The sequence below is a fragment of the Oncorhynchus gorbuscha genome, linkage group LG20 (assembly GCF_021184085.1).
Source record: "Oncorhynchus gorbuscha isolate QuinsamMale2020 ecotype Even-year linkage group LG20, OgorEven_v1.0, whole genome shotgun sequence".
In the NCBI taxonomy this organism is placed as follows: Eukaryota; Metazoa; Chordata; class Actinopteri; order Salmoniformes; family Salmonidae; genus Oncorhynchus; species Oncorhynchus gorbuscha.
In genome coordinates this window covers 15,141,629-15,270,230 of record NC_060192.1, presented here as the reverse complement: position 1 = coordinate 15,270,230, position 128,602 = coordinate 15,141,629, and the positions used below count along the sequence as shown (strand labels likewise).

The following is a 128,602-nucleotide window of genomic DNA, read 5'->3' as shown; positions in this document are numbered from 1 at the left end:
TATTGTTTAAAAAAAACAGCAGTCTTTTTTACAATATATTTATTTTAATGTTTTTGTACATAGTATCATGCTTATGATACATCGTGACACAATGTATAGCCTACATTGTATAACATTGTATCACAGAGCTACATTCCATTGAAAACTTAGAGCTTTGTATGGCTTCCTATTACCAAAAAAATCATAAAAGATCGTTAGAAAAAGGGTTCTTATAACACAAGTCAAGTCTTCTAGTCCCATTTTATCCTAAAGCCTCGCTTGTTCAGACTTGAATTCTTATCTTATCCCTTGAGCTCAACTTTGAAATTGATGTCATTTAGTTTCACTGCAATATATATCACATGATCTATAAATTAATATCCTGTCACACAGTAAACACAGCACTATTGCAGACGTATTGATTGTTGAGAGAGAGAGAGAGAGAGAGAGAGAGAGAGAGAGAGAGAGAGAGAGAGAGAGAGAGAGAGAGAGAGAGAGAGAACTGTTCAATGGGGGAGTGGTGCTCTTTTACTGATCGGTAGGTTCACAGGGTCATGCAATTGAGTCCTCAATGCTTTCTATAAAGGAAATTGAATTCCCAAAAGTATATAACCTAATTAGCCATATCCCTTCTATACAAAAATAAGTAAAACATTTCAAAAATGTTATGACTGTGTCACAGAGGATCATTAGCTTCTTTTTTAAAATCAAGTTGTGGATTGTTTTTAGTACTGAGCGATTAACCGACATTTCGGGGGTTCGGTTAGGGACTATTAAACAAATAATTGACCGATGTCAGTTCAGTTAGGCTACTTGAATTCCATTTAGTTCGGTTTTTCTTTGCCAAACGCGCCATTTCTCGAAAGAAATCAAATCACTCATGAAAGAAATCAAGTGAAGAACTATGTTTGACGCTGGGCTGAAGGGAGTTGTAGTTTTCATTAGGGAAATATTCAAATTAGTTCCGCGCAGAAACGTGGCAATTAACTACAATGACATTAATCCATTGCGCCTGTTTTCTTGGCTCAGAGATGGAGACACTTTTACGCCCGCTATGTTCTACTTTAGGTTAGATGCACACAGAGAGACGGCTTTGGCCGCATGTACACAACACAAAGACAAGGGAGAGGGATAGAGACAGTGCGTGAAAGTGTCTTATCTAGTTTAAAGAACTAGTAAAATGCAGCATCCTTAGGCAGGTTAGCCTTGCTAAACAGGATGACTAAAGATAGCATAGTATGGGGAGCACATAGATAACGTTATCTGGCTAAACAGAGATGAGATTATGATGTTAAGGTATGACAAGCAATACAATCATCAAATCAAAACGAAGCAATTTCCACAACTGATATTTTATTATTTCATAGTAATTTCCTATTTATTTTATGTCAACCCAATGTGGACCATCACTTTGCCTTAATTGCCTACAGTCGGAAAGAAAGGCGGCGCGTACAAGTTGGGCAGCACGTGTTGCCAATACCAAATAGATGATTTTTGAGTTGCGACTGTCAGTGAAAAATTCAGTCCAGGCCAAGCAGATCCCAATATTTCAAAATATAATAGCGAGAAAATATAGTTTGTAAAGCAAATGCTATTGCGGTAAAGAGAGGACAATGCAACTACGAAACTGTATTTTAGTTATCACAACTCTCAACTTAATTGACCGAACAACAGTATAGCCTATCTTATTGGCTCCAGCGGAGAGTGTCTCCCTTACCCCTGGCGAGGATGACGTCTGTGATCTTCAGGTTGAAAAGTCGGAGCTCTGGAACAAGGTTCCCCAGTAGGGTCGCCACTGACTGGAGACATTAGCACAATCTGATTTAATACGACAAATTACAGGTTAGCCTACTCTGCTCACACTGACAAACAGATAAATAAAAACAACGTTGTCCATATAATAGGCCTAGGCGAAAGGGAGACGCAAATAGATGATGTCCATCGAAGCATTTAGCTACACCCGCAATCATATCTGCTAAATGTGAGACCAATAACATTTGATTTGAAAAACTGGAAGAGGAAATTGTCCAAAATCAAACTTTTATTTTAAGTGGCACTGACCCAACAATGATATAGTGAATATGCACAGTCCGACATTTCAACCTGAAAATCACAGACGTCAATTTGACGTCGTTTTTTTCAGAGTTCCCAGTTGTCTTGAGAGCAACATTACTACAGCGAAAATTGCTTGCTTCTAGATAGAAGACACCGAAGCAACATTTGTATCTTCCTATTGCGGTTCACCGGGACATCATTTTACATTCATAACCATGTCGTGGGGGGTTCTAAAACTACTCGCCCGTCGTTCAGTTACGTTTCCCCATTGGCTAGCTAGCTAACAACTTGTTATCTTTATCAGTATATCCAAACATTTGGTGGCACAGAAAGAAAGGAAAAGAGATTCAGGAGATTAGTGATCATAGCAACGAATGAATGACAGATCTCTTGCTTGTCAACACAAATCTGACATTTTAAATAGACAGTGTACAATTTTCAATGTAATGAATCTCATCTCAATCATATACATTAAAACCAGGGGAATCTCAATAGTTAAATAGTGCTTTAACACAATTTAGAAGTCTAGTATTCCACAAATGACTTTGTCATTTCAATGACAGGTATGTAATGAATATGAACATTTGAGCTTTTATAATAAACCAATGTAGGCTATTTACAGGGTTACATATTAGTTTCTAAAGGCACAACATGCTTCAAAAGTAGCTCGTTTTCATATAGGCTGTATCTAAAGCTTACATTTTTTTTTATCACCAGTGCTACCAATTACGATGTTTAGTTTAGAGCCCTGCATACACCGCCATAGTCACACAAACACACGCTCACACACTCACTGCAGTGCCCACAGATCATGAGTGGAAGCTAAACCATCTGTGCGCTGAGGGACTTATCCCTGGTATTGTTAATCTTACTTATTAGAACCATACTTTTCCTCGCCCAACTGGCCACCCGGCCTTCGGGCGTGCATATGTGCACACACACACACATACCATACCTTTTTTTTCTCACTCTGTGCCTTGCTTGCTCTCTGTATTTCTGTCTCTCCCTTCAACAATATCACTACATGTGGCAAAAGATTTGAGAGCTGGGTCACTGCAGTATTCTTTTTCGGGAAGTGCTTCAAAATCATACAGTCTTTTAATCAAAGCTTAGTCACAGTGGAAGACAAAGAGGAAGTGGAAGTGAATTTAGGCCATGGAGAGTAAAGGAGAGAACAGATAGTAACAAGTATTTCTCTAATTTAGCCTTCAGTTATGATTTGACTTCATGTCTGTCATCAAATGAAAACAATCCAATCCTGGATGAGTTTCGTCCATATCAATCCACTTCTCCAATCTGTTCCTGGCGCCTAGTATTGTTAAGAGGTTTTCTTTAAGCACTTCTTTGGGTGCCTAAGGGCCTGGACTTTGGTCACCTAGTTTCTCCTGGGAGTTACGTGTAAAAGGAGTCCATTGTTTCACTGGCCTCCATTAAGAAAAACAAAATTGAAAAAGTAAACTAGTTCAGCTATGAAAATATAAAAACGGACTCTGTTGGTGTATAAAAACGGACTGTGTTGGTGTATAAAATGGTGTATTAAAAACGGACTGTGTTTTTCTTACAGTACTGATGCAAAGCCAAATCCTTGCTCAAACTCCTATAAATACACTTTATTTATAGATTGTAATGCATGTCTAGCTCTAAGCCATCTATAGAATCCATCTTGTGACTGCAGGGCTTACGATGAAAAATGTGTTCGTGTTTTTGGAAGCATTGTTTATCAGTGTGCTTGCCACTATATGGTAATAGCACACCTCTGGTATGTACAACAGAAATGTCACACCAATTGGGTATGTCTGTTGACACTAGTTCAAGTATGATTTTGAGCGCCTTGAACCAAAATACATCTTCATGTTTTACCCAGCCTCTGTATATTCTTATCCTTAAGGACCCTACTCTAGAGAAGACTGAACTTTACTACTACACTGGGTCAATCTTGGGGTTGTCGTTTTTGGGTTGTTGGCCAATGCATTGCGTGAGACACAACATTGTCTACCTGAAAAGTCATTCAGAGTCAATAGGATGAAATGTATTTATGACACACATAAAACTACTGGTAGACAGACCCAGCTGAGGAGCAGCCCCAGGCAGTTGGAGATTGTCAGGGAGAGCTGGGAGTGTCACCCAGTGGTGTCAAATCAAATCAAAGTTTATTTGTCACGTGTGCCGAATACAACAGGTGTAGTAGATCTTACAGTGAAATACTTACTTACAGGCTCTAACCAATAGTGCAAAAAAAGGGGGCGACAAGGACGGGACTACCTGGACTGCAAACAGTCCAGGTAGCCATTTGATTACCTGTTCAGGAGTCTTGTAGAGAGAACAGTCTATGACTGGGGTGGCTGGGGTCTTTGACAATTATTAGGCCCTTCCTCTGACACCGCCTGGTATAGAGGTCCTGGATGGCAGGCAGCTTAGCCCCAGTGATGTACTGGGCCGTACGCACTACCCTCTGTAGTGCCTTGCGGTCAGAGGCTGAGCAATTGCCGTACCAGGCAGTGATGCAACCAGTCAGGATGCTCTCGATGTTGCAGCTGTAGAACCTTTTGAGGGTCTCAGGACCCATGCCAAATCTTTTTAGTTTCCTGAGGGGGAATAGGCTTTGTCGTGCCCTCTTCACGACTGTCTTAGTGTGTTTGGACCATTCTAGTTTGTTGTTGATGTGGACACCAAGGAACTTGAAGCTCTCAACCTGCTCCACCACAGCCCCGTCGATGAGAATGGGGGCGTGCTCGGTCCTCCTTTTCCTGTAGTCCACAATCATTTCCTTAGTCTTAGTTAAGTTGAGGGATAGGTTGTTATTCTGGCACCACCCGGCCAGGTCTCTGACCTCCTCCCTATAGGCTGTCTCGTCGTTGTCGGTGATCAGGCTTCTACTGTTGTGTCGTCTGCAAACTTAATGATGGTGTTGGAGTCGTGCCTGGCCATGCAGTCGTGGGTGAACAGGGAGTACAGGAGGGGACTGAGCACGCACTCCTGTGGAGCTCCAGTGTTGAGGATCAGCGTGGCAGATGTGTTGCTACCTATCCTCACCACCTGGGTGCGGCCCGTCAGGAAGTCCAGGATCCAGTTGCAAAGGGAGGTGTTTAGTCCCAGGATCCTTAGCTTAGTGATGAGCTTTGAGGGTACTATAGTGTTGAACGCTGAGCTGTAGTCAATGAATAGCATTCTCACATAAGTGTTCCTTTTGTTCAGGTGGGAAAGGGAAGTGTGGAGTGCAATAGAGATTGCATCGTCTGTGGATCTGTTTGGGTGGTATGCAAATTGGAGTGGGTCTAGTGTTTCTGGGATAATGGTGTTGATGTGAGCCATTACCAACCTTTCAAAGCACTTCATGGCTACGGACATGAGTGCTACGGGTCTGTAGTCATTTAGGCAGGTTGCCTTTGTGTTCTTGGGCACAGGGACTATGGTGGTCTGCTTGAAACATGTTGGTATTACAGACTCAATCAAAGGACATGTTGTAAATGTCACTGAAGACACCTGCCAGTTGGTCAGCACATGCCTGGAGCACCTGTCCTGGTAATCCTTCTGGCCCCGCAGCCTTGTGTATGTTGACCTGTTTAAAGGTCTTAATCACTTCGGCTACGGAGAGAGTGATCACACAGTCGTCCGGAACAGATGATGCTCTCATGCATGCCTCAGTGTTGCTTGCCTCGAAGCGAGCATAGAAGTGATTTAGCTCGTCTGGTAGGCTCGTGCCACTGGGCAGCTCGCGGCTGTGCTTCCCTTTGTTGTCTGTAATAGTTCGCAAGCCCTGCCACATAAGATGAGCTTCGGAGCTGGTGTAGTATGATTCAATCTTAGCCCTGTATTGACGCTTTGCCTGTTTGATGGTTCGTCGCAGGGCATCGAAGGATTTCTTGTAAACTTCCAGATTAGAGTCCCACACCTTGAAAGCGGCAGCTCTACCCTTTAGCTCAGTGCGAATGTTGCCTGTAATCCATGGCTTCTGGTTGGGGTATGTATGTACAGTCACTGTGGGGACGACGTCCTCAATGCACTTATTGATAAAACCAGTGACTGATGTGGTGTACTGCTCAATGCCATCAGAAGAATCCCGGAACATGTTCCAGTCTGTGATAGCAAAACAGTCCTGTAGTTTAGCATCTGCTTCAATTGACCACTTTTTTATAGGCCGAGTCACTGGTGCTTCCTGCTTTAATTTTTTGCTTGTAAGCAGGAATCAGAAGGATAGAATTGTGGTCAGATTTACCAAATGGAGGGCGAGGGAGAGCTTTGTACGCGTCTCTGTATGTGGAGTACAGGTAATATAGAATTTTTTTCTCCTCTGGTTGCATATTTAACATGAGGAAGAAGAATACACTGACTTGTGTCATATGGTCACAATTTCATGTTCTAACCTCTGCTTCAAACCAGATGAGCAAATTCTCACAAGAGAGGTGTGAGAGTGGATTTACACATATGTGAGCCAGCTAGTGTTGACATGCCTAAATAATGCTGACCAAAGTCTCCTCTCCAGACTCATAGCGTTTGCTATATACACTGAGTGTACAAAATATTAGGAACACCCTCCTATTCGGATTCTACAAAGTGTCGAAATCATTGTACAGGGATGCTGGCCCATGCTGACTCCAAAGCGTCCCACAGTTGTGTCAAGTTGACTGGATGTCCTTTGAGTGGTGGACCATACTTAAGACACACAGGAAACTGTTGAGTGTGAAAAACCCAGCAGCATTGCAGTTCTTGACACACTTAAACTGGTCTTGCCGATTCAGCCTCTGAATTGCACATGTACACAATCCATGCCTCAATTGTCTCAAGGCTTAAAAATCCTTCTTTAACCTGTCTCTGTCATGTTTTGTCATTAATTATCATGTCTTGTCCTTGTGCTTTCCCTTCTGTTCGTTTCCCTCTGCTGGTCTTATTAGGTTCTTTCCCTCTTTTTATCCCTCTCTCTCCCCCTTCCCTCTCTCACTCTCTCGCTCTCTCTTCTCTCTATCGTTCCGTTCCTGCTCCCAGCTGTTCCTATTCCCCTAATCATCATTTAGTCTTCCCACACCTGTTCCCGATCCCTTTTCCCTATTTCTCTCCCTGTTTTCCGTACCTGCCCTGTCGGATCCTCATCTATAATTCACCGTGCTGTGTCTATGTTTTGCCCTGTCGTGTCGTGTTTCCCTCAGATGCTGCGTGGTGAGCAGGTGTCTGAGTCTGCTAGGTTCAAGTGCCTTCCCGAGGCAACCTGCAGTTCTCGATCAAGTCTCCTGTCTGTTCTCGTCTTTACGAGTAGTATTATGCTTTTTGTTTTGTAAAGTTTCTTTCTGGATTAAAAACTCTGTTTTCGCCAAGTCGCTTTTGGGTCCTCATTCACCTGCATGACAGAAGGATCCGACCAAGGAATGGACCCAGCGACTACAGAGGCTCGTAACACTGCCGTCGAGATCCAAGGAGCCATGCTCGGCAGACACGAGCAGGAATTGTCTGCTGCTCGCCATGCCGTGGAGAACCTGGCCGCTCAGGTTTCCGACCTCTCTGGACAGTTCCAGAGTCTTCGTCTCGTGCCACCTGTTACTTCCTGGCCTGCCGAGCCTCCAGAACCTAGGGTTAATAACCCACCTTGCTACTCCGGGCAGCCCACTGAGTGCCGCTCCTTTCTCACCCAGTGTGAGATTGTGTTCTCTCTCCAACCCAACACATACTCTAGAGAGAGAGCTCGGGTTGCTTACGTCATTTCACTCCTTACTGGCCGGGCCCGAGAGTGGGGCACAGCTATCTGGGAGGCAAGGGCTGATTGTTCTAACAATTACCAGAACTTTAAAGAGGAGATGATTCGGGTTTTTGACCGTTCAGTTTTTGGTGGGGAGGCTTCTAGGGCCCTGGCTTCCCTATGCCAAGGTGATCGATCCATAACGGATTACTCTATAGAGTTTCGTACTCTTGCTGCCTCTAGTGACTGGAACGAGCCGGCGCTGCTCGCTCGTTTTCTGGAGGGACTCCACACAGTGGTCAAGGATGAGATTCTCTCTCGGGAGGTTCCCTCCAGTGTGGACTCTTTGATTGCTCTCGCCATCCGCATAGAACGACGGGTAGATCTTCGTCACCAGGCTCGTGGAAGAGAGCTCGCATCAACGGTGTTTCCCTGCTCCGCATCGCAACCATCTCCCTCCTCTGGCTCTGAGACTGAGCCCATGCAGCTGGGAGGGATTCGCATCTCGACTAAGGAGAGGGAACGGAGGATCACCAACCGCCTGTGCCTCTATTGCGGATTTGATGGACATTTTGTTAATTCATGTCCAGTAAGAGGCCAGAGCCCATCAGTAAGCGGAGGGCTACTGGTGAGCGCTACTACTCAGGTCTCTTCATCTAGATCCTGTACTACTATGTCGGTCCATCTACGCTGGACCGGTTCGGGTGCTACATGCAGTGCCTTGATTGACTCTGGGGCTGAGGGTTGTTTCATGGACGAAGCATGGGTTCGGAAACATAACATTCCTTTCAGACAGTTAGACAAGCCTACGCCCATGTTTGCCTTAGATGGTAGTCATCTTCCCAGTATCAGATTTGAGACACTACCTTTAACTCTCACAGTATCTGGTAACCACAGTGAGACTATTTCTTTTTGATTTTTCGTTCACCTTTCACACCTGTTGTTTTGGGTCATCCCTGGCTAGTATGTCATAATCCTTCTATTAATTGGTCTTGTAATTCTATCCTATCCTGGAACGTATCTTGTCATGTGAAGTGCTTAATGTCTGCCATCCCTCCCATTTCTTCTGTCCCCACTTCTCAGGAGGAACCTGGCGATTTGACAGGAGTGCCGGAGGAATATCATGATCTGCGCACGGTCTTCAGTCGGTCCCGAGCCAACTCCCTTCCTCCTCACCGGTCGTATGATTGTAGTATTGATCTCCTTCCGGGGACCACTCCTCCTCGGGGTAGACTATACTCTCTGTCGGCTCCCGAACGTAAGGCTCTCGAGGATTATTTATCTGTGTCTCTTGACGCCGGTACCATAGTGCCTTCTTCCTCTCCGGCCGGGGCGGGGTTCTTTTTGTTAAGAAGAAGGACGGTACTCTGCGCCCTGCGTGGATTATCGAGGGCTGAATGACATAACGGTTAAGAATCGTTATCCGCTTCCCCTTATGTCATCAGCCTTCGAGATTCTGCAGGGAGCCAGGTGCTTTACTAAGTTGGACCTTCGTAACGCTTACCATCTCGTGCGCATCAGAGAGGGGGACGAGTGGAAAACGGCGTTTAACACTCCGTTAGGGCATTTTGAGTACCGGGTTCTGCCGTTTGGTCTCGCCAATGCGCCAGCTGTTTTTCAGGCATTAGTTAATGATGTTCTGAGAGACATGCTGAACATCTTTGTTTTTGTCTATCTTGACGATATCCTGATTTTTTCACCGTCACTCGAGATTCATGTTCAGCACGTTCGACGTGTTCTACAGCGCCTTTTAGAGAATTGTCTCTACGTAAAGGCTGAGAAGTGCTCTTTTCATGTCTCCTCCGTTACTTTTCTCGGTTCCGTTATTTCCGCTGAAGGCATTCAGATGGATTCCGCTAAGGTCCAAGCTGTCAGTGATTGGCCCGTTCCAAGGTCACGTGTCGAGTTGCAGCGTTTTTAGGTTTCGCTAATTTCTATCGGCGTTTCATTCGTAATTTCGGTCAAGTTGCTGCCCCTCTCACAGCTCTCACTTCTGTCAAGACGTGTTTTAAGTGGTCCGGTTCCGCCCAGGGAGCTTTTGATCTTCTAAAAGAACGTTTTACGTCCGCTCCTATCCTCGTTACTCCTGACGTCACTAGACAATTCATTGTCGAGGTTGACGCTTCAGAGGTAGGCGTGGGAGCCATTCTATCCCAGCGCTTCCAGTCTGACGATAAGGTTCATCCTTGCGCTTATTTTTCTCATCGCCTGTCGCCATCTGAGCGCAACTATGATGTGGGTAACCGTGAACTGCTCGCCATCCGCTTAGCCCTAGGCGAATGGCGACAGTGGTTGGAGGGGGCGACCGTTCCTTTTGTCGTTTGGACAGACCATAAGAACCTTGAGTACATCCGTTCTGCCAAACGACTTAATGCCCGTCAAGCTCGTTGGGCGTTGTTTTTCGCTCATTTCGAGTTTGTGATTTCTTACCGTCCGGGTAGCAAGAACACCAAGCCTGATGCCTTATCCCGTCTGTTTAGTTCTTCTGTGGCTTCTACTGATCCCGAGGGGATTCTTCCTTATGGGCGTGTTGTCGGGTTGACAGTCTGGGGAATTGAAAGACAGGTTAAGCAAGCACTCACGCACACTGCGTCGCCGCGCGCTTGTCCTAGTAACCTCCTTTTCGTTCCTGTTTCCACTCGTCTGGCTGTTCTTCAGTGGGCTCACTCTGCCAAGTTAGCTGGTCATCCCGGTGTTCGAGGCACTCTTGCGTCTATTCGCCAGCGCTTTTGGTGGCCGACTCAGGAGCGTGACACGCGCCGTTTCGTGGCTGCTTGTTCGGACTGCGCGCAGACTAAGTCGGGTAACTCTCCTCCTGCCGGTCGTCTCAGACCGCTCCCCATTCCTTCTCGACCATGGTCTCACATCGCCCTAGACTTCATTACCGGTCTGCCTTTGTCTGCGGGGAAGACTGTGATTCTTACGGTTGTCGATAGGTTCTCTAAGGCGGCACATTTCATTCCCCTCGCTAAACTTCCTTCCGCTAAGGAGACGGCACAAATCATTATCGAGAATGTGTTCAGAATTCATGGCCTCCCGTTAGACGCCGTTTCAGACAGAGGCCCGCAATTCACGTCACAGTTTTGGAGGGAGTTCTGTCGTTTGATTGGTGCGTCCGTCAGTCTCTCTTCCGGGTTTCATCCCCAGTCTAACGGTCAAGCAGAGAGGGCCAATCAGACGATTGGTCGCATACTACGCAGCCTTTCTTTCAGAAACCCTGCGTCTTGGGCAGAACAGCTCCCCTGGGCAGAATACGCTCACAACTCGCTTCCTTCGTCTGCTACCGGGTTATCTCCGTTTCAGAGTAGTCTGGGTTACCAGCCTCCTCTGTTCTCATCCCAGCTTGCCGAGTCCAGCGTTCCCTCCGCTCAAGCGTTTGTCCAACGTTGTGAGCGCACCTGGAGGAGGGTGAGGTCTGCACTTTGCCGCTACAGGGCACAGACTGTGAGAGCCGCCAATAAACGCAGGATTAAGAGTCCAAGGTATTGTTGCGGCCAGAGAGTGTGGCTTTCCACTCGCAACCTTCCTCTTACGACAGCTTCTCGTAAGTTGACTCCGCGGTTCATTGGTCCGTTCCGTGTCTCCCAGGTCGTCAATCCTGTCGCTGTGCGACTGCTTCTTCCGCGACATCTTCGTCGCGTCCATCCTGTCTTCCATGTCTCCTGTGTCAAGCCCTTTCTTCGCACCCCCGTTCGTCTTCCCTCCCCCCCCTCCCGTCCTTGTCGAGAGCGCACCTATTTACAAGGTACATAAGATCATGGACATGCGTTCTCGGGGACGGGGTCACCAATACTTAGTGGATTGGGAGGGTTACGGTCCTGAGGAGAGGAGTTGGGTTCCGTCTCGGGACGTGCTGGACCGTTCACTCATTGATGATTTCCTCCGTTGCCGCCAGGATTCCTCCTCGAGTGCGCCAGGAGGCGCTCGGTGAGTGGGGGGGTACTGTCATGTTTTGTCATTAATTATCATGTCTTGTCCTTGTGCTTTCCCTTCTGTTCGTTTCCCTCTGCTGGTCTTATTAGGTTCTTTCCCTCTTTTTATCCCTCTCTCTCCCCCTCCCTCTCTCACTCTCTCGCTCTCTCTTCTCTCTATCGTTCCGTTCCTGCTCCCAGCTGTTCCTATTCCCCTAATCATCATTTAGTCTTCCCACACCTGTTCCCGATCCTTTTCCCTGATTAGAGTCCCTATTTCTCTCCCTGTTTTCCGTACCTGCCCTGTCGGATCCTCATCTATAATTCACCGTGCTGTGTCTATGTTTTGCCCTGTCGTGTCGTGTTTCCCTCAGATGCTGCGTGGTGAGCAGGTGTCTGAGTCTGCTAGGTTCAAGTGCCTTCCCGAGGCAACCTGCAGTTCTCGATCAAGTCTCCTGTCTGTTCTCGTCTTTACGAGTAGTATTATGCTTTTTGTTTTGTAAAGTTTCTTTCTGGATTAAAAACTCTGTTTTCGCCAAGTCGCTTTTGGGTCCTCATTCACCTGCATGACAGTCTCCTCCCCTTCACCTACATTTGATTGAAGTGGATTTAACAAGTGACATTAATAAGGGATCATCAGCTTTCACCTATGATGGGTTCTGACTTCTAACCTTGAAAATATGAAATATCCTTGTTCAAGTCACTGAAGGAGAGAGGGGAATGTAGAACGTTTACATTCTGTTAGAATATCTTATTGTTAGACATCGGGGATCCTACGGGGAGGAGTGAGGAATCTGGGGCCGAGGTCAGGTCAGATGAAGTGAGGAAGAGCAGATATCACTAAAGTTCTGCCTAGCAATAAAGATGTCATGTTTAGAGGGAAGGAGGAGACTTCACCCACGTTGGGGTGTATATACTTGTGCTGGTGGAAACATGTCTTTGTCTTATGCAGCTGTGTGACCCAGTGGGTGAATAAACTTGGTTTGAGCGTTACTAATCGTCCGTGAGCTTTTACTCTGTTTATTTAGAACCTAACACCTGGATTCGGGCCGATCTCGGTCCAACACTTTTCTCTGTATATATCAATGATGTCGCTCTTGCTGCGGGTGATTCTTTGATCCATCTCTACGCAGACGACACCATCCTGTATACATCTGGCCCTTCTTTGGACACTGTGTTAACAAACCTCCAAATGAGCTTCAATGCCATGCAACACTCCTTCCGTGGCCTCCAACTGCTCTTAAATGCTAGTAAACCAAAATGCATGCTCTTCAACCAATCGCTGCCCGCACCCGCCCGCCCACCTAGCATCACTACTCTGGACGGTTCTGACTTAGAATATGTGGACAACTACAAATACCTACATGTCTGGCTAGACTGTAAACTCTCCTTCCAGACTCATATTAAGCATCTCCAATCCAAAATTAAATCTAAATTCGGCTTCCTATTTCACAACAAAGCCTCCTTCACTCATGCTGCCAAACATACCCTCGTAAAACTGACTATCCTGCCGATCCTTGACTTCGGTGATGTCATTTACAAAACACCCTCCAACACTCTACTCATCAAATTGGATGCAGTCTATCACAGTGCCATCCATTTTGTCACCAAGGCCCCATATACTACCCACCATTGCGACCTGTATGCTCTCGTTGGCTGGTCCTCGCAACATATTAGTCGCCAAACCCACTGGCTCCAGGTCATCTATAAGTCTTTGCTAGGTAAAGCCCCGCCTTATCTCAGCTCACTGGTCACCATAGCAACACCCAGCCGTAGCACGCGCTCCAGCAGGCATATCTCACTGGTCATCCCCAAAGCCAACACCTCATTTGGCCGCCTTTCCTTCCAGTTCTCTGCTGCCAATGACTGGAATGAATTGGAAAAATCACTGAAGTTGGAGACTTATATCTCCCTCACTAACTTCAAGCATCGGCTGTCAGAGCAACTTACCGATCACTGCAGCTGTGATACCTACCTACCCCATCCCCATATTTGTTTTCTTTCTGCTCTTTTGCACACCAGTATTTCTACTTGCACATCCTCATCTGCACATCTATCACTCCGGTGTCAATTGCTAAATTGTAATTACTTCGCCACTATGGCCTGCCTTACCTCCTTACTTCATTTGCACCCACTGTATACAGATTTTCTATTGTGTTATTGACTGTACATTTTTTATCCAATGTGTAGCTCTGTGTTGTTGTTTTTGTCGCACTGCTTTGCTTTATCTTGGCCAGATCGCAGTTTTTAATGAGAACTTGTTCTCAACTGGCCTACCTGGTTAAATGAAGGTGAAATAAAAAATAAATAAATAACAATTCACCTGGTCAGTCGGTCACAAAAAGAGCAGGTATTCCTAATGTTTTGTATACTCAGTGTATATATATATATATATATATATATATATATATATATATATATACACTGTGACATAAAGGCAAACATGATCTGTTTAATGGATGTTTCAGAGTCAAATCCTGTACGTTAACGTCGTACATTAACACTAACGCTGACCGTTTTAGCCTCTACATTTTCAACTGCTTTAGTTGAATGAACATTATGTTATGAATCATTATCACATTAGCTTACATGGTGTCTGTGCTCACCAAGGTTATATTACAGCTGTTTTTATTTATATTAGTTTTAAGATTTTTATTCGAAATGTAGTTTACTTTCAGTTAGTTTTGAGATCTGATTTACTCGTTTTTATTTAGTTTAAGTTTTATAAAAACATTTCTATTTCATTTTCATATGATTTAGTTTTTGTGTTAGGGATATCAAGTAGCCAATTCGTGGGAGGCTAGGAGCCAATTATGTGATGTATTGTTTTTGTGTTAGTTGGGATTCCACTTCTTGCCACTCTTTCCACAACAACCAGGAGTGGTGAAGCACGAGGCTAATGGTGCTTTCAAGACAACTAGGAACTCTGGCAAAAAAAACAAGGTCAAATCATGACGTCAGTGATTTTCAGATCGAAAAGTCAGAACTCTAGAAAGATGCCAGAGTTTCCAAATTAGAATTCCGAGTTGGATAACCATAAAAATTCAAATAAATGCAACTAAGTTGAATGCAAGTAAGTCGGAGATTTCCGAGTTCCCAGTGGTTTCCTCTCGAACATGGCCAATGACTGTAGGAGAGAGCAAGGTCTTGCATCACACTCATCCCGTTCGAGCGGATACATTTTGTCTAGTCAAAGACCATTTGATCAAAGGTAAGGTTGTTTTTGATTAAGTTGCCTTCAAGTCGCTGCTGTTGCTTCTCACCAACTGCACCATGCAGCCATCTCCTGCATTGTGGGAGGCACTATTTGTCAACCAATCATAAGGGTGTTTTTGGTTGACCCACGCAAACATGACCTGACTTGACTGAAACAGGAACCAACTTGTCCGCTATTCTAAAGCAAAAGGGTATAGGAATGAATATTAGATTTGAGACGTTATGTTTTCAGTTTGTGACTGTGTGTTATAGGGGTATATTTCCACATTTATAATTAAACACCTTGTATAAATAAAAGCAGCTATGTTGACACTGCAATGTTGATCTGAGCCTTGTGGTTGGAAAACCACCAGTGTCTGACTTTCCACTGTCACAGTTGCACCTCCCCCGACTTTACTCGCCGAATTTTGTCTACAATCGACTCGTTAGCCTTATGGCTCGAACACACCCAATATCTGTGGTGCTGCTCGAGGCAACATGATCTCGCTGAGTCGACCTTTCAATTATAAAGTTAATCTCAATTATTCAGAAGCTTGAAAAACCCCAATCTTCTGAATTACCCCAATTTCATGGTACCCGATTGGTAGTTACAGTCTTGTCTCATCGCTGCAACTCCTGTACGGACACGGGAGAGGTGAAAGATGGAGAGCTGTGCCTCCTCCGAAACACAACCCAACCAAGCCGCACTGCTTAACCGGGAAGCCAGCCGCACCAATGTGTCGGAGGAAACACCGTACACCTGGCGACAGTAACAGCGTGCACTGCGTCCGGCCCGCCACAGGAGTTTCTAGTGTGCGATGGGACAAGGACATCCCTGCCGGCCAAACCCTCCCCTAACCCGGACGACGCTGGGCCAATTGTGTGCTGCCCCATGGGTCACCCGGTCGCGGCCGGCTGCGACAGAGCCTGGACTTGGCCCCAGAATCTCTAGTGGCACAGCTAGCACTGCGATGCAGTGCCTTAGACCACTGCGCCCCTCGGGAGGCCTCTATATTTGCTACATACTTCAGTCTGAGACTGCCCTCGTTGAAGTCATTTGTGGTGATGTCAAAATGAGGGGTGTCATACGAAACAAAGTAATCAGCGATTAAGCCAGCAAATTTGAAAAACTCTGCTTTACCCACGTGTGTTCTGGTTCTGGCCCAACCCATTGGTTTCTGGGACCAATCAGAACGGTTAGAATGTGTTAACATTCTAGAACTCGTCGGGGAGGTACTCAGATCCAGACTCATTGCGGAGAAGAAACTGACGTCTGTGGGCGTAGCGTTTGGCCGGAGCAAGGAGTTTGGGTAGCCAGGCAAAATAGTTTCAGTATAGTTTTAGCTTTTCCAAATGGGCTTAATTATTTTATTTCAGATTATTAAATGTTTTTTTTCATGTTTAGTTATTGTTTTACTTTCAGTTTACTATAAAAAACTTGGAGTTTAATTCCCTTCTTTCCCTCCAGTCATCATTGCTGTCTTCTAAATCAGAGGAACTTCTGTTGACTTTTAAATGAACAGAATTCAGCATATCATGCAAAGTACTCACAAATGTGAAAGTGAAAATACACATTGCTTTGATACCTGCGATCACTTAATGATAACACAAGATCTCAAGTTATTAGGGCAGCGTCTTCCCTTGATATATGTTTTAATGCATCACATGGCACATTTCTTAAGAACAGAAAGGGTTGGTCAACTCTTAAGGGAGCTGCTCACCAAGTTAATGAATGCAGACAGTACAGTCCTTACAATGGAATTCTATCAGACCTTTTGTCAAACAGTAAAGCATTATGTAAGTAAGGCATCCTCATGCCCTTTATATCTAGTGATATACGGTATGTACCGTATGTTATTCTGTGACTATCATCTGTCCCAAACTGTGTTACAGGCTCAGTGGTTATACAAAACCTCAATAATCGATACTGACCACTAGTGGCAAATTATGAAACTACAGGTTTGTTTCACCATACAACATGCCAACCCAAACATAAAGAATAATACATGATCATGAGCCTCAAATTTGAACACCCCCCCCCCCCCCCCCAAAAAAAGAACTCTGTCAAAATGCAGCATCATCTTCAGCCCTCATATCCGGTTCCAAATCCCACAGCATATCTGTCTGGAAATCTCACCCTTACTTCCGTGTGTCAACAGTGGATTATCTTTGAGGAGATAAAAGCTCGATGATGATGGCCATGACTTCTATTGCAATAAACCCAGTATTTTCACGATGTGATCAAACGGACATTGTTTATTCAACCTCAAGACTCAAGTTTCACTTGCCTCCCAAGGACCACTCTGTGACAGAGAATAACAATGTTTCCCCCTACCTTTTTCATATATTACATATGCACTAGGCCCCTTAAACCCAACTCCGGACCTTGAAGCCAGTTCCACAGCTTTTTTTAATCGTTCCCCTCTAATCACTGTTTTAGACCTTGGACACCAGATGGGTGCAATTAAGTATCAGGTAGAACAGAAACCAATAGGCTCCAGACCTCATAGGGTAAGAGTTGAATACCCCTACAATAGGCTATACGGTACACATCTGGACCCAAGTCAAGGTGGCCAAATCTGAAGAAATACAATGATCAACTGAAACTAGGGCCGGGAGGATACCAGTTTCACCATACTCATTAGTATCATGGCAAGGAAACAAAACATGAAGCAGATTTAACTTCTTTAGGAAAACAGCCCTAATGTTGAAAACAAACATGATGTTGTCATCCAGTCACATTTATTTTCCGAGCTATAGCACACAATTATTTACATACAGCAGGTTTTTAATAAAGGAACAAAGAATTAGGTCTGCTTCGTGATTTTATTTTGGCCATGGAAAAAAATATCAAGATACTGGTATTGTCCCGGTCCTAACTAAACCCTTTACAAGGTTCTCTGCTCCAAAGAGAGGGTTCAATTAAGTTGCGTGAAAAGAAGTCCAACATGGCAGAGCATCGTCCATTGGTGGTGACACAGTCAAACCATAATAAATAAATGTGCTCGTTGATGGGATTGACCTGGTGTGATGTGAAGCAGAGAGCTGGGGTTGCCTGTACATGAGTATGTCTTGTGGTCATTCCATCACATCTCCATATGGGATCTTCTTCGGCCCAGCTGGTTCCTCAGCTGCAGGCTCTGATACTGCAACACAGACAGCACAGACTGACACCGAGAGAGGTCAGAGAGCTGAATAAACCCCTGGCCATATGGTATCCCTCTTCATCAGGTACAGTATTGTGCACACCAAGAATTCCGGTGGAGTCCACATAGAATAGAATAGCAGCTAGGGCTGTAGCGGTGACCATATTACCGCTGCAATGGCAGTAGATTTCCATGTGACTGTTGAGTCGTGGTAATCTCCTCTATGCACTCAGGACATGTGTAGGTAGTACCCTAACAGCCACTTATCAAAACAGTATCATGCTTTTAAAACTCACCTCACTGTGATGATCAATTTGAAGAAATTTGTTCAAAAGCAGGTTAAAACAGGGTAAAACATGGCTGTTGTGGATGTTGTTTCAAAACCTAACACAACGGAATGGATAACGTTTTCTAAAGTGATGATTAATTCAAAACAATTTAGGGAATTTTGCTTAAATTTATCAAAAAAGTTAGCTTATAACAAGTTAACCTTTTTTGTGGGATACACATAAGGCAATTCTAGGTCTTGTGGCATATTTTGGTTAAAGTATCTCCAATTCAATGGAATTGCAACCCTCTGCATTCACAGTGCATTCTTCCATCACATGTGCAGTGCACTCTTCCATCACATGTACAGCTGATTCTCAAGATCTTGCACACTAATGAGATGCTATTGAGCCCACACTACTACACTGTCTGAGCCAAGGATTACATGCTTTCTGGTAAGTTTTGATTACAATACTGGGTGGAGTGAATATATTTTATGACATACATGATGTTTTGTTACCTAGTAAATAGTAGCCTACAGCAAAGTGTGTTTAAATCATTTGTAACTTGTTAACAATTTCTGCAAGTTAGTTTTTGCTACCATGTGGGTTTTAGCTTGCTTGAGCCTGCTGTTTCCATACATGTTTCATTTTAAAACATTTATCTTAATCTAACTGCTTAACTATTTATCTGTACATGGAACTGTATTTGAGGTTTTTAATTTATTTAAAAAATATATATATTTACAGGAAAATGCCACGGACACTATCTGATGTGTGGAGACATTTCACTGCAGCTAATGTAGAAGGAAAAGCTGTGTACATTTGCAAATACTGTGCCAAATTATATGTGAGGAATGCAACAAAGATGCAGAATCAGCTGGCCGAGTGCATAAAGTTTCCTCAGCGCTCACAACAAGCAACATCTGACAAAAGTCCCTCTACTTCTATTCGAGGTGGAAATGATGAATCGGACACCTTATCGAGAGCAACAGCTCATGGTCCTCCTGGAATTCAATGTTTTTTTTTACTCAATGGAGGAGCGTAGTCAGAGAAATACGGATGAATGTCTTGCTCGAGCTGTGTAATGCAACTGGCTCACCTCTGATGCTCACAGGCGGCAGCGTAGCCTAGTGGTTAGAGCGTTGGACTAGTAACCGGAAGGTTGCGAGTTCAAACCCCCGAGCTGACAAGGTACAAATCTGTCGTTCTGCCCCTGAACAGGCAGTTAACCCACTGTTCCCAGGCCGTCATTGAAAATAAGAATATACTCCTGGAACCTATAGCAGGTGCCATTGCACAGATTGAGGGAGACAATGCCATCCTGTCTGATGTTCAGACTCTGCTTGCAGATGTAAGAAAAGAGATCCGTACTGCCCTGCCCACTTCACTGTTGCTCCAAGCAAAGGAAACTGCAGTGCTGAAATACATCAAAAAGCATGAAGACTTCTCCCATACACGCTGCAGCGTACATGTTTGATTCCAAGTATGCTGGCAAGAGCATCCTGTCTGGATCAACAAGGCCTATGGTGTCATCACTACCGTGTCTTGCCACCTTGGCCTGGAGGAGAGCAAGGTTCTTGGCAGTCTGGCGAAGGACACTTTGGGGGCTTTGGGATGGAGATGCAATATGGCAGTTGTTCCAACATATCTCATCAGCCACCTGGTGGAAGGGACTTTGTTGATCTGAGGCTCTTTCCCCTGTTGCCTCCATCGTCCTGAGAGGAAGAAAACCAAAGCTTTAGTTTCTAGACTATCATTTTACAGATGTATGTTGAAAATGTTTTTGGGAGATGCGATGGATCATTGGGGATCATTCAATATTCCCTTTCTTTTGTTGTTCAGTGAAATCTTCCCATGTGAAGAGTCAACTCATTTAATTCATAATTAAATCTTTTTTTATTTCTATTGGAAGGATTTAATCATTTGCAATTATGTCTACTTATGATAAGGTTAAAAGGTTTATGTTTCTGTCTCCATATGATATGGTAAATATATCCAATGCAAAAAACATCTACATTTAAATGGTATTAATATTAATTTCCATATATTTCAGTTCATTCCCGTTAATTCCCACGGAAAGTTTCCACCTCTGTATATTCCCCAAAAATGTGCAACCCAATTTGAGATGATTGCTTGATGTTGAATATGTCCTCTAAAAATGCCTCTGTTCACAACACAGGTACAACTACACTAGTAAAATAATGACCAGGCTGGATAATATGACAATAACGTCAGAAAAAAGACATTCCATCATCCAGTTTTACATTTCAGAACAGAATGTGTGTCTTCTGAGCTGCAGCGGCCACCAGTGTGTTGCATAAAGGTTGAAGGAGTAAAGAGAGAGATACATTACTGTACTCTATTTTGGGGACAGAAAAATATTTTGTTTGGTGGGATAGTTTATTTTCTGCTGAGTAATACTTCTTTAACCATATGATTGATGCAAAAATGAGGATCTATGATTTGAGATTCACTCATTTAACATCAGTGATTTGAAACAAACATGGGCATCAAAATAAACAAAACATTTTTAAAAATTGAATTCCGGGCATTAATACTGAATAATAAGCCTGTAACAGTTGATTATTACATTTTTCCATTCACACAGTCTTTATGAAAATCACTGGTATTGAGACGAGCCCCCAAAACCCATTCTCTGAAGCAGCACCATTCTCTGAAGCAGCACCATTCTCTGAAGCAGCACCATTCTCTGAAGAAGCACCATTCTCTGCTTGTTTTAGATTTTTCCGTGTAAACCCATGCTTTCCTCTACGGATCATTATCAGCTAAGCTTGGTCCAGTTTGTTGTTAGGGGATGTCTTCCTCGGATTTCGCTCTGCACTCTTGGTCCCGTCAAAAGCCTTGTCCTAGGACAGAGATGTACACAGACAGAAGGTTAGGGTTACAGGAAGGGATGTTAGTTAAGGCAGAACACAATATTGAAAGACAGCAGAGCGTTCAAGTTCCAGATAAAAAGTCAACAGGACCCCTACCGGTCTCTCAGCAGCTTGTCTTTATAGTTTCCTGTCCAGTCCAGTTGTGGGTAGGAGGGAGGAATGGGATGGACTAACTTCACTGCATCTGTTGTATGAACCACCACAAACAGACATAAACACAAGCACAGACATAGACAGAAACAGATGTATGACAGGAATAGTGCATTTGTGTTGTTGCTAAACATGTAACATATTCACCTATATGATGGGGGATACAGGGGAGTTTTCCTCTGTCTCTAGGTCCTCTTCTGAGAGCACTCCACTGGAGAAGCATCCCTGGGGTTATACAATAGGTGCACCATTACCCATGACCAGTGAAGCCTCTATTTATTTGACACACAAATATAACCTACCTAGTCTCAACCCTAGGAAACAGCAGTGACTAGGTTCTGTTTTCAATTACTCTTTTGGCAACTTCAATAAAGGTTTGTTTTTTTAAATCCGGGGAGGGCCCTCTTCAGACAGACAACAACTCTCCCAACAAATCATGAGGAAAACATGCCAGAACATCACAATTTGTAAACAAAGTTTGCAGGCCAAATTTGCAGTGGTTTTAATTGGTGCAAATTAGCCACTTGCAAAATGAACTCATTCAAAATAATGTCTGTGATCTCCATCTTGCTAGCTACTATTTTCTATTTTATTCAAGCGGATAAGGTAGTGGCATAGGCAGTGACGTAGCTCCTCTATGCCAAACTGACGTTCTATTACATACAAACGTGTTAAGCCGGAACATTAGAAAATTGTGGGAGACAACCAGGATGTCTAGTCAGACGACCTACATGGGCTTATTTGGGCCCCGAGGCATGAAGGGTCTAAATGCTGGTCCAGGCCACGGTGGGACTGCCTCTCAAGCAGGTTTTCCTCAGTCTTAGCCTGGAGATGGAGCAGGGGCCGGACTGGAAGCCCAGCAGGGAAGACAGATACTCCTGCCCTCTCTTTGGCTCTCCTCCATAAGGCCTTTGCATCATATCCATTCACCAGCCCCATGGTCATCATCTAGAACAAAGAAATAAAGTAAAACAGGAGAAATCATTAGCGCTTGGATTCCCCCAAAATTGCTTTGTTACTGCACTGTCTAAGATACCAAAGTGTAGGTAGGCCTACCTCAGATGATTCCATTTTGCTGCCATCACAGCCAGCAGATGAAGTGGAGACCAAAGGTTGCCTGGAGGAAGGAAAAGAAAAGGACATAAAATCACACAACAAATCTACACGTCAAGATGATCTCTCAAATGACAAAGCTTCGTTTCAGATGAGGGTAACCTGTGTCTCTCTCTGTCGTGATCAGTCCCTCTGTATTGCCTGCTGGACAGATGGACCTTGGTCAGATGGTCGTGTGCAGAGTGGGGTTTCTTGGCCTTTTCCCCGATCTCTGTGACCTTTCGTCTGACCTCTGTTGCCTCTGTGACTGATGGGGGTGATGAAGGAGTCTTAGGAGGAGGCTGACGGCTGGAGGAGTACAGACACCTGATAGGCAGCCAGACGGACAGAATATAACAAAACTGTGGCTTGTGATACGGCCCCCACACATGGGAAAGATGTTAGAGATATAATCTGATTGTCTCTCCTCTTCTCACCTCTGTGTGTACGGGTACTCGTCGCGAGCTGTCCTCTTAGTGGCGGACCGGCTCTGAGAGCGCCCTCTGGTGGTGATGGCCGTTACAGTACAGGTGTAGGCCGTGTTGGCGGCCAGACGGCGGGCAGTGTGAGCACGCGCCGTGCCCAAGTAAGCCACGCAATCGTTCAGCCTCAGCTCATAGTTGAACAGGCGACCCAGGGGCACCAGTGGAGCCCCCCACATGATCTGCAGCTCATGCCTGCCCAGCACCACCATGGTCAGGCCGCTGGGTGCGTGGTCCTGGTCCTTGGCTGTATGGACCTCCACCTCCGCACAGGGGCCCACCTCTTCCCCTGGCCCCACTGCGCACACACCCAGCTGGAAAAGGGTTCCCGGGGACAGACCACCCACTACAGCCCTGGCAAATAACATCATATAGTGTTTGGTGTTATGGTTAATATTCCAGGCTTTTGTGTGGAGGATGATGATAACTCTTTACTCAAAAGGAGCTGTTTAAAAAAGGACATTGATTGTTACAGCGTCATTTACCTCAACTCTGTTGTGGTATCTAGTAGTGTTTCCCCACGATACAGCTGATACACCTGGGGCTTCAGCTCACCCGCCGGCGCAACCCAACTCAGTCGCACATGAGAGGCTGTGCATCCAATCACGCGCAGCTTCTGTGGAGGACCAGGCCTTGTCCCCATCTCCTCTGATTCTATGACCAATAGCACAGGCTCGCTGTAGGGGCTGGTGTCTCCATCAGCGGAAGAGTGGATCAGTCGGAGTGAGAACTCATGTCCAGGTTTGAGGACTGATACGGGTAAAGTCACGTGACATTGGGTTCCACGATACAGAACTATCTCTCTGTCCAGAAGGCTGAGGACAGTAACAGACCACATATCAGTTTATTGCTAAAAAAAAGATACATTTCAGTATTTGTTCGTTGTTTCTGCAATTCTATGTTAAATGCCAGTATGCCACAATGTAAAACTGGTTGTTTGTTAGCACACTCTGATATTTTCTGGTTTCCTCTAAGAATATTGCGAGAGAGTGTATTTGGTAAAAAGGTCCCTATAATAACACTCCTTAACATTCCTACATTCCTGCATCCAGCTGACCTGTAAGTGACCTCTAGGCCACTCTCAGGGAAACACTTCTCCCATGACACAGTGCAGGCCCCAGATGGGAGGCGCCTAGTTGTCGGGGGCAATGGCTTAACAAGAGGCTCCAGCTTCCTAAGACATGAGGTCACTTCCTCCCTGAGATCCTTGCCAATGGAGGGAGAGCTGGAGAGAGACTGGAGGAGAGAGTCAGAAAGGGATTGAGACAATGTAATGAATGCAAGTAAGACAATTGAATTTTCAATTGATAACTGTTAATGGATATTGACATATAATAAAACTTTGATATAGTAATATGATTGATGTAGTAATAGACATCCTATTGATACTGAAAAAAAATATCTATAGGCTATGTAATAACTGACCAACCAAGCAAACACTGCATTCCAGGCACATTAGCACAAACTGGTTCAACAGAAATGCTCCAGAAAGTACTGTAATAAGACAACCTTCAGTCGCTCCCTCAGAGACCTGTGCTCTCGCACGTGTAACACTCCTGCCGGTCGTGACACGAACACTTTCACTGCCCTGTGAGACCGAGAGAGGGACGGCAGGGGTGAGGCGGTGTGCTTCAGCTAGCTACCTAACCTGACTTCACTATGATAGATTGTGAAATATTTTCCATGTTCTCTAGTAGTACAGTGACAGTGAGACTATTAATGCTTCTTGATCATGGAAGGAGGTAAGCCCTTGGGTGTAAGGTGAAGGATTGAGTGACATACGTACATGGCAGCAAACCAGGCACTGTCCTGGTCTTCTGTTTGTAAGCGGTAGAGAAGAGCATCAAGAAGGCTGGGAAGGGATGGGCTACCCAGCACCAGAGCGTGTCCATCCTCTTCTGTTACTAGGCAACTCAATGCAAAACAGGCTGTCTGTCCTGCCTCTGGCCCAGCCACCTCACTCATGAGGGCTTGCAGACTGTGAACCTGGAGAGATGAAAAGTACAAGGCCCTTTTGAATGACAGAGCTTGGTGTGGATTCAGAATATACTATTTATTCCACCATCTACTGTTCTCCTCAACAGATGTGTACAGTGTCTTACCAGTTGGTACTCTGGCGCAAATGTCAGAATGAGACTCCTGCCTCTTTCACTTCCACACAGACGACCCAAAGCAAAGGCTGCATTCATAGCCGTGTCTATTACAAGTGAAAAACAGCCATTAGAAGCATGCAGCTAAACGTTTATCTGTTAAACAAAAAAACCTGGCACTGTCAACATTTGACGAAACATCCCGACTAGCGAAGCAATAAAACCATTCCTACTGGTATGTTGGGTTCAATAGTGCAGAGCATTGGCACCACTATGTTTTGCCACACAAGACCTTATCCCTCCTGCATCCTCAGCTCTGACCTGTATGGCTGTGTGCCAGGCATTGTACCAGGCAGCCCAAGGTGCTGGGTGCTGAGGGGTGGCGTAACAGGCCTTGGCAGGCCACATCACACAGGGACAGCCTGGCCAGGATCAGGGCAGCAGAGTTCACCATGCTCTCCGGTCCGTGGTCCAGCAGGGTCAACAGGCTGGTCAAGAGCTGACTAAACACAGCCTGGTCTCTCTGTAGCCACCCACGTCCAGCCGAGCTCTCAACCTGAGAGAGAGGGATGATTCAAGACAGAGTGGGTCACTGGTAAGGCTGCCCCACACACTCTCTTTTACACACAGACACACACACACACACACACTCTATTACCAAAGAGGCTAAAGCACCAGCAGCATTCATCACAATGTCTGGATCATGTCTGGTTAGGAGCTGCCCTAGAGTCCCAACAAGGCTGTTGCTGCACTTTGGAGCCTTGGCCTTGAGCTGCTGCACAACCTCCTCTCTCTCCACCAGGACTCCAAGAAGATAGGCTGCGGTACTGCAAAGCCTGAATGAGCAACGGGAAAAACATTAACCACCAGTCAGTGTAAAGGCTGATATTAATATGCGTTTAGAGATTTACGTATATGCGTCTTGGAACCATGGTTGTGTAAATTACAAACAGCAGTAAACATGATTTTCTTTAGTAGTCACAAACTCAGGCATATTCAAGGGCAGCCAGCCTCCATATCACTTATTGGAGTTCAGGGTGGGGACCTTGTTGTTATGGGAATGCAAAGCGAGGCCCGTACAAGGCAGGGAAGACTTTTCCTCTCACTGCACAGGAGAGGATAGACAAATGCTTACTTAGAGGAAAGATGTGCATTTTGCCTTAGCAGCACAAACATTGATGTGCAGGGACTAATTACTTCTTTATTACAGTAAAATAAAACATTGTACTGTATAGGTACACATACAAATACCATAATGCAACCTTGATCACAAGGCATGTTTGCATGATACACCTTTAGGAATAGAGTACGTGTTGGGTTGTTTGAGAGCGCAGGCGTAAACAGGGCAAAACAGTAACGTGTAAAAACTGTAAAGTAGTATCAATCCGCACTCACCATGAGTCTGTGGAGCTGAGTAAATATTCTAGTGTCCTGATGTAGCGCTCTCTCTTAGGATCCTTCAGTATCTCCACCACCAGCTGCTTTCTGCTCTCCTGAGCAGACCTACTCAGAACTTCCAACGCAGCCTTCACATGAGTGGGCTCCGGACACAGGAGCATGGACAGTGATCTCTCCGAGTGACATTGGCAAGGACAAGCCATCAATTGTCAGGAGTAGTTTTATTTCAGGATTTCAGTGCCTTTTGGTAATAAAAGCCCCCAAAGTTAGGATTCCCGAGTTAGGATTTGGTTATGATTGCCTGCGCAGCTCTTCGACACCGTCTGCCCTTACAATAATACAAATGTAATTACACGAACATATAAGCTTGAAATACTCACCGGGTTGGTGCAAAGTGAGAGTTTTCAAAAAGTAGTGTTTCGGGTACAGACTTTATACATCCATATAAGCTGTCCAGTAAGTAAATCATAGCCCACTGGGCACAGCAGAGCAAGCCATCCTTCAGCACTCCGGTAACACTATTTGAGCCTCTGGGCCAATTGTAACTCAACTAAGATAGACTTTTGTGACATTTTCTGGTAGCAGTCGTAGTGTTTCTCTAACAATTTTTCCTTAAGCCGCTATTTCACATAGGCTCTAATTCAATATAGTGAGGGTTTGTCACTCCTTTGCCTGGGTTCGCTTTGGGAATGTGAAGGAGAGGGGAGGGGATAAATGTCACAGGCTCCTTATGCTCCTATCTCTTGTCCCAGAGAGCTGCACAGTACCAGACCAGCCCACTGATCACCATGGTGACGTTGAGTAAAGGTTATTCATTCCACTTTACTTAGACACACATTAAACTGTCCGTCTGCTGTCCCTTTGACTTTTTCTTCTACTTTATTCGCACACCTGCCAATGGAAGTAAAGATCTAATTTTACAAGCTCCACAATAAATTCCCAGCTATTATTTCCTGAGCCTAACGCTCATATGTGACACCTTCAAATTGCTTCTGTGTCACACTTATTGTATCAGGCCAAGTGAACGTAGACCATTTCCTCCATATCTAAATGAACATCCAACAAACAGTTTTGAGGTGACCATACCATGAGGGCACCTTAAACTCCCACCAGTCATACATCCATGGGAAACATTTTGTTATTTTATTTCATTTGATAATTTTACAGTGAAAAGAGACAGCTAGTAACCACCAACTGTACGCCTGTTCATATACTGTAGCTTTTTACTCTTATGTGATTAATGCTTTCATTCTGTAAAAAAAAGGAAAAAAGTAGAATTTTTACACCCAACAGTCAACTCTCCCTACCTCTAAACTACCCCCCATCTCTATGACAAGGGTAACGGTTGGGTGTGTTAAAACAACTCAGTGCACAGTGTTATGAACCAGTCCACATAAACTATCAACGTGTGCTGCATGTATTATGTCGGTCTGCTTGTTACATGCATTAATCTGTGAGAGTGTCAGGATTCCTCATCATCACCTAAGACACAACAGGAAGACAAACTTTGAGCAGGTGTTCATCCATCACTCCTAGGGAGTGATCATTGGGCATAGAACAAATATCTCTGATGACTGACGTGTAGAAAACAATGGAATTGAAGTCGGGCCATTTCATACAATCCCAAGACCCGAACTGACATAGCCTGTCCAATGGCCAACCTGGGTTTTCCCAGGATATCCCTTGAACGTTAGCGTTAGTGACAGGGACTGCTTGTGTGGGCATCTGGAAGGGCAACCGACCAATCGCAGATTCATTCAGGGATGTTTAACACAGGAAAGTAACAATGCCTGATCAAGCCCAAAGTTGATGACCCCTTCCCAACAAAGAGGGACACTTATTTTGTTTTTATATATATACAAACACAGAACAACCCCCCCCGCCCAATGTTCAGCACTTCATCCATGTCCGTCAGTCCAAAATGGCAGCACACACAACACTGCTAGTGCGAAACAGCAAAGTAAATCTATCTGCTGTATGTTGGTCTTAGAGCATAACAAGGAGATGACTGAGTGTGTGCAGCAGAGGTCCAAGAAGTACAGTGAAAAGGTCCATGTCCCATTGTACAAGGTGAGCAGCAGGTACTGTCCTCCCTAGATCCCTGTACACGGCATTACAGGTTGGTGGATGGCAGGAAGGAGAAAGCTGATGACGACAACTGTCGATAATCAATTGCTATCCAAAAGAAGCAATTTATCCGTGTGACATCATCTTACTCAAACATACAAATCCATAGCAGCAGGTAGAGCTCGAGGAGGATCGCCCTCTCCGAAGGAAAAAAAAATGATATATACACTTCCCCACCATCCCCATTGACATGTAAAGAATGTATATGGAGATTGTTTTGTTTTGTTTGTTTTTTAAACCCTTCCAACCAACATTGTCCTCTCATAATTCTCTGTTGGCAGATTTTTTTTCTTTGCACTTCATTCCCAATCTTCCCCTATCCTGGTAGTTGATTCAGAGATCATCGCTCTGGTTCAGACTCCAGGGCCAGGACTCTTTTGCGCTCACGGCACTGCTTCTTGTGGGCGGGCCAGTCCCTTTGCTGGCATTGAGAGCCACAGTAGCGAGCCACCTGACAGCGACCACAGATGTTGAACTCTCTAAGCTGTGGACAGATGGAGACAGAAATCAGACTGGTGGAAAGACACCTGTATGGGTTTTGTGACACTGTTCTGAGACTAACATATTAAAACGCCTAAAAATAGCAACAATATCTATGTCAGCCTCGGAAGTAAATGGGATCACAGAAATCCTCAAAGCCATGTACTTCAATATTCCCTTGCCTACAGTGAAAGTATATGGAGTGTGAAAATAACTGAAGGTAACTGAATATGATGATAGCAGTACGTACTCTCCTCTCGATAAGCGAGCAGGGTGGGTAGTGACACTCGTAGTAAGTACAGGAGCACTCCTCCTCCTCCACCAGCTCTCCGTTAGCATTGTAGTAGCGGGTACGACTGAGCTCCAGGTACTGCTCCTCTACAGGGTCAGCTGGTACCTGCTGGATGGCCAGCCAGTACAGAGACTGCTCTCTACAGGGGGAGAAATAAAGACCATAACATACCTTCATGACAACTGAAACATTTAAACGCACCAGTCATACTAAGCCAAGTCTGAATATCCTTGTCTTTCCTCAGTAAAGATGTTGTATTTTCCTCAGTAAAGAAATGGTGAATGCTAGGAGAGCAGAATGTAGCTCTAGTTATTGTAGTGGAGAAGTGATGAATGCTAGGAGAGCAGAATGTAGCTCTCGTAATTGTAGTGGAGAAGTGATGAATGCTAGGAGAGCAGAATGTAGCTCTAGTTATTGTAGTGGAGAAGTGATGAATGCTAGGAGAGCAGAATGTAGCTCTCGTAATTGTAGTGGAGAAGTGATGAATGCTAGGAGAGCAGAATGTAGCTCTCGTAATTGTAGTGGAGAAGTGATGAATGCTAGGAGAGCAGAATGTAGCTCTCGTAATTGTAGTGGAGAAGTGATGAATGCTAGGAGAGCAGAATGTAGCTCTCGTAATTGTAGTGGAGAAGTGATGAATGCTAGGAGAGCAGAATGTAGCTCTCGTAATTGTAGTGGAGAAGTGATGAATTCTAGGAGAGCAGAAGGTAGCTGTAATACCTTTGCTTGCTGGAGATCTCCTCTGGTTTGGGGCTCCAGCCCATGGGGACCAGTCGCAGATTGTCCAGACGGTTATCCACTGTGACAGAGTTGATGTGGACAACTTGGAAGCAGGGAGCGATGCCTCCTCTGTGCTTCTCCCTGGAGAAACATTGACATTTCCTTTTGACAACCAGTCTGCCAGCGTCACACACAATATGAAGAAAGGATAGTTTGTTTGATAAAAGGCAAAAAGCTGCCCTTACCAACAGACTACGATGATGTATTCAGGAGCAGAATGTAGGGGTGGGACATCAACTCACCAGAGCAGCTCGTGCAGTGGCCTGCCAGCCCAGCGCCCTTTGCCAATGTCGAAGGCATAAGCAAAGATCTTTGCCCCATTGCCGTCTGCATCGACATCCATGCGTGCCTGAAAAAATGGTGTGACATTTTTATATCCCAGACCATTTCCTCAAAAAATGTCCAGTTGATCTCGTTTTGTTTTGTTTACTGGGGCCAGTCTCGTGTGGGAATGGTCTTTGACTAGAATGACCCTTACCACACCCTCCTCACCATCTTACCTCAAAGGCATAGTTCTCCACCAATGGTATGTCCTGTTCATCGATCAGTGTGTACTTCGTCTGCAAAAGAGAGGACAGATAATGCCACCTGGAATGTGGGTTAACACTATTATTGTGTAGTGTAAAGGTCACACAACAGTGAGGTGTGACACGACACTGAACCATGTGGACGGCATGAGGGCGTGAACATTATTTATCATAAGGGTTAAATGGAGAAAATTGGACTTCTCTGAAATGAAAATGGATGGCCCTTTTATCTAAAACCTCCCTGAAGGTATGAAAAAAAAAGCGACACCACCCTATACCCAAAATAATAATTAAAACAAAGTGGATAGTAGAGAACATTTGCCATCATTTCTTGGATAGACCAGAGCCTTAAATACACAGTTTTATAAACTGTTCTTCATCCTGTATCCATTACATGCCAATGTAGGAATTTTGATGGTGGTCTGGCCCACAGCCCTGTGCACTGTGGACAAGAGTAGGGGTGGAAAGATATCCTTCATAGTAAAAGTATTGCATGAATCAATTGGCATATTTGATGGGCCAAGACAAAAATAGCCTTTAATACAGTGCATTCAGATGTACCCCTCAACTTTTTCCACATTTTGTTACGTTACGGTCTTATTCAAAAATTATTTATTTTCCTCAAATCTACTCGCAGTACCCCATAATGAAGCGTAATGAAAGCGAAAACAGGTTTTTAAAAATATTTGCAGTTATTACAAATCAAGAACAGAAATACCTTATTTAAGTCTACAGATCCTTTGCTATGAGACTCGAAATTGAGCTGAGGTGCATCCTGTTTCCATTGATCATCCTTGAGATGTCCACCTGTGGTTAATTCAATTGATTGGAAATTATTTGGAAAGGCACACACCCGTCTATAAAAAGGTCCCACAGTTGACAGTGCATGTCAGAGCAAAACCCCATCCATGAGGTCAAAGGAATTGTCCACAGAGCTCAAAGTCAAGATTGTGTCAATGCACAGATCTGGGGAAGGGAACCAAAAAAATGTCTGCTGCATTGAAGGTCCCCAAGAACACAGTGGCCTCAATCATTCTTAAATGGAAGAAGTTTGGAACCTGAAGGACTCTCAGACCACGAGCAACAAGATTCTTTGGTCTGATTAATGCCAAGCCTCACATCTGGAGGAAACCTGGCACCATCCCTACGGTGAAGCATGGTGGTGGCAGCATCATGCTGTGGGGATGTTTTTCAGCAGCAGGGACTGGGAGACTAGTCATGATCGAGGCAAAGATGAACAGCGCAAAGTAGAGAAATCCTTGATGAAAACCTGTTCCAAGGAGCTCAGGATCTCAGACTAGGGCAAAGGTTAACCTTCCAACAGGACAACGACCCTAAGTACACAGCCAAGACAACGCAGGAGTGGCTTCAGGACAAGTCTCTGAATGTACTTGAATGGCCCAGCCAGAGCCCGGACTTGAACCCGATCGAACATCTCTGGAAAGTAGAGGTCAACCGATGAAAAATCCTAAACATCTGATACCGATTATTGGAGGACCAAAAAAAGCTGTATATATTTTTAAACCTGCATATTTAGCTAAAAGAAATCCAGGTTAGCAGGCAATATTAACCAGGTGAAATTGTGTCACTTCTCTTGCGTTCGTGGCACGCAGAGTAGAGTCAGTGTATATGCAACAGTTTGGGCAGCCTAATTATGACATAACATTGAAGGTTGTGCAATGTAACAGGAATATTTAGACTAATGGATGCCACCCCTTAGATAAAATACGGAACGGTTCCGTATTTCACTGAAAGAATAAACGTCTTGTTTGAGATGATAGTTTCCGGATTCGACCATAATAATGACCTAAGGCTCGTATTTCTGTGTGTTATGTTATAACTAAGTCTATAATTTGATACAGCAGTCTGACTGAGCGGTGGTAGGCAGCAGCAGGCTCGTAAGCATTCATTCAAACAGCACTTTTGTGCGTTTTGCCAGCAGCTCTTCGTTGTGCGTCAAGCATTGCGCTGTTTATGACTTCAAGCCTATCAACTCCTGAGATTAGGCTAGTGTAACCGATGTGAAATGGCTAGCTAGTTAGCGGGGTGCGAGCTAATAGAGATTCAAACATCACTCGCTCTCAGACTTGGAGTAGTTGTTCCCCTTGTTCTGCATGGGTAACGCTGCTTCGAGGGTGGCTGTTGTCAATGTGTTCCTGGTTCGAGCCCAGGTAGGAGCGAGGAGAGGGACGGAAGCTATACTGTTACACTGGCAATACTAAAGTGCCTATAAGAACATCCAATAGTCAAAGGTTAATGAAATCAAATGGTATAGAGAGAAATAGTCACATAATATCTACAACCTAAAACTTCTTACCTGGGAATATTGAAAACTCATGTTAAAAGGACCCACCAGCCTATAGCCTAATGTTGTTTGTGAAACCGGGAGATGGAACAAACTCTTATTTCTTAAAAAGAAACAAGCAGCAACACAAAGCCCTCGTTATTAGTAAAGTCTAATTAAGATGTTGAAATGGATTATGCCTACTCTAATTTGCCTAATTTCAGCACCATGAGCTGTCCCATTTCCTATTGATTGTGCCGGGCTGCTTCAAGTTTCTTCACCACAATGCAAGTTACTTGCATCTGGCTTATTGGGAGGTCAATAACTGATAACTAAATAATGGGCAAGAAACATATTGTTTAATAAAAATAATTATAGTAGTAGCAATCAGAGTTTACCTCCGGCCCTCATCTTCACACTCTCTTTCTCAAACGGAACAGAATTTAGGCTATAGGCTAGTCTGGCGCGCAAGATGCATTTTTTACACTAGGCTTGATAAATAAATACAAATCAGAACTGCCATTGGTTAGGCAGCACCCCAAAAAGTTTATCAGCAAGGGCAGAGCAGCCTGGGGCTCAAGGTTGGAACATCCATTCCATGTGTAATGCAGCCTTGTTTTATTTATTCCTACACGATCCCAGCAGCTATCATAGAAATAGAACTTTGCTCTGTGCTTCTCCGAGCATGCACTTTGTAGACTAGAACTAGACCACACTAAATAGCCTATAGGCCTGCTGTTCTGAAACTACTGTTAAGTTCAAACCCAGACTAATTTAGAGGGTATGCCATAGGACTACGTATTTTTACCAATGACCTGCCACTGGCATTAGACAAAGCATGTGTATCCATGTATGCTGATGATTCAACCATGTACGCATCAGCAACCACAGCTAATGAAGTCACCGAAACCCTTAAGAAGTTGCAGTCTGTTTTGGAATGGGCGGCCAATAATAAACTGGTCCTGAAAATCTCTAAAACTCAAATCTAAAATATACATATTTAGATATTTTTTATTTATTGGTTACTACATGATTCCGTGTGTTAATTTCAGTGTTGATGTCTTCACTATTATTCTACAATGTAAAAATGGCAACCAAAAAAAAAAACAAAAAAAAACACTTGGCATGAGTAGGTGTCCAAACTTTTGACTGGTATTATATATACATTCTATCTATCTCAATCATACATTGTTAACCTTAAAGCTAAATGAAAATTATTTAAATCTAAAACATAAAATTAAACCCCGGTGTCCTTTGATTGTGGGAAAGGCCGCCCTTGATTCGGAATTATTCAAGTGCGGCCTTTCGAGCTGTCATGTTACCGAATGCTTCAAACAAAGCATTCAAGGGTAACTTGAGGAGTTTTGGTACCTGATTCAAAGGGAATACCCTGCCATTTCCCTCAGAGGATTAGAACTCATGGTACCCTTTGTGAAGCTGGATTCAGCAGTGCTCTCATCTGCATTAAAACCAAATATCGATCCAGGTTCGATTTGACAGCAGAGATGAGGTGTGCACTGTTGACCACACCCACTGACTTTGAGATGCTCTGACAACATGCATCATGCACACCCATCTCATTAGTGGTGGTGAGATATGAGACATTATGTAATTGACTGTCATAGCCCCACATTAAAAGTATGTGATTGTGAGCTGAAAAGACAATCAGAAATACTGCTAGAATGTTTTACAATGGACTGTCATAGCCACAAATAAAAAAGTTAACATTGGCTGTTAATTACAACAAAAATGAATATGGATAATACATGCCCAGCAGAGAATGAGAGATTGGGGGGGGCACAATCGGGCACACATCAATATGTAGCAACTAATTATAAAACAAATATCTACATTTCATCAATTACATGACCCTCCCTTGGACTACATTATTATTTTTTAAATACTAAACCCTCCCTTTGCCTTAAATTTAAAAAGCAAAGTGGGGTGGCAGGTAGCCTTGTGGTTAAGAGTGTGGGGCCAGTAACCGAAAGGTTGCTGGATCGAATCCCTGAGCTGACAAGATAAAAATCTGTCATAAAAATCTGTCGTTCTGCCCCTGATCAAGGCAGTTAAAAGTTGTAAATAAGAATCTGTTCTTAACCGACTTGCCTAGTTAAATAAAACAAATTAAATAATGACCCCTCCCCATTTTCCTTCAGGTAACCATTCTCTAAATGTCGACCCATCCCTAATTAAGACCACGAGTCAAGTTAGATTTGATTTAAGTAAATTAGCAATCATGAAACAAGCATTTTGGGAAGGCATAGCAGTGGCATGCAACAGCACCGCATTGTGGTGTTGACTAATGTTCCTGGGGGGGGTCACTCCATAACACGTGATATGTCCAAGTGGTTCTCGTGGATAAGTGACACACCCATTTCAATGTTCACCAACTGCCCTCAGTCCTAAAACTATGGCTAAAAGCAAGAGGGCCCCTAAATATTGTTCATATTCGTCAGGTAAAAGTAGATCACGTAGCTACTGTCAGTAGCCTAAATAAAACGTTAGCTAGCTAAAAAAAAACACTAACATTAGCTAAGCTAGCCCTAGTAACGTTACATGTTATGTGGCGTCATTATTGACATTTATATCATCCTTCAAATGTTAAGATAAAAATAAGCTAGTTTAAAAAAAATACCGTTGTTGGCTAAAACATGCCGGTGCTCAATCACTTTGCAAGGGGTTCCAGGATAAAGCGTGGCAATGCAATGGCTTCCTCATTAAGACTAGAGCATAACTATCTATACCAGTTAGCTAGCGTACACTACAATTGCTTTACCGGTAAAGTGTGCATTCAGATTACATGATATTTTAACTTTCAACATTCACCAAAGACATCGTTGCTTCGATAAATTAACTAGCTACGAACGTCGGTGAACTGTACCTAGCTAGCTATTAGTAATTGGCTTGAGCTGGGCGGCTTCGTGAGAATACGAATTTAGCTTAACATTTGGGCCACCTAACGTTAGCTAGATAGCTAACTTATGCATGCTTCTTTTCCGACAGATATTCAAAATTAAAATATTTTCGATGCCATCACCGAGCTCAACGAGCCATTTTGTAACCGCTTTTTGAGATCCCCTCCCCTTCTTGTCGCACATGGCAGCCCTCGGATCCAGCTCACCTTCCCGGCCACACGGCCAAGTCGAACAATCCCAAGCTTGAAATCCGACATTGGAAGACCAGTCGATCAAGTGGAAAAAATATGAGGCGATCTACACGTTTAAAACTCGTCAGGGCGACCCCCCAGCCCCGATGTACAGCCGGTTAAGTTAAACAGGGTCAATCGTTGCCCGATTCTGGTCCTCACTACCCGCTAACAAAATCTCCATGACACACCGTTGGATTTTGGGGAGGGACAAAGAGCCTAAAACATTTTAAACCAATGAGAATAGAGCTTTGAAAAGCTTTGGTCCAATCCAAAAATCGTAACATATGTTGCGTTCTTAATTCTCTTGACGTCCTATCCGATTCGCCAATCAAGACGGGGATTTCTTTGGAGCAACACCCATGCTCCATCACGTTAACGTCTGTGCTATTTGGGAACCTTTGGACGTCCATGCCCTAAACCCTAACTTTAACCCTTACATGAACCATAACTATTACCTAACATTAACCATGGCAGTTAACAAATGTACATTACAATCATAAGGATCCCGGTGAGATCTTAATACACATAAAACCTAGCGGTCAAACAATGAAATGGTTCCAATTGTTTTTCCACCATAATTGTTTTTCCCCATAGGGGGTTTAGAGTTATGTTTCGTATATACTTACACTGCGTGACATTTTGATAACCATGTGAATCTCGCTAGGATAAGGTTACTTATCAACATATTTGCCTATATTTATCCCCAAAAATGAAATACTGTTGCTATCATAAAAAACTACAAATGCCATGATGAACTGGACAAGCCAAATCGAGGCAAAGGTAAGAATCTCTGGATTAAGAATTGTTAGCTAAATTTAGTAATTAATAAATTGGCAAAATTTATTTCAATTGACAATTCTGTTTACTGTCTTGTGCAAGTTGACACAATACCTGTTTTCAAAAGTTTAGCTAGAGATGAGGTGCAGGATTTGTAATCTTGCATGATGTCTACTTTGATGCTAATTACAATTTTAGAATCTGAGAGTAAATAGAGCAGACTATATAATAAAAGTCACCTTGTCAGAGAGAGATTTACATGGTATCAAAACATCATGCCAGGGTAAACCTCCACAAAACACAGCCCTTATTTTAAGTGTTTCACAAATTCCCTATGGGAAGATTAATTGGAACGATTTCCCTGTTTGACAGCTAGGTTTTATGGGTATTATGACACCTCCCTTGTGGGGCTCTATTGCATTTTCCTGTGTACTGGGGTGTTCAAGACAACTGGGAACTCGGAAAAAACGAGATCAGACTGAGAATAATCGCGACATCAGTGTTCTTCAGATCGGAGAAGACAGATCTCTAGGTAGGGTGATGTCAGAATTTCTGACTTTCTGATTTCCGAGTTTGGATGACAGTTCAAACCGATTTTTTTTCCCAGTCGGAGCTCTTAAAAAATTTAAAAAATTAAAAATCTTTATTGTATTTGTATTTTTGTATTTTTTTTCAGGGGGTGGATGTTGCTTCCAAAAATGTAATTGTCTGCATAATTTACAAGTAATTTGTAAGTAGGTTTTCCTACATATAAAGCATGTAGAGGTCTGTATTTTTTTAATCATAGGTACACTTCAACTGTGAGAGACGGAATCTAAAACAAAAATCCAGAAAATCACATTGTATGATTTTTAAGTAAATAATTTGCATTTTATAGCATGACACAAGTATTTGATCACCTACCAACCAGTAAGAATTCCGTCTCTCCACTCATTACCTGTATGTAAGTAGGAAAACCTGCAAAATCATCAGTGTATCAAATACTTGTTCTCCCTACTGTATATAAACATTGGGGGAGAGATGGTAGGGTATGCGGGGAATAATAAAGGAAAATATATATATTTTTATTTATTTATTTATATACACATAACTGTTTAGAACATATTTTCCTTTATTATTCCCCGCAAACCCTACCATCTCTCCCCCCAATTGGAGTAAACTAATAAACAATAACACTTAGGCTTCTATTTACAGCGTATACATACTATATACATTTTACAGACACAATCTATTTTACAATGGTTATATTTTGTTTGTTTATAGTCCTGGCCTTCCTCTATTTCTGATGTCCACCCAGTTTGATTTCTATTTGTCATATATTTGTAACTGTGCTATTTCACAAAAGTTCTGAACCTATATACATTTTACAGACCCCATATGTTTTACCTTTGGTATCTTGTTATTATTAGTCCCACCCTTCAGCTCCATTCAATCCCTCCCATTTATCTCTTAACACCATCCATTTTGGATTTCTATTTGCCATATATTTTTAAACAGTGCTATGATGCTTCACAAAAGTACCGAACCTTTCTAGTCTCATAGTTTCTACAGATTGTAAATTAAAGATAACATTTTTTTGCTAAAATTATCATTATTTTCAAATCACCCAGTATTGCTATATGCAGCGTTAGCTCTAGGTAAATGTTGCAATGTTTATATGTGTATATATAGTGTATGTGTGTGTGTGTGTGTGTGTGTGTGTGTGTGTGTGTGTGTGTGTGTGTGTGTGTGTGTGTGTGTGTGTGTGTGTGTGTGTGTGTGTGTGTGTGTGTGTGTGTGTGTGTGTGTGTGTCACGCCCTGACCATAGAGAGCCCTCAGGGTTCTCTATGGTGTTGTAGGTCAGAGCGTGACTAGGGGGTGTTCAAGTCGATTATATTTCTATGTTTGGGTTTGAGTATGGTTCCCAATTAGAGGCAGCTGATTATCGTTGTCTCTAATTGGGGATCATACTTAAGGTGTCCCTGTTCCCACCTGCATTGTGGGATATTGTTTTGTGTATGTGCATGTTGCACCACGGATGTCATGTTTCGTTGTTTGTTTATTGTTTTTTGGAAGTTTCACTTAAATAAAAGATAAAGTGAGTTGGACCTGGGAGGTGATCATCCTTGGAGAGAATCGCAGAGGAATCTGGAGGGACAGAGACGATGCCGGGGTCCGCGGCCACAGAAACCCCAAGATTTTTTGGGGGTGGGGGCACAAGGGGTGGTCAGCTGAGCAGCGGAGAGTGCCAGAGCATCCAGTACCGCTCCAAGGCCGGAGCCTTCCTCTGCGCTGGTGCCCAGTCCGGGCACGGCGCTCAGCCCGGCTCCATGGCCGGATCCGTAGTCTGGGCGGGGGTTAAGACCCGCACAGGGGGAGCCACCGACGCTAGTCACCCCCCCCCCCACCCTCCCCATCTGGTTTCAGGTTTTGCGTCCGGAGTCCGCACCTTTGGGGTGGGTGGGTGGGGGGGGGGGGTACTGTCACGCCCTGACCATAACAATCTATATTCTTGGCAAGTCTGTTAGGATCTACTTTGTGCATGACACAAGTAAGCCGCACTGCTTCTTAACACAGCGCACATCCAACCCAGAAGCCAGCCGCACCAATGTGTCGGAGGAAACACTGTGCACCTGGCAACCTTGGTTAGCGCGCACTGCGCGTGGCCCGCCACAGGGGTCGCTGGTGCGCGATGAGACAAGGACATCCCTACCGGCCAAGCCCTCCCTAACCCAGACGACGCTAGGCCAATTATGCGTCGCCCCACAGACCTCCGGTCGCGGCCGGTTACGACAGAGCCTGGGCGCAATCCCAGAGTCTCTGATGGCACAGCTGGCACTGCAGTACAGCGCCCTTAATCACTGCACCACCCGGGAGGCCACAGACAGATTATTTCACTTGTAATTCACTGTATCACAATTCCCAGTGGGTCAGAAGTTTACATACACTAAGTTGACTGTGCCTTTAAACTTCTGAAAGGCTAATTGACATCATGTGAGTCAATTGGAGGTGTACCTGTGGATATATTTCAAGGCCTACCTTCAAACTCAGTGCCTCTTTGCTTGACATCATGGGAAAATCAAGGGAAATCAGCCAAGACCTCAGAAAAAAATTGTAGACCTCCACAAGTTTGGTTCATCCTTGGGAGCAATTTCCAAATGCGTGAAGGTACCATGTTCATCTGTACAAACAATAGTACGCAAGTACAAACACCATGGGACCACGCAGCCATCACGTACGTCTCGTACCTCTAAGGAACGAGACGTGTTCTGTCTCCTAGAGATGAACGTACTTTGGTGCAAAAAGTGCAAATAAATCCCAGAACAACAGCAAAGGACCTTGTGAAGATGCTGGAGGAAACAGATGCAAAAGTACCTATATCCACAGTTAAACAAGTCCTATATTGACTTAACCGCTCAGCAAGGAAGAAGCCACTGCTCCAAAACAACCATAAAAAAGCTAGACTACGGTTTGCAACTGCACATGTGGACAAAGATTATACTTTTTGGAGAAATGTCCTCTGGTCTGAAGAAACAAAAATAGAACCGTTTGGCCATAATGACCATCGTTATGTTTGGAGGAAAAAGGGGGAGGCTTGCAATCTGAAGAACATCATCCCAACCGTGAAGAACAGGGGTGGCAGCATCATGTTGTGGGGGTGCTTTGCTGCAGGTGGGAGTGGTGCACTTCACAAAATAGATGGCATCATGAGGCTGGAAAATTATGTGGATATATTGAAGCAACATCTCAAGACATCAGTCAGGAAGTTAAAGCATGGTCGAAAATGAGTCTTCCAAATGGACAATGACCCCAAGCATACTTCCAAAGTTGTGGCAAAATGGCTTAAGGACAACAAAGTCAAGGTATTGGAGTGGCCATCACAAAGCACTGATCTCAACCCTATAGAGAATTTGTGAGGAGAACTGAAAAAGCATGTGCGAGCAAGGAGGCCTACAAACCTGACTCAGTTACACCAGCTCTGTAAGGAGAAATGGGACAAAATTCACCCAACTTATTGAGGGAAGCTTGTGTAAGGCTACCCGACATGTTTGACCCAAGTTAAACAAGTTGAAGGTAATGCTACCAAATACTAATTGAGTGTATGTAAACTTTTGACCCTCTGGGAATGTGATGAATGATATAAAAGCTGAAATAAATCATTCTCTCCACTATTATTCTGACATTTCACATTCTTAAAATAAAGTGGTGATCCTAACTGACCTACGACAGGGAATTTGTACTTACATTAAATGTCAGGAATTGTGAAAACTGAGTTTAAATGTATTTATCTAAGGTGTATGTATACTTCAACTGTATATACAATGGGGAGAACAAGTATTTGATACACTTCCGTTTTAGCAGGTTTTCCTACTTACAAAGCATGTAGAGGTCTGTAATTTTTTGTCATAGGTACACTTCATCTGTGAGAGATGGAATCTAAAACAAAAAAACAAAAAAATCACATTGTATGATTTTTACGTAAATAATTTGCATTTTATTGCATGACATAAGTATTTGATCACCTACCAACCAGTAAAAATTCCAGCTCTCACAGACCTGTTAGTTTTTCTTTAAGAAGCCCTCCTGTTCTCCACTCATTACCTGTATTAACTGCACCTGTTTGAACTCGTTACCTGTATAAAAGACACCTGTCCACACACTCAATCAAACAGACTCCAACCTCTCCACAATGGCCAAGAACAGAGAGCTGTGTAAGGACATCAAGGATAAAATTGTAGACCTGGACAAGGCTGGGATGGGCTACAGGACAATAGGCAAGCAGCTTGGTGAGAAGGCAACAATGGTTGGCGCAATTATTAGAAAATGGAAGAAGTTCAAGATGATGGTCAATCACCCAGAAACTAAAACAAGAAGCTCCCACGCTGAGGTCTGTCCAACACTGGTCCGACCAAGCTGACTCCACACTCCAAGACTGCTTCCATCACGTGGACTGGGATATGTTTCGTATTGCGTCAGATAACAACATTGACGGATACGCTGATTCGTTGTACGAGTTCATTAGAACGTGAGTTGAATATGTCGTTCCCATAGCAACGATTAAAACATTCCCTAACCAGAAACCGTGGATTGATGTCAGCATTCGCGTGAAACTGAAAGCGCGAACCACTGCTTTTAATGAGGGCAAGGTGACTGGTAACATGACCGAATACAAATAGTGCAGCTATTCTCTCCGCAAGGCTATCAAACAAGCTAAGCGTCAGTATAGAGACAAAGTAGAATCTCAATTCAACGGCTCAGACACGAGGTATGTGGCAGGGTCTACAGTCAATCACGGACTACAAGAAGAAAACCAGCCCAGTCACGGACCAGGATGTCTTGCTCCCAGGCAGACTAAATAACTGTTTTGCCCGCTTTGAGGACAATACAGTGCCACTGACACGGCCTGCAACGAAAACATGCAGACTCTCCTTCACTGCAGCCGAGGTGAGTAAGACATTTAAACGTGTTAACCCTCGCAAGGCTGCAGGCCCAGACGGCATCCCCAGCCGCGCCCTCAGAGCATGCGCACCCCAGCTGGCCGGTGTGTTTACGGACATATTCAATCAATCCCTATACCAGTCTGCTGTTCCCACATGCTTCAAGAGGGCCACCATTGTTCCTGTTCTCAAGAAAGCTAAGGTAACTGAGCTAAACGACTACCGCCCCGTAGCACTCACTTCCGTCATCATGAAGTGCTTTGAGAGACTAGTCAAGGACCATATCACCTCCACCCTACCTGACACCCTAGACCCACTCCAATTTGCTTACCGCCCAAATAGGTCCACAGACAATGCAATCTCAACCACACTGCACACTGCCCTAACCCATCTGGACAAGAGGAATACCTATGTGAGAATGCTGTTCATCGACTACAGCTCGGCATTCAACACCATAGTACCCTCCAAGCTCGTCATCAAGCTCGAGACCCTGGGTCTCGACCCCGCCCTGTGCAACTGGGTACTGGACTTCCTGACGGGCCGCCCCCAGGTGGTGAGGGTAGGCAACAACATCTCCACCCCGCTGATCCTCAACACAGGGGCCCCACAAGGGTGCGTTCTGAGCCCTCTCCTGTACTCCCTGTTCACCCACGACTGCGTGGCCACGCACGCCTCCAACTCAATCATCAAGTTTGCGGACGACACAACAGTGGTAGGCTTGATTACCAACAACGACGAGACGGCCTACAGGGAGGAGGTGAGGGCCCTCGGAGTGTGGTGTCAGGAAAATAACCTCACACTCAACGTCAACAAAACTAAGGAGATGAATGTGGACTTCAGGAAACAGCAGAGGGAACACCCCCCCTATCCACATCAATGGAACAGTAGTGGAGAGGGTAGTAGTTTTAAGTTCCTCGGCATACACATCACAGACAAACTGAATTGGTCCACTCACAGACAGCATCGTGAAGAAGGCGCAGCAGCGCCTCTTCAACCTCAGGAGGCTGAAGAAATTTGGCTTGTCACCAAAGCACTCACAAACTTCTACAGATGCACAATCGAGAGCATCCTGGCGGGCTGTATCACCGCCTGGTACGGCAACTGCTCCGCCCACAACCGTAAGGCTCTCCAGAGGGTAGTGAGGTCTGCACAACGCATCACCGGGGGCAAACTACCTGCTCTCCAGGACACCTACATCACCCGATGTTACAGGAAGGCCATAAAGATCATCAAGGACAACAACCACCCGAGCCACTGCCTGTTCACCCCGCTATCATCCAGAAGGCGAGGTCAGTACAGGTGCATCAAAGCTGGGACCGAGAGACTGAAAAAACAGCTTCTATCTCAAGGCCATCAGACTGTTAAACAGCCACCACTAACATTGAGTGGCTGCTGCCAACACACTGACACTGACTCAACTCCAGCCACTTTAATAATGGGAATTGATGGGAAATGATGTAAAATATATCACTAGCCACTTTAAACAATGCTACCTAATATAATGTTACATACCCTACATTATTCATCTCATATGCATACGTATATACTGTACTCTATATCATCAATGACCTGAAGAGAGCTGGGACCACAGTCTCAAAGAAAGCAATTAGTAACACACTACGCCGTCATGGATTAAAATCCTGCAGTGCACGCAAGGTCCCTCTGCTCAAGCCAGCGCATGTCCAGGCCTGTCTGAAGTTGGAATGGAAGAAGGTCATGTGGTCTGATGAGACAAAAATATAGCTTTTTGGTCTAAACTCCACTCGCCATGTTTGGAGGAAGAAGAAGGATGAGTACAACCCCAAGAACCACCATCCCAACCATGAAGCATGGAGGTGGAAACATCATTCTTTGGGGATGCTTTTCTGCAAAGGGGACAGGATGACTGCACCGTATTGAGGGAAGGATGGATGGGGCCATGTATCGCGAGATCTTGGCCAACAGCCTCTTTCCCTCAGTAAGAGCATTGAAGATGGTTCGTGGTTGGGTCTTCCAGCTTGACAACGACCCGAAACACACAGCCAGGGCAACTAAGGAGTGGCTCCGTAAGAAGCATCTCAAGGTCCTGGAGTGGCCTAGCCAGTCTCCAGACCTGAATCCAATAGAATATCTTTGGAGGGAGCTGAAAGTCCGTATTGCCCAGCGACAGCCCCAAAACCTGAAGGATCTGGAGAAGGTCTGTATGGAGGAGTGGGCCAAAATCCCTGCTGCAGTGTGTGCAAACCGGGTCAAGAACTACAGGAAATGTATGATCTCTGTAATTGCAAACAAAGGTTTCTGTACCAAATATTAAGTTCTGCTTTTCTGATGTATCAAAAACTTATGTTATGCAATAAAATGAAAATTAATTACTTAAAAATCATACAATGAGATTTTCTGGATTTTTGTTCCGTCTCTCACAGTTGAAGTGTACCTATGATAAAAATTACAGACCTTTACGTGCTTTGTAAGTTTGAAAACCTGCAAAATCGGCAGTGTATCAAATACTTGTTCTCCCCATTGTATGTGTGTGTGTATATGTATATACTTATATACCTGTCTCTGATATTGCTCGTTCTGATATTTCTGAATATCAGAACGAATTAATACATTTTTCTGGATTATGTTTGTATTGTTTATTTTTTTATATTGCTAGGTATTACTGCACTGTTGGAGATAGAAACGCAACCATTTCGCTGCACCTGCGATAACATCTGTAAATCTGTGTGTAAACTTTAAACTTTGATTTTATTATTTATAAAGTTGTCTTTATCCTATTTTGTCTAACCGCCACCATGGGCTATGCTACATGTTAAAATATTTGTGTTGCTTTTTTTACTGCAAATATTCTTAGCCCCTTTTCCCTTTTTTGTGTCTTATTTCTGTCAAGGGAAATATATTTGAAATTGCAATTTAAATACATTTGATATGTAATTTATTTAGGCCTAATTACCAAAAGTGCCAGTACAGTGCATTTGGAAAGTATTCAGATGCCTTGACTTTTTCCAAATGTTGTTTCGTAACAACCTTATTCTAAAATTGATTACATTGTTTTTCCCCCTCATCAATCTACACACAATATTACATAATGACGAAGCAAAAACTGATATTTTGCACATTAATGTTTTTTTGTAAATATCACATTTACATAAATCTTCAGACCCTTTACTCAGTACTTTGTTGAAGCACCTTTGGCAGCGTATACATCCTATAATCTTATTTGTTATGACGCTACAAGCTTGGCACAGGGTTATTTGGGGAGTTTTTCCCATTCTTCTCTGCAGATCCTCTCAAACTCTGTCAGGTTGGATGGGGAGCGTTGCTGCACAGCTATTTTCAGGTGTCTCCAGAGATGTTAGATCGGGTTCAAGTCCGGGCTCTGGCTGGGCCATTCAAGGACATTCAGAGACTTGTCCCGAAGCCACTCCTGCGTTGTCTTGGCTGTGTGCTTAGGGTTATTGTCCTGATGGAAAGTGAACCTTCACCCCAGTCTGAGGTCCTGAGCGCTCTAGAGCAGGTTTTCATCAAGGATCCCTTTGTACTCTGCTTCTTTCATCTTTCCCTCAAGCCTGACCAGTTATGTAAATAAGGTATTTATGTTTTTTATATTTTATAAATTAGCAAATATTTCAGATTTTTTTCTCGCTTTGTCATTATGGGGTATTGTGTGTAGGTCGATGAGAGAAGAAAATAAAACATTTTAATCAATTTTGGAATTAGGCTGTAAGTTAACAAAATTTGGGAAAAGGGAAGGGGTCTGAATACTTTCCGAATGCACTGTATATACTCCAACACATTTAACATTACTGTGGGGTTTGCACAAAGGGATTTACCTCCAATATCATCAGTCATGTGCATATGTCTCGAGAAATTGGCATCATTGTCATATAGGCCTATAGACTATATTTCAGCCTAACCTATAGGCTAAATGTATCCTACATTTTAAAATCCTGTTCTAGCCTATTCTAAACTATAATACATTTAGTCTAAAATTAGACAAGAGAGAGTCATTGATGGTTGAGGATGTTATGAGGTTAAATGACAATATGGAAACACCGTGTCATCTTACAGGCAAAGGAGGTCAAAACAATGGTAGGCTATAGCAAGTACACGGGAACCAAAAACCTTATAATTGAAACGGCCTTGTTGCTAAACTTGCTTTTCAGCTCTGACCTTTAGTGTCGGTGTTACTTCCGTGTTCATACCTTGATACACCTGTGTTATAGGTGCGGTAGATAGTTAAGCCACCTGCTACGTTCTATTGCTATTACTCTTGTAGACTATTTTACGTAACATGAGCGCGGAGCCAGGATCATGCCATTCAACACCTGGGTGCACTTTACAGGACGACCGAGACACTGAAGTAGAAGTCACAGAAAGTTCGATAAACTTGAATATGGATTTACAACAGCCCATTTTATCCGCGATGAATGTACTCCGGAATGAAATTCGATCAGTTAAAGAGGACTCCGGGTTGTCTGGAAAGGCTGCGGTGACCTCCTCCGACTCAGAATCGGGTATATTCTCCGGTGAATCGGAACTTTGCGTGGAACATGAATCAGACCTGGACTGGTTCTGCTGCTCCGAGCAGAAACTCATATGCTCGCACTGCACCATAGTGGGATCCTGCCAGGGACACACGGTGACAGCCCTGGCCAACAGAGTGACAGCAGTCAGGGTGAGTGCCCCGACTTTTCCTGAAAGGAAATGATCTCTTGTATAGCACTATATTAGAATATACTCATATATATACTCATATTTGAGCAGTTACAAGCTGCTTGTGTGTCATATGGACCTTTGTCACAGTGAATGGGGCTTGGGGCCAGGAGATTGTTGACCTACAGTTAGGAGTTAGAATTGACCAGGCAAACTGAGTTTACCTTTGGTCACCTGGGGTACTACAGTACAAAGGGCCAGCCGGCTTGTGTTAGGAAAATGTGTGTTCACATGCCTGGTGGGTGTGTAGGGTGTGCCACACTTTTTCGACAACACACTGAGGAGTTTCCCCTGTTGATGTCTCATGGAATGTGAGGAGACAGGAATTTCAAGCTGTTGGGAAAATACGGGAAGCCTTTACATAAATAGTGTCCATTAAAAAAAAAACATTAAAAAATAAAATAAAAAATAAATAAATTGGCATCAGTGCTCTTCCAAGTTATTATTATTTCAGGATACACAATGACATGTTGGTGATGGCAGTTCGACACTACAGGAATAGGCCTGTCAGGATAGTGCCCCTGCCTTTGAAACTGTACCTGATCAACTCTGTGGTTTTCAAGTCCAACACTGCTCTTCTTCATGCCAGTCACTGTGTGAGTGTTGTCCTCAACAGAACCATCTGGTTGACGTGTGTGAGAAAATGCAGCTGCAGGCCCTGCACATCGAGCACTTTATCAACAAGACTCTGACTGCCAAAGAGCGGGCACTGCAGGTGAGCACACAGGCTCTGTGACACACACTCAGTCCCTTATGTGCTCTCACTCCATACAGCCTTGGAATCACAAGCTCTACACACAGATATGTAATGGATTCCATCACATGTCTTTTTGCTGTGACTTCTGCCCCCTCTGCCATGTGTCCATGCAGGTGGAGGCGAGCGGGGCTCGGGAGCGAGTGGTGGCACAGGTCAGTGTGGTGAGGGAGGCGGTGGAGGAGGAGGAGCAGCGTCTGCTAGAAGCCGTGCAGAGGGAGGAGGAGAGGGTGGAGCAGTGCCTCCTCACTCAGAGAGCCCACTGGGGCCAGGCCCTAGCTATGCTCACACAGACACGCACACGCCTGGTGCACACTCTCACAAACACACCGGACATACAGCTGGCGGTGAGTAGGGGAAAGATGATGGGCACAGGGAGGGACAGAGGACGGGAAGTTGGAGAATACAGTGGTGGAAAGAAGAAGAATGAATAGGGAGAGGGTCGAACAAGACTGAATGGGATGGTGCAAACGATGATGATGATGATTAACCATAACCCTAACCCTAACTTCATGTCCACACCCTAGCTCATCCCTAACCCTAACTTCATGTCCACACCCTGACTCAACACTAACCCTAACCCTAACTTCATGTCCACGCCCTGGCTCAACCCTAACCCTAACTTCATGTCCACACCTTGGCTCAACCCTAACCCTAGCTAAGACCCTAACCCTAACTTCATGTCCACACCCTGGCTCAACCCTAACCCATATTTATGTCCACACCCTGGCTCAACCCTAACCCTAACTTCATGTCCACACCTTGGCTCAACCCTAACCCTAGCTAAGACCCTAACCCTAACTTCATGTCCACACCCTGGCTCAACCCTAACCCTAATTTTATGTCCACACCCTGGCTCAACCCTAACCCTAACTTCATGTCCACACCTTGGCTCAACCCTAACCCTAGCTAAGACCCTAACCCTAACTTCATGTCCACACCTTGGCTCAACCCTAACCCTAACTTCATGTCCACACCCTGGCTCAACCCTAACCCTAACTTCATGTCCACACCCTGGCTCAACCCTAACCCTAACTTCATGTCCACACCCTGGCTCAACCCTAACCCTAACTTCATGTCCACACCTTGGCTCAACCCTAACCCTAACTTCATGTCCACACCCTGGCTCAACCCTAACCCTAACTTCATGTCCACACCTTGGCTCAACCCTAACCCTAACTTCATGTCCACACCATGGCTCAACCCTAACCCTAACTTCATGTCCACACCTTGGCTCAACCCTAACCCTAGCAATAACCCTGATAATTCTGATGATGCTGATGATGATGTAATTAAGATCAATTTCATTCTCAGAAATGATTGTTGACTCTGTGTCCTGTGTTTTCAGACCTCTGGCCAAGAAATAGCTGACAGGTAAAAAAAAAAATGTTTAATCCATTTTTAGTATTTTTTGCAAGTAGTAAGAATACATAGTTAAATAGTTCACCCACTGAAGCAATCCTGCCGGTGAAGTTGTTCATTAGCCAGATTCACATGAGCTCTCTCTTGTGTGTGGCGATCAGGGTTGAGGATGCAGAGGGGGTGGGTGAACCCTGTGACACAGACCGGCTCAACCTGAATGCAGGTTGCAGTGACAGCAAACTTATGAGGGGCCTGTGGGCCAGCGCCATACTGCTGGGGCCAATTGGTAATTAGTACTACAGCATTTATCCATATCTCCATGATACAGGTCAGGACAACCTTGATTCGTTCAGGGTACAGTTGTTTCAAATAGTTGCAGTTATTACAATGTTATTAACAAAGCACAATGTTATTAACAAAGCACAAGTGCTTAATTGAGGATGAATAACAATACATTATTCTCTTCCCTCGCCCCTTTAGCTTATGGTTCAGCACATCTGACATTTGACGAGCGCACCGTCAGCTCCCTACTGTCCCTCTCAGAAGACCTTTGCACTCTGACCTTCCTGCCTAAGAGGTCACGCCAGTCCCCGCCCTACGACCCGGCGCGCTTCGACAGCTGGCCCAATGCGCTGGGCACCCTGTCAATCTCCTCCGGCACCCACAGCTGGGTGATGGACGTGGGTGAAAGCGGGGCCTTCAAGGTAGGGGTATGCTACACCAGTATGGGGCGTAAGGGCTCGGGCAACAACTCCCGCCTGGGCTACAATGGCCAGTCCTGGGTGCTCTCCAAATATGATGGGGACTTCTCCTTCTGCCATGCGGGGAAGAACACACCCCTGCACGTGATCCACAAGCCCAAGAGTCTAGGGCTGCTCCTGGACTGGCCCAGTCAGACCCTGGTATTTTATGACCCAGACTCCAGTGCCGTGTTGCACTCTGTCAGACACGCCTTCAGTGGCCCGCTGCTGCCGGCATTCGCCGTGGCTGACCGTAGTGTCACCATACTGCACTGACCTCTGAAGTAACCGTCTGTAGTGCCATTGATATAGAATTACGGATAACACTTTCGGAAGACATATCTTATGAGTTGATAATATAACATTGTAAGGGCCTATTAATGCTCATAACAAGTAATAATGCATTATACCTGCTGATAAAATCTTACTGAATTACTCATATTTGTATGTAATTCTAATAGAATAGAATACTAATCAAAGCTTCACAATGTATTTGAATGGAATCAAATTTCTGTCTGCATTGATGAGGTATGCAGCCAGTTCTCCTTTGTTAAGGAACATATTTCTAATGTATTCTTTGTTTATCTGAAGTACTGCTTCTGTATAGATTTCTGTAGATGAAATTATACTGTAGTCCTAATATGTCCGTGATTAATTTGTTGTGAAGTCTGTCCCAAACGCTTCATTTAAGTTTTAGAAGTATGCTATTTATATTTATTGTACTTTTATGATCTGCTAATCATTTTTGATAACTTCAGTGAATCTTTTCTACCTTTTCGAGAGACACCTGTTTGCGGAACTGGTTGATCCAGAAGTTGCTCAGTGTGCTTGCTACCTGTCAAATGTATAAAAATATTTTTGATTGTCTGATATGCAATGTATGCCTCTATTGAGTGAGTATGAACTCACATCCTGCTTTCCATCCATTCGTCATTGGAAAGAAAATTAATGAAATGCCCGACGCAATACAGACGACAATCTACAAATGAACAGCAGGGGGAAGTATAGTGTTTTTTTTTTCCATCAATGGTGTCAAAGGTATAGCCTTTCTGCTCAAAATGTGGGGTCAAGCTTTTAACCCTTGCATTCGCGCTGATTATTATTTTTAATTTTGGGCGAATCTACTGTGGGTGCCAAGTTATGGCAATGAATGATCAATGCCATAATATCACCAGTACTTTTGTTTTGACTGAGGTTCAGAGGGAACCAGGAGAGGGCAGCATAATTGCAAATATATTTATAACTAACCCAAGATAGTTCATCGCTGTCGTTTTCAATGGGAGCAAATGAAGTATAGTGGGCAGAACAAGGAAGGAGGTGGGCAACGGCAGAGCCGAGCGCGAGCTAACTAGTCATTATTGGCGTGTCAAATTATATATCTGCATATTCCCGTTAGGGAACGCCTTTTCTGTAAAGTGTGCTTGTGCAATTACTCTACGCCGTTGCACTCCTTGTAAACAATGCCTTTTTTACTTTGGAAAAGGGTCACGTCTACTAAACTGGACTCTGTCCATAACATATTCTAGTTTTAGGACCAGAATACTGTATTGAGATCGGCCTTTTCTTCTATGAGAATATCAGCAGAATGTCGACCCAGTTCCATCTCACTCCATACTCTCCCAATGCCCCACTGGTCTTCCTCTTCTTTTTTTGAAACTTCTTTCTGAAGTAGGCCATAGCTGTAGTTTCATAGGGTTAAAGCTGCAATATGTCACTTTTGGGCGACCTGACAAAATTCAGATAGAAATGTGTGTTATAGATCTGTCATTTTCAGATCTGCGTCCGCAATGGGTCTGCGGTCAAGCGACCACCCCTCATCACTGTCAAACGCTCCCTAAAACACTTCAGCGAGCAGGATAATCCTGGAAGGATATTGACCTCATTACGTCAATAGAGGACGACTGCTTGTTCATTAAAAGTGCTTTCCTCACAATTTTAAATAAGCATGCCCCATTCAAAAATGTATGAACCAGAAACAGATATAGCCCTTGGTTCACTCCAGACCTGACTGCCCTTGACCAGCACAAAAACATCATGTGGCGTACTGCATTAGCATCGAATAGCCCCTGTGAAGTGCAACTTTTCAGGGAAGTTAGGAACCAATATACACAAGCAGTTAGGAAAGCAAAGGCTAGCTTTTTCAAACAGAAATTTGCATCCTGTAACACTAACTCCAAAAAGTTCTGGGACACTGCAAAGTCCATGGAGAATAAGAGCACCTCCTCCCAGCTGCCCACTGCACTGAGGTTAGGAAACACTGTCACCACTGATAAATCCGCGATAATTGAGAATTTCAATAAGCATTTTTCTACGGCTGGCCACGCTTTCCACCTGGCTACCCCGACCCCAGTCAACAGCACTGCACCCCTCACTGCAACTTGCCCAAGCCTCCCCATTTCTCCTTCACCCAAATCCAGAGAGCTGATGTTCTGAAAGAGCTGCAAAATCTGGACCCCTACAAATCAGCAGGGCTAGACAATCTGGACCCTGTCTTACTAAAATTGTCTGCTGAAATTGTTGCAACCCCTATTACTAGCTTGTTCAGCATCTCATATTGTCTGAGATTGTCTGATAACTACAAGTACCTAGATGTCTGGCTAGACCGTAAACTCTCCTTCCAGACTCACATTAAGCATCTCCAATCCAAAATTAAATCTAGAATCTGCGTCCTATTTCGCAACAAAGCCTCCTTCACTCATGCTGCCAAACATACCCTCGTAAAACTGACTATCCTACCGATCCTTGACTTCGGCAATGTCATTTACAAAATAGCCTCCAACACTCTACTCAGCAAATTGGATGTAGTCTATCACAGTGCCATCCGTTTTGTCACCAAAGCCCCGTATACTACCCACCACTGCGACCTGTATGCTCTCGTTGGTTGGTCCCCGGCACGGCAAGGCAGCCTAGTGGTTAGAGCGTTGGACTAGTAACCGGAAGGTTGCAAGTTCAAACCCCCGAGCTGACAAGGTACAAATCTGTCGTTCTGCCCCTGAACAGGCAGTTAACCCACTGTTCCTAGAACGTCATTGAAAATAAGAATTTGTTCTTAACTGATCTTGCCTAGTTAAATAAAGGTAAATATCCGTTGACAAACCCACTGGCTCCAGGTAATCTATAAGTCGTTGCTAGGTAAAGCCCCACCTTATCTCAGCTCACTGTTCACCATAGCAGCATCCACCCGCGTGCTGCGCTCCAGCAGGTATATTTCACTGGTCACCCCCAAAGCCAATTCCTCCTTTCCTTCCAGTTCTCTGCTGCCAATGACTGGAACGAACTGCAAAAATCACTGAAGCTGGGGACTCATATCTCCCTGACTAGCTTTAAGCACCAGCTGTCAGAGCAGCTCGCAGATCACTGCACCTGTACATAGCTCATCTGTAAATAGCCCATCCAACTTCCTCATCACCATATTGTTATGTATTTTATTTATTTTGCTCCTTTGCACCCCAGTACTGCTACTTGCACACTCATCTTCTGCACATCTTTCACTCCAGTGTTTAATTTGCCTTACTGTAATAATTTTGCCACTATGGCCTATTTATTTCCTCACCCCCCTTATCCTACTTCATTTTCACTTTCTCTATTGTATTATTGACTGTATGTTTGTTTATTCTATGTGTAACATTGTGTTGTTGTTTGTGTCACACTGCTTTGCTATATCTTGGCCAGGTCACAGTTGTAAATGATAACTTGTTCTCAACTAGCCTACCTGGTTAAATAAAGGTACAATTAAAATTAAAATTAAATTGAAAGCAAGTCTAAGCAGTGGTAGATCTGTTCTATGTGCGCTATTTCTATTCTTTCATTCTTAAATTTAGTTTAGGCATTTTTACTTTCGGTTTTGTTCCAGCTTAATTAAGAACAGCTGAAAATACAATATTTTTGGTTATGGAAAATATATTTTACAGCAGTTTAGATGATACAATAATTCTCGACACGATACTTGCTTGTTTTGCCATATAAACAAAAATTAGGCAAACTATTAGGATTTTAGCAACCAGGAAATGGCAGAACGATTTCTGCATAGCACATCTTTAAATAGCTGACTAGGGGCGCTCAAATAAAATGTTATTTGTTACATACGCCAAATACAATGGGTGTAGATTTTACCATGAAATGCTTGCTTACGAGCACTTCCTAACGATGCAGAGTTAAAAAACGATTAAAAAAATAGAAATAGTAACAACAAGAGTACAAAACAATGGAGCGAAATACAGGGAGTACCAGTACCAGATCAATGTGAAGGGTTGCGAGGTATTTGAGGTAGATATCAAATACAATTTTAATGGTCACATACACATATTTAGCAGATTTAATTGCGGGTGTAGAGAAATACACACAAAATATTTACATGAAGGCAGGGTAAGTGTGTGTGTATGTGTTGTGTTGGTATGTGTGTGTGCGTATGTAGTGTATGTGAACGTGTGTGGGTTTTGTGTGAGAGTGAGTGTGTACAGAATATAATGTGTATACTGTATATAGTCTTATGAGTGTGCATAGAGTCAATGCAAGACGGTCAGTGCAGATAGTCCGGGTAACCATTTAGTTAACTATTTTGCATTCTTATGACTATTTAGCTATTTAATGGCTTGGAGGTAGAAGCTATCTCACCAATGCCTCGGTACTGTTTGCTGTACAGTAGCAGAGTGAACCGTCTATGGCTTGGGTGGCTGGAGTCTTTGGTAATTTCTTGTGCCTTCCTCTGACACGGACTGAGGAAGGCACAATGGCATATATAGAGGTCTTGGATGGCAGGGAGTTCGGCCTCAGTTATGTACTGGACTTCCACACCACCTTCTGTAGAGCTTTGCGGTTGAGGGCGGTGTATTTGTCATACCAAGCAGTGATACAGTCAGTCAAGATGCTCTCGATGGTGCAGCTGTAGAACCGAGGGCCAATGTCAAATCTTTTCAGCCTGCTGAGCGGGAAGAGGTGCTGTTGTGCTCTCTTCAAGACTGTGCAGGTGTGGGTGGACCATGTTAGGTTCTTAGTGATGTGGATCGTAGAATGGGTGCCTGTTCTCCCCTCTCTTCTATAGTCCACAATCAACTCCTTTCTCTTGCTGATATTGACGGAGAGGCTGTGGTCCTGGCACCACACTGCTAAGTCTCTGACCTCCTCCCCGTTGGCTGTTTCATCGCCATCAGTGATCAAGCCTACCACCGTCGTGTCATTATCGAACTTGATGATGGTGTTGGAGTCGTGCGTGGCCACGCAGTCGTGGGTGAACAGGGAGTACAGGATGAGACTAAGCACTCACCCCTGATAAGCCTCCGTGTTGAAGGTCAGCGTGGCGGAGGTGTTGTTGCCTACCATCACCACCTGGGGCCGATCCATCAGGAAGTCCAGGATACAGTTGCAGAGGGAGGTGCTTAGTCCCAGGGACCCCAGATTGGTGATGAGATTTGATGGGACTATGGTGTTGAACACTGAGCTGTAGTCTATGAACAGCATTCTCACGTAGTTATTTTCCCTCTTATCCAGGTGGGAGAGGAAAGTGTGAAGTGCAATTGAGATTGTGTCATCTGTTGGGTGTGGTATGCGAATTGGAGTGGGTCCAGGGTGATGGTGTTGATGTGTGTCATAACCAGCCTTTCAAAACACTTCCTAATTATAGATGTGAGTGCACAGGGCGATAGTCATTTAGCAAGAATTTTAGACCACCAATCTGTAATTGGTGTAATATAAAATTACACCAATATTAAATTAGGGATTATATTCCAAATGCAATTGTAATAGGGTCCTGTGTGTAGCTGGTGTAGAGAGTCAGGCGCAGGACAGTAATCAATGTACTTTACTCAAAATACAAAAATACAAGGCAAATTTACAAGCCCACAAATAACGGACCGATATACAAAGAACAATCACTCACAAACAAACATGGGGAACAGAGGGTTAAATAATAAACAGGTAATTGGGTGAGTGAAACCAGGTGTGTAAGACTAAGACAAAACAAATAGAAAATCAAGAGTGGATAGGCGATGGCTAGAAGGCCGGTGACGTCGACCGCAGAACGCCGCCCGAACAAGGAGAGGGACCGACTTCGGCGGAAGTTGTGACAGCAATCTTTATTCAGTGTTGTGCCCATTTGATTTTAAATATTATATTAGAGATGTTGAAATCCAGAGCATTCAACCCCCCTCACTTTGGGTGCTACATATTACCGCTTTTCTTAAATAATGAGGTTTATTCCTCTGTCATGACATTGGCCTGTTGGGGGAGGTTTATGACCCCCATAAATACCCCCATAAATACCTTCTCTCTCTCTAATTTATAGAGTTGACTCTTGTAAAGCCTTTGTAACATAGAGTGTCTGGTAACATCAAAAGGTGGGAAACGGAACCATATTTCGGTAATCCAACCAGTTGAAAATATGCATTGGTACTTAATGAATATGATGTCAGATCAGTTGTTGTCTGAGACATTACTACTAATGATAGTATGACATAAACTGTATCTTGGAAAGTCTACACATTCTAGTTATCAGATTCACATGGAATTGTTGTGCAATTTAAATGTTTAAATATGAAACTATTTGTGAAAAGATTAAATGTAATTTTAGCTTCTTAATGAGAGAAGTGTTTGTCATAGAGTAAACTCTGCTCACTCAGAGGCCTCGCCCAAGTGAACAGACATTGGTGGTAAACTATGAAACACGCCCTTCTCTTCACCACGATATAAGCCAGTTGACGAAAATCCAACTTTCTGTTCCAAGGACGTGAGGACTTGCAGTCCCTGCGTTAAAAGGACAAGATCACCAGAACTAAGCCAACCTCAGTGTGAGCTCTGATTTAACGACAAGAACCTAACGAAATTAGCATTGAATTTCAACGTGAAGATGACGATCAGCACTCCGAAAGGATGAATTTTGACTATACCAGCCAGAATATAGCATGAGCTTAAAGTATGGCAACTCGGTATGAACTTTGAACTCTTATTCGCTAAAGAAATGATACCTCCTAGCCGATTGAGTTAGCCGCAGCAACTGTAAATGTGGGCTAGGAGAGGACGGACAGAGTATCCATTCCACCACGCTCCAGTTCACCACGAGACATTCTTCAGAGGACAAGAGATCCATGCTGAAAATCCAGCCTCCTATCTATGACCAATCTACTGAAGCGCAGCTCAGAGTAAATATATATTGCATTTTCCTTTTCCAAATGGGCGGTTATTTAGAATGCATAACATACTATATTTACGATAGCATAGCTGTCTAGAGACACAAAACCTTTTTGTTCCTCAGTCTTCCCGCTATTTCACTCAAACCCAACCCCCTCTTTTTGTGTAACCAGCTGTCATATCTGTTCGGTCCGCCAGGGACGTTTTCCTTTATGACATCATTTGTAATCTATTTTTGATCTATTCTGTGTAGATGTAATTCTGTGTTATTATTTAGGTATTTAGTAAATAAATAATTAAACCATTTTTATTGCTGACTCAACTTGTTAGCCAGGGTTCGTGAAGATAACAAAGAATATACAACTTTCAGATGAGACTGAATAAGGTAACGATTACTTTTTGACTGCTACTGATATAAAAGACTACCAGGTCTTTAAGAGTTTATTCAGAAGAAAACAGCTCTATAAACATTATTTCATGGTGCCCCGACTTTCTAGTTAATTACATTTACATGATTAGTTGAATCAGGTAATATTAATTACAGAGAAATTATTTTATAGAATGGCATGTCATATCACTTAATCCGGCATAGCCAAAGACACAACACCTCCAAATGAAGTTATTTTAGTATCAAACATATTATTTACCGACAAAGGAACATCCAAGGCAAGGGAGGTATGAACTAATCTGGACAGACCTTCAGATTCTGACAAAAGTACACATCCAGATAAAGAAAGATCTCTTAACAACCAGTAGTTAAATCTCTTTCCAATTTCCTTTACATTTAAGTTGGCCCTTTCTTTCTGATCTTTGCTAACTTTAATACCAAGATATGGGATCACATCCTTTACAGGGATATTACATACTGAGTTTAAGTCACATCTTTTCAATTCACATTTCCTAATATTCAGAGATAAACCAGATACATGTGAGAATGCATTACAGTTTTTTACAATCGCTTACACACTAAAAGTGGTACTTGAGGCACACTCAGTGAAACCATTAACTCATGTCCCTAATCTTCAGACCTGCAAGTCTGCAAAACTGCAAGCAGATGATCTGCTTTACACTCAGTTTGCAATTTAAAACACCTTTTGCAAAACACTAAATACAGTTCTGTACATTAGACTCATCATTCAAAACGAACAGGTCTTCTGTTTCATTAGGAAAACACTGCCATTCAAAATGCCACACTCATTTACCGATTACCTACACCCAGTGCTCCCGTGTGAAAAAACGTATAGCTAATTTCTTCACTTAGAAATCAGAGCTTGAGCACTATAAACAGGCTTCAGGTCGGCTTTCTTGGTTTGGACAACAATGGAGGCCAATATTGGAGAGAGAGTGAGAGGAAGAGGAGTGAGAGTAAGAGGGGGGATGAGGACAAGGACAAGGAGAAGGCCTGTGGTGACATAGACGAGGGGGCATGCCAGGGCAGGATATGCTACTCCAGATGCTACTTCCCCACTGTTTAGCCAGACAGAACATCGCTTGTGATGTTGATGAGACCCAAATAGGAGACAGGATGCACCCTAATTGTTTTTTTCTTTATAGTAACAATCATATTTATTGTATTTGTTTCGTCTGTTACTGTTCATGCTGAAATCTGGATAAAAATACAATGTTTTGAGAAAGAAATAAATTTTATTTTTCCCCACCTTGCATTTCTGTTTATAGTGTAAATATATAATGAATATGCATACATGCTGTATATATTTGTGCACATACAGTTGAAGTCTTAAGTTTACATACACATTAGCCAAATACATTTAAACTCAGTTTTTCACAATTCCTGACATTTAATGCAAGTAAAAATCCCCTGTCTTAGGTCAGTCAGGATCACCACTGTCATGTTCTGACCTTTATTTCCTTTGTTTTGTCTTTGTTTAGTATGGTCAGGGCGTGAGTTGGGGTGGGCAGTCTATGTGTGTTTTTCTATGTTTTTCCATTTCTATGTTTGGCCTGATATGGTTCTCAATCAGAGGCAGCTGTTTATCGTTGTCCCTGATTGAGAACCATATTTAGGTAGCCTGGGTTTCACTGTTGGTTTGTGGGTGTTTGTTTCCTGTGTCAGTGCCACACGGGACTGTTTCGGTTATATTCACTTTGTTAGTTTGTATTGTGTCATGTTCAGTTTATACTATTAAAACATGGACACTTATCACGCTGCGTTTTGGTCCGATCCTTGCTACACCTCTTCAGAAGAGGAAATCTGTCGTTACAACCACTTTATTTTAAAAATGTGAAATGTCAGAATAATAGTGGAGAGAATGATTTATTTAAGCTATGATTTCTTTCATCACATTCCCAGTGGGTCAGAAGTTTACATACACTCAATTAGTGTTTGGTAGCACTGCCTTTAAATGGTTTAAATTGGGTCAAGTGTTTGGGTAGCCTCCCACAAGCTTCCCACAATAAATTGGGTGAATTTTGGCCCATTCCTCCTGACAGAGCTGGTGTAACTGAGTCCGGTTTGTAGGCCTCCTTGGTCGCACACGCTTTCTCAGTTCTGTCCACAGATATTCTATAGGACCGAGGTCAGTGCTTTTTGATGGCCACTCCAATACCTTGACTTTGTTATCTTTAAGCCATTTTGACAACTTTGGAAGTATGCTTGGGGTCATTGTTCATTTGGGAGACCCATTTGCGACCAACCTTCCTCATTCCTGACTGATGTCATGAGATGTTGCTTTAATATGTCCACATAATTTTCCTACCTCATGACGCCATCTATTTTGTGAAATGCACCAGTCCCTCCTGCAGCAAAGCACCCTCACAACATGATGCTGCCACCCCCATGCTTCACGGTTGGGATGGTGTTCTCTGGCTTGCAAACCGCCCCCTTTTTCCTCCAAACATTACGATGGTCATTATGGCCAAACCGTTGTTTTATTTTCATCAGACTAGAGGACATTTCTCAAAAAAGTAGAATCTTTGTCCCCATGTGCAGTTGCAAATCGTAGTCTGGCTTTTTATGGTGGTTTTGGAGCAGTGGCTTCTTCCTTGCTGAGCGGTCTTTTAGGTTATGTCTATATAGGACTCGTTTTACTGTGGATATAGATACTTTTGTACATGTTTCCTCCAGCATCTTCACAAGGTCCTTTGCTGTTGTTCTGGGATTGATTTGCACTTTTCGCACAAAATACGTTCATCTCTAGGAGACAGAATGCATCTCCTTCCTGAGCAGTATGTCGGCTGCGTGGTCCCATGGTGTTTATACTTGCGTACTATTGTTTGTACAGATGAACATGGTACCTACAGGCGTTTGGAAATTGCTCCCAAGGATGAATCAGACTCGTGGAGGTCTACAATTTTTTTTCTGTCCTGGCTGATTTCTTTTTATTTTCCCATGATGTCAAGCAAAGATGCACTGAGTGAGAAGGTAGGCCTTGGAATACATCCACAGGTACACCTCCAATTGACTCAAATGATGTCAATTAGCCTATCAGAAGCTTCTAAAGCCATGACATCATTTTCTGGAATTTTCCAAGCTGTTTAAAGGCACAGTCAACTTAGTGTAAACTTCTGACCCACTGGAATTGTGATACAGTGAATTATAAGTTAAATAATCTGTCTGTAAACAATTGTTGGGAAAATCACTTTTGTCATGCACACAGTAGATGGTGGTCCTTCTGTAGCTCAGTTGGTAGAGCATAGCGCTTGTAACGCCAGGGTAGTGGGTTCGATCCCCGGGACCACCCATATGTAGAATGTATGCACACATGACTGTAAGTCGCTTTGGATAAAAGCGTCTGCTAAATGGCATATATTATTATTATTATTATATTATTATTATATTATGTCCTAACCGACTTGCCAAAACTACAGTTTGTTAGCAAGAAATTTGTGGAGTGGTTGAAAAACAAGTTTAATGACTCCAACCTAAGTGTATGTGAACTTCAGACTTCAACTGTACATGTAGTGTGAGTGCTATGACAAACTGCTGTGGACACCACTACACATGCAAAATACACAATATACACCGTAAAAAATGACCCACGGGCTTAGTAAATATTGCAAAAGAAAATCAATTATTCTTTCTTACATGAATAGGTTCCTGGTTTTTCTTACATTTTTGAATACAGTACTTCATTTATATTTGTTGAAAAAGACTGGCATTTGCAAATAAAAATCCAAGGTAATATACTGAATATAATAAATATACTGAATGTACTGAATATACTAAATTTGAACGAATATTTGTAAGTAACAACTAACAACTTAAAAAATATGATATTCAAATGATCATTATTGTGTTGGACTGACATGCCAGATATCGTTATGAACGTCAATTCTGCTTGGAACATTTCAACGGACTTCATCTTGATCTTTCTCCTCTGGAAAGGCCAAGCAGCAGGTAAGGACCAAATTATAACTTGGAATGTAGTTTGGATCTCTGTACACATATTTTCAACGAAATGTCAAAAATATTCGTTAAATAATATTATTCAAGTACGGAAAGCCTTTAACTAGTTATATTGCCAGAGTACGTTGACGTTATATATTTGCACGTTGATAAGCTAGCTAGTTAACGGCCATGATGTCTGTATAGTTAGCTAGTGGTGGGCATGCTACTAGCTAATACGTTTGCAGTACCTTTACGCGCTGTTTATAACTTTTGTAATTTTTTTTTATATTAACCGAAATAGCTATTTAACATATTAGCTACCGAGTTTACAAAAAAATGCTTTGTCCGCAAACATTACAGTAGAACTGAACACAAGCTAACGTTACCCAGGAAGAGACGGATAGGAACAATACGTAGCTAGCTAACTACACCTGTCCTTGTTCACGTATTCACAACATGCTCAAGGCAGCACTGAAAACGTAGACCTTGTGCAGTTGTTATCTAGTCAATATCTAACGTTAATAGCCAAAATAGCTGAATGAAATAATTGGGCTGCTAGTAAGATGGATAACAAGCAGCTCTTCCAAGTCAGCTTGGATTTCCGTTTTTTAGCTATCTAAAGCTGAAGTCATTTGAGTGTTATTTTCCTGACATTGACATAGATGTTATTACAACTTCTCTTCTTTAGGTATAATTCACGTATTCAGACGTTCCTGAGTACTGGACATACCATATTTTCCAGAATACATTGACAAGGTATGTCAATATATTCAAATGCCTGTGTGTTTTCATTGTAACTCACATAAGGGCTTGTAGGGAAAACTCAGACGGAATCCAGAAATGTAAACAGAATACAGGTACCCCTTAGACAGGATACACAGGATATTTAAATTACAGTAACCCAACATTAGTGTGAATAATAGGTATTAGATATATACTGTATTTTTAAATCAACCAAATGGATTGAACACGTTAGGCAACAAAAAGTTAACACAGAATTCTGGAAAATAAAACAGCATTTGGGGGAAGAAAAAAAAAGGGCCCTATTAGTGTTTAACTCAATGATTTGTCACCCAGGCAGGTATTGACAATATGTGACTTCCTTATTTTAGATTGAGGTAGCATATGGGGGCAGCAGGTAGCCTAGTGGTTAGAGCATACTCAGTAAGCTGAAAACCTAGTTGCTAGGTGGTATAGCTACAGTTTACATGATGCTCTTTTTCAGGTGAAATCATAAGACATTGTCATTTCAGATTTGTTTTAAAACTTACTTCATATGCACTAGTGGATTTCTGAGATTTGTAGTCAGGTGGGTTTCTGAAATTATTTGTAGTCAGGTGAAAGCTATCTGGATGTAACTTTACCTAAGGAGGAAAGGTAGAGTTATACCCAGAATGATTATATCTGTCAAAATATTATGTCCATATGGGCTTCACTAGTGCAAATGGAGTCAGGTTTAAGGGACAATTTGGCATATATTTTGTAACAATATCTGCAATGTATGTTTTGAAAACACATGTTTAGATTAATCTTAAACAGTTTGAATAAGGTTGTATTTGAGCTAAAGTATATTAAGATATCGTTAATTTACATTTCTGTTAAAATATCGCTTTGGTGTTAAGGGGCACACAGACCACCAGAAAATGATTGCCAAAATGTACAAGATGAGGTCAAAGTGCTAATCCCAAACTATCACCCGAACTTTATGCAGTTGTGAAGATTTGAAATTATTTGTAGTCAGGTGCAAGCTATCTGGATGTAACTTTACCTAAGGAGGCAAGGTGGAGTTATACCCAGAATGCTTACAGATTACAAAATCATGAGCTCTTCACAAATGCTTAAGGAGTAGGGTTTATAGGGCAATTTGAGATTGAATTAAACCTTTATTAAAAATAAAAGTGGTGTTGAAGTTTGAAGTTGAACACTTGTTTCTTTTTGCATATTCCCTTGTATAGAAATGGTAATTTTTAGTAAATGATCCCAACTATGTGGTAACTATTTGCATCAGCTTTAAGTATAGTTGTGAGTATATATGAGTAGTAGGAACCCAATTTAAATAGATTTTTACTAACCTGAGTACCTGAGCAAAAAAAACATTTGTAGATTAAACATAGAATATCAATTACGATACTGAGTAAATTCAGCAAATTAAAAAAACTCACAACATTAGTTCTGTAACTGATTACATTAAGTATATCAAACTTATAACATTAGTTCTGGGACATGAAGGAATTAAGCAGGTAACAAAAACAAAAAACTGTTGTAACGATCTGGGTGTAGTGGGTGCGAAGTCAGGCGCAGGAAGCAGAGAGTTCAGTGTAGTGCTATTTAATGCACAAACGGCAAACATAAGCCACCCCACGAAAACACAGGGCGCACACAAAAACAAATGCCCCAAACACAGGGACTAAAACAGTCCAGCAAAAAACCCACGAACAGGGGGGAAACACGTTAACCTCTAACTTGCACACTAGTCACACAAACAATCCCGCACAAAGAGCAGGTGGGCCGGCTGGCTAATAAAGCCCAACTAATCACCAAATAAACAACAGGTGTAACCAATAAACAGACAATCAGTGGCAGCTAGTAGGCCGGTGACGACGACCGCCACCCTAACTGGAAGGGGAGCCACCTTCGGTAGGAGTCGTGACAACTGTTCTGAACCTGATAAAATTAAGTTGAATGAAAGGAATTTTTGAGATCCTGTTTGCACTTAATATATTTGAGTTTGTAATGCACTAAAAGCAAATTATATTATACTTAAATAATCCTCCTTGTTGGATTTACTTAAGAGGCTGATGCAAATAGTTACCTCAATTTTTTTTAAGTAAAAGGGGCACAATATTTTTTACAGAGTAGTAGTCTTTTACATTTGTCACATCGTGTGTAGTTGACTTGTATAAGAGCTAATCATTTGATGGTTTGGTTGTAATAGTTTTGATGCAAAACAATTTTGAGGAGAGTTCAAATAGTTTTGACTGAAGTGTTTGGTTTTGAAAGAGATGTGACGTTTTGCATGTTGTGTGTGTGTTTTGGGGTTTTGTGTGTAGAGTCTTGAGAAAAGTAGCCATAGTTTCAGAAATCATGTGGAAGCAATTGTCAACTAATACTCTAGCCTTCCTGACTTCATTATGATCTTTAAAAAAAAATGGTGGTGTCAGCCAATTGTTAACACTTTACCTCTTTATCTTCTGAATACCTCTAAAGTTAACCTTATTGAAGTACAATAACTTGTGACAAATAAGGAGAAATTGGGCATACCGAGCTTAATGTCAAATCTCTGTGAAGTTCCATGGGATCATTTAACAGAGCTGTTACTATTATTGTAAAGTGTCTTAACTACACTTTGAAAATATTGACAAAAAATAAAGCTATCTTCCATTGTAATGAGTGTGCTGAGAGTCGGGAAGCAAGTTCAGGGAGTAAGTGTTTTAATAAATAAAAGCACCAATGAACACAAAAAACAAACAACGCACCAACATGAAAACAGAATCAATAACATCAGAGGAAAGAACCAAGGGGAGTGACAGATATAGATAGCGAAGATAATCAAGGAGGTGATGGAGTCCAGGTGAGTGTCATGAGGCGCAGGTGCGTGAGACGATGGTGACAGGTGTGCGGGATAATCAGCAGCCTGATGACCTAGAGGCCAGAAAGTGAGTATACGTGACATCCATAACGTGCTCATTGTATAGTCTGTCAAGACCAATAATAGTCAAATATTATTACATATACTGTATGTCTTTATATATTTTTCCCTTATTTAACTAGGCAAGTCAGTTAATAACAAATTATGATTTACAATGATGGCCTACCAAAAGGCAAAAGGCCTCCTGCGGGTATGGGGGTTGTGATTAAAAATATAACATTTAATAAAAATATCGGACAAAACACACATAACAAGAGAGACACCACAACACTACATAAAGAGAGACAACATAGCATGCCTGACCTTCATAAAACCAGACTGGGTATCATCAATGATTTGGTCAACCTTTTTTAAGTTTTTCTGCAAATATAGATGCAAGTAGCTTTCCATCATTGTTCATTAACGTGATTGGTCTCCAATTTTCTAACATCATAGGATCTTTGTTTGGTTTGGGGCTTGCAGAAAATAGGCATTGTGTCATAGAAACAGGCAGGACCCCTAAATCATTTGCTTCCTTAAAAACATTAAATATAAATTCAACAATGTCCTCCTGAAAATTTGCATCGAATTTACAAATAAGGCCATCATTCCCTGGAGATTTGTTCTCTTTTAACTTGCTGATAATTTTTTTATTTTTATGAATAGAAATAAATACATCACAAGACTTTTGGAAGTCTTCATCTGTGAATTTTGCATACTCTTTGACAGTGTCTAGAAAGGCAGATATGTCACTAGTAGGACAGGCATTGCTGGTGTAAAGATGACCATAGAATTCTGAAACATATTTTGAAATATCTTTGGGGTTTTCATTTTCTTTGCCATCTATATTATGCTTCTGAACAGGTAAATTCAGATTTTTTTTATTCTCTAATTGTAAAAGTGTTTTATTTTTTTCACCTTCCTCCCTCCATCTTGATCTGACAAATGCCCCATTTGCTCTTCCTTCATACATTCGGTCTATTTCTAGTTGTAAAGAAAATAACTGACCCTTCCCTTCTTCATCAAGGACCTCCATTGAGATTAGAGAATTTATTTCCATAATAAGTTTATATTCCCTAAAAAAAAACAAATTCAGCCATTTCTTTAATTCTCTTCGTGGCTGTTTATCTTATTTCATACTTCATTCATTCCCAATATATTCCATAAGTCTTAAATAGTTGGGCTTTCCTACAATTTTCCTTTATAATATCTTTGGCATCCATCTTGAAATTATCATCTGCCAACAGTCTACTATTGAGTTTTCAAATAACTCAGATTAAATGTATTAACTTCAGAGCCATTAATGTTTAAAGATAAGAATCTAACTTTATGATCAGTAAGAATTGATGGTTCAATGGATACTTTGACTACAGTGTTATCTGATTAATAAGAAATCAACCAGAAGTCAATTCTTGACTGTCTGGACATGTCCTTGTTACTCCAAGTGAAGTCCCTTTTATCAGGATATTTATCTCCAAATATCGACTAATTCAAGACCAAGACAGGTTATTAAACTCAGGATGAACAATGCTGGATCTGTTAGGAGGGGGATTTCTGTCACTAATCACATTAGATACAGAATTAAAATATCCATCTAAGATAATTTTGATATCCTGAAATACACCTATAACTCTATTAATCTATTCTTGAAATAATATCCTGTTGTTTTGTTTGTTGTTGGATGCATATATATTCCCTAATAAAAAAATGTCACGTTTCAAATTCACTGTTAAAATTAACCAACATCCAGAGTGGTGAGTCTTACTACTTTAAATGCACCTCTTAAAACTGCTACACCTGTAGAGGGGTTGTTGCCATATGATAACCAGATATCGTTATCCCATAGATTTTTCCAAAAAGCTAGATGGGAAGAACAAGCATGAGTCTCTTGTAGAAAGTAAAAGTCTGCATTAAACTGTTTGCAATACAGGAAAATAGCCTTATGCTTGAGTAAATTACGAATACCCCCGACATGAATTGAACGAAGAGATAAAGACAAACCTCCACCAACAACCTTGTTATGCTAATATAAGCTTTTCCTAAGGATATGTAACTCAAAAGGATTTCCATCCCATTATTAACCCCTCCAACAAAAAACGAAGAAATACTGGTCATAAATTAACAAATTATTCTTCCTACCACAAGGGGGAGACATTGTGTAGACCTTACAATAAGCAGTTATTCACCCATAGTGTTTAGTTTACCAGTTTTAGGGTCAGCCTTTTCTCATTCAAGTGTTTGTGTAAATTCTTTACAATAAAAGGCTGCTTTTCACCTGGCAATTAGGCAGTGATTAGGCCTACCAGTTCTGTCTGAGTTAGACTCTTGACTCTCTCTCAAATGTTCTGATTCGGCCGCATTTCTTTCCCATCGATGATCACTCTTGCACCGACAAAAATGCTGTTTTCCCTGCTTTTCGAGCTGCAGCCACCATCGGCCACAGTTTCTCTCGTGTCACTTTGTCTGCTGAGGTCAGATCCTCCGTGAACCTCAATTTTCGCCTGATGAGGAACTCAGTTTTTCGCTCGCCTTCAGAGAAGATCCGTGTAGATCTGTTGATGAACCGGATGATGTATGTCCTCGGTCTCTTGTCTAGATCCTTGAGTCTTCCCAAAGAATGAACGATATCCACATTTTCCTGAAGTTTGGCTTTTGACTAGGGAATGACAGCTCCACAGATGTCAACAACTCTGCATTTGATGTCCTCACCGGCCTGCTCTAGAATTCCAAGGAGCCTCAGGTTCCACCTGCGCTGGTATCTCCCTATCTCATTCATCTTTTGCTCGAGTTCAGTCACCTTTTTATTTTCCTGGCAAGTAACTTCCACTTTCTTCATGTCACTTTTGAGGGTTTTCACTTATACATAGATAAAGTCAACTGATTTTTATGGCCTCAATTTTCATTGTATTCTCCCTAAGCCATTTGCCCTTTCACCTGTCTTTGCTGTCAAAAGCATCACAATATTGTTTCACATCTCAAGACGTGACATACCCTATTGCCCTCTCATCTTTTCCCCCTGGGGCTTGACTGGAGTGCCGGGGTCGTAAGGTAACAGCCCGAGCTGGGGACTGGATAGGCGCCTTCGTTGTCCGTGCTCACAGAATTTATCACACATAGCAGTATTTCTCCTCTAGAGGAGTACCCAAAACCATTCCATCTTTTGCTGTTAATTGTCCATCTGATGATTTCTCCTCCATTTCTTTTCATTTGGTTTTGGTCGTGGAAGTTTACAGTTTTTGAGCTAGCTAGCTGATCTGGCTACCTAGTGTTGTCGCTAACTTAATAGTTTTAGAGGGGAATACATTTAAGAGAGTAATCAATTACTTTGGCCTTAGAAATGACCAAATGGTCATATTTGGGTGAGGAAATCCAATTATTCCTTCAGCTACACATCTGCACTGACCTCCATCTTGCGCGCATCCCAGTTCATTAGTTACCAGCCTCAGAAGTTGCAGCTCAAAAAATGCTTCAGAGTTAGAGTAACAGACACATCTCAACATCAACTGTTTAGAGGAGACTGCATGAATCAGGCCTTCATGGTCAAATTGCTGCAAATAAACCACTACTAAAGGACACCAATAATAAGAAGACTTGCTTGCGCCAAGAACACGATCAATGGACATTAGAAAGGGGGAAATCTGTCCTTTGGTTTGAGGAGTCCAAATGTGAGATTTTTTGCTATTTGACCAAAGAGGAGAGTGATGGAGTGCTGCATCAGATGACCTGGCCTCCACAATCACCTGACCTCAGAGTGAAGGAAAAGCAGCCAACAAGTGCTCAGCATATGTGGGAGCTCTTTCAAAATTGGAAAAGCATTCCATGTGAAGCGGGTTGAGAGAATGCCAAGAGTGTGCAAAGCTATCATCAAGGCAAAGGGTGGTTACTTTGAAGAATATAAAATATCTTGATTTGTTTAACACTTTTTTTGGTTACTACATGATTCCATGTGTTATTTCATATAATGTAGAAAATAGGAAAATAGAAAAAAAAAAAACCTGAAATGAGTAGGTGTACAAACTTTTGATTGGTACTGTATATATAAACAAAGTTTACATTCTACAAGAAAAAATTCTTAAATAGACTTTTACTGTATCAACCACATGGTATGAGGTACTATTAATGGATGTTTCTTTGTGGATAAGAAAAACCTGCCTTCCTAGAGAAAGAAGAAAATACAGAAAACTCCCCATAATGGTTATCAAAGATAGTTCTGTATAAGTGAGAAGTAGTTTGGAAAACTTAAAGGGCTTCACAGAATGCTCCCATCTTAGTGACACATTGCTGTTGACATTGTCAGTTCCGACTTCAAACAAACTGGAAAAAAACATCCAAGCAAACTTCAGCTCCAGCTGACTGAGCAACAAGTTAGACTAGTAGTAATTTGGATAATACAGTACTGTACTAAACCCAGCATTATCGAAAAAAGGTTTCAACAAAGTGCAAACAATTTATTGATACGTTACATCTCACACCAGAGATGCATGAACAGTGCTGTGCTTGTCATGAACACACACATTGTCAAATAAAACAGTCAATGATTGACAGTCATTACAGTACCAGGTGGGTGATGTACCTTGAGTTATAAGAGAAGGAAATGTCAGATAGAACCAGTCTCAGCATCTGAATGATACCAGACATGACTAAGCCACCACTGGTGTAACCAGCAGCAACAGGCTCTTGCATGTCCTTGGTTTGTCCAACCTAGGTAATGACTTGTCGCTTGAAGAATGGCAGTGGGTAATACAAGACCCTCAACAAGGTTTTGTTCCAAAAATGTCCCTTCTACTCAATGTCAGGTCATAATGTACTTAACCATTGTCAAGGGGAAATGAAACAAAATTCCAACATTACATCACTCCAAAGAGTTCCTGCATCCTCTACCATCTGGTTGCACAGTGTGACCAGACACAGTGTGACATCAAGAGGTCAGTGCTATGAGTCTGATGTGGTCTCTGGCTGGAAGCTGTGACGGTCAGCAGGGGAGGCTCGATGTTCAGTTCCAGTCTTAGGTCCTACAGACTGCTCCCAGCAGGACACAGCGAGCCTGTTGGCCATTCCTCACAGCCCACGTCCCCAGGGACGTCACCAGGGATTCCAGACATCTGTGGGAGAGCCACAAGGAAACAGTCATGCCGAAATAATCACATTACTTTACAAATACAAGACTGATGCCAATAGTTATTGTACAACAGAGAAGGAAGCATTTACAGCTGATGTTAATACTCAGACAATACTCCCTTTAAATTCAATATGAAACTTTCAGGAAATTCAGTTTCAGGAAGTATTTAATTTTCATACGCAATTTGATTTAAATTCTAAAAACCTACGAAGCGATGTGTCATTGACGGGACTGAAAGTCCCACCTAATATTCTCGGAAATCCTTAGCACTAGGTCAGGGGATCGTGTGGGATTCTCTTGGCTACTTTAAAAAGGGAGAAAAAAAAGTTCCGGGGAGGGTGCTCTTCAGACAGACAACTCCCAAAAAATCATGAATTTAGGTAGACAGGGCTTAAAAGGCGGGCGGGAATTGTGCTCATAAAAAAGAATCCCCTCGGAAACATGACAGAAGCAGACCCAATGCAGACGCAGATAGCTAGGCTAAGCCACAGCCGATACATAAGAGGTTATGGAGCACCATCCTCCCACTAAAAAATGGTCAACTACAGTACGCCCTCAAAAATGTGTGTAGAGTGTATGGGGAGAGCTTTCCCACAAGTAATGACAAGCACCGTTTGTTTGTGGAAAGTGTCAGCAGGCCCGACAACACTTTGTCATTAGAAATTAAGTCCGGGGGCCTCCCAAGTGGCACAGCGGTCTAAAGAACTATATCGCAGTGCTGGAGGCGTCACTAGAGACCCGGGTTCGATCCCAGGCTGTATCACAATCGGCCGTGATCGGGAGTCCCATAGGGTGGCGCACAATTTTGGCCCAGCGTCATCTGGGTTCGGGGAGGGTTTGGCCGGGGGGCTTTACTTGGCTCATTGCACCTCGGTCATCAGTTGAACAGTGCTTCCTCTGACTTATTGGTGCGGCTGGGTTAAGCGGGTGGGTGTCAAGAAGTGCGGTATGGAATATTGTTAACATTGTGGGAAGCAACAGTTAACTTAATAGTTATAAGATACTGTATCTAGCTGTCAAATATTTAGTTATGAATTCCATACTGTACTTAGATCACCTGGCGCATACTGCACCAACAGTGAGGGACTCACAAGGTTCCGGTCTCTCATGTTGTGTTCTAGTAAGCAAACACCACGTGACATGTGACTGGGGACTACGCTAAGCTACATAAATATTGTAACAGGTGAAATGAAGAACGCAATGTGTTTTTTCTGCTAAAGTATCGCACAAGTTGGCTGCAAGTATTTATTTACTTAAAGTATCTACAAATATTCAACTGTATTAATATATATATATATATATATATATATATATATATATATATATATATATATATATATATAGATAGATAGATAGATAGATAGTTTAGATAGATAGATAGTTTCAACGGCATTGATGGTGTTGAAAAACCATCCTGTGGCTTTTTCCAAATACCCCGATTTATGGTATACCGCCCAAGACTAGTATCATCCACATTATTGTAGAAGTGTTTAAAAACATATTCTATTCTTATTTACAATACAAGTGACGCAAAAATGACAATACATTATATATAAATATATATAAATATATATATATATGTAGAATTATATATATACCATTTAGCATACACCCCTCTAACCAGACATGCTTTATCTACTCATTTGCTGGATGCAGAGTTCAAGTGAAGGTCAAGCAAATCTTAGAGAAAGCAGACTGTATTGCAATCATCTCTGATGGCTGTTGCAAACCATAGTCTGGCTTTTTTTATGATGGTTTTGGAGCAGTGGCTTCTTCCTTGCTGAGCAGCCTTTCAGGTTATGTCGATATAGGACTCGTTTTACTGTGGATATAGATACTTTGTACCTGTTTCCTCCAGCATCTTCACAAGGTCATTTGCTGTTGTTCTGGGATAGATATGGACTTTTCACACCAATATCTAGGAGACAGAACACATCTCATTCCTGAGCGGTATGATGGCTGCGTGGTCCCATGGTGTTTATACTTGAGTACTATTGTTTGTACAGATGAACATGGTACCTTCAGGCCTTGGGAAATTGCTCCCAAGGATGAATCAGACTTGTGGAGGTCTACAATTTTTTTTCTGAAGTCTTGGCTGACTTCTTTTGATTTTCCCATGATGTCAAGCAAAGAGGCACTGAGTTTGAAGGTCGGCCTTGAAATACATCCACAGGTACACCTCCAATTAAGTGAAATAATCTGTCTGTAAACAATTGTTGGAAAAATTGTGCTAACCGACTTGCCAAAACAATAGTTTGTTAACAAGAAATTTGTGGAGTGGTTGAAACACTTAGGTTGGAGTCATTAAAACTAGTTTATGTAAACCTCCGATTTCAACTGTATGAATACAATAAGGCACTGTATGTACAAAAAGTGCTGTAATTTCTACATTTCTAAATGGTTCACCCGATATGGATGAAAATACTCTCAAATTAAAGCTGACTGTCTGCATTTTAATGGCATGGTCATTGTATCTGGGGTAGAAAGCAAAAATGTACTCTGTTCCAATACTTTTGGCGCTCACTGTATGTAATCGATGAATCCTACTTCTATGGTGGCAGACTCACCTAGCATGTTAGTGGGCAAGCCTAGTAAGCTGTGCAGTAAATCGTGGACCTCTCTGTATCTCTGCATAACATACGCCAACTCTTCATTATCCACAAACTTCACATCTGCCCTTGAGTCAGTGGTCACCCTCTGAGAAAGAGAGGGAAAGAGAAAGTAGAGCGATATGAGGATAAGCTACAAAACCACTACACTCTCTCTGCAAAGAGATCAGTCCTTCACAAACTCACATTGTCCTCAAGGAAGCGCAAGTACTCTCTCCCTGAGGATCCATCTGGAAGAAAGTCCATCTTGGACAGATCCAACGTGGATATCCTAATCCATGGGCGCTCTCTAACACACCAATAGATGAAACCTACACACAAGAGTAGTAATGGACATATATGTTCCCACAGAACTTAACCCAATCGTAGAGATGTGTATTTCAGGAATCAGGATGGACATAAACACTGAGTAGGACAGAGCAGAGTTTGTGCCATACATTAGAATGGTATGGCCCTCAGGGTCTCCTCTTGTTCTGTCCCAGAGCGTAATGAGGGCCAGGTGTCCTGTAGTCTCGCCGAGAACGGACCACCATGTCTACAATACATGGGGAACAGGGATCACAGTGACAAAAATATGGTCATTTTTATTGAGAAAAATGCAGTGTAGTATGTTACACAAAAAGAGAAACTTAAGTTATTTCTCACCCTTTCGAATAATTGATATTTCAATTACTTGTTTTAAATCAAGCTTTTCATCTAATTTCACTAAGACCGTTTCACAGTTTTTGATCTTGTTTTACCAGACCTGGTAACAAAGGATCTATATGACACAGGAAAACCACTAAATAACCCTGCTAGGTATCGATTACTGAGTAATGAAACTTAATCACCTACTTTGAATTTTCACTGCAGACAGGAAAACAAAACAGGGAACACCCCACCCATACCAAACTCATTATGGATCAGTGTTATGGTCGTTCCATGAAATAAGTGCCGTTTGCATCCCTTTGATATTTTAGTTAGAAATTGTGCACATTGAATTTAAAAGCCTGTTATAATTTTTTCTATGAATAAAGAGTTGTTAAAGTGCCAAAATACAGCATTTTGACAAGTCCCCTCTAACTTCGAGGAACATTTTCATCCACTTAAGTTTTCCACATCATTATAAAGCCCTAGTAATTTTGTTGCTTTGAGAAAGTACATTCTGATTATTATGATTTATTTAATGTGATTAGTTATTCATTTTAAGATAAAAAAGCTGTCCCTTATTTTAAAGGTTAACCCTGTTACAAAAACTGAACTCTCGTTTTAATATGGTGAACCTATTCCTTTTAAAATATTTTTTTCAAAAGAAACATTGAACATCTCATAGTAATGTCTAGTGTAAAAGCAGGTGAGCTGGTTCTACTCTTTTTGTAAATTTTCTGGTGTTTTGTGGTGGAAAACTGAGTAGGCTGAGCATAACAAGTCAGCCAACCCTATTACCCATAGATAGGCAGGCTAGAAATGTTTCAATTTCATTTTTTTCCATTCACTTGACCCTCCCTGTTGTACACAATAAGCTTCCATTCCCCCTGTCACAAGGGGATTTATTGCTGATTTAAGATGAACTCGTCAACCCTGTTACTTTACTTGGCACTTACTATTGTTATTTTTATTATTTGACCTCTTTTATTAAGTTGAACATGTGCTCTTTATGACAGAATATATAAAATGGTGAAATCAAAAGTTTTTTCCCCCACCAAAACATCTTAAAAGCACCGAATTGGTAGAACAACCCATTGCCTGCTCTGGGGTTAATATCAGAGTCAAACAAACTGAGTACCATTATATTTAGCCAAACTCTTGGTACTATACACCTATGGCTTTGGTTAATAAGGAGTTTGTCAGTGCTAAATACTCTTGATGATGTCTAAACTTCCTACACATGTAAATATCCATGTGAACATATCACAACTGGAAGTGGGCATCCTTTTCACCGTGTCTGTAGGGGTCCTGCAGGGCTGCCACCCCAGGGCCCACAGCCAGCAGTGCTTTCTGGATGATGTTTGTAGGGATGTGGGTGGCTGTCTGCAGAGTTTAGACCACTATGCTGCTGCCAGACACACGCCTGTGGGGGAGAGCAAACACCATCAGACATGATAATGCAGAACACCTGACTCTGAAGCAGTCATTCATCCCATCCACAATGGATCATCAATTATCACTGCTCAGATGGGGCCACTGGTAGTTTCCAGTGCTCTAGTTTACTGTCAAACAGTGATGAATTGTCCTAGTAAATGAGTAGTACATGAGACCAGCAAGGAAATTAGTGTGATGGGAATCTTGGAACGCATTTTGAGTTTCACATTAACTGTATGTTTACAAAGCACACATGACACAAAAAAGCATTTTACAAACAGGAAATTATTATCAGTGTTGGGTAGTAGTGAACTATATGTAGTTCAACTAGTGATTTTATCAAAATGTTGCAGTAGCTTAGTGGTAGTTGAACTAAATTCAAATCTAGGTAGTGTTTTCAGTAGTTAATACGTTTCTTACTGTGTAACTTACTACTCGAACTACACACTACTTTTTTGACTAAAATATAATATGGGTGAAGAACGCAATAATTTCCTTTATTTTTCAGCATAAGACATGCCAAATTCCCATTTGAAACATATTATAAATTATGACCCCAAAGTAATCTGTCTTGCAATTTGTAGTCTGACATTTCAGATTTACATATGATAATTTTTCAAAGACTAGTCTCAGACTAGGACACTGACATTAGTATGATATGTTACGTTTGGTATGGTTACATAAGATAGAAGGTTATTTGACCAACTGAAGGGGAAGATTCCCGGTGTATGTGATGCTCGTCGCTTGGTGCGACGCAGACAGGGTGGCGAGAGTGGTGAAACAGAAGTCATTGTCTGTTCTTTTTTTATTTATTTCACCTTTATTTAACCAGGTAGGCAAGTTGAGAACAAATTTTCATTTACAATTGCGACCTGGCGTTCTGAGTTTTGATGTTGAGTCTTTGCCCGACAAAGTGATGTTAGGATATATAAATGATCCTGTACGAGCTTTTGTGCTGAATACATTACGTTGTTACAGGTGTCCAGCTTATAGTCATGTGGCAGCAGTGTGTAGGAGGGAGGTTCCTAGGGATGTGTAGCATTGGGGAATGTAGTGGTATGTGTTAATTGTAGGGGTGCCAATGGGGCTGGGGATCAGAAATGTCCGTGCGAGAGAGGCAGGTTGAGGTTTCCAGGGTTAGAGTAGTGCAGAAGTTGTCATATGCTGAGGCAGTGAAGAAAGTAGAGAAAGATGGGTCAAGGGGGAGGGATCCTGAGAGGAGTCGTGTGAGTAGTAGATCTGTACCAGTACAGAGGGATAGGCCAACAAGTGATATGTTTCAGTAAGACTGGATTTTTAGCAATGGTTATCAACTGTACTGCAGGGAGGGAACAGAAGTTGCAGAAAATTGAGGTTGTGGTGGCAGTTGCAGAGAGGTATTTGGGTGTGCGAGACTTGAGATCAGAAGAGTTACAGGGTGTGTTAAGTGGTGATGTCCCATCCTTTCAGGTTGTTGGCGTGAGGTAGGACTAAATATATTTAAATAGTAGGGTAGGCTAGTCTAGTTGGTGGCGGTAATGCAACATATTGGATTTCAACCGCCGTTTAAACATCATCGAAGAAGAACTTTCTCCACGCTGTACAATGTGCAAACGTAAATTGAAGGACATGTCACGGATTTTGTGACCACATAGCAAGAGGTTACACAGGAACACACAAGAAAATACACAGTTCTGCGCATGCTCTGGTCTTCTCTGTACTCGCTACATAGAATTTCACTTCTATGTGTACTCGCCAGCCAGGGCCTGTTTGTTTACGAAGGTATACATGTGGGACTTGTACCCTTGTGTGTGTATGGATAAGAAGTCAGTGAAGGAGGACTATCTACTTTTGTCTGCCAATGTCGTTTTAGTTTGACTAGCTCTCTGTGTGTCGATGACGTCTTCCAACTTCACCTACAACCCACAGCTGTCTCGTTGAAATTCCTTATTTAGCCTGTACTCGTGGTTGTCCAGCTTTTATTTATTTTTCAAAACCTGTCAATATTTATACAAAACACCACCTAGACAAGGCCATGCTTGACTCGTTTTATCTCACCCCACCCACCTAACGTTTTGTGCCCGGTATTTTTGAATGCCTATGCTATAATAATGTTTGCGAAGCTAGTCCAGTTTACCAAGCTACCAATTCATTCAAATAAAATGTTATTGGTCACATACATGTGTTTTTCAGATGTTATTGTGGGTGTAGCAAAATTGTGTTTCTAACTCCTACAGTGCAGTAATATATAACAAGTAATATCTAATAATTTCACAACATATACACAATAAACACAAATCTAAGTATTGTCACAGTGGCATAGATGAAGATAAAATAGAATATAATATAGTAATTCACACTAAAGCTACCCTTAAGAAAAATATAGTTTACTTAACTAAAGTTACTTTAAAAAAGTAGTTCACTACATTCAAAATACTTTTGAAACAACATGGTCACAGAGCATTTCATATTAATCTGTATGTAACTCTGAGATACTCCATTTAGTATGATATTACATTTTGTATGGTATGTATTCATTTGTGGATGTCCATCCATTCCGTATGATATGTTACGAATTACAATTAAATTGCAATTCGTACAGTATGTTACAAATTTGCTAAATGTATGATCTTTTCCGAATTTACATTTGTTTTGGCTTAGGTTAGCTAGGTGGCCAATTCTAGCTAATGTTAACGAGGTTTGGGGTAAAGAATTAGGTTAAAGGGTTAGGAAAAGGTTTAGCTGAAAGGGTTAGGGAAAGGATTAATTAAGCGGCTAGGTGATCCGCTAGCGTTCCACTACGACAACATCCGGTGAAATTCTTCTTTAACAAACCATCTCCCCCTTTCCCGCCATTTTTACCGACTGAAGCTCACCGTCTTCCTACCTCTCTCTCTTAGACCTCATTTAAAAATATATATATATTTCGTGGTATCCAGTTGTTAGTAGTTACTATTTTGTCTCATCGCTACAACTCCTGTACAGGCTCGGGAGAGATGAAGGTTGAGAGCCATGCGTCCTCCGAAACACAACCCAACCAAGCCGCACTGCTTCTTAACACAGCGCGCATTCAACCCGGTAGCCAGCCGCACCAATGTGTCGGAGGAAACACTGTGCACCTGGCGACCTGGTTGGCCACAGGAGTCACTAGTGCGCGATGGGACAAGGATATCCCTACTGGACAAGCCCTCCCTAACCCGGACGATGCTAGGCCAATTGTGTGTCGCCGCAAGGCTGCGACAGAGCCTGGTTGTGCTTCGGAGGACGCATGGCTTTCGACCGTCGTCTCTCCCGAGCCCGTAGCGATGAGACAAGATAGTAACTACTAACAATTGGATACCACGAAATTGGGGAGTAAAGGGGGTCAAATTCAACAACAACAAAATCAATACACAGAAGTATATATTTTTAAACCTGCATATTTAGCTAAAAGAAATCCAGGTTAGCAGGCAATATTAACCAGGTGAAATTGTGTCACTTCTCTTGCGTTCATTGCACGCAGTCAGGGTATATGCAACCGTTTGGGCCGCCTGGCTCATTGCTAACTAATTTGCCAGAATTTTATGTAATTATGACATAACATTGAAGGTTGCGCAATTTAACAGGAATATTTAGACTGATTGATGCCACCCGTTAGATAAATACGTAACGGTTCCGTATTTCACTGAAAGAATAAACGTCTTGTTTTCGAGATGATAGTGTCCGGATTCGACCATATTAATGACCTAAGGCTCGCTTTTCTGTGTGTTTATTATGTTATAACTAAGTCTATGATTTGATAGAGCAGTCTGACTGAGCGGTGGTAGGCAGCAGCAGGCTCGTAAGCATTCATTCAAACAGCACTTTTGTGTGTTTTGCCAGCAACTCTGCTGTTTATGACTTCAAGCCTATCAACTCCCGAGATTATGCTGGTGTAACGATGTGATGTGAAATGGCTAGCTAGTTAGCGGGGTGCGTGCTAATAACATTTCAAACATCACTCGCTCTGAGACTTGGAGTAGTTCCCCTTGCTCTGCATGGGTAACGCTGCTTCGAGAGTGGTTGTTGTGTTCCTGGTTTGAACCCAGGTAGGAGCGAGGAGAGGTACGGAAGCTATACTGTTACACTGGCAATACTAAAGTGCCTATAAGAACATCCAATAGTCAAAGGTATATGAAATACAAATGGTATAGAGAGAAATAGTCCAATAATTCCTATAATATCTACAACCTAAAACTTCTTACCTGGGAATATTGAAGACTCATGTTAAAAGAAACCATCAGCTTTCATATTTTCTCATATTTTGAGCAAGGAACTTAAACATTAGCTTTCTTGCATGGCACATATTGCACTTTTACTTTCTTCTCCAACACTTTGTTTTTGCATTATTTAAACCAAATTGAACATGTTTCATTATTTATTTGAGGCTAAATTGATTTTATTGATGTATTATATTAAGTTAATAAGTGTTCAGTATTATTGTAATTGTCATTATTACAAATACATTTTAAAAATCTGCCGATTTAATCAGTATCGGCTTTTTTTGTCCTCCAATAATCGGTATCGGCGTTGGGGGAGAAAGGTGGCACTGCACCGGGACAGTTTAGCCCAATACAGAGGGGCTTCCTCTCTCCAAACCCCAGGGACCCCCACATTCACCCCCTCTGGCAATGACATTCCCCAAGCACCCACACCCAGGCACCGCAGACCAAGCTCCAGACAGCCCATCATTACTATACATTTCAAAAATGTAAAAAATAACGAATGTATTATTAGCCAACTAGCTACAGTGCAGACTAACTCAAATGATATGCTAACGACGTAGCTAGTATGCTATCGAGCCAACTTTACATTTTCTTTAGCTAGCTAGCTAAGTGAATTAAATATCACCAGCTACCTAACTTCATATTAGCTCGCTACCTTGATGTATTTATCATTGTAAAAAAAAAAAAACTTCAAATGCATTTTTAAGTAGCTACTTAACAGCCATGGAGGAGGGTGAAGGGATAGCAGCACCAACTGTCAAAGGGAGAGTAGGCTATTCTGGATAAGGCAGGTACTTTTGTGTGGTTCCTGTCCCTAGAAGTGAGGACAGAGATGATGGTAACATAATATTCAGTGCTGTCTAATTTGAGTATAATGAAGTCTGTTTCTTGTGATGTTTTATGTCCTCTGATACAGAGAGCTGTGAAAGCCTGTCTGCAGATGAGGTCACAATGAAGAGCAGTGGTTCACAGTCCTGGTCCTGGGGACTCAGAGGTGCACATTTTTGTTTTTGCCTTAGCACTGCACAGCTGATTCAAATGATCAACTCATCATCAAGCTTCAAGTGGTATTTATGTATTACTTTGTGATGCTATCCTTAATATGATACTTTTATTGTCACACGCTACACATGCACATATGTGTGCACATGAATCTATCTATCCAATGTTATCATTATTTGTCATAAAATATATTATACTTTAGTAATTCACAATGACCTGATGATGTAAGTCTAATAATGACATTTCTTCCATATTCCTACAGATACCGTACAATTGGAGATTCCTTCAAAACGATTGCCTACAGTTACTGTGTAGGGCACTGCAAGGTTGGGTGACCAGGGCCATCTGGGACTGCCTCCTGGGGGAATTCAGTTGGGTGAAGGCTACCTGTATCCTGCATAACTTAATGAGGATGGACACGAGGACTAGCAGTGGATCTGTAGCTCGCCGTCGTGTGCCAGAGGAGAGGTCTGCTGCTCTGCAGGATATTTCAAAGATGGGGGGCCAACAACGCAGCACGGGAGGCAATCCGTGTGCGGGAGATCTTCACTTCCTACTTCTTCAGAGGGTGCTGGACACTGGCAACACCATAGACTACACTGTGCGCAACCAAAGGCTCTTTTTAAGAGCCATCCACATTGCAATAAGAGTATTCTCATATTTTACTTAGCTATGTCAACTGCAGTTATTCAATTCCCAGTTTCTCTCCCTTTGATTTCTACTTCTCAGGTAAGGGTGCTGTCTGTATAAAAACAAAACAGGCTCTTTTAAGTCACCCATATTGAAAAAATGTAGAACAATTAGACACCCTATAACCCACACCTACACACTCATGTATCAATCGGATTGATGGATTGTGTTGTACAGATAGTAGGCTCAGGTGTAACTGGCTCCTTTCACCTTCAAAGAATAGGCAAAAGGACCAACCATGGAGAATAACTACGCTATATTGTATATAACTACGCTATATTGTTTGTTTTCGTGTGTCTGCATGTTTTTCGGTATAAAGTACTAGTGGACACCAGGTGAGGCCACATACAGATTCCTGTTGAACGCTGTCTCTTTAAACTACCTTATTTTCTCAATAAGTCGCACCTTCACTTCATCCCTCTCCTCCCTAAATCCTCTAGGTTATATCAGCTGTGTCGGTGAACCCCTCCCGCACCTGAACTGGCTACATACAGGGCACAGCATGATGAGAGGTAAGAGGTCACTTGGTCAGGTCAACAGGAAGTGTTATGCTTAACATTGAAATACAGATAGAGATATAGTAGTCCCAGAGTTAATGATACAAGGTCAGTTTAGCATGTCACCTCCTTATGATTATGATGACTGACAGTGTTAGGGTTTTTGCCAAGGTAGAGTACATGATCAGTGAAATTTATTCAAATTACAGGCTACAATGTGGGTAATAACTTGGTAATAACTACATGTATTTACAACTTGCATCCTTGGCACAATATACAAGTTATTTTATACTCTATCTAAAGGCTTTATTAATGCCATTAATGTTTTAAGTCGATACAACCGGCTATGATAGCTAGGTTCTGGCCTAATATTTAAGGTTCCCTCCACAGATCAACTACATAGCTAGCTATACATCCACAGGCATACAGGTATTTTTTTATCCTCCACTACACAATAAGCAAGAAAATAGTTAGCTACGTTACTCCAGCTGCATTGCATGGCAAATATCTGCAAGGCAAGTTTCCAAAATTATACATTAAAATTAGCAGTAAATGCTTAAGCTAGCTAGATTCTTTACATCCACTGTTTCACAAGACTACAGCCTGGTTTGCTGGTTCTCTCAGGAGTCCGTAAAACATTAAACACTAATTACAATTCTATGTAGCCAGTTCAGATGCAGGAGGGGTTCACTGACACAGCTGATATAACCTAGAGGATTTGTGGAGAAGAGGAGAAAGGGATGAAGTGAAGAGCGACTGATTGTGAAAATAAGGTAGTTAAACAGTGTCGAACAGTAATCTGTGTGTGTGGCCTCACCTGGTGTCCACACCACACTAAGCAGCTGCAGAGTACTTTATGCTGAAAAACATGAAAGGACACACGAGGACAAACAATATAGCGTAGTTATAGAAATAATGAAGTGTCTTGCTATTCTCCATGGTTGGCCATCTTGCCTATTCTTTCAAGGTGGAAGGAGCCAGTTATACACCGGAGCAACACAATCAATCAATCAGATTGATACATGTGTGTAGGTGTGGGTTATAGGGTGTCTAATTGTTCTACATATTTTCAATATGAGTGATTTGAAATGGCTGTTTTATTTTTGTACAGACATCACACCCTTACCTAAACAGCACCCTCACCCGAGAAGTAGAAATCAAAGGTGAGAGAAACTGGGAATTGAATAACTGCAGTAAGTAAATGGAAGAACACTGTTATTGCAATGTGAATGACTTTTAAAAGAGCATTTGGTTGTGCATAGTCTATGGAGTTGCCAGGGAACAGCACCCTCTTCGAAGAAGTAGGAGGTGAAGATCTCAGTCTTGTTGCGTTGCTGGACCCCATCCTTGAAACATCCTGCAGAGCCTCGTGTCCATCCTCATTAAGTTATTTTGTTATTGAACCTTTATTTAACTAGGCAAGCCAGTTAAGAACAAATTATTATTTATAATGATGGCCTAGGAACAGTGGGTAACTGCCTTTTTCAGGGGCAGCACGAGGGATTTGATCTAGCAACCTTTTGGTTACTGGCCCAATGCTCTAACCACTAGGCTACCTGCCACCCCAAAGTTATGCAGGACACTGGTAGCCTTCACCCAACTGAATTCCTCCAGCAGGCAGTCCTAGATGGCCCTGGTCACCCATCCTTGCAGTGCCCTACATGTTAACTGTAGGCAATCATTTTGAAGGAATCTCCAGTTACAAAGCATCTGTAGGAATATGGAAGACAATCTAATTATTAGACTTTTACATCACCAGGTCATTGTGGATTACTAAAGTATAATATTCCTGATAACAAATCATGATAACATTGGATAGATAGGTCCATGGGCACACATATGTGCATGTGACAATAACAGGATCATATTAAGGATAGCATCACAAATTAATACATAAATACCACTTGAAGCTTGATGATGAGTTGACCATTTGTATCAGCTGTGCAGTGCTAAGGCAAAAACAAAAATGTGCACCTCTGAGTCCCCAGGACCAGGACTGTGAACCACTGCTCTTCATTGGGACCTCTTCATATGTAGACAGGTTTCATAGCTCTTTATTTGAGGACAGAAAACCTCACAAGAAACAGACTTCATTATAGTCAAATTACACCGCACTGAATATTGTTACTATTATCTCCATCCTCACTTCTAGGGACAGGAACCACACAAAAGTACCTGCCCTATCCAGAATAGCCTACTCTCTCACTGACAGTTGGCCAGGTCGCAGTTGTAAATGAGAACTTGTTCTCAATTAGCCTACCTGGTTAAATAAAGGTGAAATATTTTTTTTTAAAGTCGGGCTGCTATCCTATCACCCTCCTCCATGGGTGTTAACTAGCTAACGTTACCTACATATGCATTTGGAGTTTGTTTATCACTGTAAAAACACATCAAGATAGCTAACTAATATGAAGTTAGGCAGATGGTGAAATTTAATTCACTTAGCTAGCTATCTAGAGTATTTGAAGTTGGCTAGACAGCTAGCTAGCCAACTAAGTTAGCTCATTTAGCAACTCATGAGTTCGCCTGCACTACAGCTAACGTTAGTTAGCTAATAACACGTCGTTTTGTTTTTACATTTTCGAAATGTATTTACTTACTTGAACAGGTTCTCCCAGTCATGTGGACAATTGGAAACAGGGCAGTTAAGTTTGTTTGTCCCCAGAGCGTTTTAGAGGATAATTACTATTTAACTTAACTATGTACCCATTTCATAACCAGACCTTCATACGCCTACAAGCCAGTCACAATATGGGCGCAGCAACTTACTGCTATCTAGTGTACAGTCACCGTAATAAGTCACGTGTTGCAAAGCAACAGAAAAAGTACAGCACAAAAAGCTGTAGTACATTGGGCCTTAAATTGGTAAGTACAACACTTCCTTATTTTTGTAGGTTGGATGAATGGCCATGATATTGGGACTCGCTTACCCCGAAAACCTTTTCAGTGTGCAGGTAGTGCACTGCTGAGAAGAAAGTCAACGTTAACGTTATGCCACTGGCAGAGAAAGTCAACGTTATGCCGTAAATACATGGCTCCATAGCTAAGCCTAGTACGACAGTTGAGCAAGATGTCCACTGGCAAGGAAAAAAAGGAAATGGACAGACCTACTTAGAAAATGTTTTCTGTACCATGGCTGCATCTCTACGGTACATGCAGTTTAAAGTCGTTTTTCTGGATCAGCGTGCGTTTGCAGTTGTCAAAACAAGAACATTGTTTCAGTTAGATTTCTCAAATTGTCTGGGGGGGGGGGGGGGGTTGGACGTTGACGCTGGAGCTCATTTACTGCATTGCCACACAATGTATTAAAGGTGCAATATGCAGAAATCGCTCTGCCATTCACTGGTTGCTAAAATAGTTTGCCTAATTTCAGTTTTTATGACAAAACAAGGAGTAATTGTGTAGAGCATCATTGTACCATCTAAACCATAGTGAAATATATTTTCCACAACCAAGAATATTGTATGTTCAGTTATTTGAAGCTTGTATACAATACTGAAAGTAAAAGATTGAAAAATCAAAACTTAAGAATGGAAGCATAGGAATAGCACACATAGAACATATCTACCTTAGATATTAGGTAGACTAGCTTTCAAAAACTCAAAAGTACTATTTGGAGAACAGCAAAAACAAACAAAAAGGACCCCAGCCATTCATTATTATGTTTAAAGGTATGTGGAAAGGCATATACAATTTCAAACACTACTAATTTACTTGTGTAACAACATCACCTTTTAAACCTATTTTCTATTTCTCTTGGTGACTTCACTTTAAAATGTCAAACTATTACAAAAATCCTCTCTCTCTGAGACTAAAATGATTAAGCGTCAATTCAATCTGTCCATACTAGAGGTCGACCGATTATGATTTTTCAATACCGATACCGATTATTGGAGAGAGAGAAAAGGCCGATACCGATTTACTTGTCCAATTTTTATAGATATATTTGTAATAATGACAACAATACTGAATGAACAATGAACACTTTTATTTTAACTTAATATAATACATAAATAACATCTATTTAGTCTCAAATAAATAATGAAACATGTTCAATTTGGTTTAAATAATGCAAAAACACAGTGTTGGAGAAGAAAGTTAAAAGTGCAATATGTGCCATATAAAAAAGCTAACGTTTAAGTTCCTTGCTCAGAACATGAGAACATGTGAAAGCTGGTGGTTCAATATTCCTAGTTAAGATGTTTTAGGTTGTAGTTATTATAGGAATTATGACGATTCAACTATTTCTCTATACCATTTGTATTTTCATATAGCTTTGACTATTAGATGTTCTTATAGGCACTTTAGTTTTGCCAGCCTAATCTCGGGAGTTGATAGGCTTGAAGTCATAAACAGCGCTGTGCTTCAAGCATTGCTAAGAGCTGCTGGCAAACGCAGTAGAGTGCTGTAAAATTCTGGCTAATTAATTACGGTCACACAGTTCACAATGAGCCAGGCGGCCTAAACTGTTGTATATACCCTGACACTGCTTGCACTGAACGCAAGAGAAGTGACACAATTTATGATTTTGTGAAGATTGATTGTTTTTTATAAGATACATTTAATGCTAGCTAGCAACTTACCATGGCTCATTGCAGCCACAGGGTCCTTTTGAAGCTGCACTCGCGTAACAGGTAGTCAGCCTGCTACGCAGTTTTCTCTTGGATTGCAATGTAATCGGCCATAATCGGCGTCCAAAAAGGCAGATTATCGATTGTTCAAAACTTGAAATCATCCCTAATTAATTGGTCATGTCGATTAATCGATTGACTTCTAGTCCATACTGCAGGTCTGCCTGCCAAGCCACTCCTGTCCTGTCTCTTTTTGAATTATCTGTTGATTACTAAGTACTGCTACATTATATTGCATTTATTTGTTGTTTTGACCTGAGGTTGAATGACAGAAATGTGCTTAGACGACATACAGCGAAGGTTGCTTTTAGACACGCTTAACTGTGCATGCATCCCATGTGCAACAGCTACAAATAAACAAACAGAACAGCTGGGTCTATCCCATATTTTCTGTGAGTTATGTAGGTAACCTATCATTGCAGTGGCCTGGGACATAGGGTGTGGTTAATCCATTCGCTAAATATTAAGGTTTGATATTTGTTTACACAGGAAAGCTGTATGAGACGTTGATGGAGAGGCATGGCCCGCATATCTTTACCCTCTTTGGACTCCTCCCTTCCAGGGATACCCCAGAGTGTCCTGGCTGTTTCCATGGAAGCTAAGTACCAATGCCAGCAGTGTCACCAGGTCCTGAGGAAGCCAGTCCAGGCTCAGTGTGGACATCGTTTCTGTGTCCATTGTTTCAAACTGCTCACCAGGTAGACTACTGTAGCTCTTCACCTCTTCCCCACTACAGGCTCTGCAACCCCCCCACCCTTCCTCAAGTTTCCCTTACTTAAATAACCCTTTCTCACTGGGCATGATGCTCCACCCCACAAAGTCCTGCTGTAGCTATTCCACTGCAGTGTCTCTCTGTGGTGGTGGTGGTGTTGTTGGTTCCTTGGCTCCCATCAGCATCTTGCCCTTCCACTTACCTCAGCTCCTGTCTGGATGAGTCAGCACGGGATTCTGTGTGTCGGTCTGCGGTGGGTGTGTGGTAGGGTTGGGCAGTATACACATTTCCATCCCTCCATACCATGCCTGTAGCATCCAAATATTATCTTAATCCAGGAGTAGATTGTCTCTGCTGCTGTTACCAAGAAGCTTGATAATAATTATTATTATTATCTTGCAAGCTAATGTTAGCCACTTAACTAACATTAGCAAGTTAGCAAAACCCCGCTGGAGAGAATTTATTTGGCACATCTTAGATGGTTAACTTAATAGTTAAAAGATATATAGCTGGCAAACATTTAGTAATTAATTTCATACAAGAATAACTTGATCACCTCACATAAGTTGTGCTGTAGAGATGACTCCCCTCACAAAGCTCCCATTTTGCTCCTTGTGCTTCTTTATAAACAAACGCACATGATTGGCTCAAACTGCTGTTTTGGGAAACTAGTTCCCGTAAGCTTCATAATGAAAAATTATGAAGCGCGTGCTGCACGACAGTGAGTGACTCACAAGGGTCTGGTCTCTCATCGTTGTGTTCTTGTAAACAAACACCACGTGACTGGGGACTACCGTAAACTGAAATGAAGAACGCAATGTTCTTTATCTCCTAACATATTGCACAAGTAGGTATAAATATTAAAATGTATAAAAAAAATATGTAAAATAAATAGTTTCAACGGTTTTGAAAAATCATCCCGTGGCTTTTTCCAAATACCCCGGTATACGGTATACCGCCCAGGTTCTAAATACCCCGGTATACGGTATACCGCCCAGGTTCTAAATACCCCGGTATACGGTATACCGCCCAAGCCTAGTGTGTGGTAGCCAGTCAGATTAACACCAATACTGGTCCAGCCTGAACTGGAACTATCTGGAATGGATCTTACCTCTGGTGGTGCAACTGGACCAAGCTGCTCTTGCTGATTCTTACTAAATATGTCTTCTCACTGGGAGTTTAACCATGTCACCATCTCACACTGCAGCTAAATCTGTTTATTTGTGTTTTGTTCATTTCATTATAAAACATTGTAGCTCTAACTTTGGGCGCATTTTTTCTTCTGTGATTATGGAAAATATATTTCACAGTGGTTTAGATGGTACAAGGATGCTCTACACAATTGCTTCTTGTTTTCACACCTTTAAAGAGAAGTGGAACCATGTTTGTTTTTATACTCCACCTGCTGCTAGAAATTTAGATATTTTTGCCGCTTCATTTCTTAACTTGAGTAAAAATGGTGCAGTGGAATGTGAAAGAAGATAGAGTGACGCTTCAGCTTTTCTTCGTTCCAGGATGTCCTTATTATCATCTGATTATAATCGGAGTATGTTCAAGACGACATGCATTTTTTTACTTGAAAAGTGACATTGTCAGAGATCAGACTACGTAGAATCTGCACGGGAAAGAACAGCAATAAGTTAAAGTGTATGTGGATGCCTGGAAGATAATTGTAAATACTGAAATGGGTGATTAAGTTGTTTAATAAGGAGAAACATATGTTCAACTACGAATCCTCACTGTCAGAGTCTTAACTAATTTAATATGATATATTTCACTACAATTCAGGTCAAATACATTGTACTTGAAGTGCTACATTGGTGCTGATGTTGAAATTCAAGGGACAGTAATTTGGTAATTCCAGGAATTTGTACAATTTGTAATCCTGTTTCGCTTTAAACTCACAAGAAACTCCAGTTGCCACATGTCATTTTCTAAGAATTGAAAGGGGAAAGGTTTCAACATGGAGCTAGCTGGTCATGGTTGGTTATCTAAATGCATTCCACATAGTTAGTGGTTTCTAGTGTGACTACAGTATATTTCTGAGTCATGAACCCACACAGAAAACTCATAGGGGAACTATTATCTTAATTCACAGCCCTCCTCCGTCTACTGGTGGTCTGACTCCTCCTTCACACTAAAGCCTCTCAATCTGTGGATTTAAACATCAACCTTTTAATTTGTTTGCATCTTTGTGTTGCCTTGCATACTGATGCGCCTGTCGTTGTATGTCTTGCTCGTGCCCACTAATTATAGTATTCTTAATACCTATTATTACAATGGATCTCGTTGGGCAAGTCTTGAAGTGACTTGCCCATTTGTTTTTATATATGTTTATCTGTATACTCCAAAGTGCTATATATGCTACGTAATTACATGATTCATCTTTGTAGTTTAACCCTGTACTCTGTAGCCTACTGGTAATCATTGTAAATGTGGGTAGTGGTTCAGGCGAGGCTAAGAGCCCTCTAGTTGTTGGCCTCTGAAATCATTTTGTACTGTAAAATCACATGACGTGTGACTCCATCATCAGCTCCGGCCCAAAGCCCTGTGAAGCCTGTCGACAGGAGGAGATATATGAGGAGCCACAGTCCATTCTCAATAGTAATGAGGTAAGGCTCCTTTCCATTAATTTAACTTCTAACAACATCTCTGGTGAATCATGTTGCTCCTGGCGAAAAAAGGATATGGATTTCATTCATCTAAAGTATTTATTACAGTTCAATGTTTAAGACAACCCCCCCCCCCAGTCTGGTTGAACAGTAACAGTGAATGTGACAACTACTGTGTGTAATTAGAGTACTCTTTGTTCTTTTCACCTCCCTCAGGCTTTTCCAGACAATGCAGCTGGTAGAGAAATCGCCAGCCTGCCTGCCAAATGTATCAGTGAGGGATGCTCTTGGACTGGTTGCATAAAAGAATATGAGGTATAGCATGGAGTTAATGCTTATGTTTTACTGGGTTGTCATTGGGTGATTCAAATGAGAATATCTTGTGCATGTTTTGAATTTGAGTTACCTGATTGGACGTCCCTCATGTCTCTTGTGTTGAGAGCGAATAGCAAAGGCACACAGTAGCAATCTGACATGCTGACCAGACTGGCCCCATTGTGTGTGCGACCTTTTGCTTTTACACCTGCATTGTTTGCTGTTTGGGGTTTTAGGCTGGGTTTCTGTACAGCACTTTGAGATATCAGCTGATGTACGAAGGGCTATATAAATAAATTTGATTTGATTTGATTTTATCTGTGAATAAATTGTCAGAGAACACATGATTTTGTGTGACTCAGAATGGGTCAAAATTCTGCAAAGATCCAGCACAAAAAAAGGGACCGTGTGTATTTCAGGTAAAACATCAACCCATGTTTATCTCCCTGGACAAATTAGCTAGCAATGCAAGCTAGCTAAATGTACATGAATGTTTCATAGAGTATGTATTTTAACCTGTCCCTAAATTAATATATTTGGTTCACAGTTGGTTTTAGTATTTTAACCTGCGTGTCATGAAGGCGTCTGGTGGGGATAGACAAAATCAACACGTGGAACGGGTTTGGTTGTCATGTGAAAGTGAAACAGGATCTGCCTTTGTTATATGACTTGGAAAGTCCCTGGAGTTTTTTAAAATGTGTCCTGTTAGGCGGAGAGTGGAAAGTACCCAAGACCTGCAGGCTTAGATTTACATTCTGTTTACCATCTGTCTTGAGTAGTCTGAGAAATTCATAATAATAATAATAAACTGCAAGTTATTGTATTGTTGTTAAGACTAATTTAACTATAAATCCATTTGTCCATCGATTGTAGAGACTGAAAACAGGAAGAGAGGGGAGTTTTATGAGGAAGCAAACCTTGGCCTTATGCCAAGAGTTAAACTAACATGTACTGTTGTTGTATAACAGGGAATGTTAGGGAGGGGAAAGTTTTAAGTTCATTGCTCTTTTATTTCTTCAGTTTGAGCACATTTGTATCTAATCGTAGGTTATAACTGTGTGTTTTGTGGGGGATGTTAAAAGACTGTCAACTGTAAATATGTCTGGGTATTCAGTAAAAAGTTTTTTGGGGGGTTAATGTGCTTCCTCAGAACTGTGGATAGAATTGTATTTACTTTCACAATGGGGAAGAAAAGAAGTGAGAATGTCTATGCTACATTTCTAGGGCCGATTCAGCAGAAAGTTTTTGTGTTCATGCAGATTGTGCAGTTAAATGTCATGCTGACAACCAACTTGATGATAAGCACAACTTGTGCTAAAAATGTTTTATCGTGTAGGCGTTTCGTGTTGGTTCAGTGGCCTTTTAATGTTGTCGTTGTCTGTGGGAGATTGTGTGATTTGGAGTCAGTAACAGGTATTCAGTGGACTATAAAAAAAAACCTGTGTTTACTGTAGGATTCACTGGGAAGTGGAAAGACAAACAGTGTTGCTAATCATATATATTTTTTTAAATTTCACCTTTATTTAACCAGGTAGGCTAGTTGAGAACAAGTTCTCATTTACAACTGCGACCTGGCCAAGATGAAGCAAAGCAGTGCGACACAAACAACAACACATGTAATAGACAAGCATACAGTCAATAACACATATATAGCATGTGCAAATGGCGTGAGGTGGTAAGGCAATAAATAGGCCATAGTAGCAAGTAATTACAATTTAGCAAATTAACACTGGAGTGATAGATGTGCAGATGGTGATGTGCAAGTAGAAATACTGGTGTGCAAAAGCACATAAAAGTAAATAAAAACAATATGGGGATGAGGTAGGTAGATTGGGTGGGCTATTTACAGATGGGCTATGTATAGCTGCAGCGATTGGTTAGCTGCTCAGATAAGCTGATGTTTAATGTTAGTGAGGGAAATATAAGTCTCCAGCCAGCTTCAGCGATATTTGCAATTCGTTCCAGTCATTGGCAGCAGAGAACTAGAAGGAAAGGCGGCCAAAGGAGGCTTTGGGAATGACCAGTGAGATATACCTGCTGGAGCATGTGCTACGGGTGGGTGTTGTTATGGTGACCAGTGAGCTGAGATATGGCGGAGCTTTACCTAGCATAGACTTATAGATGACTTGGAGCCAGTGGGTCTGGCGACGAATATGTAGCGAAGGCCAGCCGACTAGAGCATACAGGTCGCTGTAGTTGGTGGTATAAGGGGCTTTGGTGACAAAACGGATGGCACTGTGATAGACTGCATCCAGTTTGCTGAGTAGAGTATTGGAAGCTATTTTGTAAATGACATCACCGAAATCGAGGATCGATAGGATCGTCAGTTTTACGAGGGTATGTTTGGCTGTGTGAGGGAAGGATGCTTTGTTGCGAAATAGGAAGCCAATTCTAGATTTAATTTTGGATTGGATATGTTTAATATGAGTCTGGAAGGAGAGTTTACAGTCTAGCCAGACACCTAGGTATTTGTAGTTGTCCACATATTCTAAGTCAGAACCGTCCAGAGTAGTGATGCTAGTCGGGCGGGCAGGTGCGGGCATCGAACGGTTGAAAAGCATGCATTTGGTTTTACTAGCATTTAACCTGTTGATCCTACCCCCTACTTTTTCGAACATTCTGTTAAAAATCGCGCAACATTTCAGCGCCCTGCTACTCATGCCAGGAATATAGTATATGCATAAGATTAGTATGTGTGGATAGAAAACACTCAGACGTTTCTAAAACTGGTTAAATCACGGCTGTGACTATAACAGAACGTGCGTTTCATCGAAAAGCGCAGGAAAATCTGATCACTGAAAACTGGAAAATATATCAATGCGCCACTTGAATGTATTGTTGAATAGAAACCACATTACCTGGAGCCGAGGTTGCAATACCTACAGCTTCCACACGATGTAAACAGTCTTGTCATTTGCCTAGGATTTATTTCTTGGTCAAATGAACAAGAGACAGCCCATTTCTTCCGGTCTCCAACAGGATATTTTGGTTGAGATTTACCCGGACATTATTTCAAGACGTAGAGCTATAGAATATACATCGCCCCGTGATCAATTTGAACGATTATTAACGTTTACTAAAACCTAAAGTTGCATTACAAAAGTATTTTGAAGTGTTTTGTGAAAGTTTATCGTCGACTTTTTTAATTTAAAAAAATGACGTTGCGTTATAAGCTCAGATAAGCTGATGTTTAATGTTAGTGAGGGAAATATAAGTCTCCAGCCAGCTTCAGCGATATTTGCAATTCGTTCCAGTCATTGGCAGCAGAGAACTAGAAGGAAAGGCGGCCAAAGGAGGCTTTGGGAATGACCAGTGAGATATACCTGCTGGAGCATGTGCTACGGGTGGGTGTTGTTATGGTGACCAGTGAGCTGAGATATGGCGGAGCTTTACCTAGCATAGACTTATAGATGACTTGGAGCCAGTGGGTCTGGCGACGAATATGTAGCGAAGGCCAGCCGACTAGAGCATACAGGTCGCTGTAGTTGGTGGTATAAGGGGCTTTGGTGACAAAACGGATGGCACTGTGATAGACTGCATCCAGTTTGCTGAGTAGAGTATTGGAAGCTATTTTGTAAATGACATCACCGAAATCGAGGATCGATAGGATCGTCAGTTTTACGAGGGTATGTTTGGCTGTGTGAGGGAAGGATGCTTTGTTGCGAAATAGGAAGCCAATTCTAGATTTAATTTTGGATTGGATATGTTTAATATGAGTCTGGAAGGAGAGTTTACAGTCTAGCCAGACACCTAGGTATTTGTAGTTGTCCACATATTCTAAGTAAGAACCGTCCAGAGTAGTGATGCTAGTCGGGCGGGCAGGTGCGGGCATCGAACGGTTGAAAAGCATGCATTTGGTTTTACTAGCATTTAACCTGTTGATCCTACCCCCTACTTTTTCGAACATTCTGTTAAAAATCGCGCAACATTTCAGCGCCCTGCTACTCATGCCAGGAATATAGTATATGCATAAGATTAGTATGTGTGGATAGAAAACACTCAGATGTTTCTAAAACTGGTTAAATCACGGCTGTGACTATAACAGAACGTGCGTTTCATCGAAAAGCGCAGGAAAATCTGATCACTGAAAACTGGAAAATATATCAATGCGCCACTTGAATGTATTGTTGAATAGAAACCACATTACCTGGAGCCGAGGTTGCAATACCTACAGCTTCCACACGATGTAAACAGTCTTGTCATTTGCCTAGGATTTATTTCTTGGTCAAATGAACAAGAGACAGCCCATTTCTTCCGGTCTCCAACAGGATATTTTGGTTGAGATTTACCCGGACATTATTTCAAGACGTAGAGCTATAGAATATACATCGCCCCGTGATCAATTTGAACGATTATTAACGTTTACTAATACCTAAAGTTGCATTACAAAAGTATTTTGAAGTGTTTTGTGAAAGTTTATCGTCGACTTTTTTAATTTAAAAAAATGACGTTGCGTTATAAAACGCTGTTTTTTTCCTTGATCACACAGTCTTCATAGATTGATATCTAGGCTATATATGGACCAATTTAATCGAAAAAAAAGACCCAATAGTGATGTTTATGGGACATCTAGGAGTGCCAACAAAGAAGATCGTCAAAGGTAATGAATGTTTTATATTTTATTTCTGCATTTTGTGTAGCGCCGACTATGCTAATTATTTTGTTTATGTCCCCTGCAGGTCTTTAGGGGTGTTGCATGCTATCAGATAATAGCTTCTCACGCTTTCGCCGAAAAGCATTTAAAAAATCTTACTTGTTGGCTGGATTCACAATGAGTGTAGCTTTAATTCAGTACCCTGCATGTGTGTTTTAATGAACGTTTGAGTTTTAACGAGTGCTATTAGCATTTAGCGTAGCGCATTTGCATTTCCAGATGTCTAGATGGGACGCCTGCGTGTCGGGTGGAGGTAAGAGGTTAAGAGCAGTTGGAGGCCACGGAAGGAGTGTTGTATGGCATTGAAGCTTGTTTGGAGGTTTGTTAACACAGTGTCCAAAGAAGGGCCAGATGTATACAGAATGGTGTCATCTGCGTAGAGGTGGATCAGAGAATCACCCGCAGCAAGAGCGACATCGTTGGTATATACAGAGAAAAGAGTCGGCCTGAGAATTGAACCCTGTGGCACCCCATAGAGACTGCCAGAGGTCCGGACAAGAGGCCCTCCGATTTGACACACTGAACTCTGTCTGAGAAGTAGTTGGTGAACCAGGCGAGGCAGTCATTTGAGAAAGTAAGGCTGTTGTGTCTGCCGATAAGAATATGGTGATTGACAGAGTCGAAAACCTTGGTCAGGTCGATGAAGACGGCTGCGAGTACCGTCTTTTATCGATGGCGGTTATGGTATCGTTTAGTACCTTGAGCTTGGCCGAGGTGCACCCGTGACCAGCTCGAAAACCAGATTCCACAGCGGAGAAGGTACGGTGGGTGTAGTATCTGGGATCTACATCTGTTTATATTAGTTACTGTGCTGTTACTAAGCAGTAATGCATTAAGGCAGTGTTACGTTACTACACCTAATAGGAAATGCACATGCGCACTGGAATGCCGCGAACTGTAGAGCACGAGGGGTTTTTGACTAAACGACAACTAACTGTACTCCCGTCTCCTGCCTGGTCATTTCTCCACAACACAAATATTACAGTGGGGATTCGAAATGGTCCTGTGATCTGTTTATTAACTTGACTTTCGAAGACTTTAGAAAGTCAGGGCAGGATGGATATAGGTCTATAGCAGTTTGGATCTAGAGTGTCACCACCTTTTGAAGAGGAGGATGACCGCGGCAGCTTTCCAATCTTTGGAGATTTAGGACGATAAGAAAGAGAGGTTGAACAGACTGGCAATAGGGGTTGCAACAGTGGCGGCATATAATTTTTAGAAAGAGAGGGTCCAGATTGTCTAGCCCAGCTGATTAGTACGGGTCCAGGTTTTGCAGCTCTTTCTGAACATCTGCTATCTGGATTTTGGTTAAGGAGAAGCTGGGGAGGCTTGGGCATGTCGCTGCGGGGGGTGCGTAGCTGTTAGCCGGGGTTGGGGTAGCCAGGAAGAAAGCATGGCCAGCCGTAGAGAAATGCTTATTGAAAATCTCGATTATCATGGATTTATTGGTGGTGACAGTTTTACCTAGCCTCAGTGCAGTGGGCAGCTGGGAGGAGGTGATCTTATTCTCCATGGACACTACAGTGTCCCAAACCCTTTTGGAGTTAGAGCTACAGGATGCAAATTTCTGTTTGAAAAAGCTAGTCTTTGCTTTCCTGACTGACTGCGTTTATTGGTTCCTGACTACCCTGAAAATGTGCATATCACAGGGACTATTCGACGCTACTGCAGTCCACCACAGGATGTTTTTGTATTTGGAGGGCAAGTTGGTCTGGATAATATCTATGAGGGTGCCCATGTTTATGGATTTACATTGACATAGGCTGAACCGTTTCGTGAGTTTCCAAATTAGGAAAACTTTAGAAGTCGTTATTGTTTTTAGTTATGGTTAATGTTGGCTTGGGGATATTTTAGAGAAGGGTTGGTAAGGGTATTTGGAAAAACATGCTCACTTACCTGCTCTGTTGCCTTCTTGAGACTGAATGAGAAAAGACATGGGAAAGATGGCAACACTCTTCTCTCCCCCCAACCCCTTCTCCTCCCACCTGCTTGAAAAAAATGTGTCTAGAGCAGGACTGACATTTACTGTAATGATTCACAAATAGATGGATTAATTTGTATTTGACTTTATATTTTAACTGTTGTAGTTGTGAGGCATAATTAATTCAACCCTTGACACAGTGGTTGAAAAACCAATTTTGAGTTCTTGTTGAACAACCGCAAGCAGTTTCAATGTGCAGTTTAATGCAACACCAAAACAACCACAATAGGCCATACTCTCACAAACACATACAATGTTTCCCATCTCACGCAACACCTTTTTCTATAGATGAACAATATTTAAGTAGAGCAGTGTTTCATATATGAATCTGTTGTGTCAGTTTAGTTTACAACCATAAAGAGTTTCACACTTTAAAAGTCAATTGTGGCATCTACTGCAGTTCTCTGTGATGTATAAGGTCACCACGGTCTAACCATACATCCTGCTCCGTTGTGGCCGTTTTCAGTTAAACTAGATGTACATCTTCTAACTGCCATAACTGGCTGCTTATAAACTCGTATGCAGCAGACTGGTTAACCATCAACCCAACTGTTATTTTAATCTGGCAAGCTATGACTTGCATAGAGCTGTGTTTACTGAATAGACAGGTTGTCCCTCTTAAGCCAAGGGAGTATGAGTAGGCTATAAAACAGCTATTGTTTTGGCTTATCGTTGATTTTAAAGGATAATTTATTACTGAGAACAGTGTAGCTCAGTCGGTAGAGCATGGCTTTTGCAGCGACAGGGTTGTGGGTTTGATTCCCACGAGGGACCAGTTTGAAAAATAAGTATTAAAATATATTCACTCACTACTATAAGTCACTCTGGAAAAGAGTGTCTGCTAAATGACTCAAATGTAAAACATGTTGCAGTCATGCCAAGTCTGCTCCTTTCATAACACAATGCTTTTTAAAGGTCTTTTTAACTGTAAATGCATGTTCAGAAAGGAAACGCCACATTGAAATATTTATAACCATTTATTAAGCAATGAATAATGCAAATCTTGGAGCTATAGGCTCTGCTCTTTCAGGTTAGCTCACTGCCCAAGCAAAGCGTCAATATATAATATATCCTATGGACAGTGAGTGTGGTAAGCTATACAAATCCCCCGACAGAAACACAGAACCTGGTGGTGCGAGCAAGAAGCCGGCGCATAGTTGAAGTAACAGCATGATGGGTGAGGGGACCTGGTCAGCTTAAAATAGACCACCAAATAATGTAGGCGTGATTGATACTGGCCTCTTTGGTACCATCTCAGCAGGTGTGTCAGCTGAGACTGGGCAATCAGGTTTCCTTTCTGAACTGGCTCCGCTTAATTTCAGAAAGAAAGCACCACGAAGAAATATGTTTAACCATTTATTAAAGATGCACTATGCAGAAATTGCTCTGCCATTTTCTGTTTGGAAAAATGTTAATAGTTCTGCCAGTTACTGTTTGTGACTAAACAACTGCATAGTGTAGAGAATCATTGTACTGTCTAAACTGCTGTGAAATATATTTTCTATAACCATGAATATTGTATTATCAGCTGTTTGAATCTGGTGTACAAAACTGAAAGTAAACGATGCAAAAACTAAAATTAAGACTGGGAAACAGAACATATTTACCACTTCTTAGACTTGCTTTCAATGAGAATGACAGATTTATAACTAACATTTCTATGTGAATTTGGTCGGGTCGCCCAAAAAGTTACATATTGCCGCTTTTAAGCAATGAATAATGCAAGTTTTGGCGATTTAGGCTCTGCTCCTTCAGGGTAGCTCACTGCCTAAGCAAAGCGTCAATATACAGTATAATATAGCCTATGGGCAGTAAGCGCAGTAAGCTATACCGATCCCCCAAAACAGCAGAACCTTACACCAGACGACTCTGTAGCTACGGCAGAAGCGCCATTTAGATATTATCGAATAGACCAGTTAAGTAATCTTACCATTGCAACAATGAATCCTATGTGAGAATCTTAACCACGTGTGGCATAAACTGAGCAACATGCGACTTCTATCCCTGGTGACGTACCGCTGGGTACCCTCGCTTGAGGCATGATGATCTTCATCTTGGCACGTGAACTATCTGCCTATCTTGCCAACACACACTGAACAAAAATATAAACGCAACGATTTTACTGAGTTACAGTTCAGATAAGGAAATCAGTCAATTGAAATAAATAAATTAGTCTCTCATGGCCCTCTATGGATTTCACATGACTGAGCAGGGGTGCAACCATGGGTGGGCTTGGCTTCCACCCACTGGGAAGCCATGCCCAGACTATCATAATTAGTTTTCCCCCACAAAAAGGCTTTATTACAGATAAAAATACTCCCCAGTCTCATCAGCTGTCTGGATAGCTGGTCTTAGATGATCCCGTAGGTGAAGAAGCCGGATGTGGAGGTCCTGGGCTGGCGTGGTTACACGTGGTCTGCAGTTGTGAGGCTGGTTGAACATACTGCCAAATTCTCTAAAACGATGCTTATGGTAGAGCAATTAACATTAAATTATTTGGTAACAGCTCTGGTAGACATTCCTGCAGTCAACATGCCAGTTGCACGCTCCCTCAACTTGAGACATCTGTAGCTGTCACGTTCTGTTGTTATGTCTTTGTTTTGGTATGGTCAGGGCGTGAGTTGGGTGGGTTGTCTATGTTAGTTTTTCTATGATTTGCTGTACAAATATGACCTTGTTGCCATCTGATGCACATTCAGATGTCATAAATCAGCACTGTAGAGCTCTCCCTGTACTATGCCGTGCCTTGATTGTATTACTGTTGATGATATCTGGAAATATGCATGTACACCCTGGCCCATCTACTGTTGCCAGCCCCAATTCTGACTTGTACTCTATCTGCTTCACTGATTTCTGCTCCCGTAAAAGCCTGGGATTTCTGCACGTTAACACTAGAAGCTAATTACCAAAAATGGATCAATTGAAAATGTGGGTTCAGAGCTCCAATCCAGATGTGTTGGTCACTGAGACGTGGTTAAGGAAGAGTGTTTTGAATACTGATGTTAAACTTTCTGGTTATAACCTTTTTCAGAAAGCCAGATCTTCCAAAGGTGGGGGAGTGGTAATCTTGACCAAGGATCACCTTCAGTGCTCGGTTGTCTCCACAAAGCCTGTCCCCAAACAATTTAATTTGCTGGTTTTAAGTATTCAACTTTCAAATAGCGCTTTGTTGCTGGGTGCTATCGTCCTCCATCAGCACCGGCCTGTACCCTACCTGCCCAAAGCCCTCTCCTGGCCCCTTACACCAAGTCTGAATTTGTCCTGCTAGGTGACCTAAACTGGGACATGCTTAAACCACCTGACCAAGTCCTAAAGCAATGGGATTCCCTAAATCTTTCTCATATTATCACCAATCCCACTAGGTATGACTCCAACACCCAGAAAAGGCTACTCTTCTTGATGTTATCCTCACAAATAATCCTGGTATCAGTCTGGTGCCTTCTGTTAAAACCTTAGGGATCACTGTTTTACAGCCTGTGTTCGTAATGGCTGCACAGGGAAACGACCTTTCCTGATTTGTCATAGATGCTTGCTCATGCTTTCATGAGCAAGCCTTCCTTCATGACCTGGCCTCTGTAAAATAGTATAGAATCAGCTTGATCCCCTCTGTCGAAGACACTTGGACCTTCTTTTTTAATATTTTCAGTGATATTATTAACAAACACGACCCCGTAAAGAAAATGAGAATTAAAAACAGATTCAGGCCCTGGTTCGACCGTGATCTTGCATAGTTACTCCACCTCAAGAATTGCATTTGGCGAAAGGCTCGGCACACGCATACTCGGGCTGACTGGCTCTCGTTTAGGCAAATGAGAAATAAGTGAACTCGGGCTATCCGGAAGGCTGAAGTTAGTTACTTTAAAGAGCAGTTCTTTCTCTGTGGGTCTAAACCCAAGAAGTTGGAAAACTGTTAAAAGACCTGGAGAATAAACCCTCCTCCCCACAGCTGCCCATGTCCCTTAAAGTTGATGATGTGGTTGTTACTGACTGAGCTCTTTAATCCCAACTTCCTTAAGTCAGGATTTCTATTTGACTCAGCCATGCCTCCTTGCCCGTTCAACATTTCCTCATCTCCCACCCCTTTTAATACGACTATCCCTGATGCTTCTCCCTCTTTTTCCCCAGCCCTGCTAAATGTTGTACATTTATAACAAATAAAAAAACAGAAATACCTTATTTAAATGAAGTATTCAGACCCTTTACTATGAGACTCAACATTTTTCTCAGATGCATCATGTTTCCTTTGATCGTCCTTGAGATGTTTCTACAACTTGATGGGAGTCCACCTGTGGTAAATTTAATTGATTGGAGACGATTTGGAAAGACACACACCTGTCTATATAAGATCCCACAGTTGACTGTGCATGTCAGAGCAAAAACCAAGCAATGAGGTCGAAGGAATTGTCCATAGAGATCCGAGACAGGGTTATGTCAAGGCACAGATCTGGGGAAGGGTACCAAAACATTTCTGAAGCATTGAAGGTCCCCAAGAACACGGTGGCCTCCATCATTCTTAAATGGAAGAAGTTTGGAACCACAAGGCTCATTGATGAAACCAAGATTGAACTCTTAGGCCTGAATGTCAAGTGTCACATCTGGAAGAAAGCTGGCACCATACCTACAGTGAAGCATGGTGGTGGCAGCATCATGCTGTGGGGATGTTTTTCAGCGGCAAGGATTGGGAGACTAGTCAGGATCGAGGAAAAGATGAACAGAGCAAACTACAGAGAGATCAGTGATGAAAACCTGCTCCAGAGTGCTCAGGACCTTAAACTTGAGCGTAGAGGACCACTAGGATTCTGGCCTATCCTGAATAGAGGGCATAGGTTGTTTAGCCAACCTCAAGATCCGATAAGGCGCGGTGATATCTGGGAAAGCTCTGGATAGGCGTGATTGATACTCACCTCTAATTGGTACCATCTCAGCTGATGTGTCAGCTGAGGTGGGGCACTCTGGTTTTCTATCTTTCTGAACTGGTTCAGCTTAATTACTTCTAAATGGCATTTGATGATCAGTGGTAAAACTCTTTGTTTTTGTTTCCCAGGCACAACACGAGGGCAAGTGTGAGTATGAGCGAGTACCATGTGAAAACTGCCAGGTCCTTATCCTGCGCAGTGAAAAAGAGAGGCATAATGAGAGAGAATGTGAAGCAAGGACATTGAACTGCAAGTACTGCAAAGTCTCCTTCAACTTCAAGGAAATCAAGGTGAGACGCATATCTGGAAAACACCAATGGTCAACAAATGTACAAGTGGAAACAGTACTCCAGACAGTCAGATTCTGATGAGAAGGTTATGGAATGTGTGGATTCTGAGATGAACTGATATTCTCATACCAACTCCCACTCCTTATCTATTACAGGCTCATGATGAAATCTGCCAGAAGTTTCCCATGCAGTGCAAGGACTGTGGAAAGAAAAAGATCCCACGGGAAAAGGTCTGTCCTCTACTGTGTCTTTTAAAAGTCTTCATTTGGCTTGCTTTCTAGGTCAATTAATCGTATCTTATCAGCCATGGTCCTATACAGTTTCTGCTTTCAATAAATATACATTGTTGCACAGTCAAGTGGAGTAGGCCAGAGCATGAACAGACTCATTTACCACTCTTTAATAGAAGTAGGTCTCACTATGAAGTCTTCTCATAACAGAACTAAGAAGGTAGTTGCACTTTGTTTGAGTTAGCCCTTTGAACTTAGAATAAAATAACATCAACAGTCATCTACTTTCACATTTGAAATAATTGTAATGCGGTGCGTGCTGGTGACAGGGAAGTCAGGCGCAGGAGAATGAACTTGGTAAAAATGGAGCTGTTTATTAAACATTCAAAAATCTCAGAAAACCAAAGAATACAAAAATAACATAATAGGGTGCAAAACCCGTCGCACACCAGAACAAATAACACACCTACATACAAAAAACAATCTCTGACAAGGACATGAGGGGAAACAGAGGGTTAAATACACAATGTGTAATGAATGGGATTGGAACCAGGTGTGTAGGAAGACTAGACAAAACCAATGGAAAATTAAAAATGGATCATGGATGGCTAGAAGGTCGGTGACGTCGACCGCCGAACACGGCCCAAAGAAGGAGAGGGACCGACTTCGGCGGAAGTCGTGACAATAATGCCGGTTATTTTCAGGGTTAAGCCCCCTGATCTTTCTCTTTCTGTTCTCTCCCTGCAGTTTCTAGATCACAGCAGATCCTGTGCCAAGTCTAAGACTGCATGTCCGTTCAGTGAGGTCGGCTGCAAGGTTGTGGTGTGTATAGAAGATAAATTATATCTATTCAGATAAGGTTTTATCTACAGTATATGATGATGGCCTTCTTAGATATTTGAAAAATGCATATCTTTGATTGTAATGTCCCAGACAGCTCTTGAATACGGTTTCCTGTTTGTCAGAGGAAACTGGTTTGTTTTTCTCAGTTTTCTCCTATGACTTGCCCTCATCTGACAGTCAAATAAATCTGGCTAAATTTGTAGTCGTTTGTATTAAAACAAATCCCCTCTTTCCTCTTGTTTTTCTGAGTCACCTTGACTACTCCATGGCATGCAGACAGTGAACAATGTTCTGTTGATTGTTGGGTTTATAGTTAGACCTTTATAATTAGACACTTGTGGCAACTTCTTGGTTGAAGCACAAGTAGTATCCAACCTAGTAGTACGTACAGCATGATCTGACATCTACCTGGCCATTGTTGTGGTGCAAAAATGGTCTGTCCTCGGTTGTAACACTCACCCTAACCCTACTGCGTTCCAAACTGCCTCTGGAAGCAACATCAGCACAATAATTGTTTGTTGGTGTAAAGCTTGTCCCCATTGGACTCTGTAGTAGTGGAAACGCGTTCTCTGGAGTGTTGATTCACGCTTCACCGTAATGCTACATCATACAATGACATTCTAGATGATTTTGTGCTTCCAACTTTGTGGCAACAACAGCTTGGGGAAGGCCCTTTCCTATTTCAGCATGACAATGCCGGCATTCACAAAGCGATGTCCATACAGAAATGGTTTGTCGAGATCGGTGTGGAAGAAATTGACTGGCCTGCACAGAGCCCTGACATCAATCCCATCGAACACTTTTGGGATGAATTGGAATGCCGACTGCGAAGCCAGTCCTAATCTTCTAACACCTCATTAATGTTCTTGTGGCTGAATTGGAAGCAAGTCCCCGCAGCAATGTTCCAACATCTATTGGAAAGCCTTCCCAGAAGAGTGGAGTTTGTTATAGCAGCAAAGGGGGGACCAACTCCATATTAGTGCCCATGATTCTGGAATGAGATGTTTGACGAGCAGGTGTCCACATATTTTCTTGGGTATTAGACACACCCTCAACAAAGAGACGTCTCAAAAGAGACATCTAGTGTTTGAGAGTAAATGTTCTGTGCTTTATGTGCTGTCCCCTACAATTGAACTCTAGCTTGAATCTCAATATTGAAGGGCATCTAAAATTGACACTGAACAGTATGATACAGACTAGTTAACTCAATGTGCTTAACGCCTTGTGTTGTGTCAACACAGATTGATAATGGGAAGCACAGTGACCACGAGCAGACTAGTGTCATGGAGCACATGCGTCTGATCCTGGCGATGATGTCTCTGGTGCGGCTTCAGCGTCCAGAAGCCCCAGGGCTGGGGGAGTGGCAGGAGGACTCTGGGCTGGGCCTGTACCGCGCTCCCGAGGATGGAGCCACAGCTACTGCAGCCACAGATGGGGGAGGAGCTGCTGCCTCTGGACAGACCTTTGGTCTTGACCACAAGGTTGGCTTAATTTGGTCTGATGCATTTGAGGAATAGGAAATACTACGGAAGCTATTGTTGTCTTATATATTGTTTTAAAGCTTCCCTTGTTTAACAGGACAATGTCAACCAAGCTGTTAAATGATCAATTGGATTGGCATCCTACTTGTTATTGAACTCTTACAGATGGCCTGAATAGTAATCCATACAGAGATGTTGCAGATGCAGTAACACATAATGAAGGACTTGTCTTCATTGTATTCTCTGTGTTGTGGTCCTGCAGGTGAGAGCACTGGAGAATATAGTGTGTGTATTGAACAGGGAAGTGGAGAGGAGTTCTCTCACTTTAGAGGCCTTCTCACGGCAACATCGTCTAGACCAAGACAAGATTGAGAACCTCGGCAACAAGGTACGTCAACTAGAGCGCACTCTCACCATGCGGGACCTACAACTGGCTGAGACAGACCAGACTCTGAGAGAACTCCAGTTTTGCACCTTTGATGGTGTCTTTGTCTGGAAGATCGCCGACTTCTCACGGCGCCGCCAGGACGCTGTGGCTGGGCGAACACCCGCTATGTTCTCACCAGGTTAGATCTGCCAGATTATTTTATTCTTATGTTATTCACCAGTCCTTAAGGCCTGCAGTAACAAGTTGACTGGCTTTAACTTGAAAATCCTTCTATTTTCATTTAGGAAAATCTGATTTGATATATATTTTTTAATCTCCTTGCTCTTTAGTGTATCATAAGTATACCATACTCTATGCACATTTATGGCAATGTTATTCCACAAGCATGCACTCATTTTTACCACAAGTGACTCAATAAATCACAGATGCACATACTGTGATTCTAATATAGTTCCTCTTATCCCGTAGCATTCTACTCAAGTAAATATGGCTATAAGATGTGTCTGAGACTGTATCTGAATGGGGACGGAACGGGTCGAGGGACTCACCTTTCTCTTTTCTTCGTGGTGATGAGGGGCAAGTGTGACGCTCTGCTCAAATGGCCCTTCAGTCAGAAGGTAAGACTTGAGTAAATAAGGGATACAAAGTATATTGAAAGCATGAGCTTTCCAATAGAATTCCAGGCACTGGAATCCATGCCAAGGTACATTGAAGCTGTTCTGGCTCAACACCCTATTAAGACACTTTGTTTTTGTTTCCTTTATTTTGTCTGTTACCTGTGTCTAACATTAGTAACTACAACAAAATGCATTATAGTAAAAACTAAATATTAAATCTCCGTCCTCTTTCCTCGTTCTCTTCCCTGCAGGTGACACTGATGCTGCTGGATCAGAATAACAGGGAGCATATCATTGATGCATTCCGGCCTGATGTAAGCTCCACCTCTTTCCAGCGGCCAATCAGTGAGATGAACATAGCCAGTGGCTGCCCACTCTTCTGCCCATTGGCTAAACTGGCAGGCAAGAGCTCCTACCTTAGGGATGACACCATTTTCATCAAGGCCATTGTAGACCTCACAGGCCTGTAATGACTGTGGAAGTCAAAGGCTTGTAGAAGTGGTGGTCAAAGGTCTGTAGAAACAGGAAGGGGTAGTTAAAGGCCCAAAAATGCACAGCAGAAGAACACACACAATGATGACTTATGACCATAAAATACATTAAATTATAAATATATTAAATAATATAATATAATTATAAGCATAATCTAGGCAGTGTCTATTTAGCCAGCTAACAGCATTTGAATGAAAACTCAGGTGGGTCAGAAATTCTCTCAGGGAGAGCGCTATCTCAAGCGTTCGGTCCATTCGTCAGATCTGCAGGATTATATAGATATTGTGAATTGTATTCATTGAAGGCACTGAGAGTCACATTTGTGGAACCATCAAGTGTGCAGGATGCACCACCAGTTGCATGATAAGGTATTTACAGGGGATTTCCAACATATTGTTAATCAGATTGCAATGGAGGGTCTAGCCCACCCCATATGGGCCATCTACGAGTGACGTATTGTTCACCATAGTTCACACTGTAATATTTAAAGTAATAGTTACAGAGTCTTATAGTGGATGTCAGAAATAGATCTCGCATATGGTACAATGGAGCGCCCTTCACTGGTAACGAAAAGAGAGATCAGTAGATTGGACACCATTGCCTTGAATTAATAAGTCTCAACATCCTTTACATAAACATGCTAATTGTGGTGGACTATTCAAGCATTGGTTCAGAGGACCACAGTATGACTCATAATACCCATAAAACCTAGCAGTCAAACAGGGAAATGGTTCCAATCATTTTTTCACCATTAATTTTTCCCATAGGGGATTTTAAAAACACTTAAAATAAGGGGTTTGTTTCATGTAGGCTTACCATGGCATGACGTTTTGATAACTGTGTAAATCTCTCTAGGACAAGGTGACTTTTATAAATATACTCACCTGTATTTACCCCCAAATTCAATGCTAATTAGCTGCTAATGTGGCTATCATAAAGGACTACAAATGCCATGATGATCTGGGCGAGACTGCCGAATCGAGGCAAAGGTAATAATGTCTGGATTAACTAATGTTAGTGGAATGTAATAATGAATAAATTGGCTACATTTCTTTATAAATGAACAATTCTGTGAACTGTCTTGTGCAAGTTTTAAATTGACACAATACCTGTTAGCAAAGGTGTCAGCTAGAGATGACGTTCAGGAGCTTACAGGGAGTTGTCGTTTTGCATTATGTCTACGTTGATGCCAATTAGTAATTTATTTTCTGCAAGTAAATCGAGCAGAATATATTGATAAGTCACCTTGTCCAACAGAGATTAATGTGGTTGTCAAAATGTCCCGACAAGGTGTGCCTCCACGAATCATCCCTGAGTTTAAGGGTGTCTCAAATCCCCTATGGGGAAAAAAGAATAGTGTGAAAATGATTGGAACCATTTCCCTGTTTGACCGCTATGTTTTATGGGTATTATGACACCTTCGCTGTGGGGTTCTTTTGGCCCTCTTGATCAGCCTATTTCTCACTGATTGTAAAAGATCCGTAGTGTTATTTGCTAATGTTTTATAAAAATGTTTGCTAAAGTATTTTTCACTAGAAAATGAGTAACCTTACCGGCAAAATATACTTTTAACATCTAATGCTGTTAGCCGGCTAGATAACCACTGCCTCTAAATAATATATAAATCTCACACACAGTGCATTCGTAAAGTATTCAGACCACTTGACTTTTTCCACATTTTGTTACATTACAGCCTTATTCTAAAACTGATTAAATGATGAAGAAAAAAAACAAATCTACACACAATACCTGAATAATGACAAAGGAAAAACTGGTTTGAATACCTTCTGAATCCACTGTATATACAATACTGTATGGTGTGTATAAGTACACCACAGCATAGACATATAAAGTAAAGATATGATTCAATACATTATCATATTATAAATGAATTATATAAGATAACTGTTATAAAGTGATAAGCTGAGGAAGCTCCTTCTCTTTTCAAATACTAAATGCATCTTTACTTTCAAATAACAAGCTTATTTCTAGATGGTGAGCTCACTCAAAAATACCCTTTAGCAAGCTATTAAATATGCCAGGGATGGGCAACTGGTGGCCCGCGGTCCCCTTTTGTAGGCCTGTGGACCAATAAAGAAAAAAATAGGTTTGGGTAGGGGGGGGGGGTGTATGAATGTGGGTACGCAGAGTCACAAGGAAACTGTGGACCCTCATTAGTTCTGTTTTTGTGTTGGCCCCACCCTCATCCAAGTTGCCAATCCCTGATATAAGCAATTGTATTGAATATAACAATGGAGTGTTTCTGAATGTTATTTACTTGTGACGGGCTCTCTTTCTTGTGTAAAGTGAAGAAAGACAATGTAGATCTAACATTAACACATGCTACAAGTAGATCGCCTTCACATTATTCTGGGTCATTCATTATCTATGTGTGATTTACTGAAGCATTTATGGTTAAGCTTTTATGATTACGTTTCTGCATGTGTTCATGTAGATCTAGTATGAATCTTTAATTATCACATCCATTAAATTGACAGACTAAGATTTTTTTTATTGTGTGTCTGTGTGCGTGCGTGCGTGTGAGAATTATGTTCCAAAAAAATGTATGACATAGTACTGTTGTACCTGATTAGGGCTGTTGCAGTGACCTTATTACTGCCACACCAGCAGTAAAATCCCACTTGACCATTGAATCACCTCAGTGTTTTCACACTTGGTCCCTTTCAGACAATATTTGTGAACTAAGTGCAGTTTGCCTAATTTATTTTTCAGTGTGCACACTCCAAAGGAACGCATTGCCCTCTAAAGAGCCCCAGAAGCGAACCGAACTGGGAGCATCTCAAGATGTGGTCTGAGTTCGGTGCACTTGAATTCCTCGGTCCGGTTCTCTTTTTTAGGACAATGTGAACACAAAGCCACTCCGGTTCGCTTGTCATTATTCCCGCACCAGACACTAGAATACTGCAACACCGTTTCCTCTGCCATAACCCATGGAATTAAATCATAAAAATGTATTGATCACATCTTTACTAATGCTGCAGATATTTGCTTTAAAGCAGTATCCAAATCCATCGGATGTAGTGATCACAATATAATAGCCATATTTAGGAAAACCAAAGCTCCAAAGGCTGGGCCTAATATAGTGTATAAGAGGTCATACAAGACATTTTGTAATGATTCATATGTTGATGATGTAAAGAATATTTGCTGGTCTGTGGTGTGTGATGAGGAGCAACCAGATGCTGCACTTGACGCATTTCTGAAAATACTTATTCCAGTTACTAATAAGCACCCATTCAGAAAATGACTGTAAAAACTGTTAAATTGCCTTGGATTGATGAGGAATTGAAAAATTGTATGGTTGAGAGGGATGAGGCAAGAGGTATGGTAAATAAGTATGGCAGCCCAACTGATTGGCAAACGTACTACAAATTTAAGAAATCATGTGATGAAACTAAATAAAAAGAAACTACACTATAAAACAAATAAATGATATAAAGCAAGATAGTAAAAAGTATTTGGGCACCTTAAATTAGATTTTGGGAAGAAAAGCCAACTTAGCTCCTTCATTCATTGAATTAGATGGCTCATTCATCACAAAGCCCACTGATATTGCAAACTACTTTAATGACTTTTTCATTAGCAAGATAAGCAAACTTAGGGATGACATGCCAACAACAAACGCTGACACTACACATCCAAGTCTATCGGACCAAATTATGAAAGACAAGAATTGTACTTCTGAATTCTGTAAAGTCAGTGTGGAAGAGGTGAAAAAATGTTTGTCTATCAACAATGACAAGCCACCGGGGTCTGACAACCTGGATGGAACATTACTGAGGATATTAGTGGACAATATTGCCACTCCTATTTGCCACATCTTCCATTTAAGCCTACTACCGAGCGTGTGCCCTCAGCCATTCCGCTACCCAAGAATAGTAAATCCAATCGAAGTTTGTCACGTGCGCCGAATACAACATGTGTAGACCTTACAGTGAAATGCTTACTTACAGGTCCTAACCAACAGTGCAATTTGTGAGTAAAACATAGGTATTAGGTGAACAATAGAAATAAAAAATAACAGTAAAAAGACTGAACAATAACAGCGGTGAGGCTATATACAGTAGTGAGGCTATATACAGTAGTGAGGCTATATACAGGCACCGGTTAGTTGGGCTAATTGAGGTAGTATGTACATGTAGGTATGGTTAAAGTGGCTATGCATATATGATAAACAGAGAGTAGCAGTTGCGTAAAAGGGGGGGTGGGGAGGACACAATGCAAATAGTCCGGGTAGCCATTTGATTACCTGTTCAGGAGTCTTATGGCTTAGGGGTAAAAACTGTTGAGAAGCCTATTGGACCTAGACTTGGCGCTCCAGTACAGCTTGTCATGCGGTAGTAGAGAGAACAGTCTATGGCTGGGGTCTTTCACAATTTTTAGGGCCTTCCTCTGACACCGCCTGAGGTCCTAGGTGGCAGACAGCTTAGCCCCAGTGATGTACTGGGCCGTATACAGTACCCTCTGTAGTGCCTTGTGGTTGGAGGCCGAGCAGTTGCTGTACCAGGCAGTGATGCAACCAGTCAGGATGCTCTCGATGTTGCAGCTGTAGAACCTTTTGAAGATCTGAGAACCCATGCCAAATATTTTAGTTTCCTGAGGGGGAATAGGCTTTGTCGTGCCCTCTTCACGAAAGCCCCCTTTACTGGCTCAAATAGCCGACCAATCAGCCTGTTACCAACCCTTAGTAAGCTTCTGGAAAAAATGGTTTGACCAGATACAATGCTATTTCACGGTAAACAAATTGACAACAGAATTTCAGCATGCTTATAGGGAAGGACACTCAACATGCACAGCACTTACACAAATGACTGATGATTGGCTGAGAGAAATTGATGATAAAATTATTGTGGGGGCTGTCTTGTTAGACTTCAGTGACTTGACTTTGAGTAAAGCCAAAGTGTCTATGTATGTGGATGATGTCACCTACTGCAGCGACTGAAATGACTGCAACACTCCACAAAGAGCTGCAGTTCGTTTCAGAGTGGGTGGCAAGGAATAAGTTAGCCCTAAATATTTCTAAAACTAAAAGCATTGTATTTGGAACAAAACACTCACTTAACCAGGCAGCACGATGTACACAGAGAGCTAATATTAATAATATGCATGTAAATCTCTCCTGGCTGAAAGTGGAGGAGAGATTGACTTCATCACTACTTTTCTTTTTTTGAGAGGTATTGAGGCTGTCTGTCTAAACTACTGGCACACAGCTCGGACACCCATGCATACCCCACAAGACATGCCACCAGAGGTCTCTTCACAGTCCCCAAGTCCAGAACAGACTATGGGAGGCACACGGTACTACATAGAGCCATGACTACATGGAACTCTATTCCACATCAAGTAACTGACGCAAGCACTAAAATTTTATTTTCAAAAAGCAGATAAAAATACACCTTATGGAACAGCAGGGACTGTGAAGCAACACAAACATGGACACATACACACACACACAATAACACACGCACTGTACGTACACATGGATTTAGTACTGTAGATATATGGTCGTGGTGTATTAGGGGCCTTGAAGGCACACAGTGTGTTGTGAAATCTGTGAATGTATTGTAATGTTTTTAAAATTGTATAAACTGCCTTAATTTTGCTGGACCCCAGGAAGTGTAATTGGGATCCATAATAAATACAAATAACCCCTCACATTGGAACCACACGAGGGAAGATGATGATGTGCAGGCTCTCAGAAAAAAATCTTGCTGTTTTGGGATATTGATTAGCGATTGTCAAGGAAGCACAGAAATTCCAAAATATGTGTGGAGATTTTAGTTCAGATTATTTATTTGCAATATGTGATCTATAAAGAGAGCTACATAAGCGGTTTTATTCACTTGTGGGGTTTGAATAGTGTGAGAAGACAACATATTTGGTGAGAATCACAACATCAGGTACAAAATCAATTCTAGCTCTTAAAGGGACAGTAGCCTATGGGTGTACAACTTTCAATTTAATCTGCAGTTATTATTTTGCTATGTATTCTGTTACTATTAACATGTAAATATTATTGTTATCTTCTGATTGCATTTAGTTAAAAGATGAGACATAATTGTAATCTATTAGCTTCCAAAATGTTGTTTTCAAGGTAACAACACTGCCATCACGCACAGATGCGCGCGACTCTTGGTGGCAGTAAGAAAGCCATCGCCATCTGCACCCATTCAACATAGCCTTGATTTATTACTTCTAAACAAAGTCACTTTTTGTGGTTCTTATACGCTTCCAATGATTTTTAAAAATTCTTGCTTGAACAGTCGGTAAGGTTATATTTGGTTATGATCTTTGCAAAATAACTATTTTGGATGCAGCGGTTGTTAGCTAGAATGCTAAAGCTCATTGATATAGGCTGTAGCAAAAGCTTGCCAAAGAGCCGTTTTACTGGTTGAAGGGTTTTTTTAAAGTATAATGTACTCTCAGCAAAAAAATAAATGTCCCTTTTTCAGGACCCTGTCTTTCAAAGATAATTTGTAAAAATCCAAGTTTATACACTGTTTCCCATGCTTGTTCAATGAACCATAAACAATTAATGAACATGCACCTGCAATGTGTAACAACATCTGCACAGGATCAGTACATCCAAACATCACACCTGCTGGACAGGTACAGGATGGCAACAATAACTGCCCGAGTTACACCAGGAATGCACAATCCCTCCATCAGTGCTCAGACTGTCCGCAATAGTCTGAGAGAGGCTGGACTGAGGGCTTGTAGGCCTGTTGTAAGGCAGGTCCTCACCAGACATCACCGGCAACAACACCGCCTATGTGCACACACCCACTGTCGCTGGACCAGACAGCACTGGCAAAAAGTGCTCTTCACTGACGAGTCGCGGTTTTGTCTCACCAGGGGTGATGGTCGCATTCGCGTTTATCATCGAAGGAATGAGTGTTACACCGAGGCCTGTACTCTGGAGCGGGATCGATTTGGAGGTGGAGTGTCCATCATCGTCTGGGGGCGGTATGTCACAGCATCATCGGACTGAGCTTGTCATTGCAGGCAATCTCAACGCTGTGCGTTACAGGGAAGACATCCTCCTCATGTGGTACCCTTCCTGCAGGCTCATCCTGATATGACCCTCCAGCATGACAATGTCAGCAGCCATACTGCTCGTTTTGTCCGTGATTTTCTGCAAGACAGGAATGTCAGTGTTCAGCCATGGCCAGCGAAGAACCTGGATCTCAATCCCATTGAGCACGTCTGGGACCTGTTGGATCGGAGGGTGAGGGAACTTGCAGGTGCCATGGTGGGGTAACATCTCACAGCAAGAACAGGCAAATCTGGTGCAGTCCATGAGATGCACTGCAGTGCTTAATGCAGCTGGTGGCCACATCAGATACTGACTGTTACTTTTGACCCCCCCCTTTGTTCAGGGACACATTATTCCATTGCTGTTTGTCACATCTGTGGGACTTGTTCAGTTTGTCTCAGTTGTTGAATCTTCTTATGTTCATACAAATATTTACACATGTTAAGTTTGCTGAAAATAAACGCAGTTGACCGTGAGAGGATGTTTCTTTTTTTTGCTGAGTAGTTGATTTGCGATATGGAGCAATATTTGTAAACACAGGAAGGGGTATACTGTAGCTGTCCAATAACATGTTCTGGTGGAATGACTTGTCCTGCACTTAGTAAAAACCCAGAGTGCATTGAGTGAATGTTGGAAAAAGATGTTGGTCCCTTAACATAGCAATATGAATGCAAAGAGGACTCTGAGCACAAAATAGATGAAGTGACCTGGTAAGAGTTTAAAGTCAAGGGGTGTGTGAATATGAAAAGAACAGAGTTCTTTAGCTTTTCTTTTTACCCCTGAGTTCGGTTCATTTTTTAACCTTTATTTAACTAGGCAAGCCAGTTAAGAACAAATACTTAACAATGACGGCCTACCAGGAACAGTGGGCTAATTGCCCTTTGTTGAGGTGCATAATGACATATTTTTACCTTGTCAGCTCGGGGATTTGATCTAGCAACTTTTTGGTTACTGGCCCAATGCTCTAACCACTAAGCTACCTGCTGCCCCATTTAAAGAGGACTATATGTGAAGATACCCTTAATCTCTTCTTATGCACTCTGGACATGCGTTGTCAGTACGCAACTCACTTAAGACCGTTGTAGTGGAAGAGTGAGAGAAGGTGATATACTTGCGACGTGCACTGAGACCCAGCATGATGACTCAATATAGCCACTATATGTATCTCTTAATAACTGTATAATGGTGCAAGTTAGACATGCTCATTATAGTCATACTGAGATGTGATGTAAGGCTCACTAGATTGCTCCAGAGATGTACAGGGCCTGTTGCATGTATTTACATATTGGAGTCAGATTGAGACATTTAGTTTATTATATTCTACATAATGGTTGGATAATTTCCACCCATCTACAGAATGATGACCCCCTCATTCTCAGTGATGGGGAATTCCACCAACACAGATGCCATTATACAAGTAATAGCCTACCTCACAGTACATGTGACTGAAAAAAACAAATTTAAGATGTCTTTGGTACATACTTTGTCTAACCTAATACTCAAATTAAACAAATTCTAGTAATCACCTTTGAGTGTGGACTGTATTATGATGCATACTGGATGGACTGGTTACCTTATGCTACGCTCCAAACGTTCTATCCATGAGTCTGGGAGAGAGCATGTAGGCCTAAGTGATGTTGGTTCATTGACTGTGCAGGGAGGCTTAGTTAGCCTACAATTATAGTAAATTAGTATTTGATTTTGAATAGCTCAGTAAGAGAATTATTATATTTCTGAGACTTAAGTTTTGTATCATTCACAACTCAATCTAGTGTGTAGGACCTGTTTCAAATAATCATTTTCACACTCAACATTGTCACTTCATATGCACACTCACTCTGGAATGGGAAAAATATCCTTTATTTTATTCAGCGAAGTTAAATTATATTCTTACAATAAAATAATGGCATGGAACTTCAGCATATCCTTTCTGCTAAATCAACTAGCCTACATCACATAGCCAAATAACCCAGTAGGCCAACTCATTCTGTCCTGAAATACATACATTTTCTTTAGACCTGTCTAAAATGTATTGTGATGTGGTATATTAAATGGATTTGTTATTTTTTAAACGTAGATGTCCCAAAGGCTTGCATCAGCGGCTTGTAGCAGGTTGTTTTCATGGAGATGCTAAACGTGTTTTCTAATTAACAGGCCATTACCATGAGAACAGCAGTCATTTGCATGACAACCAGCTGAATAAATTTCATGACTGCCACAGTCCTATAGCTGATACAGCTAAATAACCGACTGTGGAGATGGAGAAAATACAAACTACCTGAAACATAATGGATCCTTTGACATTTACATTTAAGTCATTTAGCAGACGCTCTTATCCAGAGCGACTTACAAATTGGTGCATTCACCTTTGACAAAACTTATTTTGCATCTGTCCTAAAGAAATTGTGGTAACTTAATATGTTGACCGTCTTTGGTTGAGTACTTGTGTGTTTGGCTCTGATCATAACTGAAGACAAGGAACTCAGATTGAACCTATCATGAAAGTGATAGAAATGTCTTATTTATTTTTTTTAAAGTCACTCAAAGCTGGCGTAAAGTTGCAGAATAGCCAGTGATAACAAAACAAAAAACAGACATTTAAAAACAAACTTTTACAACATGTTTTTATGCATGACGAGAGCTGGGATAGGTCTCTCCAATCAGAGGTCATTTCAGATGTCATGATTGCAGATCTGCGGACATCACCAATGTGATGGTACAACCCAACATAAAAAAACGTGAAAGAATATATATAATTACTCGTATTGACAGAGCGAAATACATAAAAACCGAAGACAAGAAATGGGGTGATCTTTGACCATATTTTAGTGTCTCCTTTTCCTTTAGTGAACAAACTATCATTTTCTCTCCTGAAGTCCTCTCCAATGTTTCTTCTCCAGTAGTTCATTCAATAATTGGAAACATGTTCGTTAAATAAAATGAATGTCACACCCCCCAGACTTTGCAAAGGTCCAGGAGGAACTTGTCTGATCTTCACTGTAGGAGAAATTCACCTTGCTAGGTGTCACCTTAAATAATGACATTTATGGAGAGGACTGTTGCACCTCCTTCTGGCTTACCCCAGCTCTCACATGTACCACAATGTGTAGGCAGCCATAACACAGTGAGTTCAAGGTAAAAGTGTGATTTGCCCACACTGAAGATAACTACTGGAGAGTGCGTCACCCATGAGTCTTTCCCCCCACTATCTCCAGTCCCCTTCCGCCTGTCTCAGGGTTTCCCGTTGACAGAGGTGGTCTTCTTGTTGCGGCCCAGCCAGGAGAGGAGGCTGCGTGGGCGTGGGGGGCGGGCGGGCGTCTGGGCCAGGCGGACCATGCGTGGCGAGCGCCAAACCTTGATGGTGGAGTCGTCGCTGGCGGAGAGCAGCAGCTCCTGGTCGGCCGGGCTGAAGGCCACAGAGTTGACCACGTCGTCGTGCTGCAGCCGCGCCAGGCAGATGTTGTAGTGGCGGTCCCAGATGTAACCGTGTTTGTCCTCTGCACCACTAGGGGGAGAGCGATAGACCAGTCACTGGTGAATAACTAAAGTAGGTGATTTCTGTGCTCAGTTCAACTTCGTAAAACTAATTCTGAACAGGATTACGGTGTTATCAAATCAGAAAATCTGCATATGGTAAGACATGTCCTTCATATAATCCACACAATTTCTCCCTGTTAGTATCGGACACAAACGCCCAATACCTTTACACAGACAACTTTTAAAAAGGGATCTGAAATTCTTTATAAAACACCATAGCGACCACATACTGCCTGTAAATGTTAGAGCAGACTTGACATACGTACCTGGCCACAAAGTCTCTGCTGACGTCCAGGAAGATGAAGAAGCACTCGTCGTTGGGCGTGAAGGCTCGGTGGGCCCTCAGGCTCCGTCTCTCCTCCCGCAGGCTTTTCAGGTCAATAACGTGCAGGTCGATCTCCTCGGCAATGGGGGGCGGAGACATGGGGTCAGAGATCACGCAGCCCACCGGCCAAGCCCGACTGTTCACATACAGATACCTGGACAGACGGACAACAGCATGGACATACTTGTTCAAGGTGTACTTGTTCAGCATTATAAACAAAGTGAGGAAAGCAAGGTGATTTGCAAAACAAATAGTTACTATGACAGTCATTCAAGGGGTTTCAGGTACACTACTCCTGCAACATCTTTGCCCCTGTAGCCATGCCAACCAAGTTATCCAGCCTCTTCACACTACTACTCATGACTAACACTCACCTGTGGTCTGGAGACAGACCCATGCCGATGATGTGGCCGTGAATGTCAATCACATGGTCCAGAGAGTCAAAGAACTCGTCAGTGCTGCGCTCCTCCCCCAAAACAGGCCCAGATGTGGTCATCTGGTCAGGCATGATCCGCTTGATGCCGATCTGGTGGGGGGAGTAGGTAAGGCTGCCGGTGGTGAAGAGCAGGTAGGTCTTATCCTCTTCGTCCCCAGGGGCCGAGGAGAGCACGTTGGGGTCTGGGGCCTTGGTGTGGGTTCTAGCCATGAGCCGGGCCCACTTGGTCTCCAGCTCCCTCACCTCTGAGGCCTCACTGTGACGACCCTGAGAGCACCAGAGGGAGAGGGGAGAAAGGATCAGCGCATACCAAATCAAGATTAGGGACGGGCACAGTTAATCGAATATCTGAACAGATGTTAGTATTCGATTACTTGAGTTGGTCTTTTTTTTTTTTTTATATATTTTTTTGGCCTATTTTGACAATGAAAACATTGTTACAAATGTAATTATCCTTGTGACATTGTTACCTAAAAGGATATACCATGACATTTTAAATACTGAAATGGCTGCATTGCACTTTTTTATCTCAAAGTCAAATCATTTCTGGATAACAATTAAAAGGGGAAATCAGGAGTTGCTACATCCATTTTTGGACTTGTGAATTAATTGTACTCATTGATTTTTAAAAGAATATATAAAACGTATAAATGTCTCATGAGCTTAGTTCCACTGTCATTACCCCAGCTCAGTTGGTAGAGCATGGCGCTTGTAACGCCAGGGTAGTGGGTTCGATCCCCGGGACCACCCATATGTAGAATGTATGCACACATGACTGTAAGTCGCTTTGGATAAAAGCGTCTGCTAAATGGCATATATTATTATTATTATATATTACAATATAAACTTGTTTTACTCCAATGTTTGTTTACAATTCCTTACAAACTATAGCCTCAAAACATGGTTAAAACTATAATTTTGATATAATGGATGGTCAGTCCTTGCATCCATAGCGCTCTATGAACTTGAGTGGTTAAATTTCTCCAGGCCCAACCATCAGCTTTTTACTGAACCAGGGAGACAGCTTTGTTATCGTTTCTACTGCAGATTGCCGCGTCAAGTACCCTACTGTGATTTTGACCATTTCAATTGAAAACAAAAGAAACGCAATTAGCTTCTTAGCAAAGAGCAATATCTCAAGCATGAATTTTGCTAGGACTGTCGGAGTGGTCTGAGTGGGAAACTGAAAATTAGATGTTATTGGCAGAGAGGTTTGGAACTCTTTCTTATCGGTCTATTAATGAATTTACCGCCTGGTGACATCATAAGACAGGCAAAACAGGCTAAAATTTCAAGCAGCATTTTCAAACAGCTTTCACCAAAAGGGGATCATTATCGCAGTATTATTTAAACCTCAATGTGGAAATATACAGTGTACAAAACATCAGGAACAACATGCTCTTTGCACAACAGCTTTCACCTGGTCAGTCTATGATCCCTTATTAAATCCACTTCAAATCAGTGTAGGAGGGGAGGAGTAAGCCTCCAACTACTCTTAAACGCAAGTAAAACTAAATGCATGCTAGTCAACCGATCACTGCCCGCACCTGCTCGCCCGTCCAGCATCACTACTCTGGACGGCTCGGACACGGAATACGTGGACAACTACAAATACCTAGGTATCTGGTTAGACTGTAAACTCTCCTTCCAGACTCACATTAAGCATCTCCAATCCAAAATTAAATCTAGAATTGGCTTCCTATATCGCAACAAAGCATCCTTCACTCATGCTGCCAAACATACCCTCATAAAGCTGACCATCCTACCGATCCTCGACTTCGGTGATGTCATCTATAAAATAGCCTCCACTCTACTCAGCAAACTGGATGCAGTCTATCACAGTGCCATCAGTTGTCACCAAAGCACCATATACTACCCACCATTGCGACCTGTACGCTCTCGTTGGCTGGCCCTCGCTTCATACTCGTTGCCAAACCCACTGGCTCCAGATCATCGATAAGTCTCTGCTAGGTAAAGCCCCACTATCTCAGCTCACTGGTCACCATAGCGGGGCGGCAGGGTAGCCTGTTGGTTAGAGCGTTGGACTAGTAAACGGAAGGTTGCAAGTTCAAACCGCCGAGCTGACAAGGTACAAATCTGTCGTTCTGCCCCTGAACAGGCAGTTAACCCACTGTTCCTAGGCCGTCATTGAAAATAAGAATTTGTTCTTAACTGACTTGCCTAGCACATGCTCCAGCAGGTATATTTCACTGGTCACCCCAAAAGCCAATTCCTCCTTTGGTCGTCTTTCCTTCCAGTTCTCTGCTGCCAATGACTGGAACGAACTGTAAAAATCTCTGAAGCTGGAGACTCATATCATATCACTAGCTTTAAGCAACAGCTATCAGAGCAGCTCACAGATCACTGCACATAGCCCATCTGTAAACAGCCTCAATCTACTTACCTCATCCCCATACAGTATTTATTCAGCTCCTTTGCACCCCAGTATCTCTACTTGCACATTCATCTTCTGCACATCTACCATTCCAGTGTTTAATTGCTATATTGTAATTACTTCGCCACCATGGCCTATTTATTGCCTTAACTCCCTTATCTTACCTCATTTGCACTCACTGTATATAGACCTTTTGTTTTATTTTGTTCTACTGTATTATTGACTGTATGTTTTGTTTATTCCATGTGTAACTATGTTGTTGTATGTGTCGAATTGCTATGCTTTATCTTGGCCAGGTCGCAGTTGCAAATGAGAACTTGTTCTCAACTAGCCTACCTGCTGGCGTCCCACCTGGCCAACATCCAGTGAGATTGCAGAGCGCCAAATTCAAATACAGAAATACTCATTATAAAAATTCAGAAAATATACAACTATTTTACATAGGTTTAAAGATGAACTTATTGTGAATCCAACCACTGTGTCAGATTTCAAAAATGCTTTACGGCGAAAGCATACCTTACGATTATTTGAGAACAAATCATTACAAACAGTAACCAGCCAAGTAGAAGAGTTACACAAGTCAGAAATGGAGATCAAATTAATAACTTACATTTAATGATCTTCACATGTTTGCACTCAGAAGATATTCATTTATTCAATAAATGTTCCTTTTGTTCGATGAAGTCTCTCTTTATATCCGAAAACCTCCGTTTTGTTTGCGCGTTTTCTTCAGTAATCCACAGGCTCAAATGCAGTCACAACAGGCAGACAAAAAAATCCAAATGGTATCCGTAAAGTTCATAGAAACATGTCAAACGATGTTTATATTCAATCCTCAGGTTGTTTTTAGCCTAAATAATCGATAACATTTCAACCGGACAATAACGTCGTCAATATAAAAGTTAGACAAGAAAGGCACTCTCTCGGTCGCGCGCATGAAAAAGCTCTGACACGGCAGGGTCCACTCATTCAGACTGCTCTTACTCCCTCATTTTTCAGAATACATGCCCGAAACCATTTCTAAAGACTGTTGACATTAATGGAAGGCATAGGAACTGCAATTTGAGTCCTAAGTCAATGGATACTGTAATGGCATTGAATAGAAAACTACAAACAAACAAAAACCCTTCTTCCTGAATGGATTTTTCTCAGGTTTTCACCTGCCAAATCAGTTATGTTAATACTCGCAGACATTATTTTAACAGTTATGGAAACTTTAGAGTGTTTTCTATCCAAATCTAGTAATTATATGCATATCCTATCTTCTGGGCCTGAGTAGAAGGCAGTTTAATTTGGGCATGTTTTTCATCCAAAATTCCAAATGCTGCCCCCTATCCTAGAGAAGTTAAATAAAGGTGAGAAAAAAAAGGAGACAGGTTAAAGAAGGATTTTTAAGCCACGAGACACAGATTGTATATGTGTGCCATTCATTGATTGAAAGCAAGACAAAAGATTGTGTATCAAGACTGGTCCACCATCCAAAGGACATCCAGCCAACTTGACACAACCTTGGGAAGCATTGAGTCAACATGGGCGAGTATCCCTGTGGAACGCATGACACCTTGTAAAGTCCATGCCCCAACAAATTGAGGCTGTTCTGAGGGCAACAGGGGATGCAACTCAATACTAATGTTTTGTACACTCAGTGTATATAAAAGAGAGTAAATCACATTTGACTGCACTGGGCCTTTAATTAAAAAAATTGAATGTAGTTTTTATAACGTGCGTTGAGCTACTGCTGCGCATTTATTTCACGTTCACATGCAATCGGAGTTATCGGAAATTCCTAGTTCCAACTCGGAAGTTTCACTTGAACGACCCTCCAAATTAGAATTATAAGTGGACCGAATTGCTACGTTTCACCACTGACTTTTTCAACCAAAAGAAATGAAACATTTGACTGCTACAACCTAATCAATATGGATAACGTAGCTAGTTTGACCATATTGTCAATGTGAAGCAAGCTAACTTTATTATTAGAAATGTTACCTAGCTTATCAAGTTTGCTAGAATCTTATTGGTTGAAGAATTATTCCTGACAAAAAGCATATGAATGAAACAAAATCACATTTCCGACATCACAACTAGGAAATGGGAAGTTCGGACGAGCATGTGAACGCGGCATTATCCCCCCAGTCTGCCCTGACATTGGTATGCTATTTTGCCAGTTCCATATGGCAATTACAGACGTGCAAACTCTGTTAGGTGCGCAAGACTTGAGACCGATCAATGCAAAACACTCACCAGAAAACCTTGACTGAATCAGTTCCATCATGGCAAAAATCAGACTTTTCACTAGCGGAAAAAAGCAGCCTGTTCTCTGCCATGTGCATTTGTGTCATTTTGATTGGTCAAGAGAGTCCAGAGCATTTATTTATATTACATGTTTTGTCATTTCAACTATCCGGATAGTGAAAAAATGTCAAATGCCCATTCCTCATCAGGATGAAGTTATAAAGTGCATGTGGACAAATTACTATTTCGCAGACTTTCCATTTGTTACATAGAAATCCATGTTTTCATACTGGCCTTCTCTACTGTAACACACAACCTTTAGGAGTGCTCACCTGTATGACATGCTCCAGCCCAGAGGGGGTGAGCTGAGGGAGGTGGGCTGTTGAAAGACCCTGCAGTCTCATCTCCCGCCGGCGCTCTTCGTCGTCCTCCTCATCCTCCTCGCTGTCAGTGGTGCCCAGGTCAAAAAGCAGGGGTTGGTGACTCAGGGGCTGGCTCTGACCCTGGGCCTCGTAGTCCAGCAGCAGGTCTGGGGAGTCGTGGCGCCGGCAGTGGGCCACCATCACGGTGCGGATGGTGCTGGCGTTGATGTTCTGGATCTTAAAGAGCCGCTTGACCACGTTGACATTTTCAGACTCCACATCCTGTGGAGAGAAAGGCTCATGCATGAACACACATGGCACAGTGAAATACATACAGGTCATTAGACTGGAAGGAACTTAAGCAAATATACTTAGGGGGCTGATAGCTCTGACTAGAGGAGAGCTGGCATGGACCAAAGACAAAGAAACTGATTAATTCACATTAATTCTGTGTGAGACATCCACAACTTAGCTCAGTTTGACCAGTCCTACAGTGATCCAGTCAAAATGGTCACTATATAAATTGTTCAAGAACTGTTGTCCTCTACCAACCATAACATTTTGAACATGTAGGGGACAGACCTGAAAGGCTTTGTTGAGCCAGAGCACAGAGCAGGAGGTCATGTTGCCGATCCAGTGCAGGTTGCCAGAGATGAGGTGGGTCTCGTTCAGCCAGCAGCCAAACACATCATAGGGCTTGTTCCTCACACGTGACAGGAGGGTGTAGTTCTCTGTGGAGGACAAGACAGTTATGGTTCTCCATGTTTTCCACATCGGATAATGATCACTTAAACTCGATCACCGCATGGGCCATACTGAAAAAACAAGAACTAATTTGCGGGCCAGACAGACTGTTTACATCTGCAACCCAAACTGGACATTGTTTAACCATTTTTTTTTAAATTTGCTGGTGTAAACAGTATAATTTTAAACCGTCCCCTCGCCCATACCCGGGCGCGAACCAGGGACCTTCTGCACACATCAACAACCGTCACCCACGAAGCATCGCCACCCATCGCTCCACAAAAGCTACGGCCCTTGCAGAGCAAGGGGGACTACTACTTCAAGGTCTCAGAGCAAGTGACGTAACCGATTGAAACGCTATTTAGCGCACACCGCTAACTAAACTAGCCGTTTCACATCCGTTACACTGGGGCTATATATAATGTCCACTTATGTACATAGGACGTTGTATATAGCATTAACAAATAATAAAAAATAGCCTACCGTAAAACTTCCATTTATAGCCACAGCACTTATTTACTTAAATCACTGAACACAACAGGCGCTTAGACAGGTTTTTATTTGATACAGGCAACCATTTCCTTAATGCACACAGCTTTCCTAATTAGCATAGTTAATTGTTTAATTTCAGCATTTTAAATCAATTTCTTCATTTCCTGCACCAATGTGTCACGCTTATTTGGTCTTTGTATGCCTTTAATTATTCTGTCAAGGAAAGTTTTTTTTTTTTTCTCCTCCGACTTTGGCTTTTTGGCCAGTTCTTACTTTTGCCACTAGAGTGTGATCAGACAATTTATACGGGTTTGTACCAGACATGCCATGTCCTCAGTTTTTCGGCCAAATAGGGCGACTTTGAAAACGAAGTTGCGGGTAAAAATGTATTGCTCGCAGGTTTCGGGTTTTTGAGCTACTTCTAAATTGTATCGCGGCCTCCATGGAATTTCTCATTATTATATTTCATTGTGATCTGCTGCTGCTGACTATCAGGCAGTGAGAAGGCTGTTACTGAATGAGTGAACGAGTGGTGAAGGCCGGAAGGGTGTGTGTTGAGATCACTGGTTGAGAAAGCGCTGTAGCTAAGTCACAGAGACCGAGCAGCATGCGCGCATGTCGTGACAACTTTTTACCATTTGTAGGTAGGCTATTTAGATTGTCATTATGGAGACACCTAGTACCAACCATTTTTCCAGAAAACATTAACCAGGTAGAACTGATATAACAGCGACAAAGCACTGGAGAATGACTTTAGGCTCACTAGAGCGCTTTAGATACATTCGCTCTGTGGTGGTGGTTTAAAGTAAACTGCATTTTAATGTCGCCTTTTCTGATGGAAAACCGTATCAAGCGAAGGGTTTTATGCGTGCTCACGAGTTCTAAGGTCTCAAGAGCTGCGCGAGTGTAAACTTGAAATGAAAGTTATGGAACTCCTTCTTGAGCTTCTGTTATGGGGAATGACTGATTAAAATGTGGAGAATGATACATTTGCATCTGTTGGCCATCAAGTTGGCTATTTATTTATATGCCATTGTAGACTACTGTAGCCTACCATTTGATACAATAAATATGTTGAAATTACAATATGCTGGAGTCATTGCAAATCAATTTGTGCCACTTGTGTAGCCTACATGGAGCAGGAGAACGGATTTAATAAATAGTCTATAACTTCAGTTTGTTGTTGTAGGCTTGTGTTATTATGCAGTTATAAAATGGTCATGTTTAATTCAATTGGAAGTCATCCATTGTGATCATTTACATTTACATTATGGTGACAGATCTATCGCAAATGTATAATTCTCCACATCTAATGTCAGTTTCGTTGTGGATTTTTCCCTGAAATAGATGTTGGCCTACAGGCTACCTGCATCTAGCGCAGCAAACCACAGCAAAGCTGAATTGCAATTATAAACCCAGATTTTAGTCAGTAGCTTATGCCTATTGAAATAAATCTAACAAATAGGCCATTTATAATAGTTTGTAGTCTTAACATCTGACTGCCAGAAAATAGCCTAACAATCAATCATCCAAGTGATTTTTTATTATTATTTATTTATTTTCTTGCTCAGAGATCGACATTCTCTGTCCAACTTTCATCACTCAATTTCTCCTGTTGGATTTATCTATAGTAATGTACGTGCAAACAGGATTGTCAACGTAATTAGAGCAGAAAAAAATCAAAGTTGTCATACCCGTGGTATACGGTCTGATATACCATGGCTGTCAGCCAATCAGCATTCAGGGATCGAACCACCCAGTTTACATTTATGAATGCTGATTGGCTGACAGCCGTGGTATATCAGACCGTATACCATAGGTATGACAGATCAAATATTAAAGATGCACTATGCAGAAATCACACCGCCATTTCCTGATTGCAAAAATGCGAATAGTTTGCCTTATTTTAGTCTGTGACATAATCAAGTATAGTGTAGAGAATCATTGCACAACATAGTGGTAATTTACCCGTGTGTGAATCCTTTATGAAATAATTTTGACAACCAAGATGACATTCTCTGTAGGCTACAGCAATGACTGTTGCAACTGAAACTTGGCAACTACATTTAGCCTACAACACATTTCAACTCCTCTATAAGAGGACAGGCTCATTGTAATGGCTGGATGGAATAAATGAAACAGTATCAAACATATGGAAACCACGTTTGACTCCGTTCCATTTATGTCATTACAATGAGCCTGTCCTCCTATAGCTCCTCCCACCAGCCTCCACTGGTAGTAGTAGCGATGGTCTGGCTTGGGTGTGTCAGAGCAAATATGTAACTTTAAAGACCTGTATTGCATGTAAAAAGACAGTGTGAGGAAATGTTCGTTGCCTAACTGTTAGGGTGAAAATTAAGGTGCGCCTGCGTATGTCATTTAGTGCGCCTGGGTATATGTAATTTCTTCCACATCTATGTCTCACATGAGTCACAATGTCAGTGTGTCGTAACGGCATTTTGTGTCCCAAAACATTTATAATGAGGATAACTTGCGTTTTGAATTAAGTCATTGGTCTTTAAAAAAAGAAAATTGGGGTTTGTGATGCACATTCCAGAAAAATGACCAATGAAAGCACAAGAGAAAGAGCGAATAGAGGAAGAGAGACAAGGAAGGAGACAAAAGCGAGTGAGAAACAGCAGGAGAGTGTGTGTGTGTCCTACCCAAGCTGATGACAGCGATCTCCCCAGAGGAGGAGTGATGAGAGCCCAGGTAGACTCCAGACACCAGTAGCAGGGTGTCGTCAGCGTTGAACTGGGAGAACTGGGTGTAGCCCCAGTTGAACTGGCGCATGCTGGAGCTGTGCACCATGGTGATGGTGCCATCGGGCCGCTCTGTGTCCCAAAGCTGACCAGCAGAGGCAGGTGAGAGGCGGATGTTAGATAATGAGAAAAGCATTATATTGGGGTTGTTAACTGGATTCATCCTGACATTCGTGATTTATAGTTGTTGATTATTATTAATGTACTTATTTGACATTTTTACTGCACTGCTAGGAGCTAGTAACAAGTATGTCGCTGCACCCACTATAACAAGTGTTAAACTGTGTACGCGACCAATAACCTTTGATTTGAGATGTCAAATCTACAGCTACGATGTGCAAATCTCAACAATTACATTTGTTTCCCCTACATCCCATTTTTGGGCACTACAAACTTGAAACTAAGGTCCACAATGGCTCCTGCGCTGTAATATTGACAAATAGCTATATTTTAGTTTTTGCATTACAGCAGACAATGATCCATTTGGGCCATTATGCCAACATTGGTCTTGGGGCAAAAATGTATCCTTGCAACTGTTGTTGTGGAATAGAACATCTTTATTTGGCTTATCCCTGGCACTAGGCTAAAGCTACGGTCTTCTCCAGTCATATAATGTGACGGACCTTGACGGTGCAGTCTTTGGAGCAGGAGGAAAAGCGGTGTCCGCGATGGGAGAAGGCCAGGTGGAGGACCTGGTCATGGTGCTCTTTCAGAGTCTGGACCTCCACACAGGGGATACAGTCAAACAGACGCTTGAACTCCCTGTACCATGACAGAGAAGCTAGGGACAGAGATAGGAGGAAGAAGTCAAACATCTATGCAAATCGGCGACAACAGTACTTCAAGCCACTGCGCAACAATAAGCAACAGTTAACACGAGAACACAAGATAGTGACTCAGTACTGCAATAATTCATACCTCAAGTAGGAGCTGGACAAGTGCACTGTGTGCTGGCCTGGCACATTCATTTTTACAGTAGAATACTTTCCTTCTTTATAAGTTGAAATATGTCCATCCTTTCCTATGATGGAACCATTAATTTGTTGAAATCAACATCATTTCCTGTATTGTTGGGTGTTGGGTTTAAAATGGAATTAACCCAACCCTACTGTCTGGTGTTCTATGTGACCTACCAGGGTGTCTGGGCACAGAGCGGGGGATCCTATAGTAGCTGTAGAACAGCTCCCTCCACAGGAACTCATCTTTGGACACTGCCAACCACTGTCTGCAGGCCAGGCCAGCACTCAGCACAGTGTCATGAGGGAGACGCAGGAAGATCTCAAGCACCAAGCTGTCTGGCAGGGCTGGGCCATCATCCATCCTGACATCCTGTATGGGAACAGCACAGGTAAAAGTGTTCTTCTGATACACACTTTAGGTCAAAGTATTGTTATTAGGCTATACTGTAACACATGCATGACCGCAGCACCCTAAATGTGTAAGACCCTGCCCCACAAAATAACCCTACCTCCCTCTCTCTCTCATTCTATATTAAGTATGACAGCTGAGAGTTTGACAGGAGATCACCACATGGCATGTTTTCCCACTGAGGCCCAACAACCACTTCACTGGACTGGTTGCATGATATCATGAGTTGATTGAATGAAGTGGAATGAACCAGTCATGTTGGTCATTAATATGGAATAATGACAACAATGAATGGGGGCTATATCTATACATTTGTCATTTCCTGAAGAGCTGCTAGCTAACGTTATCTTGCATTCGCAAGTAAAATAACACCCTTCCTGTAACGTTAAACAATACCTAGATACTGTAGCTAACTACATTGCCAACAACAGACAGCAATTTACAATGTAACTAGCTAGTTAGTTAGCGAGGCTAGTTGAGAATTATCAGTTGCATATCGTCCGAGTTGAGAATTATCAGCGATGATGTTAGCGAACTCGCTGCATAGGCTAGCTAAAAGGAACAGCCACGTTAACACTGACAACACCGTTACTGTTTGTTTCGAAATATGTTAGGAATAATACATATCATAAAAGGTAACGTTACCTCGCCAGCTTAGCTACTGGTTAACGTTACGTCACGGGATGCAAAACGGTCACCTCACCAGTTAGCTAACGTTAGCAACCTTCCACAAAAGCTAATTTAGCTAGCAAATAGCTAATCTAACGTTACAAGCTAGCTGTCATTCGTTCCTAAATGTTACTTTGCCAGTTTGTAACGTTATCTTTCCATTACCACATTATTTCAATATAAACTATTCTGGTTTTATTTCCACAAAATAAATTCGAACAATAATATAAAATCGTGACCCACCTGCCCTTTGACAATCTGTATGGAGACAAATCAAATGGCCAGCCGAGGATAGCTAGTCAGAAGCGAGAAAAAAAAAATTAAACAACAATCTTCCGCCCCCGGCGAGACGTCTGGTCGCCCATTAAAATAACCAACAAGTCAATTTCAGAACCCTCGCTACTTCATAGGAAGGGTAACTCAATCAAATACAGAGCGACAGCCTGCCAGTTCCACTGTGGACAACGAATCCCATTGTTAGGGTGGACACATACAGTGCCTTTAGAAAGTATTCATAACCCTTGGTTTATTCCACGTTTTGTTGTGTCACAGCCCGAATTCAAAATTGATTAAATATATATTTTTATCTCACCCATCTACACACAATACCCCATGATGACAAAGTGAAATCATGTTTTTAAAAAGTTTTACCAATTTTTTTGAAAATGAAATACAGAAATATTATTTTTATAACTATTCTCACCCCTGAGTCAATACATTTTAGAATCGCCTTTGGCAGCGTTTACACCTATGAGTCTTTCTGGGTAAGTCTCTAAGAGCTTTTCACACCTGCATTGTACAATATTTGCACATTATTCTTGGTTGTTGATCATTGCTAGACAGCCATTTTCAAGTTTTGCCATAGATTTTCAAGCCAATTTAAGTCAACTGTAACTAGGCCACTCAGGAACATTCAATGTCGTCTTGGTAAGCAACTCCTGTAGATTTAGCCTTGTGTTTTAGGTTTTAGTCCTGCTGAAAGGAGAATTTGTCTCCCAGTGTCTGTTGGCAAGTAGACTGAACCAGGTTTTCCTCTAGGA

At 42.1% G+C, this 128,602-nt stretch overlaps 5 protein-coding genes and 1 long non-coding RNA gene across 7 annotated transcripts; 2 read left to right on the top strand and 4 right to left on the bottom strand.

Moving 5' to 3' along the window:
- Positions 1 to 20,190: 20,190 nt before the first annotated feature.
- Positions 20,191 to 27,323, bottom strand: LOC124007205. Its single transcript, XM_046317601.1, has 16 exons — positions 26,713 to 27,323; positions 26,330 to 26,573; positions 25,593 to 25,770; positions 25,256 to 25,490; positions 24,947 to 25,041; positions 24,631 to 24,830; positions 24,354 to 24,432; positions 23,902 to 24,080; positions 23,330 to 23,659; positions 22,800 to 23,198; positions 22,486 to 22,689; positions 22,327 to 22,387; positions 22,002 to 22,218; positions 21,418 to 21,495; positions 21,217 to 21,304; positions 20,191 to 21,090 (listed from the first exon to the last, which is right to left on the bottom strand). The coding sequence occupies exons 2-16, from the start codon at positions 26,533 to 26,535 to the stop codon at positions 21,006 to 21,008; spliced, it is 2,634 nt and encodes an 877-aa protein (XP_046173557.1). The 5' UTR covers positions 26,536 to 26,573; positions 26,713 to 27,323; the 3' UTR covers positions 20,191 to 21,005.
- A 138-nt stretch (positions 27,324 to 27,461) lies between these two features.
- LOC124007206 (zinc finger MYND domain-containing protein 19-like) lies at positions 27,462 to 36,167 on the bottom strand. Its single transcript, XM_046317602.1, has 6 exons — positions 35,947 to 36,167; positions 30,512 to 30,571; positions 30,254 to 30,360; positions 29,952 to 30,092; positions 29,190 to 29,370; positions 27,462 to 28,943 (listed from the first exon to the last, which is right to left on the bottom strand). Exons 1-6 carry the CDS (start codon positions 35,995 to 35,997, stop codon positions 28,800 to 28,802), a joined length of 684 nt encoding a protein of 227 aa, XP_046173558.1. The 5' UTR covers positions 35,998 to 36,167; the 3' UTR covers positions 27,462 to 28,799.
- A 10,118-nt stretch (positions 36,168 to 46,285) lies between these two features.
- On the top strand, positions 46,286 to 50,971 carry LOC124007071 (B box and SPRY domain-containing protein-like). Its single transcript, XM_046317349.1, has 6 exons — positions 46,286 to 46,825; positions 47,480 to 47,578; positions 47,734 to 47,964; positions 48,966 to 48,991; positions 49,141 to 49,265; positions 49,460 to 50,971. The coding sequence occupies exons 1-6, from the start codon at positions 46,442 to 46,444 to the stop codon at positions 49,993 to 49,995; spliced, it is 1,401 nt and encodes a 466-aa protein (XP_046173305.1). The 5' UTR covers positions 46,286 to 46,441; the 3' UTR covers positions 49,996 to 50,971.
- A 17,913-nt stretch (positions 50,972 to 68,884) lies between these two features.
- Positions 68,885 to 83,776, bottom strand: LOC124007348. Its single transcript, XR_006833912.1, has 6 exons — positions 83,619 to 83,776; positions 74,465 to 74,595; positions 72,983 to 73,080; positions 72,732 to 72,856; positions 72,504 to 72,633; positions 68,885 to 69,919 (listed from the first exon to the last, which is right to left on the bottom strand). It is a non-coding gene; the product is annotated as an uncharacterized LOC124007348 (long non-coding RNA).
- LOC124007347 (TNF receptor-associated factor 2-like) lies at positions 83,732 to 107,685 on the top strand. Of its 2 annotated transcripts, none has more exons than XM_046317839.1 (11): positions 83,732 to 83,883; positions 86,139 to 86,347; positions 88,895 to 88,973; positions 89,190 to 89,288; positions 100,968 to 101,129; positions 101,285 to 101,359; positions 102,107 to 102,181; positions 103,444 to 103,683; positions 103,946 to 104,249; positions 104,540 to 104,688; positions 104,940 to 107,685. In XM_046317839.1, the coding sequence occupies exons 2-11, from the start codon at positions 86,169 to 86,171 to the stop codon at positions 105,156 to 105,158; spliced, it is 1,581 nt and encodes a 526-aa protein (XP_046173795.1). In that variant the 5' UTR covers positions 83,732 to 83,883; positions 86,139 to 86,168; the 3' UTR covers positions 105,159 to 107,685. The 2 variants fall into 2 exon arrangements, with proteins under 2 accessions (XP_046173795.1, XP_046173797.1); XM_046317841.1 differs by lacking the exon at positions 83,732 to 83,883 and adding an exon at positions 83,963 to 84,167.
- Positions 107,686 to 114,724: 7,039 nt separating this feature from the next.
- Positions 114,725 to 128,040, bottom strand: LOC124007133 (F-box/WD repeat-containing protein 5-like). Its single transcript, XM_046317460.1, has 9 exons — positions 127,806 to 128,040; positions 126,659 to 126,854; positions 126,149 to 126,306; positions 125,427 to 125,610; positions 122,110 to 122,258; positions 121,498 to 121,809; positions 116,474 to 116,802; positions 116,041 to 116,253; positions 114,725 to 115,742 (listed from the first exon to the last, which is right to left on the bottom strand). The coding sequence occupies exons 2-9, from the start codon at positions 126,843 to 126,845 to the stop codon at positions 115,469 to 115,471; spliced, it is 1,806 nt and encodes a 601-aa protein (XP_046173416.1). The 5' UTR covers positions 126,846 to 126,854; positions 127,806 to 128,040; the 3' UTR covers positions 114,725 to 115,468.
- Between the last annotated feature and the right edge of the window lie 562 nt (positions 128,041 to 128,602).

Coding starts and splice junctions, on each gene's coding strand:
- LOC124007205 (XM_046317601.1), bottom strand. CDS start 26,535: ATGGCTTGTCCTTGCCAATGTCACTCGGAGAGATCACTGTCCATGCTC. Junction 25,042..25,255: donor CCTGGCACACAGCCATACAG/GTCAGAGCTGAG, acceptor CACTTGTAATAG/ACACGGCTATGAATGCAGCC. Junction 24,081..24,353: donor CTCTGAGGGAGCGACTGAAG/GTTGTCTTATTA, acceptor TCTCTCCTCCAG/TCTCTCTCCAGCTCTCCCTC.
- LOC124007071 (XM_046317349.1), top strand. CDS start 46,442: ATGAGCGCGGAGCCAGGATCATGCCATTCAACACCTGGGTGCACTTTA. Junction 47,965..48,965: donor CACCGGACATACAGCTGGCG/GTGAGTAGGGGA, acceptor CTGTGTTTTCAG/ACCTCTGGCCAAGAAATAGC. Junction 49,266..49,459: donor CATACTGCTGGGGCCAATTG/GTAATTAGTACT, acceptor TCGCCCCTTTAG/CTTATGGTTCAGCACATCTG.
- LOC124007206 (XM_046317602.1), bottom strand. CDS start 35,997: ATGTCGGATTTCAAGCTTGGGATTGTTCGACTTGGCCGTGTGGCCGGG. Junction 30,361..30,511: donor TGGAGAACTATGCCTTTGAG/GTAAGATGGTGA, acceptor CCATTTTTTCAG/GCACGCATGGATGTCGATGC. Junction 28,944..29,189: donor GCTCGCTTATCGAGAGGAGA/GTACGTACTGCT, acceptor ATCTGTCCACAG/CTTAGAGAGTTCAACATCTG.
- LOC124007133 (XM_046317460.1), bottom strand. CDS start 126,845: ATGGATGATGGCCCAGCCCTGCCAGACAGCTTGGTGCTTGAGATCTTC. Junction 125,611..126,148: donor CCAAAGACTGCACCGTCAAG/GTCCGTCACATT, acceptor TCTGCTGGTCAG/CTTTGGGACACAGAGCGGCC. Junction 121,810..122,109: donor GGCTCAACAAAGCCTTTCAG/GTCTGTCCCCTA, acceptor TTCTCTCCACAG/GATGTGGAGTCTGAAAATGT.
- LOC124007347 (XM_046317839.1), top strand. CDS start 86,169: ATGGCCCGCATATCTTTACCCTCTTTGGACTCCTCCCTTCCAGGGATA. Junction 102,182..103,443: donor AGGTCGGCTGCAAGGTTGTG/GTGTGTATAGAA, acceptor GTGTCAACACAG/ATTGATAATGGGAAGCACAG. Junction 103,684..103,945: donor CCTTTGGTCTTGACCACAAG/GTTGGCTTAATT, acceptor GTGGTCCTGCAG/GTGAGAGCACTGGAGAATAT.